At 49.4% G+C, this 143,880-nt stretch overlaps 2 protein-coding genes and 3 pseudogenes across 4 annotated transcripts; 4 read left to right on the top strand and 1 right to left on the bottom strand.

Moving 5' to 3' along the window:
• Nucleotides 1-87,559: 87,559 nt before the first annotated feature.
• Nucleotides 87,560-90,512, top strand: LOC144166187 (uncharacterized; annotated as a pseudogene).
• Nucleotides 90,513-91,037: 525 nt separating this feature from the next.
• LOC144166186 (uncharacterized) lies at nucleotides 91,038-95,361 on the top strand. The gene is made up of 4 exons (XM_077695785.1): nucleotides 91,038-91,184; nucleotides 93,521-93,992; nucleotides 94,151-95,001; nucleotides 95,254-95,361. Exons 1-4 carry the CDS (start codon nucleotides 91,038-91,040, stop codon nucleotides 95,359-95,361), a joined length of 1,578 nt encoding a protein of 525 aa, XP_077551911.1.
• Nucleotides 94,618-130,214, bottom strand: LOC144166150 (uncharacterized). Of its 3 annotated transcripts, XM_077695754.1 has the most exons (4): nucleotides 129,952-130,214; nucleotides 127,940-128,104; nucleotides 116,084-116,194; nucleotides 94,618-94,760 (listed from the first exon to the last, which is right to left on the bottom strand). In XM_077695754.1, exons 1-3 carry the CDS (start codon nucleotides 130,069-130,071, stop codon nucleotides 116,087-116,089), a joined length of 393 nt encoding a protein of 130 aa, XP_077551880.1. In that variant the 5' UTR covers nucleotides 130,072-130,214; the 3' UTR covers nucleotides 94,618-94,760; nucleotides 116,084-116,086. The 3 variants fall into 3 exon arrangements, with proteins under 3 accessions (XP_077551880.1, XP_077551879.1, XP_077551881.1); XM_077695753.1 differs by lacking the exon at nucleotides 94,618-94,760 and having other exon boundaries at nucleotides 113,810-116,194; XM_077695755.1 differs by lacking the exon at nucleotides 94,618-94,760 and having other exon boundaries at nucleotides 113,810-116,174.
• On the top strand, nucleotides 105,494-107,303 carry LOC144166185 (uncharacterized; annotated as a pseudogene).
• On the top strand, nucleotides 108,227-113,214 carry LOC144166184 (uncharacterized; annotated as a pseudogene).
• Nucleotides 130,215-143,880: the final 13,666 nt, after the last annotated feature.

Raw genomic sequence — 143,880 nt, 5'->3', positions numbered from 1 at the left:
GCTCCCCCAAGTCCATCTCCTCTGCGCCCTCGCCTGTGGCTTGGGACGCTGGAGTGGAGGTGGAGGATGCAACATCGCTTCCACCAGACGTGGTTGCCCCCACAGCCGCTGCTGGCTCAGCGAGCGGTGCGGAGGCGGGTTGGGCTGCCTGAGGCAACCCAGGGGGGGCGGACGCGGGACCAGGTCCGACTCGCGGTACTGGGTCCCCGCAGAAACCAGACGCCGCTCCGCCCCCCGGCGAGCTGCGTCGGCGTACCTCCCCAGAGGGAAAGAGGCGAACCTCTTCCGCGTCTCTGGGAAAGTGATGTTTTCTGTTACCTTGATGTTGATTATCTTTTTTTCTTTCTGGAACATTTCACACGTGCGGGAGTACGCAGCATGAGGTCCATGACAGTTGCTGCACGTTAATTGTTCAGCCTGGCAGTTATCTGTCTCATGATCTTGCGATGAACATTTCGCACACGTTGTTTTTCCACGACAGGAGGTCGTGCCATGCCCAAACCGTTGGCACTTGAAACAGCGCCGCGGGTTCGGGATGTACGTCCGGACAGAACAATGAATGAAACCTGCTTTGATGGATTCGGGGAGTGAGAAACGGTCAAATGTTAAGATTATATGCTTTGTCATTATTTGCTTATTATCTCGCCGCATGGTGATGCGCCTCACTGCCGTCACGCCCTCGCCTTTCAGACCTTCGAGCAGATCGGCTTCTGTCTCAGTTATCAGATCTGGCTCAGAAATCACACCCTGAGAGCTATTGAGGCTACGGTGGGGTGTGACTCTGATGTCCAGATCTGCCATGCGATTCTGGGTAAGGAGGCTTGTGGCTTGCTGGTGAGTGTTCACCTCGACCAGGACTTCGCCGGTTCTCAGTTTCTTGGCTTTGAAAGACTTGCCCAAGATGCCTTCAAGGAATTTGGTGATATGGAACACTGACTGGGAGGAGATAGTATTTGACTTGTCAAGAGATTCAACAATTAAGAAGCACGGATAGTTATCTGGCTTTTGGGATGCAATTGTTGGCAAGGGTGGGAATGAAGCTTCGGTGCGGCCCCTTTTCGGGGGCCGATCACGTTTGGGGGGGGGTTTGGAAAATGCCATATGATACATTGGAAAGCAGGGAGATGGGGGTACTTTCTTCTTTGAACATACCCTGGTAGCCAAAGAGGACCCGGAGCTCCCTGCCTGGTGAACAGACAGGGAGCCCATCCGCCGGAGCTTGACCTGGGCTCCGACGGCCACCGTTCGTGGTTTCTAACCCTCCACCTATAAACACATCGCCACGGTTGGATCCAGCTTATGTTTGGGGGCTCGGGGTCCGCGGTATCGCCAGTACCGTCACCAAGATTGCTCAAAGTGCCCCGTGCGGGGCCGAAGAACGATGGCGTACCACCAAACGAACGGACTTACGGAACGTCTGAACAAGACGATCGCGGATATGCTGTCTATGCACGTCGACGTTGAACATAAGACTTGGGACGAAGTGCTCCCGTATGTCACGCTTGCGTACAACACGGCTATCCAGGAGACGACGCAGCTGACGCCGTTCAAGCTTGTCTACGGAAGACTGCCAATAACGATGGTCGACGCTGTGCTTCCGCACGTAGAAGACGACGACCTCAATGCCGACGTCCAAGGATATCTTCAACGTGCGGAGGAGGCCCGTCAGCTCGCTCGAGTTCGTATAACGGACCAGCAGCTGGTGGATGCCGGACGCTACAATCTCTGTCGCCGAGTACCATCCTGGGGATCGTGTGTGGGTCTGGACTCCCATCCGACGACGGGGACTGAGTGAGAAATTTCTGCGACGGTATTTCAGACCCTACCAGATTCTACGACGTGTTGGCCAACTTACCTACCAAGTGATCCCCGATGGTGACTCCGGCACATCACGACGACGTACGCGGCCCGAAGTCGTCCACGTGGTTCGCTTAAAACCTTTCTACGGACGATGAACTTTTATTTTTATTTTCGGACTGTCGCTTATGTTAGCATCGGGTCGATGCACTCCTAGAGGGGGGAGGGTAATGCAGTGAACCATGCATTGGATTGTTTGTGTTTTACTTTTACCGCCCGGCTGCGCCGTTCTGTGTTATCTCTGTGCCAAGGGAAGCGCGTGTTCCATTCTTTCTTTCTGTGCCGCATGTGTTATCTGTTCTGATAGGGAGAGCATTCCGATCTAACGGGAACAGCCTGGAATAATCTTCTTGGATCTACAATGTTCTCGATGCGAATCGACGGTTCCAGAACCACGCGGGCCGAAAGATAAAAAATAAGCCGCGTATCCTCTGTCGTTACAGGAAATGTTGTCGAAACGCAATAGTATGCTGCCGCGTTCGCCATGTCACGGCCTCTCCTGCCTCATCCGCCTACCTCTTCGGCCGATACCCTGGTTCCCACATGGGAGGTTTGCGGAAGCGAATTTCACCGGCCACTCCATTCAGGCGAGGCCTGTTATGACTGTTGGGACATATCGCGCTCATACAATGAGCGCGGGGCTTGGGCGCCAGCTTTGTTTGTATTTGGCGGTTAAACATTGATTTCTACGCATATTTTCAATTTGCTTGAACAAAAATAGAACAGGCATCAACTTTTAAATAAAAGAGCACTGCAAACACCAGTTATGTATTCACGTTCTTCTCCAAAAAAGCCTATTATCTTTTTGCTAACCAAAGTTGACAGATAGATAGATAGATAATAGATAGATAGATAGATAGATAGATAGATAGATAGAAAAACATCCCCCTCGCGAGGGGCACGATCAAATGCAGAGCATTTCCGCGGGGGGCGCGCCTGCAAGTCGTATGGATTACGTATTGGTTGTTGTAATTGCTGTCTTCCAGCGTAGACATTGTCGATGAAGTCGATGGTTCTTCCAGCGTAGACATTGTCGATGAAGTCGATGGTGAAACATGAAACATATCGTGAACCCCCTGCCGCGGCTGACGCAACGTGGAGCGGCTATGACGCAACGTGGCGCGGCTATGACGCAACACAATCCACTTTAATCCAATCCAAGCCAATCCAATCGAATCCAATCCAATGCCCCTCGGGAGAGAGTGTTATAGCGCCGAAATCGCGCCACCACACGAGCGCGTGATGTTGACGTCACGATCACGCCACAGATGTTAGCGACCGGAGCGCGCGCGAACGACATATGTGGTTTAAGCGCGCACCGACCGCGGCGAGAGAGCGCGATGCGAGCGGAGAGAAGACCAGGAGGACGCGGGGGAGAGGGCGCATCTGTGGCCGACGGTTGAATGAGTCAACGATATAAGGCGTGTTCGTAACCTTCCATTCTGTGTCGGCTATGTGGCGCAGTGGGTAGAGTACCATGTACCTTGCGTTCCGCCCACAGAGTCGTGGGTTCGAAACCTGGCGCCGGTAAGTAGTATTTTTTTATATAGTGTAGGGGGAGCGATGCGGACTACGGACGTCAACGCGGGTGACATCGCGAGTTACTGAAATGCTCTGCATTTAAAAGCCTGCAGAGCAGACGCCGGGCTATTCGATTCTGCGACGCTCGCCGACGCAAGTCACTTTGTTGACCGCTGCTTCGCCGCCTCTGTATTCTTTTGAGTTGTTAGGGGAGCACAAGTTCGCTCCAATAAACTTGTTTCTCCTTCAAGACAACTAACTGCGTCGTCCTTGGCTTCGTGACAATATTTTTGATTGTGCATTTCTTCAAGAAATGTTCGATGGCATTCGCTCTCAGTACCAAAGAACTGAGTACGCTAAAGCCACTCTTCCTTACACAGAGCAAGAGCAGTGCAGCTACGCAGCTGATGACCCAGCGTCGTTTCAGTACATTTCCATTGCCGGTGTTTTGCATAACTCTGTCCAGTGCAAGGATGTTTTCGCACATCTTAAAGATGCTGAGGCTGCCGAAACTGAAATTCTGCGAAGCTTCCAAGATGGCACTGTGTAGTAAAAACAAATCGCTCGAAACCTTGCTGTTGAAAATGAAATGCTTGTGCATATCTTGCTCTACTCAGACGAGCTAGGGATTGCAAACCCACAGCTGCCAGGGGCAAGCACGCTTTTTGTTGTGTCTTACAGCATACTGAACATACATCCAAAGTATCGCTCCCAGCTAAGGGTGTTGCACATCGCTATTATTGCAAAATATCATGATGTGAAGAAGCATGGCCTACCAACAACACTTAGGCCATTGCTTCAGGAACTAAGTGAACTGCAACGCAATGGTATCACCATTAGTTTCAATGGAAAAGACGTGTGTCTGAAAGTCTCTGTCCTGGCGTGCGCTGGAGACAATCTCTCGATGAACCGGCTAGGGGCTTTACATGCTCATTTTCCCGTGGGTATGTGTGCCGCTTCTATATGGCGCAATCTTCACAGCTGTCTACCTTAACAAGAGAGGGCTTATGCCAGACGAGGACAAAGGAGCTGCATCAAAGCCATTTAACTGCCAACTCAATCCAGCTCTTTACAAGAGGCTGTATGGGGTTAATGCACCGTCAATCCTGTCGTGCCTTGGAAATTTCGATCCAACGTCGCAGCTTCCTCCAGATATCATGCATGACTTATTTGAGGGGGCATTTCCATTTGTTGTGCAGCATACTGTCATGGGGCTGCTCCAGGATGAAATTTTGTCTGAATCGGACCTTGACAAGATTGCGACGTTTCAGTATGGTTGCAATGACCGAAAAAACTGACCATCTGAGCTCAGTTTCATTGCTGAAAGACAAGGGTGTAGTAACAGACACCGCAACTCAGAAGTGGTGTCTTTTTCGTCTGCTTCCTCAAATATTTTCCTTCAGTGTACCTGAGGGAAATTTGAAATGGGAAGTATACTTGCTGCTCAGGGAAGTTGCAGATATTTTGGCCTATGAATTACCAGGAGATGCTTTGGCCTACCTGAAAACAAAAATTCAGGAGTTTATCCAGACTTTTGTCGAATGCTACTCCAGCCAGAGGCTCATTCCGAAGCTTCATTATCTGATCCATTACCCACGCATGATTTCCTTTTTTGGTCCACTTACGCAGGTATGGTGCATGAGGTTTGAAGCCAAACACCAGTACCTAAAAAATGTGGCGACAAAGGTCAAGAACTTCAGAAACATCTCAAAAACTCTTCCTGAGCGCCACCAGCTCCTCCAGAGCTACGAATTCAGCAAACTTGGGATGAAGCCCCAACCATGACTGGTTTGAAACCCGCTGAGAGGTCTCAAATGCCCGCTTGTGTTTAGGACGCACTCCCTCCGGGTAAAGTCTGGCAGGCGAAATCGGCAACTGTGCACCATAATACATATGACATTGGTGATGTCCTTGTTATCAGCAAGGGGGACGAGCCACAGGTTGCACAAATCTGCTACATTGTTGGTGCACTGAATGAAGTGGTGCTGTTGCTGGAAAAATTGGAGGTTGTGGAATTCCGGAGGCACCGGTTTGCGTTTAAGGTGGCAAACACTGCTGAAAAATGTGTTGCACGACCGGGAGATGAAGCTGTCCATGATAGCCTTGACTTGTACTTTGGACGTGAGGTAGTGCCCAAGTGTGACATTGTGTTGTTAGATTAGAATGTACCATGTACTTTGGAGGTGAGGTAGTGCCCAAGTGTGAAATTCTGTTGTTAGAATGTACTATGTTTTCAAGAAATCATGTTAACTTAGCCGATCCAATCACTCTTACCCTTTCTCATCAAGATTTATTTTTCCCGCTCATTCTTGTTCCTCCATGTAGTGACCATAATTCATGCTGCCCAATTGCTGACATCATTTTTGTTTTCTTTTTTCTACCGTATTTCACAATTGCGCAGTTTTTTTGAAGTATATACCAACCAATTCACACTTTTGATGCTCCAGTTTGATTATTTGTTTTGTCACTACGTCAGTATTTAATTTTCTTTCCCTTGTGTAGCAATATCTCGACAAAGGTATACCGCATGACGTTTGTAAACTTTTTCTGGGGCTGGAAATTGCAAGTGTTCATTTTCTTGCGATTTTAATTTTTGGTCAATATCTCTCGCCTGATGAACCGCAGTGAGTGGGTTAGGCTTTTGAAATTGGGTTCCTGTACCCATTGTTTTGAATTCTAATTTCTTTGTGCCTGCATTTGTTTGGAGTTTTTTTGCTTTTGTGTCCTGTAGATATGGCATTGCTGCGCTATTTCGTTTTTTCTTTTTGCTGCTCTACCCTGACGCTGCCCCAGCTTCTGGATTTTAGGGCCCATCCAGTTGTTGACGTGCAGTGTTTTTCTCAGCATAACCTCGAAATGTTTCGTAAATTTTATTGGACTCAGCCTATTTTAGTACTAATCCCATGTTAAATTACTCATTTCACTAATAATGATGATGATGATGATGGTTGGATGTTTATGGCGCAAGGCCAACTAGGGCAAAGAGCGCCAAAACAATAGTCATATATGAGGGGTGAAACCTTAAACACTACGAACAGTCAGCAAAAACAAAAGTAAAATCACAAAACGACAATGAGCATGGCTGGTGTATAGGGCCAGGGAGTGATCACGCGTGGTATGAAATGAGGTCTAAAAATTGAACTTCTTCTAAATATTTAAAAACGCACTTGATAGAAAACATGGGATCATCAGAGAGGAAAAACGCTGGGTGTGGTGGGACGTGTAGTCTGTATAGCTGTGGGAAGTGTTTGCGTCGTGTTGTGTGAAGTGCCTTGCATGTGATTAGTATGTGCACCACGGATAGGGCATCTCCGCACCTGCTGCACTGGGGTCTAGAAGATCCCGTCAGCAGATACGAGTGCGTCGCATGGGTGCGCCCTATCCGCAGCCTACCCAAGGCGACTTCCGTGTGTCTGTTGCGTGAGTCAGCTGTGTACCGTCCCAAGTGTGGCTTTATTACGTGTAGTTTGTTGTCTGTCTGTTCGTCCCAGTGTGTTTCCCATGTTCTCCGCAGGTGTTGTCTTATGTGTGGCTTGAGGTCTGTGTAGGGTACGGTTGTTATGTCTACAGTGTTCCTGAGTGCAGCAGCAGCAGCAGCCCTCTCGTCTGCCAACTCATTCCCAGCGATCCCAGCGTGTCCTGGAACCCAGCAGAGGAGCAGCTGATGCTTCTTTGCATACACAGACATGATAGTGTTAAATACAAGATTAACTATGTGGTTTTTGGGGGGTGTATGCGATGACAGTGCGCGAACAACACTCAAGGAATCTGTGTAGATGATAGACTTTGGAATTTGATTTTCAAGTATGTGCCGTACAATCAGCAAAATCCCATACGCCTCTGCTGAAAAAATTGTCGTGTGGACGCTCATGGTTCTTGCTGCACAGAAATTCGGACCATGAGCAGCGCAGGAGACCATAGTGGAGGTTTTAGACGCGTCACTGTAAAATTCTGCAAGTGGGTATTTAAACTGCAGAGACAGAAAGTGCTGCAGTATTGCAGCTCGCGGTACACGATTTTTGTCAAGTTTCATAAAAGAAAGGTCGGAGGACACAGGACGAACTTTCCAAGGCGGTAAAATGTCTGAAAATCATGATCTGTACACATCTAAAAACGAAGCGCTCAGATCCGAGGCTCGCTCTCTCACTCTAAGTGAAAAGGGCAGAGGAACGGATGGGCGATTTACAAAGAGCAGAGATGTTGATGTATCGTTAAAGACAAGATAAAAAGGATGATTATTCAGCGATGAAATTTTAAAAGCATAAAGCAAGTCCATGTATGTTCGTTGGTTCTCAAGGCTCCACTTAATACACTCAACATAAAGACTCTCAGCAGGGCTAGTGCGAAAAGGACCCGACGAAAGACGAAGGCCCAGGTGTAGCACTGGGTCAAGAATTCGCAAGGCTGTCTTATACCCTAGTTACACGGGCACGCCTAACCATGGTTACGCCTAACTATAGTTAGCCGGCTTAACTGCAGTTAGCGCTAACCATGGTCAGCCGCTGTTACACGCAATCCGAGCGTGTGGGTCAAGCGGTCACGTGGCCTATGCAATCGCGGAATGAAAAATTACGTTGAAGCTACTGTAATAAGAAAAAAAGAGATGTTGCAAGTTTATAACAAACTATTCAAAACAATAGTTGCAAAACTGATGATGATGATGGTTAGAGTTTTTTGGCGCAAGGCCAGCTGGGGCAAAGAGCGCCAAACAAAAGTATCTAAAATAAAATACTGGCTACTAAAGCCAAAACAACAATAAAATCAATTAACGGCAATGGTGATGGCTGGTGTATAGGGCCAGATTTGATTATGCATGATAGGAAATGAGGTTTAAAAAATTCACATCTGACAAGTACTCAAACACACGTTTAACGGAAAACATGGCATCGTCACCCAGAAACAGAGATGAATGTAGGGGGATATGTTGTCTGTAGAGTTCTCTGAAGTGTTTGTGTCGTGTTGTGTGAAGTGCCTTGCATGTGATTAGTATGTGCACTACGGATAGGGCCTCTCCGCACCTGCTGCACTGGGGTCTAGGAGATCCCGTCAGCAGATACGAGTGCGTCGCATGGGTGTGCCCTATCCGCAGCCTACCCAAGGCGACTTCAGTGTGTCTGTTGTGTGAGTCAGATGTGTACCGTCCCAAGTGTGGCTTTATTACATGTAGTTTGTTGTCTGTCTGTTCGTCCCAGTGTGTTTGCCATGTTCTGCGCAGGTGTTGTCTTATGTGTGGCTTGAGGTCTGTGTAGGGTACCGATGTAATGTCCACAGTGTTCCTGAGTGCAGCAGCACCGGCCCTCTCGTCTGCCAACTCGTTCCCAGCGATCCCTGCATGTCCTGGGACCCAGCAGAGGACCAGCTCATGCTTTTGTGCATACACGGACATGATAGTGCTGAATACAAGATTAACTATGTGGTTTTTGGGGGGCTTGTGCGATGACACGCCCGCACGACCATGAGCGAACAATGCCTCCAAGCGTCGGAACGCTTCTACGAGCAGTTGTTTCACCTGTCGTAAAGTGTTCAGTGTACTTTGTTTGCTGTGCGTAGTGTGTTTGTGTGTGTTTCAAGTAACGCCCGCCTGACTGCGTCACATTGAGGGCGGTGGCTTTAAGCGTCGGAACGTTTCTGCTACGTGGTGCTGTTTTACCTATCGTGATGTGTTCAGTGTGCTTCGTTTGCTGCGCGTAGTGTGTGTGGTGTGGAGGGGGGTTTAAGTGACGTCCACAGACTTGAGTCGCATAAGCGAACGATGGCTATCTTTCGGAATGCTCATGCGGCGTGGTACTGTTTTGCCTCTCTTTAAGTGTCCAGTGCCTCTTGTTTGCTGTGGGTTGTTTGTGTTGTTTCGAGTGACGTCCGCGCGACTTCGTCCCGTGTGAACGATGGCTCTTAGCCGACCGGTATTCAACGATACGTCCGACGACGGCGAACTTCAATTTCTGACTGCCCTTGCCGTTAAGCAGGCAGCTATATACCAGCTGCAGATGCAACAGCAACATCTGCAGGCCGAAATTGAAGAAATAGATGAAGAGCTGCGGCAGACGGCCAAGAGACGTAAACTGCGGATGGCGGCAATCATGCGCCTTTGCTCCCGTGAGCGGCGTGTGTGGTCGTACCACCACAGCGGTTCGTGGTACGATACCACACTTCCAAATCTGCCTGACTCTGCCTTCAGAGAAAACTTCCGCGTGAGCCGCACGACATTCACGTACATAGTAAACGCATGCGAGTGCATGAGGCGGCAAGACATCAACATGCGTCGAGCCATCCCCTTGGACAAGCGTGTGGCCATTGGCTTGTACCGTCTCGCCAGCTCAGCAGAGGAGAGAACTGTGGCCCATCTATTTGGGGTTAGCCGGCCATCGGTAAACCTTATATTTCGGGAGTTCTGTCGGGTGGTCGTGAGGCACCTCGAGCACCTATACATCAAGTTCCCTCGACCATGTGAAATGGCCGAGCATCTGCGCCAGTTTGAGGCAGTGCTGGGTTTTCCCCAGGGAGTTGGTGCCCTTGACGGTTGCCACTTGGAAGTATGCCCCCCCACAGTAACTGCGTCCGACTACTACAACTACAAGGGTTGGTACAGCATCATTCTGTTGGCGGTTGCGGACCACAACTACAAGTTCTTGTCGACAAATGTTGGATCACCTGGGAAGAACCATGATTCCAATGTCTTCGGCAGGTCGAAGCTGCCAGGTGTCCTGGCTAGCCAGTTATTCTCAATGGAGGCAAAGGTTGTGGAAGGCGTGAATGTTTGTCCGCTTCTCCTCGGAGATCAAGCGTTCCCCTTGCAGGCACACCTCATGAAACCATTTCCGCGCCCTGGTCCTCATGCGTCTCCCTCACAGACATTCAATTATAGACTATCAAGCGCTAGGCGCGTTGTTGAGAATGCCTTTGGACGGCTCAAGGCGCGCTTCCGAATGGTACACAAGGGCCTTGAATGTGACATTGATAATGTCAACAGTGTTGTTAGGGCCGCCTGTGTGCTTCACAACATTTGTGAGCAGCTCAGGGACCACTGTGACACAAGCTGGGTCGATGCAGTCCGCTGTGACGATGAAAGACGTCCTCAGCCAGCCCGCTCAAGTAACCGGAGAGCCGTTAGGGGTGGCAGTCAGGGAGGCCCTTGCTCAGCATCTCGCTAAAAGTCGGTAGGGTGTGGCAAACATGTTCGTGTTGTTCCCGTTTTCTCTGTGGCAGTGCCATCGCTATGTTTGCTGCTCTAGTTTTATTTAGAGCATTTGTTTTGTACAGGGCTGTTTGTTCAACTTTTTTTTTGTCACCACAATGTTGTTTCTTGCTCTAGATTTGCTAGTTTGTCTGGTTTTGTTTCGGGCATTCGTGTTGTTTTGTGCAGAGTTGTCTGTTCCTTGTTTCTTTTCTAGATTGATTTGATTGATTGTGGGGTTTAACGCGTTGACGGAGTGCAGGCGATGAGGTGCGCTGTATGGATTAATTTGGACCACCTGTGGATCTTCAACGTGCGCCAAAATCTCGTACACACAGGCGTTTTTGCTTTTCGCCTCCATCAGAAAAGCAGCCGGGGGGGGGGCGGGAATCAAACCTGCGACCTCGTGCTCAGCAGCACAACACCTTAGCCACCGCGGCAGGTTTTTTTTTTTTCTAACTTACCACCAAAGTATCATGTCTTGTTGGAGAATTGCTGGTCGGTGTTGGTATGCTGAGAGCATTCGTGTTCTGGGAATTCAATCTAGGGCAATGCCATCGTTCTTTACTGCTGCAATTTCATTTAGACCATTTGTGTTTTGTACAGAGTTGTTTGTTCACCCTTTGTTTTGCCACCAGAATGTTGGTTCTTGGTGTAGACGAATTGCTAGTCTGTCTGATTTCGTTTCGAGCATTCGTGTTGTTGCGCAGAGTTGTCTGTTCCTTTTTTTTAACTTACCGCCAAGACGTCATGTCTTGCTGGAGAATGCGTGCTCGGTCTTGGTTTGCTTAGAGCATTCGTATTATGGCAATGGCATCGTTATGTTTGCTGCTCTAATTTCATTTAGGGTATTTATGTTTTGTACAGAGTTGTTTGTTCACCATTTTTTTGTCACTAGAATGTTGGTTCTTGGTCTAGAAGAATTGCTAGTCTGTGTGATATTGTTGCAAACATTCGTATTGCCTTGTGCAAAGTTGTCTGCCCCCCCCCCCCCCTTTTTTTTAAATTACCACCAGGACATTGCGTCTTGTTGGAGAATTGCTGCTCGGTCTGGATTTGCTTAGAGCATTTGTGTTGTCTTGTGCAAAGTCTTGTTTCCCCTGTTTTTGAAGGGCACGGCACTTTAGGAGCCCAGCCTGTCGTCTTGGCTTGTGTGCGGTTAGGCTATCTAGACAGAGACAGGCTACCAAGAACAGAGTTCCCGCTCGTGCTGTTTCAGACAAGAAAAGAAATAAAAAAAGCACGTGACCTGTCTCAGGGGAAGGGGTGCAAGCACTGCGACAGGGGGAAAATTGAATTGCATTGAACAAGCTTCTGTTCAATTCATCAAGAGAAGAGGGAGAAAGACAATGAAATTGTGGAAAATGGCAGCAGAGCCCCTCTGGTGAATCGCAGCTTTGCACTTCTGACAGCTTTGACGTTGAGTACGTAAACTGCTATAATTTTTTAACTTGCCACCTGAACGTACCATTTTTTTGGAGAATGGCTGCTCTGTCTCTTTTCCCTTGAAGCATTCGTTTTGTCTTGAAGGTAGTTTGTAGCGATTTTTTCAGTTGACCAAAATGTGGCGTCTTGGGAAGAAATTGCTGCTGTGTCTGGTTTCTTTTCAAGCAATCATGTTGTCTTTCACAGGGTTATTTGTTCTTGCTGCTTTTTTAATAGACTATAGTCTTTCTCAGGTAAATAAAGGTGAAAAGTTTAGAGTCTTTCTGTTTGTCACTTGGTTCAGCCACTCGGCTAAAAATAAAAGCATGCGTTGATAAAAATATTACGTGGGGTTGGCCAGCAAATAAAAATATGCAGTTAAAAGTGATTTAATAAAAAGAGCAGTGATGGATGGGGCATTGCAGAGGACTTCTTTCGTCCCTACAAGTTTTTGTTTGGCCTTGATGCAAAAAACTCCTTCATCATCTCCATCATGCCTATTTGTGCTGTAGTGGCTTGCCTCTGCAGCCTCAGCATTTGCACCTGCAGCCGGTGGCGCCTCTTTTCCGCTTTGGCGGCCCGCAATGAGTCCTCCTTGTGAAGGGCAAGCAGCTGGTGTAATACCGAGGAGTTCGGCCGCATCCTATCCCTTCCGTAAGTGCTGGTGCCACGGGCTGGGCTGGCTTGCGGTTGGCTTGGCCCAGCAGTGCTTGCTGCAGGTTCGCTGGCACTTGGGCGGCTTGGCCCGGCAGTTGGCCCGACGAGCCCAACGAGCCCATTGCTGTTGTCGCCGTTACTGGGGCCGGCTTGCACAGGCTGAGTTGGCCAAGGCCCCCCCGCATTTGCAGCGTATGCGTCGTCCCACGATGCAAATACTTCAGCTTCTTCTGGAGCTTCGTCCACGACTGGCACCTGTGAACAACAACATGGCTCCATTACCTCGCACTTCCCATTCCACTACAGGACATCATCATTCCCTCATGTCAAACTCATTGCGTCACACAGTACAGCCAGAGAGAGAACTTTATTTTATACCCAGCTATTTGTAAGGAGAACTCATCCTTCTCTCTCTACGGCAGGCAAAAGTCACCTGGGAACTTGCTCATATCTCTTTTTGATGTGTTCGATTTGCGTATTCTTGGTGACTTGTACGTCGACATACGGAGTGGATGGCGGAAGCCTGACTACTCTTATGAGGTTTGCCTCTCAATCCTTAGTGCCTGTTGGCACCCCTTGAGATGAGCCACATCTTTTGATTGGTGCTCAGCTTTAGTGACCAATAGCTCCCCCAGTGTGTTTGTTCACATGCAGCGAAGGTTTAGGACTGACTTTTAGCGATGGGAGTTGAATTTCCGTCACAACTACTGCAATGTTTTCTGTTTCTTTTTTTTTTGTGCGTGCCAGGCCTGCATTTAGTGCATGTACATTGTTAGTTGTATGAAAGCTGCTCTGCAGCAAAAATCGTCAAATTTTGCATCCATAATATAAAAATGACTAAAGTCCAAAACCGGTGTTTTCAAAAAAAGGTGTATCCACATGCAGTACATTTAATTAAGGTGTAAGCTTTAAGGTTTTGCAGACGTAAATCAACATGTTCAGCTACTTTCAACATGTGCATTCACAAATAATTTCTAGTACGAATTACCTGCTACAATAATGTAAGAAAATGAAAAGTACCTCCACGTTCTCCTCCACCAGGTCGTCGTCATTGAGAGGCAAGCTCGCAAGGAATTTCCGGAGGAGATCGTAGAAGGGCCAGTCTGTTGGCTCCCCGCCAGTCCTCTTTCCGTCTAGGTGCTCCTTCCTTTAAAATATGTAATTATAAAAATCATGGCATACACTGTTTCAAAATGAGACACAAGCTGCGGTTAGCCTGCATACAATACAGAGATGACCTCACTGGACTCATGCTAGCAGATGTCATGCCGTTTATGAAGTGTGGCTGGCTGTTTGGATCGTATGGCGCGCGCGCGGCAGTGCCACCCCGCACGCGCGCGCGCGTACTATTTGCAGTTTGCGAAGCTTCCAAGTAAAGCATGCATCGCTAAAAAATAAATTCAGAGCTCAATCAAGGGGTACTTACTTAAAACGCTTCGAGAGGTTGTTCAATTTTTGCCGCAGTTGTTTTACTGTATATGGCCCCTCATTCGCCGGTAGCCCGTTGTTGAGTTCTTCAAGCATCTTCACGTAGATTTTTGCGTTGCGGGATGTGGAGCGGAGAGATTCAAGATTGTTCTGCCAGATGTTGATCAGCGCCTTCGTTGTCTCCGGCGTCCACAACACACGCTTCGCATCGGTCGCCGCGCTGCACTCGCTCATCTCCATGCTCATCTCCGTAACCGTGTACGACGCCATGTTTGCAGTTTGGAAGCCCAAACTTAGGTTGCCGACCGAAGTTAGCGCGGACCATGGTTAGCGGGCTAACTGCAGTTAGCTCTGCCGTGTAACTCCGGCCGACCATGGTTAAGTCTAACTGCGGTTAGGTTAACCATGGTTAAGGGTGCCCGTGTAACCAGGGTATTAGTCGCCGACCCATACACCACACTGCCATAGTCCAAACGAGACCAAACCAAAGCAGTATACAAGCGAAGCAAGAGTTCTTTGTCGGAACCATAGGATTGGTGGGAGAGAACCTTAAGTATATTCATTGTTTTGAGACATTTATTTTTAAGTTCCTTGATGTGGGGAATGAATGTAAGTTTGTGATCAAACACCACACCTAAGAACTTGTGCTCCTTGTTCACAGGAAGCAACATGCCATTAAGATGAATGTCTGGGTCCGGATGGACCCCATGCTTCCTGGAGAACACAACGCAGGAACTTTTTCCAGGATTCAATTTAAAACCATTCTTGTCTGCCCAGCCGGCAAGTTTCTTGACACCAAGCTGGACTTGACGTTCGCAGATTGACATATTACATGATTTATAGGATATCTGGACGTCATCTACATACAGGGAATAAGAGATTGTGGGTGGCAGTGCCTTACCAAGAGAGTTCATTTTTACTATGAAGAGTGCAGCTTAACACACCACCTTGTGGCACGCCATTTTCTTGCACATGAACCCTTGAGAGTGCACCACCGGCTCTCACTCGAAACGTTCTTTCTGACAGGTAACTTGCAAGAGTGTTTAACATGTTACCTGAGACACCGAATGACTTCAGGTCACTGAGGATCCCGTACCGCCAAGCGGTGTCGTAGGCCTTCTCGAGATCGAAAAACACAGTTACACAATACTGTTTATGAACGAAGGCATCCTTTATATACGATATATACGATTCAAGAGCTACCAGTTGATCGTTTGTCGATCGCCCCACCCTGAAGCCTGCCTGGCTGCTCTGGAGAAGACCGTTGTACTCGAGGAAGTACACGAGCCTGCGATTTACCATCTTCTCGAAGATCTTGCACAGGCAGCTCGTCAGGGCTATAGGACGGTAGCTTGAGGGGGACGACGGGTCCTTTCCCTTTTTCAGGAAAGCTACAACTATAGCCTCCTTCCAAGAGTTTGGAATGTGCCCCGAAAGCCATATCTTGTTATATAGGTGTAAGAGTGTTAGAAGAGTGTCTGCGTGCAGGTGTTGTATCATTGTGTATGTGATGTTGTCTGGGCCTGGAGCTGAGGGTTTACACGTGCTCAAAGCAGCCCTCAGCTCATGCAGTGAAAACTCTGAGTTATAAGATGTTGACCTATTGTTATCTAGTATAGGCTTCTTTTCGGCCGTTTGTTTGTGTTTCATGAAAGTGTTTGTGTAGTGTGCTGAACTGGAAACGTGTTGGAAGTGTTGTGCGAGTGTGTCAGCCTGGTCTTCAAGTGTGTCCCCTGTTGTACTGACCAGAGGCAGGCTGTGTGTTTGATGTCCCTTGAGTTTGCGTATTCGGGTCCATACTTTCCGTGTGTCTGTGTAGGAGTTAATTGATGTTATGAATGTACGGCAACTATCGCGTTTTACCTCACGGCGCACGCGTTTTCCTAACGCCTTGGCCCGTTTGAACAAATTGAGGTTACTCAACGTGGGGTACCGACGAAGGACACCCCACGCCTTGTTTTGGGCTTCTCGCGCCCGCCTACAGTCCTCATTCTACCACGGCCTCCGCTGGTTGCGCGGGGCACCAGAGGCGTGGGGAATGGACTTATCGGCGGCGTCGAGGATGTGCGCCGTGAGCAGTTGGGTAGCTTCTTCAACGTGTAGGTGTCCTATGGATGCGTGGTGTAGTTTGGATGTCTCTGTAAACGTATTCCACTTAGCTCGTGCTTCATTGAACCTATTATGGGAAGATGGACTGCTTGGGCCTTTACCTATGTATGTGAGTGAGGTGGGGAAGTGGTCACTGCCATATGGGTCAGTGCCCACACCCCACTCGAGAAGAGGAAAGAGAACTGCGGAGCCAACAACCAAGTCAAGATATGAGTATGTGTTGTGTCCTATGTTATGATATGTAGGCTGTTTATTGTTGAAAAGGCATGCTCCAGTGGATGTAAGAAACCTCTCTATCAGGCGACCCCGGGCATCTGTACGGGAAGAGCCCCAAAGGGAATTGTGAGCATTAAAATCGCCTGTTAAGATGTATGGTTCGGGCAGCTGGTCAACCAACGCCTCGAAGTCAGAGCTCGAAAGTGCAAGATCAGGAGAAATATATATAGAACATACCGTTATCAACCTATTAAATAATATTGTTCGAATTGCTACAGCCTCAAGGACAGTGTTCAGAGTGACAGGGTGGCAGGCTAAGGATTTCCGGGCAATTATGGCCACACCGCCAGAAGAGTGTGTGCAGCCATCCCTGTCCTTTCTGAAGACCATGTAACTATTCAAGAAATTTGTGTGCTTGGAATTCAAATGTGTTTCCTGAACACACATTACACTTGGCTGATTAGCATGCAGTATTTCGTATACATCGTCAAGATTTTTAAGAAGGCCTCTACAGTTCCATTGAATTGTGTTTTCTCTTCCCATTATTTAGTGTGAGAGCTACTGGAGTGTGTGTGTTTGTTTATGTGTCGTCTTTCGGGGCTGTGACTCTCGCCTTTTTTGGTTTGTCGGGAGGCTTTGGCGTCGGGACGCGTTCCTTGCGCTGCGTTGCAGGCAGGAACGGCCCGACATCCATATCGTCGTCGGATGTCCGAGGGGTACCCGACGGACCGGGCCCCCCGGACTTGGCCCCCCCTCGGGAGCCCTTCGTTTGAGCCGCCACCGCTGAGGGCGTCCGGGGCGCCAGAGGTGGCACGGGCGGTGCGGTGGCGGTGGGAACCGGTGCAGGGCCCGTGGTGTCCATCACTCGGTACCCTCCAACGCACTGGAGGATGGGGAGACAGATGCGGGAGCGGCACCGGTCCCGACGGAAGAGGTTGGCACCACAACCGCTGCTGCCTCAGCAAGCGGCGTGGTGGCGGGTTGGGCTGCCTGAGGCAACCCAGGGGGGGGGGGCGGGGGAGGGACCAGGTCAGACTCGCTGAACTGGGTCCCTGTGGAAACCAGACGCCGCTCCGCCCCCCGGCGAGCCGCGTCAGCGTACCTCCCCAGGGGGAAAGAGGCGAACCTCTTCCGCGCCTCTGGGAAGGTGATGTTCTCAGTTACCTTGATGTTGATTATCTTTCTTTCAGTTTGAAATTTTTCGCGCTTGCGGGAGTAGGCTGCATGCGCCCCCCCGCAGTTCACACAAGAGAGGGTGTCGGATGTACAGTTGTCGCTCGGATGGTCATGCGACGCGCATTTTGCACACGTCGTTTGGGGTAGGCAGGAGTTTGTAGCGTGCCCAAACCGCTGGCACTTAAAACAGCGCCGCGGGTTCGGGATGTAGGGACGGATGGAGCAATGGATAAAACCTGCATTTATGTGTTGTGGAAGAACTGCGCGGTCAAACGTCATGATAATGTGCTAAGTGGGATTCTCCTTGTCGTCTCTGCGGATAGTGATGCGTCTCATGGCAGTGACGCCCTGATCCTTCAAGCCGGCAAGGAGATCCGCATCTGTTTAGTTGAAGAGATCCGTCTCGGATATCACACCTTGCGAGCTGTTGAGGCTCCGATGTGGTGTGACCCTGATGTCTAGATCAGCCAGTCTAGTCTGAGCTAGAAGCTTCGTGGACTGCTGTTTGTCATTTACCTCGATTAGTAGTTCACCAGACCTTTGTTTTTTGCTCTTATATGATTTTCCTATTATGGCTTCAAGAGATTTTGCGATCAAGAAGACTGACTGCCATACAAGAGGTTGGGTTGGATTGAGCGATTCCATCACAAGAAATCGAGAAAAATTATCCGGTTCAGGAAATGTTAAAGAAGGCAATGAAGGAAAAGATACTTCGGTGCGGCCCCTTTTCAGGGACCAATCACGTTTGGGGGGGGGGGGGTTTGTAAGTACCATAGGGCATACTATAAAAGCAGGGAGACTGGGGTACTTTCTTCTTTGACCTTACCCTGGTAGTCAAAAAGGTCCCGGAGCTCCCTGCCTGGTAGGTAGACAGGCAAGGAGCCCATCGGCCGGAGCTTGACCAAGGCTCCGACGGCCACCGTTTACGGCTTCTACCCTTCACCTTTAAACACCTCGCCACGGTTGGACACGGCTTATGTTGGGAGCTCGGGGTCTGCGGTGTCGCTGCTCACCGTCACCATGACATAAGAAAGAGAACTGGGCTAGTTGGTATTGGATTTCGGACAAACCACAGTGCTGTGGTTTGTCGTCTCTTTTCTTAGTGTTTGTCTGTGAGTGCGCTACCTTCAAGATGTTCAAAATTCCCGTGAGGGTTGTGACATCCGGTGAAAGGCTTTTGTTCATGTGTGGCTGCAAAGCTATCACACAGAAGTGTTATGGGCACAATGGTTTATTAGAACTACTGGCAAGGAATTTCACGAGATGAGGATAGCACCATTGAGGTTAAAATGAAGCTAGATGCGCATGGCAACTGCCCCTGCTTAAGTTCCACTGTTTTCTGAACATTCACTTCAGCCACCACAACTGACTGTGGTGGCTGTTTGTGAATTTGGGTATCGTCAAGAGTGCTGCCAAGCCACATTGAAGGTAGGCTACAACAGCAAGTTCGAAGCTTTGACATGTATGAAAATATTTATCACAAAACATGACATTGTGAGAGGAGGAAGCGGAGGAGTGAACTTTATTAATGTGAGCCTTAGGTGCTGATGTCTCCGCACCCGCATGGTGGGGGGTTTTCTCTAGTCCAGGATACCCTGGCCTGGAACATGTAGTGCATTGTTCCTGTGCCATAAGAATTTTAGGAACTTAAAGTACTTTTTTTTTGGACAAACAGGGTGCTCTTTAGGCTGGCAGTTGGAAGTGGGGCTTGGTATTGTGTTTGATTCATGCAAAAATAAAGAGCCTGAACATATACTGCATCAAATTCTTTCACAGGTGGCACTGAAGACCAAAGGATTGCGAGCCTGCAGGTGCTGATGGAACAACAGCAGGAGATGATGCGACAACAAGCCGGTAAGGAAGCGTGTCAAACACTTTTCCTTTTTTAGGTTGCCCAACCATGGTGTCATGAGAATCTTTGAGCAGAAACAGTAGTTTTTTGGAGGGCATTGTCTTTCGAAATTTTTGCATTTTTAAACGTCACTGCACGCCTGCAGACAAACTTTTGTGCATAGCTGCTGAGTAAAGTAAAATAGGCTCGGCATTGAGGTAGTTGGAGTGACATAATTGTGTAAGAGCGTTTAACAAAGCATGAATGGTGACAAAAACACACAAAAGTGCAACTGTCAAATGAGATTACCGTCACGTGGAGTCATGTCACAATGACTTCACATTTAAAGGAGTACTGTCACCAAAATTCGTTTTCTATAAACTTGCATGCTCCACTTCATTAAGTTGCCAGGATGCCTACCTGTGAATATCAGCGCCAAACGTTGCTTCAAACCAATTTACAATAGACATTGTTGCCACAGTTTTATGAGGCATGGAAACAGCACGGCTCACTCCATTGTGGAAAACTTCCACTCTGTGTTGTATCAGCCTCTAGCCAGTCAAACTTGCAGCAGTTTGTCCCTTCCCTCTTGGTGAGCGACACACATATTAATCTCTAACGAAAACAGCAAGCCCGCACAAGGCAAAAATGATACACAAAGTAAAAATTTTGCACGTCTTGGTTACAGTGCTGAGTTTTGCAGCTCTGAGGGCCTGTGCTGTACTGTATTGCAGCTGTAGCATTTACTCTTTGTCTTTCAGAATTCTGGGACAGGGCCTTGCGGAACCAGGCGGACATCCTGGCCCAGCTGAAAGCCGTAAGGACCCAAGGGGCCACGGGTGTCCACGTTCCTGTGCTTCCCAAAGACTGCCCTAGGCTGCCCGCTGAGGATGCCCTAGAGCTGAGGGCGCTCAACACGTACCTTGGAGACGTGGAGAAGCTTGAACAGATGGTATTTGTGATTAATTTATTTCTGCCCTGCACTCATATTTGGCCCAGGTTTGTTTATTTTGTGAGAAAATGTGAGTCTCTTTATAATGCCAGGATTCTTGTGAAGGCCTTTTCAGGTGCTGCCTGGTAGAGCTACTCAGTGCCATGTCAGGAGAACATTACATATAGGCTGGTCTGTGCAAAGATGTTTTCCATAAATGAGATAATATAATACTGTTGTGGGTGGACAGTGAATTGGTGCAAATGCTGGAGTAAGTCAGATGAGGAGTGTTGTCATTTTGAAATAAAGAGATTATGAAGCACAAATTTCTAGCATGTTAAACTTGTATAAGCTTGTGTGTGAACAAATGCAAATGGTGCTTCATTATTAACTTAGAGATCAGTCCAAATTCTAAGGTGGAGATTAAATAAAACCACATTGCACACCAGCGGAGTGTTTTGATTTTGTGGAGCATTAAAAATGTGTAGGTGGGGTGCATTTCTTCCAAACAGTGCTTCAATGCTTGCATAGTTGAGCTACACTGCGTGGCCACAAATAAGACCCTAAACAATTTAATTCACTTCTAAGTTCAGCACCACTCTTCTCACCTATCGTCTTGCCTCCCTCCTCCCCACAAATAACAACTAAGTAAAGGAGCCAAAGCTTACAGCACTTACAGCAGCACACGCAACGCCAGGAAGGTTTTACATGCTGCCTAAAGTTCATAAAGAAGGGAACCCTGGTAGACCAATAATTTCAGGAAGAGGCACTCTCACCGAACCAATATGAAGCTACATAGACTCCCTGATTAAGAAAATACCCGCCACACATTCGGCGTATCTTCGTGATACTAACCACTTTCTACGGGAAATCGACAACATAAAAATCCCTGATGGCGCCTTCCTTGTAACTCTAGATGTAACTCCTCTGTACACAAATATACCTCACTCCGATGGGATTGAGGCCCTGGTTGAGTCCTATAGCATACATAGGGATCACGGTTCTCCAAGTCCACAAGTTATTGAAACTTTGACCAAGCTAGTGCTGGAGTTAAATACCTTTGAATACCACAATCAGTATTACCTACAAATAAACGGCACTGCGATGGGCACTCGAATGGCACCCAACTACGCTAATATATTCATGAACGATCTCGAAACAAAATTCCTATCAACCCGTGAAATTAGGGCATTTTTTTACAAACCCTTTCTGAACAATCTTTATTTGGACCGGTACGGAGGAGGACCTAATCGACTTTATTAAGTGTTTCAACAAGGCCCATCCAAGCATCGCATTCACTTATACCTATTCAACCACGGAAATCAATTTCCTTGACGTGCATATAAATACAGACAAAGGAGAATTGATCACTACTGTGCACAAAAAACCTACCGACAGGCAGCAGTATCTGCACTTTGACAGTTGTCATCCGCGCTACTGCAGAACGAGTATCCCATACTCGCAGGCCCAGTGATTTAGGAGAATTTGTTCCTGCACCGAGGACTTCGAGGCAAACACAGAAAACTTGCACAATGTACTCGCGAAGCAACAATACCGACTACCGATTGTCAACGACGCTCTTTGCAAAGCTTCTTCTTTCTTCTTTGGTGGGGTTTTTTGGCGCAAGGGCATCTAAGGCCAAGAGCGCCATTGCTACGATGAGGTAAAAATGTGCTAATGAAATGAGTGCAAATAGTGCATAAAATTACTTCGGTGTAAAGGGCCGGATCCAAAAGATGAGTGAGGAGTGTGATGAGGCATGGAATGAGCTAACGGTGTATAGGGCCATGGTAAATAAAACCCTACGGATGAACAAGGTAATGAGGTGGACGAGAATGCTACTTTCTAAAACAAACCTGCTTTAAAAAACCAATATCATCAAGGTATTCTAAAACTCTGCTGAACTCGAACACAGGACAGTCTGATAAAAACATTGCAATGTGCCGTGGCATATTCTTACGGTACATTTCCGGGAAATAGCGTCTCCTTTCTGGTTCCATGGCCGAGCACTCAACCAAAACATGGAGGACTGAAAGACCCTCGCCACATCTGGCACAGTTTGGCGGCTGGTCACCAGTCAGGAGGTAGGAATGCGTGCCATGTGTGTGTCCTATTCGTAGTCTGCATCGCCAGACCTCAAAGGCCCTGTTTTTTTCCCTGGCAGCTGATCGGCCAATTATAGGTTGTACCAAGTGAAGCTTGTTGTTTACTTCTCCGTCCCATTCTTTCTGCCAGAGCTGAAGGAGTATGTGTTTTACTGCTGGTTTCATATCCAGGTAAGGTACTTGCGTGATGTCAATACTGGTTCTTTCAGCTGCTCTGGCAGCAGCCTGGTCGGCTTCCTCGTTGCCAGCTATGCCACAATGGCCAGGAACCCAGCACACTATAATTTCTAAATTTAGCTGGTGTGCTTTGTACAGAGCTTTAAGAAGGGCAGTAAATGTGGGATTCTTGCTGCCCTTTCCTGTGGACAGGGCCGTGACAACGCTGAGTGAGTCTGTGAAGATAACAGACTTTTGTGTTTTGCTTGTGATAATGTGGTCCACAGCCAGATATACTCCGTGTGCTTCTGCTGTAAATATGGTTGTGTTTTTATGCATTGTTTTTGCTATTGAAAGATGCTGTCCAACAACTGCACAGGCCACAGCCGATTTGGTTTTCGATGCATCAGTGAAAATCTTTGCAAAGCGGCCAACCTTGATCGACAAGAGTTGCTGCACCATGAAAAAGAACTAAACCAGAAAGGGAGAGGCAACCTAGTTTTGACGTTCAAGGGCAATTCCCCAAATATAAACAAAATCTTGAAAAAGCATTTCAACAGGCTACAACAGAGTGAACGGCTTTCGAAAATCTTCCCCACCCCTCCTCGTGTCGTATACAGGTGCCCCAAAAATATTAAAGATTACCTTGTACACGCCAAAACAGAGGGCACCCAAAGGTGGGTGTCAACCATGCGGAAAGGCACGGTGCCACGTATGTAAACACATGCAGACAACCACGGTGGCAGAAAGCACCAACTCCCATTTCAAACATCTAATTTACGCGACACTCAACTGCAACTCTTCCAATGTGTACCTTCTGGAGCGCGGTGTTTGTGGCATTCAATACATTGGCCAGACGGACGCGGCATTCCGCATGCACTTCAACAACCATCGCGCACATGTTCGTTCACTCCCGGATCTACCCTTATCCCGACATATTAACTCCTAAAACCACCCGTTCGACTCCATCAAAGTTACACAAGAGAACGCGAATGTGAATCTTACATTATTCACAAATTCACTACCGTAAAGGCAGGAATGAATGTTAGCCCGGGCAGTATGTCTATACATGCTGTTGAAAATCTGGCTGCGGAATAATCCCCTATCTAAATTGTAAGTTTTTACAAGTTTAAACAAGGTTTAAACAAGGTTGTTTAAACAAGTAATCAAGCTATTCTTATTTTATTTATTCCCTTTCTAGGGTTTCCGCACAGGCGGCATATACCGCAAACAACATCGAGGTGCCCGCCGTCGTTTACTCCAACAAAGGGCCCGCGCGACTCCTGCGTGCGAGTAGAGGATTAGTTAAGCGCCTTTGCCCTGGTTCATGGTCAGAGACAACCCCGTCGGCTGCCCGGACAGGGCAGAAGAATAGACCTAAGAATAATGAATGCCGCCCGCCTGTCCTGCCGGTCGGCGGAATTGTGCATGTTTTGAGCCACAGTGCGAAGATCGTACCTGCACTCTTAACGAGCCTTCCTATTTGTTTGTAGGGTTGGCGTCACTGAAACATGTGTGCGGCTGCGACCACTTCCTGTCAACTCTTCCCGTAATGTCAGTAACCATTGGAATTCTGTGTGTCCCCCAGTGATGGTGTGAGAGCGTCCCTGTTACTGCTTTGCGCTTTCGTTTCTTAAGCAGAGCGGCCCCCCTCTGAAGCGGGCGCTACCTGTCACTCGTTCTACAAGCTGACGAACGATGGAGGACAGCGTTTTGAAAGAGTTGTGTACTCTTCTCTCCCCTCTGCATGTTTATGTTTGTTTTTTTTTCTTTTTTCTCTCTCTCCTTTTTCGTAAACCTTTACCTCACCTCGCCGAGAGTGTGTGTTAGTTGTTGCTTTTCTCCACAAATCCCCCTCTCTTTTTTCGGCGTTATTGTACGATGAGCTTATAAATACGTGCACAGAAATACGAAATGTCGTCTGGAGAAAGGCCGGCATCCGACCGAAACGTCGACCAATAAGCAGTTTTGTTAGAAGCTACAGTCAAACCCGGTTATAGCGAACTGTAATATGCACCGCGATTAGTTCAATATACACAATAGTTCGATATAGCCGAACCCGTCTATAACGAATTTTTTTGTGACGAGTTCACAATACGCAGGATTCCCCCTGCCATTCCCACGTAGAGAAACAAACGCATAAATTATGCCATTACCTTAGACAAAGCAATACATTTATTGTATGCAATAACGCTACTTTCAGCCTTCACTACCTATTTCACAAAACAGCGGTGTTTTTTGTTTTCACTTTCGTTTTGGCAGTTTGCGCCAGTTCAAGTCCGTGTCCTTCAATATCGAAGTAATATTGGCAGAGCACATCGACTGGCAAAAGCGCTTGATTAACCCTCATGAAAGCACCGAAGAGGCTCAGGATGTCCCTTGTGACATTTTCAGTCTCTTCGGTGCTCAAAATCATCGTTGACAGTCAGGAAATCCTCACTGGACACTCCTTTCGGCACAGCACCCGGAACGTGGGCGATCTCTTCGCGCAGATCGCCGATGGTGTCATCTTGGTCCGGACTCGCTGATTGGATGTGCTCTGTCGTGGATCCCGTGCGTCGTAAACAGTTACGGAGGGTGGCAGGCGTCACATCGCTCCATGTGAGGCTCAACATCTCAATCGTGGCCAATCGGCATCTCAATCGCCGCTCCAAGGACATGCATTTCGGTGCGATTTGTAGGCCCGCCGAGTTCGATATATCTGCTGCGAACTTCGTTATAAGGAATATGTTTCGCATGCATTGTCGTAATGAATTTTCTTTTGTTCGATAATAGGGGGAGGGGGGAAAGGGAGCCATCGCGTTCGCTTTGAAGCGTGAACTGGATGTCGGGGTGGAGGGAATTTGATGCTTTTCCGAAACTAAACTGCGGTGGTCTACACTACGCAAAGACTTTGTATGTCTATGTCTTTACATTGTTTACATGTCTGTACGTCTGTATTGTTGCCTGTATTCTTGTGTCTACACCACTGTTGTGTCTATACCGTTGTTTTGACCTTCCCCTTATGTAACACCCCGCAAGGGCTCCCTGAGGGAAACCTCAACGCTGATGATGCTGAACAACTCGACAGTTCTGCATGTGAAGTGAACGTGTGTGGTACCCTTTTATTGTACAGTTTATTGTGGTTTTTGCTTGTTGGCCAATGTTAGGCCCATCGCTGTTGTTCCTGCTGAAATTGCATGAATGCCCACCTGCTATGGTCTCGCCCGAGACTGGCAGTATTGAAAATAAATAAATAAAAATAAATACATATAGCATAATTCTCCCTAGCCGGGTTAGCTATAATCGAGTTTGACTGTATAGCCATTTTTTTACTATTTGTTACGGCAACCTAAGATGGCCCTTCTCGTACTCTATTGATATATATATATATATATATATATACTATACATATAGTGAATCAGAAAATGGGAAATGAGGGGCTCCGTGAAATACGACAGAAAATAAGGGTTGGCAGTCAAGAAAACTACACCAATATATATACAAATATATATATATATATACATATTGTGGGCCACCTCGGCACGGGGTGGTGCGCATGCGCGCAGGACGCCCGCAGGGCACAGAGCATTACACATGACGAAGCCCTGATAGTTCACAGCCGGCAGGAGATACCAATCTACGCAGAATGCGCGCGCAGCATAGGAGGGGGCCAGACAAGCCGAGGGGGCGGTCAGTCGCGCTTAGTCGAGCGGTGGTGTTTGACCCGTGGAAGTGAGTGACGAGAGGCCCGTACCTACTCGGACGGAAGGACAACAGCACGATGCAAGGTTGCCGAGGAAAACGAGTAAGTGTCCGCTTCACTTCACTACGGCTGGTTGAATTGTTGAAGCTCCCCGACAAGTGAGTTCAGGATAGTGCGTTTTTTGCTGGTGATCACTGTTCCACTGCTCCGCCCAGCCACCTGTTATCAAAAGATGGTGTCTGTCGGCTTGTTATCCTAGGGTTGCGTTCTGTTATGTTCACTGGCCTGGCGAAGGGCGGGATAATTTTGTGTTTTTATTCTCGGGGCGTACAATAAAACTTGTTCATTTATTACTGCCATGTCTTGATGTTTCCTCATCACGTGAAACACGGCTCGCGTACCCACTTTACAAGAAGGCTAGTTCCTTCAATATATTGTTACGCGGCGGCAGGACACAGATGAGACGAACAATGTAATGGGGTGGAACGATCTATTTACAGTATTTACAAGCGGCCATGACCGAGTCCGCTGAGCCTGCTCGAGCCCTCTTCCACGTCGTCTTCGATGCCGAGCTATGCCGCCATGGGGCATTGTCCAGTGGTCCCGTGACACTACCCCCCCGGGCAAAGACGACCGTCCCGGTCGAGACCATAGGGATACGACTCGAAGGCGGTGCCGTTGATTCCTTCCGCCTGTGAGGGTCCGAGTCGGCAGCTCGACCTTATCTTAGCAGTGCTCGAGTGCCAGCCGCAGTAGTGCACGCGGTTGCTGATAGGTTGAGCGCAATTGCAGAATACGGTGGCTGTGTGGTTGGATGTGCTTGTACGACGCTCAGCTTTGTTATTGGGGCCTCTCAACCGGGTAGCTCCAGGCAGCTCTTGGTCCACAAGCTGTCGCACCAGTATCTCCATTTTTTTCGGGGCAAGGCTTTTACCGTCGCGGAGAATCCGTCGGTAGCAACCAGTGCGAGTTTGATGATGTCGACGCACAGCCGGAAAGTTTTGACGTCCATAGCTGCGGTGAGGACGAGATGGGATGAGTATATACAGTGAAGTCCTGGCCGCCGCATATGATGGTGATGGTCGTGATAAGCACCGGCCCCGGAACAGCTGTAACCACCGCCGACACCACGAGGCAGCATCCAAAGCCCTCGGAGAAGCGCCGGAGATCTGGGCGGGGGAACGTCGTCGGCTCTACATCTGGTCGTGGCTGGTCAGTTCGTCTGGTCTCGGCAAGGCATGGGCAGGGAACACGGGGCTGGGGAAAGGTCGCGTCCATGGCTCACCGGGGCTGGGGCGGGCCGACGCTTTCCAAGAGCCAGGGTGAGATCGTTTCATGAGTCGAGGCGAGGTGAAGCTCGGGGCCGGGATGGGACTGTACCCCGCACGCTCCACCAAAATGTTACGCGGCGGCAGGACACAGATGAGACGAACAATGTAATGGGGTGGAACGATCTATTTACAGTATTTACAAGCGGCCATGACCGAGTCCGCTGAGCCTGCTCGAGCCCTCTTCCACGTCGTCTTCGATGCCGAGCTATGCCGCCATGGGGCATTGTCCAGTGGTCCCGTGACAATATATATATATATATATATATATATATATATATATATATATATTATACAGAAATAAGAGTTGGCAGTCAAGAAAACCTCAGAAAGCAAAGGGGAGAATGTTATAGGTCATTGAAACAGATAAATAAATTGGAATGACAAAAAGTGGAGAAAAAATGCCTGCCGGGTGGGATCCGAACCCACGACCTCCAGGAATACTCACTGGTGCGATGACCACTACGCTAGTGGCGGGGCTATTTTCCTCTCCACTTTCTAAGGTACTTAGGTTAAGGCATTTTTGTTTCCTGCGCTTGGGGGTGGTAGTCAGCACCGCTCGGACTACTCGGGGTGAAGGGGACCTTCTTTTTTAACCCTCGAGCCGTGACTCGAGTGTCTACGACATGTCAAGAGTGGTCGACCAGCGTTGAACCCTATTAAGTTCCCTATGGCACCAAGACTGCCAGAACAGAGGCCCTCACTATGCATGTAGCGAATCAAAATGGGAAATGAGGGGCTGGTTGAATTAAGACAGAAACGAGGGTTGGCAGTAAAGAAAACATCGGAAAGCAAAGGGGGAAATGTGGTAGGTCATTAAAACATAAAGAATTTGGAAAGACCCAAAATGCCCGCCGGGAATGTCCGCCGGGTGGGTTCGGATCCCACCCGGCAGGCATTTGTTTTCGCTTTGTTTGTCTTTCCAGTACAATGAGTACCAGCAAGGTGCAGCCGACATTGTACCCCAAGAAACAGGTTTGCACAACTAATGCTGGAGTCTACTACTCCCAAAGCTAAATCGCAGTCAACCCTTTCGGCCCCGGTGTTTTATAAAAAGGACACAAAGACAAACGCTTCGCGACAAAAACGAAAATGCATGAGAAACTGAAACAAGAACTTGGCCTGTTCCTGAGACAACACCATTGGCATTGACATCAGTCTCTACGTCGTCGCAGAAATCACCACCAAGCATCAATCTGGTAGCGAGAATAGACTGCCCATGACATCACGTTGTTTCCTTTGTGTTCTCTTCAGAATGTCCCAGCAGTTAAGTTCTCGTCTTCATTGCCAGAATGCTGGGAAGGAGAAGGAGAAATGGCGGACACCACAAAAGACGACGACGGAAAGCGCATTTTTTGCCATGAATAACTAAATTACTGCTGCTTTATTCGCGATAAGGTTTTTGTCAGTTGTTCTTTGTACACTTAAGTATAAAAATATACAAAAATATTTCCCTCCCATACCTGCTTTAGTCGCCACACGCAACCATGTGTGCGTCCTAAATACAGGACGCTAGGACTTAGGGGCTGTGAATGGGTGGTGTGCAGCAGATATGTGAAAACCCGTACACTGTCAGAATTAGGCCAAGTGTTGACCGTGGCGGTGCCCCGCCGGCCCCGCCGAACCTTCAACCAAACCCCGTGCCATCAGCCAAGTCTTCAACATTCGCTCCCAAGGATGACCATCTGAAAGTCTCCTAGAACCTCCAAAAGCGGCTATTCCTTCACCAGTGGCCACTGCCACCGTCCCTCAGGTGCGTGCCATGGCCCGCCGGCCCCTCCATTCTGCACCGTTCACGTAACTGCTAGGCCAATCGTCACTGAGTGATACCATCACCATGGTGCCCCCATGAGTGAAACCATTTGTTCTGCCCATTGTGAAACTAGGACAGCCTCCGCCATCACTGATGCTCACTTTGGGAAATGACAGAGAGAGAGAATAACTTTATTGTGTGCCCGGTGGGAAAAGGAAGAGGTTAGAGATCCTCCTCGGTCCTCTTCCCCTTTTTAGGCGGCAGCCAGGAGTCCTTGGACCCCGGCGGCGTCTTCAGCCATCCGGACGAGTTCGACTTGAACTTCGGGATCGGAGCTGAGCAGCGCGGTCTCCCACTGCTCCACGGTTCTAATTTCTAAGAAAGGGCGTCCTTTCTGCTGTACCTGTTGACTCTTGATGGGACACGACCAAACCATGTGCTGGAGGTCCGCTCTGCCTTTACAAATTTTGCATTCAGCTGTGTACAGCCCCGGGTAACAGCGGCTGTAGGCTACAGGGTTGGGGAACGTGTTGGTCTGGAGCAAACGCCAAGCCACCGATTGCCACTTAGTTAAAGTTCTGTGTGGCGCAGGGTATCTCGCTCTTTCAAGGCTGTAATGATCTAGTATTTCCCGATAAGATACCAGCCTGTCCCGCCCCGACCGGCGAAACGAGTGCGCGTCGACGGTGGAATCGTCGGCGTCGGCTCGGTTGGTTAGACCTCGAGCCGCGGCGTGCGCGTTCTCGTTCCCCGGGAGACCGCAGTGGGCCGGCGCCCAGACTATTTGGACCTCTCTGACCCGATCGCCACAGAAACCGGCCAACAGGATTTTAAGCGCTTCCGATGACACGCGCCCTCTCGAGAAATTGAGGATGGCCGACTTCGAGTCGCTCACTATAAATTTGTATTTGCTGGATGCAGTCACTGCCAGGGCAATGGCCGCCTCCTCCCCGACTTCAGGCGACGTCGTGACGATCGTGCCGGAAGCGACTGAATCGCCCTGTCGATTTACCATGGCTACGGCCATGGCGTCACGATCGTCATAGTCAGCGGCGTCCACGTAAACCACGTCCTCAGACCTCTCAAATCTTTTTTGCAGTGCCTGTGCTCTCGCGCGTCTGCGTTCTGCGTTGTGTACGGGATGCATGTTTTTGGGCAGTGGCGGGACGTATATGCTCGCCCTGATCTCAGTTGGGATGTCCAATTTAGCTCCAGCTCGAGATTCATAGTTGATGCTAAGGGAGCTTAAAATGTGTCGCCCAGTCGGGCTCTTGGAGAGCCTTTCCAGTTGTGCGATCCTCTGAGCTTCGATCAGCTCGTCCAGGGTATTGTGCAGGCCCAGTGCCTCGAACCGTTCATTCGAGGTAGTGACGGGTATGCCTAGTGCCTGTTTGAAGGCCTTCCTGATCATGGCATCTATTTTGTTCTTTTCGTCCATTCTGAGCTTCAGGTACGGGGCGACGTAGACCACGCGGCTTACAACGAATGCCTGAACTAATCGGATGAGGTTACTTTCCTTCATCCCGTGGTGCCGGCTGGCAATTCGCGAGACGAGTCGGCTTGTTTGAGAGAGGCTAGATTCGAGTGCCCTTATGGTTTCGATATTATGTCCGTTAGCCTGAATTCGGAGGCCAAGCACCCTGATGCTGTTTACCGTTGGGATGAGCTGCCCCCCGATGGCATAGAGTTGGATTGGTGACGTGGTTGTCGATTTGCGTCCCCTCAGGGCCGGTTGGTAGAGCAGGAGCTCTGACTTTTGTGGGGAACAATCCAAGCCTCTCGGCTTAACGTACGCTTCGACTGCATCTATGGCCCGCTGCAGGACGTCTTGTATCTGTCCGTCGCTGTTTCCCGCCGCCCAAAGGGTTACATCGTCTGCATAGATGTTGTGCTGTAGTCCCTCTATCTTTTCTAGCGTATCTGGGAGGCCGATCATTGCGACGTTGAAGAGGAATGGCGAGAGGACCGAACCTTGCGGTGTGCCCCTGCTTCCCAACTCCAGCTCGCCAGATTCGATGCCCCCGATCGTTAGGGTGGCTGTCCGGTCCGTTAGAAAGTCTTTCACGTAGTCGTAGGTTCGGGGGCCCACGCCTAGCTTTGCCAAGTTTTCTAGCACCGCGTCATGCCTAACGTTGTCAAAAGCCTTAGTCAAATCCAACCCCAGTATTGCCCTGGTGTCTAGAGGAGAGCAGCCATCCCCTTCGATAATCTCATGTTTAAGCCTCAACATAACGTCTTGAGTTGATAGCTTGGGTCGAAATCCTGTCATGGTGTGAGGGAAAAGCCCCTTCTCATCCATGTACCCGTTGAGTCTGTTCAGGACTACATGCTCCATTAACTTCCCCAGACAAGAGGTAAGCGAGATTGGTCTTAGGCTCTCTAGCTGTAGTTTTTTCCCTGGTTTCGGGATCATAACGATCTTAGCAGTCTTCCATTGTCTGGGGATCGCGCTTACGCTCCAGCATAGATTTATGTATTTGGTGAGAGCCTCGATAGAGTCCTCGTCTAAGTTTCTCAACATTTTATTAGTAACACCGTCCGGTCCCGGGGCAGACCTGGTACGGAGATCGTGTATGGCCCCCCGCACCTCCGCCGTCGTGAACGGGCGGTCTAGAGTTGGGTTTGCAGCTCCCGCGTACGGTCTAAGATTTTCTTTAGGATTTGTCCCGATATATCGGTCCCGGATTTCTTTGATTAGGGCATCGTCCGTTCCCTTGTAAGTGTGTAAAATTTTGCTTAGGTTTTGCCTTTGTTCAGTCTTACTGCTGGTTGGGTCAATGAGATATCGAAGGATATTCCACGTTTTCGCCAGGCCTATCTGTCGTTCCATGCCATCGCAGGTGTTGTGCCAGTTTTGGCGCGACAGCTGAGTGGTGTAATCTTCGATTTGCTTATTGAGAACCGCGAGCCGCCTACGGAGTGGACGGTTGAGTTTTTGTTTGCCGAGCCGTTTCTCCAAGCCGCGCTTCGCTTCCCACATGTGTAGGAGTTTCGAGTCTGCCTGTTGCATTCCGGCTTCCTCTGGGATAGTTTTTGTGGCTTTCTCCACACAGGTGTGAAGCTGTTCGACCCAAGATTTAATGTCCTCAATTTCGTGCGTCTCCGCTCTATCTTCGTGCGAATCCCTTTCAGCTGCTCTAAGCTTCCTGAACTGGTCCCAGTCTGTGATCTTGATCTTCGCACCTCCCTTGGGTTTTTGAGGGCTTGCTTCGAGGTTTGTGGCGACTATATAGTGGTCACTTCCCAGATTTTCTTGTGTGTTTACCCATTTGCTGTCATGTCGGGTGTTTTTTGTGAAAGTTAGGTCTGGTGAGGTATCCACGCTTACGCTGTTGCCCGTCCTAGTGGGGTACGTCGGGTCGTTGACCAGGGACAGGCCCTCCCGCTGGGCATCCAGCCAGAGACTCCGCCCCTTGGTCGTTTCCCGCCTGTACCCCCAGGCAGGGTGGTGGGCGTTGAAGTCGCCCGCTATCACTAGTGTTTGATGCTTGGCAATGTCTAATGCTTTGCGGAAAAGGTTCGCGAATCTGTGTTGTTTTCTCGGAGAGCTGTACAGGTTTAGAACGAATAGGCTCCCCCGAGTTCTTTTTTTACTCGCTATGAGTTCCACGAGGACGTGATCTACAGTCGTAACGCCGGTGTCGTGACGAATGACAGGTATGTTACGTTTAACGAGAGTTGCTACTGAAGCACTTCTGTCGCCCGAAGCCGGCTCGCAGGCCTCATAGTAAGGTTTGTATCCTGCAAGTTTCGCCAGACATCCGGTTTCCTGCAAACATATAACGTCGGGTGCCTCCTCCGTGATCTTATTACTTATGAACTGCTCAAGGTGGCCCCGTTTGCGGCGATACCCGCGGCAATTCCACTGCCAGATTACGTATTTTGCGTTATTCCGGTCCATGGCTTTTGACTGGGGCGTTGTCGAAGCTAGTTCTAGTTCTGTCCTGGGAGGCCGGTCTGGCATAGGGTTTAGTGGATTTTATGGGACCAGCGCACCCTCCACCGCCTGGGTAGCGTGGCAGTGCGGCCTCCAGCTCACTTGTTCTTGCAGTAAGGGCAGTGACCTGCTTGCCTACATTTTCTGTGAATTTCGTGAGCAGGGCTTCAAACTTCCCAGTGAGTGTATCGGCGAGAGTTTCGTTCAAATGGCTTAACTTCTCTTCTAGTTGTTCCATCGTTACGAGTGAGGGGCCCCCTGCCTTTTTGGGTGGTCGCATAGGGGTCACGGTCGCATCCTCTGCCTTACGTTTAACAGACTGGGATTCAACTTCCATATCGTCGTTAGTGGTGTTTTTGGGAGGGACGGTCTCCGCATAAACTGAGCCCTGTTCGGAGCTGCGCTGCTGTGAGGTCGCCGTGCCCACTTGTGGACTTTTGAGCTTAGTAATTTCTGCCTTCAGAGCCTTGTTTTCCGCAATTACTATTTCTAGCATCTGTTTTATTTTAGTAATTTCTGCCTGATGGACTTCCTGGTTCGAAAGGGGTGGGGAGTCTTTCCTGCCAGCCGCGAGTGGAGCAGTGTGCGAGACCGCGTCAGCCCAGCTCACCTTGTTTTGTTTGCTGCCTCCGGAGGTTCGATGCTCAGTGAGCCGGGGAGGCGAGCTCGAACGATGTTGGCTCCCGCGTGAAGCCGACCGCGATTGGTGCCGACCCTTGGAACCCGTAGAAGTCTCCGCTTTGGCCTCGTGCTGTTGCTGTTTCTTGCTCTTGTGGTCCCGGCTGCTGCTGGTGCCTCTCCTTTGCCCCTCATTTGTAACTGTGCTGCAATGGCGCGCCTGCCGTGATGCTGACCGCGAGCGCCGACGTTGTCCGCGGTGGTGGCTGGGAGAGCGGGAGGAAGCACGGCCCCCGGCGCTGTTCGCCTGACTCGAGGCTGAGCGGCTGGGCGTCCGGCTCCGAGATGCGTGGCCACTGGGATCGTCATCCGCGTGGAGCGCCAGTCGAGGGAAGGATTCGGATCTGTCCCTAATGTTCTTGAGGATTCCTTTCTCTTGTCCATCTTTGCTTTCGTTCGTGGCGTTGAGCTCCCTCCTGCGCTCTCTGTCCCAGTGCCGCTTCTTTAGCAGGTATGGAACGCGGTAACGTTGCTTGCAGCGTTTGTCGCCAGTTTTGTGGCCCTTGCCGCACACTGCGCACTGAGGTTCACATGGGTGATTGTCCTGCGGATCCCTGGTTCCGCACGTGGAGCATATCTTCGGGGGTGTAGTGGGCGATGTTGGGCACACGTCGGTTCTATGTCCGAAGCGTCCGCAGCGATCACACACCTCGTGTTTCTTCCGGTGGAGGAAACAACGGTATTCCGCGCCGCGGTAATAGACATAATGCGGGACTCGGACTCCTTCGAACACTATGATGGCAGTGTTGGATGAGCCCAGTCTTCTCGCTTGGAGGATCGTGGGGTTTCTTCGGTTAACGAGGCTTCTGGTGATATCGTCCGCGCTGTCTGTGTCCGGGATGTTGTGGATGACTCCCTTTGCGCTGTCTTCGGGTGGCGTGGCGTATGCGCTTATCCCGTGGGATTTGTTGCCGAGCGTTAGTGCTTCCACCTTGCTGTAGCAGGCAGCTCTCTGCAGGCTTGGCGTGCTGACCACCAACAGGTTACGTAAGGTATTGACTCGAAGCGTGTCGTCTTCGACTTCTTCCGACTTGAGCTGTGCGGCGCGGAGCACGCAGTCTTTTATGAGCGCCTGGCTGCAGCGCTTTAAGTCCAGGCCGTCTCGCGGCCGCAGAATTATTTTCACATCCTCTCTCAGAAGGGCAGGAACTCGAGGCTTCTTTTGCGATCCGTAACGTGACACGTGAGAGCGGCCGCGGTATCCCGTTGAGGCGGCGGCGCAACCTCCGTCGCTGTGCGGCGGTGTGCCCTCTTCAGTGGTGAGGCCTAGCTTGGCGAGGGTTCGGGCGCCCTTCCGGCGGTGGCTTTCCATCCACCCAGCATCTTGAGAAAACTCTTCCGGTGAGATTGACTCACCTTCCACTTCCACGGCGTGCATACTCGATCACGGAGAGATGCTGTAGAGACCGGTGGGGTGCCGCAGCGGGGGGGGGGGGGGGGGGGGGGGGGGGACGTGGCGGCTGGGCAGGCCGCCGCGCCGGGCTCCGTCGGCGGCGGTCGGTCTCTGAGGTAGGCCTAGTTGACGGCGCACCGCAGCTCTTACTTCGGGCGAAGTAAGCGCAACACAAGGTACAAAAATACCTCTAGAGGTATCGGGCGACGTTGGGAAAAATCCAGTGCGGTCTTTCGCCTGATGCAGTCCGATAATTACCGCTAGCGGTTGATTAAACACGGAGCCGACGTGAGGTGCGTCCGCACTCCATGGCCCCCTAGCGGCCATCCTGGGAAATGACAGTGTTGCCATGCAATCGCAACCTCAGCATATTCTTCGCCTGTCGCTTATGTTGCAATATTTGTAATTTCAATGTCGTTTTTTTTTCCCAAAGAAGCCATTGCATTTTGCAACCCACCTAGACTACAAAGTGTCCATATTTAATCACAACAGAGTGAACCACACCGGAGCTGTGTGCAGTTTTCACACATCACAGAAACGACAAAGCGTGGTCATGGTTAGACCCGGCTGGGTTATACTAACGTTTCTCATTTGAGATAAATTAAACCAATTGTTAGTTCACAACTATGCAGTAAAAAAACTAGAATACACATCAAAATATCTGTACACAGACTAGTTTTTTCAGCGCAAAAACCAAGATCGGGCACTAAAGCCAACGTATTAATGCTATGCCGTACCAGTATTTAGTGGCAAATAACTTTACCTTTGAAACAGTCATGATGACGCACACTTGCATGTTTACCCAGACTCGACAACGGCCGGCACCAAGCAAATCCACTAAGGACTCTGCAACTCATCGCCTTCGCAAGCAAGCCTGCATAGAACGGAGACTGGTGCAGCTGGAATGGAATGTCAGCACACAGTGCAGCAGTGACTGCTGGCTTTTTGACACCAACTCCTCTAAGGAACCAGCCCACTAACACAAGTAAGGCATTCTCCAGAAGAAGGCCCCTCTCACAGCTCAAAGAGAAAGAACAGAACAGGTGGAGTCTCAACTGAATGATGCCCGGCAATACAAAGCACCAGCAAAATTGTAACGACAAGATCAAGGCTACTAAGTTGTCAGGGCACAATGTGAATTGAGGAAAAAATATGCTGTATTACATGAGATCGCCAGCTCTCTGAACAAATCTAAGCCATTTTGGAACATATTTCGCACTTTGTACCTGGCCGAAGTAGCCACCTTGAGGAAAATGTGGACAAGCGAAGTCGCATAGTCTCAAAAGGCAGTTGTTCATGGTTTCGGTGCGGTTGTGGACAGGCATGGCTACAAATGGAAAATTATTTGCGTCAGGTTGACATGCAGCTTCACCTCTTCTATTGTCCTCAAAGGTTCTTCAGGCCACCAATCATCAAGAGGGGAAAAGGTGGCAGAGCCCGGACGGCTGCAGTGTCAAAGGTTGTCCCTCGATAAAGTACAAGACTGGTGGCCTCTGGTTTGAATTTGAAAGGACAGAATCCACCTCAATGCACAGAAGACAATGCGGACGACAACGAGCCTTCGGGAAGTAGCAAGCTTGGAAAGTGGACAACCAAGAAGCACAAGCAAACAGTACGATGTAGAAGGCTTCACAAGAGATGCCCCCATGTTTCCTTGGGGAAAGGAGCCCGCACCAGGACACCAAGCACAGCAAACAATCCAGAGTGCTTTGGGCCAGCTCGACATGCTGCTTCACCTCTTCTATTGTCCTAAAAGGTTCTTCAGGCCACCAATCATCAAGGGGGGAAAAGGTGGCAGAGCCAGGTCCCCGGCTGCAGTGTCAAAGGTTGTCCCTCGATAAAATACAAGACTGGTGGCCCCTTGTTTGAATTCGATAGAACGCAATCTCCACACTGAGGCAGACCCCCAACTGCATTTTTACGGAGATGAGTGCCTTGATGTGGTGCTCACATCCTGAACTTTTGACGATACTTTTATGGTGCACTGTACAAATTGCAGATCACCATTCACAATGTTGGCTGGTTGGTCTTCGCAATCTGCCTGGTCAATTAGTTCGAAAAGTTCTGCATTTGCGTAAATACGATTTAACCATTTTCTACAAAACTGGAAGGAGACACAGATGCTGACTGCTTATCACAATGACCTCTACTGATTACACCATGTGAAGAATGTTTCGATGGCTGCCTGGTTCTCATTTGCGCTGACCTCCCAGATACCCGTATTTTTATCCAAACTCAGCAAAGCAATTCATCCCTATCGAAACTGTTTCAAGTGCTTAAATTGCTCACAGCCCCTGCATTAATCACACAAATAAAACCATCTCCAGCGATGCATGGACCTATCGATTCAAAGATAAAAGATAGAAGAGTTCATGAGCTTGAAGCAGCACCATGGGTGACCCCAATCTATGTTGGATGTATCTGGCACTGCTTCCGACCTCATGAGTAATGGAGATGTGAATGATACAACTGAGGGGGCATTTTCATAACAATGACAAGTCATTACTTTGTAATGCAACACCATTGGATAGTAACGGCCACTTTCCCTGATAACCGTCCGTGCATGTGCGACGGCAGGCATTCAGTGCTTTATGAGGAGGGCGCCAGCCACTGTTAGTGCTGGTGGCCCCGACGTGCTGCCCCCTGCATCGGCTTTGCATAGGCTGGATCTAGCCGAAAGCATTTGCGATGTCGCAATAGTGCTCTGCAGTGGGCTACAGAAATGCAAGTGGCAGCTTATCAAATCTAAAGTTCTTTACTTTTAAAGTTTGGCTCATTCTCAGTTTCCGCACCTGTCTTTTGTCCGACCATGAGTGATACCATCTGTTCTTATCATTGTGAAGCTCTAATTGCTTGTGTCATCAGTAATGCTCGGTTTGGGAATCGAATGCATTGTGGTGCAATTGCAGACTTAGCATATTACTCACCTACCACTTACGTTGCGACATATAATCTGAATAAATTTTTTTTCGTTTCCAGGGAAGCCATTGCATTTTGATACCCGCCCAGACTATGTGCCATCAATTTTTAAACACATGAGAATAAACCATGCCAGAGCTGTTTCCAGTTTTAACACATCACAGAAATGATGAACTAGGGTTATGCTTAGACCGGAATAGGTTATACTAACATGTCATTTGTAATTTAAGAGAAATAACACCAGTTCATTTACAGCTCTGTAGCAAAAAAACATTAGAATACATATCAAAAGACTCAAACTATTTCGTTAGGGGGAAAGCGAGATCGGTCTTTAAAGCGAAACTACTTATCACTGCATCATGGTAGTTCACAAAAAGTGCTAGAGTATTAACACAGAACAAATATTTTTGCTTAATCTTTTTTTTCCAGGAATAATACGTGACTAGAATATGTTGTCAGAGGGATTGGTTAGCCTACAAAACAATGATCCCTTTTTCTCCCGTTTATGATCAATGTGGTGTTCGTTTTTTAACCAATATGAATTAGCGCTCATCAAAAAGTGCATGAATGTATAAATGCATTTGTCTCCTCTGTGTACATGTTGCATGTCCCCCCTACAAAAATGCCCTCGTGGCGATGTAGGTATCTTGTAAATAAATATTTAAATAAGGCAACCTATTATTGCGCTGCTGTATCACTCTAAATTTTCTTGGTGTTAACTGGTAATTAACTCGTACGAAACCAGCACCATTGATGCACACTTGCATGTTTGCCCAGACTTGACAACTGCCAGGTATCAAGAAAATCTACTGGGGACTCTGCAACTCATAGCCTTTGCGAGGAAGCCTGCATGGAGTCGAGACTGGTGCTGCTGGAATGTCAGCAGACAGTGTAGCAAACAACGCTAGCTTTTTGCCACCAACTCCTCTGAGGAACCAGTCCTAAGTGCAGTCAAGCCACCACTCCGTACTGAACCACTGCAGGACGTTCACGCATCGGTGACTGCCTTGTGACATTGGAGAAGAAACCAAACTGAGAAACAATTCAAGCAGACGATTTCACGTCTTAACAAATTATCCAGCTGCAGGCCCCTCTCTCTGTTCAAATAAAAAGAGCTGTGAAGCTAGAATACCACATGAATGATACCCAATAGAACGCAAAACGATGACGAAGTTGTTGCCGCGAGATCAAGGCCACCAAGTAGTATGTGCACAAAATGAATTCTGGAAAAAATGCTGTATCACATGAGACTCCCAGTATTCTGACCACAATTCAGCCTTTTTTTAACATATTTTGCACGCTGTGACCAGCCAAAATAGTGACCCCGAGGAAGATGCTGACAAGAGAAGTCGCAGTCTCAACAAGCCGTTCGTGGTTTTGGTGCGGTTGCGGATAGGCATGGCAACAACAGGTACATGTCAAAATTTAACTCTTCCCATGGACCTGTTTACTTTACTCCGGAACTCTGCTCTACGCACGTTTAATCTTGAATTTCACACCTTTAGCCGACCTTTTGTCATCGTATGCAACAGCTCCTTTTTTTCCAAAGCCATCCACAATTATCTGGCATCCCCGACCCGCACCTGCAGACGAAATACCTGCAGTTCTTGGTGTTGCACAAATGAAAGAGTGCCCCCATCCCCCAAGTCCGACCCGTGGAGTGTAGGAGGACAAGAAACAATCCACTGGTTGAAAAAAAAAAAACGGCAACCTTCAAAAAGTTTCGTTGACCTTGTCAGTGGATTGTTACATAGAAAAAAATGTTGAATTTCCTTTGCTTAGGCAATTGCTAGCTTGCATGACTGTTAAAGTGCCACAATTGTTCATGTTTTAATGCACAACATCTCCCACAAGACGAAAAACCCCCTGTGGCAGCCCATTGCCAAACAAATCCCGGCGGCGCTTGCAACTGCTTCAGGTCCAGAATAAATGGAAAAGCCTTGAATGCTCATACAAGGAGGCAAAGGAAAAAGCAGTGCAACCAGTAACTTACAATCTGTGTGTGAATATGAAATGTGGTCTTGCTGACATACCGCAAAAATTCCGAGCAAGCGCCCCCCCTCAGCAAGGCGGCATTACCGGCAAAGTGAAGGGGGGAAGCTATCCTGGAACGGCACCAAAATTCAAGATGGCGGCGAAAATTGTTTTTACGAAAAAAAAACGCAGTGCGCGTGGTTTTAAACTTTCATTAGGAAGATGAACTTTATTACGCAAAAGATGTTACTGTTAGTTACTTTGGAAACCATTGGAAAACTTAGCAGTAAAAAAAAGTTCGCAGCACTCTGCTGCCTCAGTCTTCAGGTGCCACGGCTTGATCTTACTGCTGTTCGTCACTTTCGAAACCATCGAAAGGCTCCTCAGAGTCTGTAGCCAAAAACAGTTCAGCGCACTCGTCTTCCAGTCCGCCCCGGTCTTCTGGTACCACGGCTCCGACATCTGCCAGCCCGCCGTGCAGGTCGCCGTCCTCGGAGCCATCGATTGCGTTTGCAATGCCGCACCCCTTGAAGCAGCGCGCCACAAGGACCTACTGCCGCGACGGCTTCTTAAAGTTGCCTTTTGACGTCATTTCGCCATCGCAGGAAGTTCGCAGAAGTCCGGAAGGCGCTTAATGCCTCTGCAGATTCCTCGGGCGTCCTCTGGCTCTCGTTCATGGCGTGGCACATTGCAACGCCGAACCGCTGCTTCCAAACCTGCTTATGTAGTGGCTGGAAGCTACAAAGTTACCTAACTGCATGCTGTTTGCTATTTTCACAGCTTCTTCAGACAGCAGCCGGTTGCTAACGGCGCGTCCCGCGCTTCTTTCGCGCTCTAAGAACTCGAACAGCGTATCATCCACGTACTCGCTGAACACTGGGGCGCCGTTGCTTAGCTTCCGTCGAAGTTTTGCTTTTCCGAAGTTTTGCTGCAGGAGATTGTCGAAATTCTTCACCTATTCACGTATGCGCTTTCGGTCGAGCTTGAACTGTCGAGAGGTCTGGTGCACGTTTTTCCCGTGCTCTCGGTGCCATCGGATCACCTCGATTTTCTTTGCAACTGTGTAGGAATGCATGACCTACCACCGCCAAAACAAAGAAACAAATGGCGTGTAGCGTTCGGTTGAAGCAGATTGGATTGGATTCTTAGACTGGCTCCAGCAAGCCAGTGTTGCCTCCACGTGGTGCGTGATAACTGTGTGGAGGGAAGGGGGGCGCTTTCCCGGAATGGCGTGGAAATTTGAAATTAGCACTGAAGTGGTGGGGGGGCGCTTGCACGGGTGGGGGCTTACGGTACAAATTTACTAACACAATAAATATGTTTATCCTCCTCCTCTTCCTGTCATATGCTACATCTTTCTCCTCGGGTTGCGAGTAGAAAAATCTAGCTGGTGCAGTTGCCTCCTTTTTCATTATTCCAGCTAATACTGCTTTGTTTTCAGAAGCCTTGTGACTTTGATAACAGACGCAGCTGCTCACGAGAACCACCCTCAAACCCCCCATCAGCCATAGTTTCTAGCCCCGATTGTGGTACGAATGTCTGAAGCAGGAAGTGGAAGGATGTGTCGTCACTAGAAGCCATTGAATTTCAAGAGGCAGAGAAGGAGAGGGCAGAATGTTTTCATTAAAAGATGTCATTGTTAGAACAGCACTTAACAAGCCATTGAGAAGGTGGCTGCGAGCTGTCCCAGATAAAAATGCTAAAAAGGAACTGAAACGTGTGTGTGAGGGCAGATCAAGTAGAATCAATGGTGGAAACATTGATTCTGGAGGGCATATGCAACCATGTTCACATATATGCTCATTGGATTGCCCGGTACAATGCACAGAGCTAGGGCACTCCATAAAGACAGCCTTTCTGAAGAGGCAGCAGATAAATTCTGCAATGGCTATACTGCAGGCGATGCAGCCTATCCGCTGCTATCGTGGCTTATGACAACCTACAAGAAATCAGCACAAAGTTCCCCCACTTGGAAAATAGGGTACAAGTGCCACTCCCAGCAGAGTTGCTACCAAAGTGTCGTTTGGACTCCTGGAGCAACGGTCTTATAAACTATTTGGTAGGTGCCGCCAGCATCAAGCAGTGCTGGTGATAATTATGGGACCACACGTCCCACACAACCTTTGCAATATGGAGAGATTTATTCAAACGGCTGCAGAAACTCCCAGATGTGGAGTAGGCAATGATGAAGAAAGCAGCCTCATTGTTGACCGATGCGAAAGAAAATTGGCCAAACTCAGTGCTGAAACAGCGAGTTTGCTTGTACGTATTACGATTTCATTAGTGCAATTAGGAATACTAAACAAGTCCTACTTAGTATCGCATTTGTAACGCTGCAACAAGGATTGAAATACTGTCATTTGTTTGTTAGACGAAAATTGAAATGTCAAATCCATACGAGGTGGCGCAAGTGACGTCACATGATGGGAACAGGTTAAGTACCAGGCACCTCCAGTTGTGCTTGGCACTTAACCTGTTCCCATGATGAAGTACCAACTAGCTCGCATCGACACTCTAATTGAGGTCACATGACTTTTGGTACTATTTGTGTTAATGTCACCGACGACATGAGCCGATTTTTGCGTTTGATGACGCATCTATAACTTTTGCCTCAAAAGACACTGCTGTTCCTTGCAGAAGCCCACCCCAAGCATGTTATAGTTGGCAAGGTTTCAAGTTGGACAAGTTGGTACATGTGGAAGTGGGAGAGCATTAACACACAAAGGGGGCGAGAAGCGCAGGCACTGAATGACAACTGTTTCTTGTATCTGAAAGAATTCATGAAGTTGAAGATTTTCAAACACGCTTATAATACAAGAATGCTAAAATGTTTTTTTTCTGACAGGTTACGAAAGAAATGCCCCCAGCTCATGCCAGCTTGCACCACCTAGTGTATTGCCGACCATGTAGACTGCTTCATGTTTCAATACATGATGTTGAAACGTTCACGTTTCTTATCTTAGTTTTATTTCTCATCCGGGCTCCCTCTCAATCGTATAAAGCACTCTGGAAGCTGTGTACCCCAAGGCATCTGTGTATCCCTGGATTCAATGTGGTCCCTGAAACAATATTCTTAGATGACTAATTTCCATGTGGCAATGTTTCCACCGATGCCAATTCTGGTAAGAGGGGCTACGTACTTTTCTAACAGAGCTGTCATAGATGTTAGCTGGCTTCACACTTTCGGCAACCTAGCTCTGTAATACTACCAAGCTCATTGAAGTAAGAAATTCTGGAACATACCGGCATGTATTTAACGACCTCCAAAGGTTTTTCCAGAGTAGTTGGTCAAAGCTGTTTTGCTTCAAATCAATCAATCACAAAGCGATGCACTTGGTTACTGGTTTAGCATAGTACAGTGCACAGTACAGGAATGCGACCGAGCAGCAATCGCAAGTCGAGCGTTTCTGTCTTTCCACAACCACGGTTGGCGGTCTTATCCTGTGGGCATTAGGCTGTGACGACAACCTAGAGCCGCTCTTGTCTCCGGCCCCACTATGGGAACATATGGACTTAGTAGATGGCATGCCATTACCAAAAAAACACAGAGTTCAGCCAATCTCCAAACGTGCAAAGCTGCCGCTAGACATCACAGAAAGCTGTCATAAAAGCTAGCCTGAGAAGGGATCATCCAAGTGTACACAGATGTCACTCAGTTTCAACAAGGCGCCACCATAGCTTGCCATGATCCCAAGTTCGACATCACTCTAGTTCAACACCTCTACAAGTAGCAGACAGCCACTAACCGTGAGCTCATTGCCATATGCCTTGCCATCAGTCCAATAGGAGAAAGACAAGATCCGCCTAGTATGTACCATGTTTACACGGACTCACAAGCAGCATACACCGCTTGCCTCGCAGGAGAAGAACACTACGCCGTTCTTAGCACAATTAAAAATAAGTCTGTCGTCTGCGAGAGATGGGCTAAAAAGTCGTCATTAAGAGGATTCCTAAGGAATTATGGGAAACAAGAAGGCACACCAGACAGCGCACGCTGCAGCTCTTTCCGCGCCTGTGCCTGGATGCGCTGTCGTTTCTACTTCTTGGGACCCTGCAGACGTTTCATTGTTGCCTCCTATGAATAGGGCCCAGACAAGCATCGTGCACAAAGATATCGCTGCAGCATTCTTCGGCACTTGGCTAACCCTGAGGAACTGTATCGCTGTCTGCCCAGTATGCTTGGGAGGGTAGAGGTGGTACTTTTCGTAAAGCCCAGACTGGTCAGCTTCTCGCACTAGCACGGTTGCACCTTACTAAACCACGCTCATACATGACCCTACGGTGCCCATCATGCCTTGCAAGAGGTAGGACCGAGTATCTCCTGTGGGACTGCCCTGCTTTCATAGCGCTCTGGAAAAAAGCACTTCAGTCTCTCGGCGGACACCGACCTCTCACCTTGCAAGACTGGATCAATTTGCCATTGCACATCGGGCCATCAGGTGCGCCTTGGCTCTGGCAAGCCTTTCTTCAATACTTTAAAAGGACAGGCAACCGATCTTGGTCAAGCATATTTTCTATATTCCAAATGAAACCGCATCACAAAAAACATCTTAATTTGAAACATTTTTGCTAACAGTGCCCTAAAACTTTTGAAATCGGTATTTCTTTATCTACCAGCAACACGCGTCATTTCATTAGGAATGCCACACAGCAACATACTTTTAACTGCATGCGAGATTAAAAAAGGATTTAAAAACCTGTGCTCGTCTGAAACAGTATTGCGCAACCTTTCTTATTCCATCACGTGGTTTTTGAATCATGCATTGAAATCGACAGCGTTCTTTGGACACGTAAGATAGTGTCACATTTAGACCATACATGGCACCTCTGAGACTTCAGAAATTCTGGTGCAAAAGTAAAATTATTCCTGGCTGTTTATTTAAAAGTTCCTTGCGGTTACCCCGTTTATGAAACGCTGGCTTCCATATGAGCTAGAGGACATGCACTACACGAAAACCACCTGTCTGTCCCTTTAACATGTCCACTACATTGTGGGTCCCTGGTGGGCCACAGCCTGTGGTCCTCCTGGACAACAGCAAAAAGCATGCATCTGCTTTCAGAAGCGGTGGCTTCACACAACCACAAGACTTTTGTTGAAAGAGGTAATAAATACCCAGTGAATACTTTTCCAGTGTTAAATGCCGTGACCCAATGGTGCCCCACAACGCACTCAATGAGAACGCGTTCATGCTGTGTGCGTGTGGTATGACTCACCAGTGACCCACGCCCGAAAACGCTTCATGATGTGCTGCAATCTGAGGTTTGGGTTTGTATGTACTTACACACACGCACGCGCGCGCACACACACACGCACATATATATATATATAGTATAAGAGTTGGATACAAAGCGAGAACAATCACAAAGAACGACAGCAAAATCATGTAACTGTACTCTGATGAAGGCAAGTGCCGTTGCCGCTACGTAAGTAAACTTATATTCAGCTGGCCAAGGAAGAAGAAATTGTGTCGTTGGTCGAGCCGGCTTGCGTGACGAAGGAAGAATTCAAGCAAGCCGTCCTCAACGATGGCTGTCTGCAAATGGTCAAGTCGTTAATGCTCGGTTCTTGGCCACCACAAAAGTCCATACCAGAGGTGGCAAAACCTTTCCACTCTGTGCGCGATGAACTTTCTGTTGTTGATGACCTTCTACTGCGTGCAGAGCGCCTCGTTCCGTCCTCGCTCACGGCTCAGTTCAATGCCGTCGCCCATGAGACACATCCGGGCATCACGCGCACAAAGGCGGGACTTCGTGAGCTGTTCTGGTGGCCACGAATGGACAAGCAAGCTGAATCTGCCGTGAGAAACTGTCACATCTGCCTGGAGGCAGATAAGTCCGCCAAAACATCACCAGCGCAATTGCAGCCTGTTGACTGGCCTGAAAGGCCATGGCAGCAACTGGGCCTAGACATTGTTGGCCCGTTGGAACATGCACCTCACAATAGCCGATTTGCTATAACATTGGTCGATTACCATTCCAAATGGCCAGAGATATATTTTTGCAGCGAAGTGGCCACAAGCACCGTGAAAGACTACTTAACCAGTGTTTTTGCCCGTGAAGGATACCCAGAGGAGATTGCGACAATGGGCCGCAGTTCACTTCGCGCGAATTTATCACCTTTCTTCAAAACCGAGCCATCAAGCTGTCGCATTCGTCTGTATACTACCCCCAGACGAATGGGCAAGTCGAGAGGTTCAATCAAACTTTGAAGAACTTTATCCAAGTTTCACTCCTCGAAAGGCGACCTATCCGACAGGCGGTCACGGACTACCTCGCTATTTACCGCTGTACTCCACAGGCTACCACTGGGGTCGCCACAGCAGTTCTGCTGCATGGGCAAATGCCCCGAACCAGATTGGATGTCGTGGGGTTTTCGACACCAGCGTTTGCAAAGGACCCAGCAAAGGAACTGGCGCGACTGCGCCAAAGGGTCCGGCTTCAACAACAAAGCAGGAAGGAGTACACGGACCGGAGGAGAGCTGCTAAGGAGCCAAAGATAGCTGTGGGTGATTTCGTTCGATTCAAGAAGCCATCCGTTCGCTTCAAGGGGGATCGCTCCTTTTCCTCGCCAACTGAAGTGTTGGAGAAGAGGGGACCTGCCTCTTTCCGACTTGCAGATGGCCGCACATGGAACGCCTCCAAGCTGTCCCGGGTTCCCGAGAGGGGCACGAGTCCATCATACCAACGTTCGGAGCTACCTGCGCCGCAGCTTCCGGTTCGAGTGCCGCAGCCTGCCCTGCCGCCGCCGCCCTCTCCCGGGTCGCAGCCGCCACCCACTGGCGTACTGCAGCCTGCCGTACCGCAGTCGCCTGCTCCTGATCCGCAGCTGCCTGTTCCGGAGCCTGCCGTGCAGCAGCCACCTTCTCCTGGGCAGCAACCGTGGTCTCCTGGCGTACTACAGAGCTCTACGAGCTCACTAGCATCTCCGGCCGTGCAGCGTCCCCATCGGCCATCCCGAGAGCGCCGGCCACCGGCCTGGCTCAAGGACTATCAGTAAAAATGCATAGAGTTTGTTAGTAATAAAAATGGGACGGGGTAAGGTAGTGAGAATCTCTATTGGTTTAAGTGACAACACACAGCTGTGTGTGTGTGCACTGTTTTCTCGTGTTCAAATGCTGCACCAACCAGTCGATTCGCTCCCCACCCTGAGTCTTATTTTTCTTTTTATACGTTTTACGAACAATTTTCCCGTCGCGTGCGTCGGTGTTTTGTCTCAGCACAAAGATTGTGCTCATGGTGTTTTCGTTATGCACTGCACACAAACCAATTCTCATCGCAAATAATTAACTTTGTGTTATTAGAGGTTTTTGTCTCAACAAAACTGTGGCTGTACACGTAACTTAGATATCAACGCACCCGCCGGCTGTTTTTGTGGTACTTCTGGGATAATGGGCCATTCCCGTAACATCATAATTTTTCCGGTAATAATTTGGGCAGAACGTTTCGGAATAAAATAAAAGAGCCCAGCCAACGCCGAAGATATTTGTCGACTAACATCAAGTAATTGGATGTGTACGTCAGTGCCTACACAGAGCACTAAACGCTTTAAAGAAACAAAACCAACAAAACTACGCATCTCCCGTTAGATTATTATTGTTCTTTACTGCCAGGTAATCAACCCAGCGGTGTGGCCCCGGCGTAAAGCCACGATTTTTTTTTTCCGTGGGGGGCTAAGGTGTCATACGCTCTCACTCATAGATTAATTGCCGTACAGGCGGTTTTATGCGCTCCAACCTTTCTCCTTTTTCTTTTCGCAAACGTGCTTCTAGAAACCACAGTGCGTTTTCTTTCGGGGTCCGAGTTTTTTTTTTCTTTTTCCACAAAGGTCGGCCCTGGCTTTTCCAACATTTTTTTAAGTAACAACTTTCTAGCATTCTACATAATGTAGTAATTAAGGCTATTATTAGTTTGGTTTGGCAAGAAAATCGTGCGCTCTGCGTAGCACTCGAGATGCAAGCGCCTTCAGGCGTGATACAATCAACATCGTGCGACTCCCCCTCACCGGAACAGCGAAACTTTTTTTTTTTATGAAAATAATGTGTCAGTCACAAGTTATAAAAAGAAAAGAAACAAGGTAAATGGGGAATTGCATAACGATTACCATCGGCAGACGGTACGTGTACTGGCATATGGTTCACTGAGCTTGGCAATTTGGACCACTCAAGCCAATTTTTTCAGCACGCACATCTTTAATGGTCTCTCTTTTTTTTGTATGTGTAACACAACATGATTGCAACATGTTTCACGATGTTTGCGCATTTTATATTCACCCACTCTGGTTTAGCTACTCGCTTATTGGTAGTGTTTGTGTCCCATTGTGCATGCGAGTTTGGTTTTAAAGCACTCCCTAATTTCCAGCGCCAATTTTTCTATGGTCTTTCACGTGTACCCTCATCTACCCTTTCATTTCCAGGTGGAGAAACACGCACGAAGCAGCAGCAAACACTACCAGGGGTGAGACAGCCCAAAGAGATTTGGGAGCAGTTTTCGAAGCAACAAAATTTCGATTTTGGAGCAGAAGCTTGATTTGGAGCAGGTAGGGACATTTAATACATCGTCTTGTGGGCTTAAAAAATCACAATTTCAGCAATTTGAAGGGTCAAGTACACATTCCAATCAGTTTTGAATACACGTACACTGAAACAGCCTTACGCGAAAGAATTTTTAAAGAGTATCACAAAGTTCTAACTGCACTACCGTTTTCCTAACTGTTGAGATTGTGTTGTGGCTGTACGCAACACTAACAACAAAACTGCCGTTAACATTATCAAATTTAAGGGCTCTGCAATTGTGGCGTGTTTTTTTTACCGTTTCAATGCTAAAATTATTATTTTTGTAATCCCAGGCTGCGTTGTACGAACGAGTGTAGTCACGGCAACAGTTGAGCAACTTCGAGCTAACGGTCGCATGCCTACCCGTTGCAGTCCGTGGGGCGCACGTCCACCCGGTGATCATTTGAGTAGCGTTACTATTTAGCCACCTAGTTTTGGGCATTAAATTTCACTTCGCATACATCAAGTGTTATTAGTCGCGTGCTATGGCAACCATGCAGTCCTGCAGCCATTGGGCGCTGCCTGGACAGGTCGCGGCGCCGCAGCGCCGCCCGCAACTTTCGTGCCGACCGTTCCCTCCCGGGCCGAGGCTCGCGATCGCGCTTCGAAGCATAGCAACACCTCAGCATTTTATAACACCACAACGAGCCAAAAAGTTCAATTCACGAACCCGATTATAAACGCACGTACCGCGTTTCGCACTCAAGGACAAACCACGCCGAAGTTGTAGGCCCCACATTTCAAAACTTTTTTTACGAGCCGCGCAACTTCTCGTAATCTCCCACCAATCTCAAACCATATCCCCGCGTTAACGTCACTGTTCAGAGCCACAATTGATAGAATGAATAGACTGGAACCCAGCTGATAGCGTAAAATAAACCAGGGAAAATATCGGCGATGCGCAGTGAGCGCGTGAAGTAGGCAGTAGCAGGCAGATCAGGCGGCGGCCATGTTTGTAGCCACAGCGATGCCTAATCGGGAAGGCCGTTTTCAGCGAACCCGGACTGAAAGCCAATCGTGTTTTAGAAGCTATCGTTTGCTTCATTTCTTCAGTCTTTCTATTTTTGCCATTTCTGTGTTTGCAATTGACCGCCAATAAAAGCGGTCACTGGGATGCGGGAGGCTTTCGTCCCCAACGGAACTGACATGAGCATCAAAATCCGTGCCTTTCAGGCTCTTTTGGAGCAGTTTGGTGCAATTTTTGCAATTTTCATGCTTTTGGAGCAGCTTGGCGCAGGAAAATGGAATTGTGTCAAAAAGGCGCAATATGCGCAGCTGTCTCACCCCTGCACTACTTGTAAGAAATACACTTCAGGTTGCTCGACGCAACCTGTGAAGTGTGTACAATCCACGCCCAATACGTATTTACTAAGTAAGCAGGGAATAAGCAGCAGCAGCAGTAGCAGCAAGTTATGCCGATGGCAAGTCTCAGTAACTGAGCGTGTTGGCTTCCTCCCATTCAGACATAATACATATAACGTAATACAAAGGCTCATACAGCGCAGGGCTTTCGCTACGGGCACCCCGTCTCTTCTGCATGAAAAGATATGAGACCGTTAGTGAATTTGTTGAGTGTTTTGCCAGTTATTTTCCCACGAAATCAATTTAATGCATTCTCTAGAACCTGTTTCTCTAATGCAGCAGCGTCAGCAGGGTTGTTCCAAAAAGGAACAAGGCAGACATTTTTAACACTAGATTCCTTTGTGCTCCCAGATTGAAGATTGAGCAGAAAAACAGACACTTTGCATCTTTTTTTGCCAACTCTGTTGCAGCACTAAATGTAATTTCACACAAAGAATAAAAAAACAAAATTAAAAAAAACCTGCAAATTTTTAATTTTACAAATGGACAGGGCGAATCGAGCGGAGGTATCCTTTTCAAGCTGTCGGGCCACACGGTTCATAATCCCTCTTTATTAGAGGCAATTGTAGAGTTCTCTCTCCAAAATGGTCTCTATAAAGCAGTTTGATTCGTGATTGACTCAGCCCTGTATGGGTCAGTGATTCTGTGACAAGTGCGAACTGACTTTCTAATGGGACAAAAAGTGTAAATGTGTTATCGATTACTTTTATTTTCATATTTTTTTCCCTTTCCCACTCTCCCCCATCCCCTTCAGGGTCTTATGACCTCCTCCAATAAACAGCCAATCAATCAATCAATCAATTACAAATGGACAGCATGCAGTCCATTTCTTGGTCTAGCAACGTTGTAAGCCAGCTACTTGTCAACATTAGCCACTCAGCCGCAGTCAATCCAATCGTGCAAGAATGGCGCCATATTCATTACGCCATGAGGTTGCCGCTGAGGTTGCTGCTGTGGTTGCCGCGCGCTGCTCTCTGAGATCAGGGCTATGGCGCCTACCAAGAATGCCACGCACGTGTTAAGTGGACCCTGGAGGAGAAATGGGATGTATATCCCATTAGGTATATCCTCTTCAGACCTCGCGCGCGTGCATTAAAATGCACATTTGCTTCAACCTCGGTTTTAAATTTCGCGCCCCTGCTGCAGCAAAGACCGCGCGCGCGACCACATCCTCTATCATGTGCTGCCATCTGCCCACGAATTCAGGAAGCGCACCGCAGCGGGAGCGCCGTTCTGAGCTTTGAAACATGGCGTTTTTCTCGACATCAACGTTCTACTCGAGGCGTCCAAGTAAGTTGCAACTTACGCTATTCGCCGCGAGCTCGACATGTAGGTGGCGACAGCGTCGCGCTGCTAGTGTGGATGCTCCGCTGAGCGGCCCGTAAGAATGCACACTGTGGGCGCGCTTCGTGTCTTTTTCTCGCCGTATATCCGCACGAATGGCGCAAACAAGAGTGGTATGCTGTAGTTCGGTTACTCAACGTTCAATGTATAGCATGGAAGCGGCAGTCAGTTTTCATTAATACGCCAAAAAACGCGACGGCTCATCGGGAATCTCAAAATGGCCGGAATTGTGACAATGAACTTGTACGCTGTGGCTCTTAGCAAGCTCGATCTTTCCAGACTATGGCTTTGAGCCTTCAATAAAAGCATAAATATAAACAAATCAGGAAGCCTCGATCTCTGAAATTCAGTTTACAACGGCAATCTCAATCGCTTTCACTGGTAGCATACGCATTCTTGCATTTGTGGGATGCTCTGAAATCGTAACACTACTTAACTGTCCCGAAATTCTTCCTAAGAGCTTACGATATTTTTTGTGTGTTCAAAAGGCAACATAAAATTGCTGAATTTTGACCAGCGCAGAGATATATAAATGTAACCGCTTTAACGGGTCTTTTAAATGAAATTTTAGCGACTCTGAGGAAGGTTTCATGAATAACGGTTTCGGATCACTTATTTAAAGCTTTCGTCGCAAGTGAACTTGCGAATTGAATTGTCAACGCACGTAGTACAATCAACATTTCATGTTTAGCTAGGTTTTCGCAAAGTGACAAGTAGGTTTACAGTGTGCAAACCAAGCTTCTGGGACCTCACAGTGAGCACAAATTTTCTGTGACGGCTGCTCTGTTGACCATTTGCGTCCCTTTTAAAATCTAACAGGTGCCTGCAACAGCGAGATGTGTTTGCATTCTTGCGTATAAGGTCGCTTACGAACCCTAAAGATGGCCATAAATGAAGTTGCGCTGTTGCAGATGTAGTAAAACATTTCCTTTTTTTTCTCGTTGCAAATCAGCGTGACGGGTTCCCGGTAACTACTTTGTTTTGTAAACTGAATATCGCCTTTGTCTTGGCATTTAATTATTCAGGATTGGTTAAAAAATGAAATTCTGCGCATTTCATTATTTTTTCGGGAAGGAGGAGGGGGGGTCCTGCCAACGTTGCAAGAGCAGCGAGAAGAGAACGCATGCAATAACGCGCGCGAAAAGCCAAACTGTGGTTATCAGTATTACTTACAATCGAAACTACACTAGGCGTCGTGTTCTGTAGCGGTGAAAAAGCAGTACTTTCCAAAATGATTAACCCCCCTTTGGTCCGAGATTGTCCAGGAATTGTGGGACGCCTTTTTCAAAATTGTATTGAAAGCAAGCATTGTGGGAAAAAATTAAAAAAAAAAAAAAACAGCGAGTCATGGCACACACCCCGCACACACATGTGGGCAACAACGTGCATTATATATTACGCGTTTTCTCCTCTTTCTTTAAACTTAGGTCCACCTTAAGAGGTTAAGACGTGACAAAATTAGGCATTTGGTTATGCTGAGTGAGACACGTTTCTGGACAAGGTGATTCATGTCGGATTTGAAAATGATATATTGGAAAATGCCACGAAATGCCACACGAAATGCCACATGACTGACGCAAGCTCACAACGGCTTAATTTTACCGAAAAATACCCCCTAAATACTCTTGCGCATCCATAGAAACGTATTTTAAATAATACGTAAAATTAGTAACTCGATACAGTTGAATAAATGCTTATTCCTCCTCCTGAGTATAACCAACGACTGTCCAAAAATGGTATTTATTTTAGAAAAGGTACGGGAAGGACACGATCACACAGGCGCTTGCGGTTGTAAAATACGTGTCCGGTAATGTATGGGCGATAGCGCACGGGTCGTGTGCAGTGTAAATGTTTTTGTTTGTTTCTTCTTTCTATAAGGACACAGCGCAATTTTACAAGGGTGTGGAATTTGCACGCGTATGCACAGGTCTTGTCGCTTCTTACCCGTTTCGCGTACTAAACTTTTATCCTTTAAATAATCGCCACGCCACCTTCAAAAAGCACCCTTCGACGTTCCCGAAAAGGCAGATGACTGCACTCAACAATAAGAAAAGTGCAATGTGTGGAAGCACTGTTTATAACACGTTTCACACTCAAGCGGTGACCACAGCGAAGATGTTTAGTGGAATTAAACCAGCGCATTAACCGCAACGGCCGCTGATTATTGCGTTTCTAGAGGAAACGAGCCCGCAGAGGTTACTATGCCATTGCTTACTGCCAAACGAGCACACATATTGGTTGTTTTGTCGCGTGCAGCACGCGTCTTGCGCCGCACGCAACGTGAAAAAGCAGACGACGCGAGAGCGCCATCCACACTAGGAGCGGTTCGTCCCGCCGCCGCCAGGGGCCGACTGTGTTCGCGCTCGGGGCGAATACTTGTCGGGTAATACTTTTTTATTGTTTTAATCTACTCGCAAAGTGTTTAGGAGTAATTGCCGCACGAACTGTAACTTCAAATGCCTACATTTTTGTTCGCGCAAGCTGTTTTCTTGCAGTGTGCATTATAATGCACTCTCGGTCTCAATTTATGTTTTTGCATGCCTATCCGCTTTACACTCTCATGTGTTCCTTGCTCTTGGGTGTGAAATTTAGCGTTTATTTCTCCTAGGACTCACTGATAAAGAAGCTGATCGTGTCCTGGAAGCGATAGCCAGCAATGAAACCTCTGACTTGGAATTGTCGGACGATGAGGTCGACGACCCCTCTTTCGTTGTCGCCGATACCGCACCTCTTCCACATTGCTCTGACGGTAGGCTATGCTACACTTTTTTTTCAACGTAATAGGAATTGTTTTTAGTAACTGATGTACAGCTATCTGTGCAGATTCCTCCAGCGAGGACGAAGATGAGCACGACCGAAGCACGGCGCGCGGTCGAACAGCGCAATGGAGAACAGGCGTCTCATTTGACTCGGCAGTCACCGATGTGCGGTGTCCACCGGACACTTTCCCTGACTTGAGGCAGCACTGGCGTCCAAGTGACTATTTTGAGCAATACCTGTCAGACGCCGCTTTTGATACAATGCAGGAAAAGACAGCGATCGCGTACCACCAGAAGACCGGCAAAATCCTAAATTCATCGTGTTCTGAAATGCAGAATTTTCTTGGGGCAACGTTTATGATGAGCTGTCTTCGGTACCCACAGATGCGTCTTTACTGGGCACGGGGCACAAGGGTACCAGCCATTGCCGACGTACTCACTCGGGACCGGTTTTTCACGTTGCGCGGCAACTTCAAAGTGGTCAATGACCTTGATTTCTCAGAAGACGAAAAGAGCGATCGTCTGTGGAAGGTTAGACCAATCTTAAACGATGTGCAGGCAGCATGCCGTAAGCTACCAAGGCCTCCTTCTGTGTGCATTGACGAGCAAATAATCGCATTCACCGGAGTCACTACGCTCAAGCAGTATGTTCCCAGAAAGCCACACCCCACAGGGCTGAAGAATTTTGTGCTTGCAAGCCCAAATGGACTCGTCCTGGATTTTGACATCTACCAGGGAAAATCCTTCCTGAAGGTTGACAATGGCCCAGACCTCGGATTGGGGCCAAATATCGTGCAGCTGCTTGCAAAAACGCTGCCCATGGGGACATCGCTCTTTTTTGGCCGCTATTTCACAACACTTCCTCTTATTGAAGAACTTGGAAAACTAAGTCTCCGAGGAACAGGCACTATTATGAAAAACCGTGTGCCAAAGACAGTGACGCTAGAGGACGACAAAGCGCTAGCCAAGCAAGGTAGAGGGGCGAGCTTCCAAACGGTTAATGTTTCCTCGGGCACATGCTTGGTTAAGTGGATGGACAATAAGGCGATCACTGTCGCTTCAAACCACATCGGTGAGGAACCAATTGGGCAGTGCCGAAGATGGTCGAAAAAGGAGAAGGTGTACAAGGACGTTCCTCGCCCCGCAGTTGTTGAGGAGTACAACCGCAACATGGGTGGGGTGGACATGTCTGACCGGATGCTAAGCCTCTACACCACAACGCAGCGTACGAAAAAGTGGACAGTCAGGACCATGATCTTTATTGCTGACTGACCTTGCTGCAGTAAACTCTTGGCTGCAATACAAAGAAGACTCGGCCCTGCTTGGAGTGCCAAAAAAGGACATCCTTGGACTGCTCGAGTTCAAGATGTCGCTTGCTCATTACCTGTTGTCGAAAGACAGGTCTGGTGCAGAGTCTGATGATGAGCCGCCACGCAAGCTGCTAAAAGCTAAGGTTGTACCCTTGCCTCCTGAGCCGAAAAGGACAGCTAAGGCCAACCACATGCCAGAGCGTGTTAACCAGGGATTCTCCTCGAGGTGCCGCAACCCAGGTTGTTCAGAGCGAACGAAGTTCCGCTGCACAACGTGCAACATTTTCCTGTGCGTAACAGCAATGCGAAACTGCTACAAGCAGTTCCACTCGAAATAAGAGGCCTGTTTGTAAGGAGCAGCAGTTGAATTCTTTTGTACATGAGTGTTGTACAAATAGTATGTTTTAAGACCCAGTGTGCATTATAATGCACACCCTGATGCGCAACATCCGCTTTATCTAGAAGTGCAACTTTTTTATTGTGCAATAAACTATCTGCAGACATTCCAAAAATGTGCTTTTCTCGCCCCTGTGTGGCCACACATTCCACCAGGTCTGAGGAGGATATGGTCGATACCAAGGTGGGGTACAGATTACTCGCCAAGCCGTCCGCAATTCACGACCTGCGTGGTTCGGTGTTTTTTTTTTTAAGTGGAGTGACATTCACCAACCAGCACCGGCCGAGCTGCTCGATGCAGGTAAGAATCTATACAAGTACAGTGACATTTGAGACTTTTGTCACTTTTTTTTTTGCTTAATCTCGCGTTTTTTTTTTTTTTCTTTTTAACAGGACAGCCTCGCAAGCTCGAAGAGCAGCGCACTAAGTTGGTGGCCGCAGCCGCCGCAGCTAAGGCCACGTGCGCTACACCACTGTCCGACGACTCCGAGTCGATGGAGGAACCACCGAGCCCAATCGCCTCGTCCCCAAGTCCCTGCAAGGTTTGTATAGCGAATTGAGACCCGTGCTTGGCATGACCACCTGGTGATACCGGCTGGCGCCTCGTAGGCGTTGTGAAATCTCTCTCCCTACCTGAGACTTAATTCCGCAGCTGTTGTGCTGCAGAATTAAGTCAGCACAGCCCAGATTGGGCTGTGCTGACTTGTTCTGTTCGCACTGCGCGAAGCAGACTGTACTACATACGTGGAGCTCGGCCTCGTCGACGGTGACATCTTCGGTTCTATGCCTTAGAGAATGAGTTTTGTCACTATAAAATAGCTGATTAGTTGGAAGTGACTGAAAGGCTACAGTTTTCACAACAGCAGGTGGTGGGTTCGCGAACTGGCCACGCCATTTGTTATCACCGTCCCAAATGTAAGGCTACAGTCAGTAGTTTAAGTGAAAGCAATGAGCTGTAGAAGTGGGGTTGTATAACCTTCACTTTATGTAATTGCATTGGTTTACATTGTGTGAAGTGCATCACAGCACTATTTTTGTATGTTGTTTACATGTTACTTTCATACGTAAATATTGAGATTTTGCTGTTTCTAATTCATGTCTTCGGTGTTAAACCATTGCAAATGCAGTTGTGCTCGAACTGTGCTTCCCTACAAGAAGAGGTTGAAAAGCTCAAGCAGCGCAATGAGGAACTCGAAAACCTCCATGGTATGTCCTTTTTGCATTGTAGTTGCGTTGCATGTTGGTGTACTTGTGCAAGGGCCTTGTTGGCCATGTCATATAAAATTTGGCTTAAAATATCGTGCCCCTGATTACCCCTTCTGGGCATGGGCAGTTGAGTTACCTTGGGATGCAGTATATTTGGCAATCCACATCTACTTCAAGCAGTCCCGCTTATTCTATTGCCGTCCCAATGCCCTGTAAGAAGTCTTGTGTAGGTCCACAACCTGAACAGTTGTAATGCCATACCAGCAAAATGAGGTTCATCAGTGTTGCAAGGTGCCTGAAATATACACAGGTTCTTTACATATGCCTCCACGCAAATTTATCGAAGTCTTATTTGTGGCTGCATTGTGCAGTTTACCCTATTTGTTGTTTGACTATTTAGTGGTTGTGCAGAGCCTTATTTATCTAACATATGGCACAAGGGGAAACTCCACGTGCTATTCACGGCTACTGCACTGACTACTGCAATTGCGTCATGTTGTTTTGCAGTTCGTTTTTATGCCATCTTAGCCGTCTGTGTGCCTAATTTTGTGGTTAATACCAAGATATTTTTTTCCACACAAGTTTTACAGGTAAGACGTTCTAGCAATCTGTTAAGTTCAGCTCTGCTTGCTTGTCAATGTGATGTCATAGCTGACGTCAGCAAGTTGCCAGGGAAGATGATGTGGGGAAAGTGGCACTGTGCACTTGTCTCGTTAACTGCAGGATAGACAGAACTGAACATTCCTTCTCTTTAAAGAACTCGTGACAGGGTAGACCGAGGACATTATTGCCCATGGACAGTGTTTTTTAATCTGGTAATTAGGAAATGTTCACAACTTGCTGGAAAGTTTAACCCCCATATTCAGAAAGCAAACTTAACTTACGCCATAAGGCAGCCTTTTCGAAAGGTTGGAAAGGACCAGAATAAAAAAGACCAAATTGGTCTCAGAAACCTTCCTTTAAGACACCCTTCTCGGAGCAAGTTAGGCACCTGGAAACAAGGCTAATGTGTGACATGCCAGTCCACATGCGGCATGTGGGTGGGCAAGCTGTCCCTTCCCCCCCTCCACCGTGTGGAATGCTTATTAGTTTTATCCTCTGAGGTAGTTTTTCCCCCATTCTCCTGGAAAGCTGATGACCAGCATAATGTTCATTTTTGCTGCGGGTAGAAAGACTGTGGGCCATCAGAGTTCCTCAGCATAATTAGGAGCTGATTTTGCCATTAGAAGTTGCTTCGCACTTTTGCAATACAGCAAAAGCTTGACAAAAAAAACTGCAATCATTCCAATTTATAGATAATTGGAACTGTACGATTGGACTGGGAGAGGCTCCATGGAAGTCCATGTATAAAAAGCACATTATTTGAATATGAGTGAATTCGAGCATGGATAATTCGGAATATCCGTTGCTCCGCCAGTGGCATGTTGCCCGATATATAGCCACAGAAATGTGCATGCTGTTTACACACGAGGCAGCAATGCATCCAAAATGAGGACATCAGTTTAAATCAAAGAAGACTAACCCAAAGCCTCACGGCTGTTGGATTAGAACAGGCCTTGTTCGTGGGCTATGTCGATGTGGATGTGAGTGCAGTGGTTTGTGGTGCACTGGCCGATGAATACATCAAAGTGTTTCAGGTCACAAGCGCAGAACCTGTCACTGCCAGTGACTACGAGAGGGAGAAGGACAAAGCAAAAGTGCAGCCGTCTACTTGGGAGTCATCCATCACCAGATTGAATGCCACTCATCTCCCCCAGTTTTGGATAAGCCGAAAAGAAGACCTTTCGCTACATTTGCTCCTTAGAGCAAAGAGTTCTGGCTGTCGCCTACAAAGAGAAAAGGCAGAAGCAATCATGAAGTTTTTCAAACCACCAAACTCTTTACATGCCCTAGCTTCCCAGTCAAATCGTAATGTTGTTCACTAGTTCGAAATTTCATTCATTCAAACTGAGATGGCTTCCCTTAAAGTTTGAATGAGTTTTTACTGTAGCAATAACTTTGAATTTGGTGCTTAATTTAGTGTCATCAGGACACCAAAGCAATCTTTATGCTTGTCTTACAGCTTACTGGGACCGGGCGCTCAAAAACCAAGCCGACATCCTCATGGAGGTTAGAGCTTTAAGGCGGCAAGAATGGGGAGGAGCAGTAACCGTCCCGACACAGCCGGAGGTTTGCCCCCCACTGCCTGTCACTAGTACGGCGGCCATGAAGAGATTTAACGACTACTTGGGCAACCGAGAGGTGCTGCAAGAACTGGTATTTTTCTTCATAACATCATTATTTTGCATGCATTCGGTGCAATGATGAAAACATGTCAAATTTGGGCTTTTTAGTTTCAAGTTTGTATGCTTATCTTTGGCCCTTAAAGCCATCTGCAAGATACAGAAATCGACAAATTTCCGTCCCCTGTGTAAACTAAGAGCGGTTCAATTGATCAGGGACAAATTCAAAACAAAATGGCCATTGCAAGCATGGGTGATGCTCAGAGGTGCGACTAATTTTAAATCATTTAATCATGAGGGAAAGAATGTGTCTATGTGGCACCACTTTTACAACCCCTCAGTATGTGTCACATTCATTTGTTCTGTAGGAAGTCTCCCTTGCTAAACGAAATATGTGTGCTGATTCACTCGTCTTCGATGCTTGATGTCATAAATACTGGCTTCCAGTTTCTAGTCATTTCATCAGTCGATTTTTACAGAACTGCAGTGTTATGATTTGCTGGGGTTCATTCACACTTGGCGTTGCTTAGAGCAATGTTGCTTGAAACAGCTGTCGTCCGACACCTCCGGTGTTCCTTAAACGTGAAGCCATTAACAAAGCAATGCCCCAACTGCACATGTACGACTTTTGCATGAGAGAGAGAGAGACACAGTACACATATTTGTTTTATAGAAAAGAGTCTTTGGGGTGGCCTCCTCATTCCAGGAGTCAAAGCAGAACTCTTTTGCACGTATGCATTCTATAATGCATACGATTAAATTCAGTTGCTAGTTTGTGCTTATCTCGCCTCGTTTGTTTGTGTGTGTGGGCATGTGCACGTGCGTGCGTGTACGTGTGAGGGTTTATCCTTCACAAATTCAAATGCTTTGCATTTAAAGGAATGTACTTATACCAACTAGCCGAACGGAGCCGGGTTCGTGGCCGCCAGGGGGCCAAGACGACCGCATGCACGTCAAATCAGCTCCGTACCAAAACAGCCATTCAATCAAAAATTCGTCCCCAAATCCTGCCGCCAACCTCTCCATCGAAAGAACTGGACGCCCGGTACTCGCCGTCAACTCCACCAGCTCGGTGAGCCCATTCTTTGAAATTTCAGGAACGTTTAACTTTCCCTGCTGCTGAGCTCCCGCAAGATGGCGGCCGACAAAAATACCTGCGTCGCCTGCTCACGAAAACTCACAAGCAAGCAGAAGTCTCTCCGGTGTACGTCGTGCGGCAAACGCGCCCATTCGAAATGCATTGCTTGGCCCGACGAGGAGCTACAACTCCTGCGATCCAGTCAGATCGAATTCTCATGTTGTGCGTGTAATGAGCAACGCAAGCCCTCCGATAACATCGTCCCGACCGAAGGGGCTCCCTAGGTTGCCTCGCCCCGCGACGAGGAACCATTCGCTCCCCAGCCAGGCGACCTTGACGGCCACTTCGGGGGGCTACGCGAGCTTCTTAACGCGCTTCAGGGGATTTCTCTCCTCACAGACGAAGTCACCGCTCTGCGTCAGGAGAGCGCCCGTCTGCAGAGGGAGGCCGCCAAGAACTCAGTCTGCAGGTCGCGGCGATCTCTTCTCTCCAAGACGAGGTGCGTGCGCTGCGCTCCGAGCTGGGGAGGAGAAAGCCACAATACCCCCCTCTCGCACCGGCTATGGGAGGCAAAGCGACGGAAGCTGCTTTGACCAGGGCCCCCCTCTCCGTGGATACTCGCAAAAACCTCTGCGCGTCCGAGAATGCCTCGTCGCCTGTTTCCCTGCTGCCGGCCACAACAAACTGGGCCTCCCCCGCTAAAGAGCGCCCGGGTGACACGCGCCGACCTGTGTGTGAAGTGGCCGTCGGAGCGAATACCAGCTCAGCAATCACCAGTGTTCCCCGTCGACCCGTCAGGAAAGCCTTGTTTGTGTCGCGCCTGCACCCTGACACCTCTGTGCCCGACGTTCTCGGGCTTGTCAACTCTGTTGTGACCGACGAAAGCGCTGTGTGCAGGCGTCTAAAGAGCAAGTATCCCAGCTACGCATCCTTCCACATCAGCACCAGTGCCGATTCTTTTGCTGCACTCAACGATGCTGCAGTTTGGCCTAACGGATGCTTGTTCCGCCCTTTTGGAGAGTTTCTGAAAGAGGACCGTGTGCTTAGCTTTAACAACATCAATTCAGTATGAGCTTCACACTCTACTACCAGAATGTTCGAGGGCTCCGCACAAAATCTAAGCCCTTCTTTGATAACGTCGTCTTGAATAATTATGATGCCTACATTATCACAGAGACTTGGCTACCTCACCACATTGTGTCTACCGACTATTTTACAGACGAATACACCGTTTTTCGCAATGACCGAAATTATGCTGCGACAGGGCAAAAGTATGGCGGTGGAGTCCTCATCGCCTTGAAGAAACCTTTCCGTGCGGTAAGACGATCCGATCTTGAGCTCTACAGCGAATGCCTATGGATCGAGGTGAAAGTTAAAGGTGCGAAAAATGTTCTTATTGGCGTGTACTATTTACATCCCGCTCTTGAAAATTCTTTGTTTGCTTCAGCCCTACAGGGTTTAACAGAGGTACTTAAACCTGAAAGCTATAACATTCTTCTGTTTGGCGACTTTAATTGCCCGGGCTCTTGGTGGGACCCCGCACAAAATACCAGCGGGGAGTCCAAAGCAGCTCATTTGTTTAACTTCTTTTCTTTCAATAACATCCAGCCTGCCGTCTTGCACCCAAACCCTGCTGGAAACGTACTAGACACTGTTTTCACAAACCTTAACTCTGTTGTTGTCGATCAGTTCCCCGAACCTATTGTGACCGTTGACGCGTGGCACCCTCCTTTCGGAGCCTCAGCCCTAATGTGCATGGCGCACGACAACAGCGTTTCAACTCCCAGACACGACTTTGCTCGCGGAGATTACACATCTCTCTACCATTCGCTCGACAACGCAGACTGGACCTCTGTATACAACGCGCCCTGTGTGGATGTGGCCGTCCAGGAGCTAACCCAAACTGTTCATTACCTCATGGACCAATACATCCCAAAGCGGCGAATTCGCTCCTCTAAATTTCCATTCTGGTTTAGCCATGAGCTGCGAGGCGCGCTTCGAAGAAAACATCAATTTCACCGCTTGTTTAAGGCCCACAATGACCCGTCTGCTCTCGCTAGCTTCAGAGAATGGCGCTCCTCAGTGAAAAAGCTCCTTGCCCGGGATAAAAAGATGTTTATGGACTACTCTGAAACATCTCTTACCCACTCCCCTCGGGAGTTTTGGCGGTACGTGTAATTCCGCACACGTCATGCACGCGAAAGCATAACCCTTCAGGATGGTGACAAGATTGTGTCTGACCCTGAAGGCGTGTGTGAACTTTTCACACGTCATTTTTCTTCGACATACTCGACCTCTCACGACAGCGGCAGCGAACTGGATTTTGATTCTCACGGTCCTGTATTGCCAATCCCCAACGTAACAGAAAACGATGTTGTGTCCGCCATCCGCAAACTCCCATCGAAAAAGTCGGCAGGTTGTGACAGCATCCCTTGCTTCATCGTGAAGGGTTGTTGCGCTGTTTTTGCCCCTTTGCTCTGTCACATCATACGTATGTCACTGGTTGAGCAACATTTTCCAACTGACTGGAAAATTGGTTCCATCTTCCCTTTGCACAAATCCGGAAGCGCCACAATCCCAGCAAACTATAGGCCAATCTCTCTTCTGTCTTCATTTTCCAAAGTCTTCGAAAAGGTCTTGCATCGATACCTTTTATCAGCTATGCATCCACTAATTCATTTCAACCAACACGGCTTCCTGCTCGGAAGGTCGGTAGATTCAAATCTTGGCTGCTTTCTAAACGACATCGGCCCTCCAGTACCGTCTCGCCAACAGGTAGATACAGTATATTTTGACTGTAGCAAGGCCTTCGACATTGTTAATCACGATCTACTACTTCGCAAATTGTCCGCATACGGTCTTTCCCTTGAGTTCTGCCAGTGGTTCGGCAGCTACTTAAGAGGCAGGTCCAATTGTGTTAGTTACGAAGGCGCTACTTCCCGGCCCTTCCCGATGACCTCAGGGGTACCCCAAGGCTCGACACTGGGCCCTCTCCTTTTTAAGATTTTTGTTAATGACATACACCCCGCTATTAAGCACTGTTCGCTCTCCCAGTATGCCGACGATATGAAGCTCTATCGCACTATTTCTTCACCTTACGATCGTGTACTGCTGCAAAATGACATCAACGCAGTTTCTGCATGGTGTGACTGCAACTATTTCAAACTTAACCTCTCGAAAACCATCGTAATATCATACACTCGCAAGTCTTCCCCGCTCACTTTTACGTACTTGCTGCTCGGTGAACCTGTAAAACGCGCTACCGTAGTGCGCGATTTGGGCGTAATGATGGATGCGAAAGTGCTCTTTAACGCGCATGTGAACTGTCTGACCAACTCCTGTCTCCGTACGCTTGGTGTAAATTTCCGCGCGACCAGGGATTTCACCGACCGATCATGCTTTGTTTCACGGCATCGCGCTCTCATTTTGCCAAAGCTCGACTTTGCTAGTGCAATTTGGAATTGTTTAAGCCCTTTGTCCTCCCTTCGACTAGAAAGGATTCAGAAGCGCTTTACTAGAACCGTATTTTCTCGCCACTCACCTATGAGCCGATATGAGCACGGTGGGGTTCTGAAGATCTTGAATTTAGATGAGCTATCAGCGAGGCGCTCCAGGCGCGACCTGGCTTTTCTGTTTAATTGTATTCACTCGAAGTTCGACTGTCCTTGCCTCGTAAGCTCTGTCCATCTGCGAGTGCCAAGCAGACCACTACGGCCGCATGGATGCTTTGATGTAGATAGATCAATAAGTTTGGCACCAGCCAGCCGGTGCCAGCTCACCTAAAACAGTCTGTTCCTATCTCCTATAGACGTTTTTTGCAGCGATTTGGTACTGTTTAAGCGCTCTCTGAAATGTATGATATTTTGAATACGCATGCTGTGGAGAGGTCGCTCCTGCACTTCTCTCCCTGCTCTCGTGTTTCCTCACATACAGCGCTACCTTGCCCATGTTCGTACGTGTTCTCCTGTGCATACTCCAGACACGTCCTCCGAGCCTTTACCGTTCAATAATGTTTGTGTCTCCTTTCGATAACACTATACTTTTGTATACATCTATCTGCACTTCCACATTTACCAATTTTTGATTTATACGCTGCCCATATTTGTACTGTTTGTATTCCTTGTACCCATGCATCTATGTATGTTGCCTGTTCGTATTCTTTGTACCTATGTGTGCGGTGCATCACCCGAGAAGGCCCTGTGCTGTTGGTGAGCACTTCAAATAAATAAATAAGCTTTTCTGATTTTTAGGGCAGGACTTACTCTTAATGTTGCTTCTAATAATTAATTAAAATAGACAGGTTTGGGGCATGGTGAGTCCATGAAAACTTGTAGCTTCTTGTTAAAAACTTGCTATCAAAAAGTGAGAGTGCCTAATGTCATCAGAAGCAAATAGGCTAGTGTGCTTTTGAAGTTAGATGTTTGTATTTTAAATCATTCAATGGCTGTTTATTCCTGTGGAACAAATTTTGAAGTAATGGCAGATGTGTTTGTGATTTCTGCTAATTGCAGTTGTGCACTTTTTCTTCCCATATAAAGTAACTTCAAAAATGTGCTTTAAAAAAGGCAGTGTCGAGAGTACCGTCTGAAACTGCTGCAGCTCGGCGCTGCAGGCTTGGATAGAATTCTGCCCTAAGACTTCGAATATTTTTTACTAGTTTGGGACAGGGCAGAGCTCTCTGTCTACTGTTGCGGTGTAGAGGTTGCATGAATTTGCTTCCATATGCCAAAGGTGGCGGTTTGGGTCCGGAGCTTGCTTCTTTCATTTTTTAGCTTTATTTTCAATTGCAATTTTCACGGTTTAAAATAACCTTTGGTGTTATAAATTATTGCGTTCTTCTATTTGTTAGGTTATGTTGCATTACGTTAGGCAAAGCGAAGTAGTCCCAGAAACGTCATTCTTTTAGGAAACGATGATAATGTCACTTCAGTGTACTGTCAGTCAGCGCTGTCTGAAAGCTGGAGCCATGTGCTCTGAATTACTCCAAAGGCAACGGAACGGAATGTGTTATGTGCAACAAATTGCTTGCTCAGGTGCCCATATTGAAAAGGTGGTTTCGCTTCATACGCTAATTCTCTTTGCATTGAGCTTGTAAGCAATATATTTCAATTTTCTTTTTCTCTTTTTTCGTCAGGCCCAGTACTTCAGCCACATGGGTGGCCATGACCTAATAAAAGCAGCGGCCCGCACCATCCTGGCCATGGTTATGGGCCATCAGGTTGCATTAGGCTGCAGCTGGGCAGGTTCGAAAGGGGCCAAGGAGGCCTTTTGTGAGCTAGACAACATTGTGTCCCTGGTGCTCGGTAGGTTGCACTGATTGTATTCTATGCACAAGGAATTCGGTACTTTTACTATAAAACCTCAAACATTCAAATTTCTTTTAGAAATGAATGCAGGTGCTGTTTGAGGTTGCTCTCTGGAATTTTTTTATAGAGGCAGTGCATATAAGCAACGTTGTGATATTTCAATGTTTTCTTTTACAGGACAGTTGTGACAAAGTGCATTGTTTAACATCAAGTATTATTACAGTAGTAAACACACTGTTTGTCTGCTCTCTTTTTTTTTCAGTTTCAATACAGCCCAGGTACCCCGAAGCCAACAAGGCCATTGTGGCTGGCGTAATCAAAAAATGGCTGTACTCCGCGGGGGACCGTGATGGTGGCCGCACCAACTGAAGGAAGGTGGAGGGCGCCATTTTGGAAAAAAAAGACATCCCCCTCGCGAGGGGCACGATCAAATGCACAGCATTTCCGAGGGGGTGCGCCGGCAAGTCGTATCTCTCGATCGCGGGACCCGTGTCGCCATCTTTTGGAGGCGCGGGACAACTTGTGGCGCTTTCGAAACAAACGAGAAATGAGTGAAGGATATAAGGCGCGTTCGGTGCATCGAAATCTGTGTCGGCTTCGTGGCTCGGTCGGTAGTGCGCCGGGCACCTTGCGTTCCGCCCGCGGCGTCATGGGTTCGAAACCGGGCGCCGGAAACTGTTATTTTGTAGTCCGCCTGGCTGCGGACTACGACAAGGCGCGCCTGCGGACTACGACAAGACGCGCATGCGGACTACGACAAGGCGCGCATGCGGACCACGACAAGGCACGCCAACGCCGCGTGACATTGTGAGTTACTAAAATGCTATGCATTTAAAATAAATATCAGAACACCTGTCACCACAGGCTTTGTCTATCACTCTACCTGTTCCTGAAAAGGGTGAATAGCATTCTTGTCTGTGGACCTGAATGCCTGTGGACCTGCGCATCTTCCACATGGTGGGAGATTCCGTCCGGCAGCATCTCAGTCGAGAATGGAGTCAGCGGGCATAGGGGTAGGCCGGTCCCACAGCCAGCGCCGGGCGCAGTAAGAGGTCAAGGTGGGATTCCTCAACCTCAACGGTGGTCGCCATGAGCTCAAATGGACCGAGTTGTACCGGACGCTGCAGGAACACAAGGTCTCCCTGTTTGCGGTGGCTGAGACGCACCTTCGCCAGCTGGAGGAGCCACCTGCCCACTCCGACTGGTTATGGGCAGGCCGCAAGCGAGACAGGCAGGGGCGCAAGGGTGAAGGAGTGGGCTTCATGTGGAGGCGGAACCTGCAGTGGCAACGCCAAGATGGGGAGTGCAGTGACCATCTGTGGGTGTGTGGTGATCTGATGGGCAGACCAGTGGCAGTATGTGTGGTGTACCTGGCGGTGAACAATAAATACAGGGAAGAGAATGTGCAGCTACTGGACTGTGTTCGCAAGGACGCACGCCAGTGGGTAACCCACAGGAAACTGATCATCCTGGGCGACCTCAATGGGCACCTGAGTGAGTTGGATGGCCACACGGACTTCAATGGTAGGCTGGTGCTGCGGTTGGCTGAGGACCTGCCGCTAAGGATTCTGAACCTCTACCAGCGGTGTGTGTGCCAGTTCACGTGGTGTGCTCGGGAAAGCGCCACCACCATAGACAATGCACTAATCTCCCATGGTCTTGCCGATGCCTGTATGTCGTGCACGGTGGATGAAGAGGGCCTGCGGAGTGTGGGGAGTGACCACAACCGTCTGTGCCTGCAGTTTGAGATGGCAGGGTTTAAAAGGAAGTCGCAGCGGAAAAGGGCTACCGGCAAGTACCTGCCTAGCAGTGCAGTTGGGAAGGTCTGCGAGGACTTCGAGGTTAGCCCAAGTAGGCACGCCGCAGCATCATATGAGGACTTCGTAAGAGCGCTACGGGAGGCCACCGAGTGTCACAAGGTGCAGGGTAGGCGGTCGGACGAGGCCAGGAAGAATGCCTGGTGGGATGAGGAGTTCGAAATAGCGTGGAAAGAGCGCCGCAGAGCAAACCGTGAGCACAGGCAGGCACTCAAGACAGGGACTGCCGAGGTGACCTCACCTCGGTGGGCTCAATAAATTGAGCTGAAGCACAAGGTGCAGGCACTGGTCCAGGCTAAGTTGGCCGAACACAACATGCGCCTCTTTCAGTCCATGCACTCGGACGGCAAGTCCACGGCTCAGAGGTTCTGGCGATATGTCTCATTGCTGGATCGGCCAGCACCCCCTCTGGTCCAGCTCATGGATGCGATCTCTGGACACCCTATTCTGGACCTACAGGCGCACCTCACCCACCACTTTACACAGGCTTTTGGGGACCCGAGTCCCCCTGCAGACCTTTGTGGTGAGCAGGAAGAGGACATTTCCCCTTCCACAACCCCTGGAGAGCCCACGGTATGCGTTCTCGAGGCTGGGAGTGGACCGAGCCTTAGCACGCTTGAGGGCCTGCACAGCCATGGGCCTAGACAGGCTGTCAGCCCGGCTGCTAAATAATCTCGGGCCCAGTGCAAGAGAACAGTTGTCAGACCTGTTCACAGACATCATAGAGGGAGCTCCAATCCCAGAGGACTGGGGATTGGGCAGGATCACCCTCGTCCCGAAACAGGGTGGCAACACTGCCCACCTGGGTGACCACCGGCCACTCACCGTCACCAGTGTTGTATACCGCCTGTTCGCAAGCATCCTTAAGGACTGGCTGAGCGGGTGGGCCAAGGCACACAACCTCTTAACAGAGCTGCAGAACGGGTTTCGTCGGGGTCGCAGACTGGACGACAACTTGTTTGTGCTTACTCAGTGTACAGAGATAGCCAGGAAGGAAGGACGCCCCCTGTTGTGTTGCTTCTTGGACGTAGAGAAAGCATATGACTCTGTACCCCATGCCCTTCTCTTCAAGCGTCTGGCACGTATGGGTATCCCTGGGGCCCTACTGGACACCATACGACGTCTGTATGAGGGAAATTCGGTGGTGGTGAAGTTTAGTGGTGTGCAGTCTGCACGAATCCAAGTGGCCAAGGGACTCCGGCAGGGGTGTCCACTTTCACCACTACTGTACATACTGTATGCAGCAGACATTGAGCAGGAGCTGCTAAAATCAGGCCTTGGCTTTGGCTTACGATTTAGCACCAGGAGCATAGATGACAGCTGCAGACTTCCAGGTCTTGCCTTCGCCGATGACTTGGTCGTTATGACAGAAAGCTCATCAGAGCTCCAAGTTCTGCTGAACATATGCCATGCCGAGGTTACGAAGCTGGGCCTACGGTTCGACACCAAGAAGACGGCAGTTGTTTGCCTTGCTGGCGGGCAAAACACAGACAGTACGCTCTCACTGGCCGGAGAACTCCTCATTACTCGAGCATCATAAAAGTACCTGAGTGTGTGGCTGGGGATGGACCTGTTCAGTGAGCAGGAGAAGCTCTGGCAATCTGCACTGCGAGCTCAGGGGATCCTCAGACGCCGGGTGCTGTCGGTCTGCAACCGCTTCACTATGGCACGCGAGTCGCGGAAGCTCATCCATGCACCAGCCCTGACGTTTGCCAATGCCGTGATCTGCCTGTTATCGGAGACTAGGGAATAGCTTGAGCGACGTCAGCGCGAGGTAGGTCGCACGGCAGTCGGCTGTCATGGCACCGTAGGCAACGAAGCTGAGCAGGGCGATGTGGGGTAGTCCTCATTTGAAGCGAGGGAAGCTTCCAGCAAGCTTGTCTTTAACCTCTTGAGTCCCGGCTATGGGAGATTGTCCAATTTATTGGACAACGCTTCGTCGTCTGCTACCACCACAGCGCCCACTATTTTTAGTTGAAAACTGCTTTTTAGTTTTTTTGACCAACTACTAGCGCCCTCTGTCAAGTATAGATAATGCCAGTGCAGCGACGCGCCTGGCAAGCCAGTTCAAAATGGCCGCATTCAGCAGTGGCGCGTTCTACGGCACCGCCCGTCAAAGTGTTATTTCAAATGTTTTGTTGTACCTGTGCCGTTTTTTAGCTATTGTTGTATTTTTAATTAGTCGGCGCACCTTCTGGCATGTTTTTTGCATTACACGTTGAGTTATTTTTGGTTTGCCAAGCGCGTCTTCGTTGCGTCCAATTTATTGGACAACAGGACTCGGCTCACGTCGTCCTGACAGGGCTGACACTTGAATGTACGCGTGCGCTGCATTGCATTAACCTTTAATATGCTTGTTTCTCTCGTTTTATTTTTGTTTATGTTCTATTCAGGAGACCGATCAAGGATTACCGATGGTGCTGCCGAGCGTATTTTGGAAAAAATTGCTATGGAGGATCAGGCCATTAGCTGAAAGGTTGCTTGAAGGATGTCGCAATTTTCCACGAGAGGAATGTCTCAGCGTTGATGAGCAGATGATCCCGTTTACAGGGAAGACACAGTTGAAACAATTTGTCCCAAGGAAGCCTAATCCAGTAGGACTTAAGAATTTTGTCTTGGCAGCTCCAGATGGGCTTGTTCTGGACTTTGAGATTTATCAGGGGAAAAAAACCCTGTTGTTCCCAGGCTGTTCTGGAATAGCCGAATCAGCAGTCATGAGGCTTTCTCAGAGCCTCAGTCCGGGAACAAAGCTGTTCTACGACCGCTATTTCACGTCATCATCTCTGCTAGATAGGCTTGTTGACAAGGGAATTGGAGCCACAGGCCCTATCATGAATAATCGCCTACCGAAAGGTGTCAAGTTGTCCTCTGAGTCACAGCTCAAGGATGTTGGGCGTGGTGCAGTCGAGATGTGCGTTCGTAGTGACGATAAACAGATGGCAGTGCGGTGGTACAACAAAGCAGTTACGTTCCTGTCGTCACAACATGGAAAACAGCCACTGGACTCATGCCGCAGGTGGTCGGCAAAAGAAAAAAAGTACATAGACGTACAAAGGCCTCACACTGTACAAGCGTACAATGCCTACATGGGTGGCGTGGACATGGCTGATCGAATGATTAGCTATTATCGTCTTAAAGCACGCGTGAAAAAACGGACAGTCAGGTGCATTTTCCATTTCTTTGACATGGCACTTAGCAACTCGTGGATTCAGTACAGAAGGGACATGAAGGCTATGCAGAGAAAACCTAAAGATACTCTGAAGTTTCTTGAGTTCCGCAGTGCGGTAGGTCACGCACTAATTGCACAGGCTGAGCAGGAGTCAGCCGAAGAAGACGAAGAGTGGAGCCCTCCAATCAAGCGAGCATCTCTGCAACCAAAAAATGCCAAGGAAAATCCTGCAAAACACTTGCCAAGGTTGGCTGACATTCCTAATGGTGCTCGCTGCAGACTGAGGGAGCGCCCGCTCCATGGTCCGCTCTTTCGCCCCGCGCTCCCGAACCAAGGGAAACACCCGCCAGCCCACGCAGTCCGTCTGACAACCGCACGGGCAGCTCTGTGTGCACGCTGTGTGGAATGCGAACGAGCAGCCACCGACTGCACAAGCCACTCAACCCACCCAGCCCATTTAAAGGGTGGAGGGAGCTACTGCTTTGAAACAAAAAGGACGTTGCTTCGCGATAGAATCAGCGCTGCCCTCCCCGGGCAAACTTTAGCTTCGCCTTTATTATAGCTTGCCACAGAGCATGGGAAAGGGTACTTTGACGTGACGGCTCGGGACATCTGTGCAGGGGCCCCGCAGTGGTTATTTGCAAAAATGCGCTCCGACTGGGAGCAGTAGACGCTTGCTCTCCACATATTGTATATTACTTTCGGTAGCAACACGAAACGACACGGTGCAGCATCCAAGCAAACGAAACTTGCATTTTACTCCAAGAAGGCCCGCGGGGATTATGTTGGTGACGGGAAAGAACTACCAGCAACAACAGGCAACACTGCCCCTTCGTCTTCACGGCCGGAAAGCCAAGTGCATCGGAGCATCACTAGCTACTCACCAGAGCATGGAGGCCTATGTGAATCACCTAAAAAGAAATCACAAGAGTTCGAAAAAACGACGATCGCGACTTTCATGGGCGGCAGACAAATGGTGGCTGTGAAACTCCAAGTGACTTTTACTCTACAATCAACTCCGTGCAAAGCGAATATTTTCCCATGGATCACTGCCCAAAAGAGGTGAGTCGGTGCATCGACCGTAAATACTTTTGACTTAGGTCTTTTTGTCTCTAATACCAAGGATGTACTCGATCCAGAGACGAAGGAGAGGCTGCTGAGAGGCTGAAAAAGAAACATTAGTTCCAGCCTCACTGGGTAGGTCGTTACCCACGGCTTGTGTACTTGGAGAACCTGCCAGGAGCGTTATTCAAATACTGTGTGGTCTTTGCAGACGAGTGTGCAGGGAAAGGGAGCACCAGCGCTTGGGCTGCTTTGTAAAGAAGGCATTTACCAATTACAAGAAGGCCATAGATGCATTCAAAAGCCACGCAGCTAGCAGTTACCACACAAAGTCAACAACACTTTCTGAGAGTTTTCTTGCTGTTCGGTCTGGCTCACAGCACGACATCATGACCAAGCTTTACCAAAGGCCTCAAAAAGCAGGCAGCAGAAAACTGAAAGAGCTCGCTGCCGATCATTGAAACTTCTTTTCTGGTGCACACAGTAAGTGCCCATCTTGATGAGCGTACCCCATGTGAGCTCGTACAGCTGGACCTGTCTCGAGCTTTTGACTGCCTACCACACGCAGCCCTGCTAAGTTGCATTGAAATGAAGGGGATCTCAGGTGGCTTACTCTCATGGATCTCGTCATTCATAAGTAACCGCACCCAGCGTGTCATCTACCGGGGCGCGACCTCTTCCAGCACGGCAGTCCTCGTGGGTGTACCACAGGGAAGTGTACTTGGGCCAACACTGTTCACAATTTACATTGACAGTGTCACTCGCAACCTTAACTGCATACCATTTCTTTACGCTGATGACATTACGCTGCTCCAGCCCATCCACCGACCTGCTGACCACACCTCCCTTCAGGCTGACCTTGACGTGTGTAACCGCTGGCTGAACAACACCAACTCCCTGTAAACACCGCCAAATCATGCACAATGACATTCACCGGACTGCGTCGCCCTCGTGAAGTCCCAGTGCTCACTCTTGCAGGCCGCGAACTTAGGCGAGTGATATCAACAACTGTTCTCGGTGTTGAACTTGACTCGCGCCTATCCTTTGCTCCTCACGTCCACCGCACTGCGGCCAGATCCCGCTGTATGCTTGACTTTGTCACGCGCAACACTGTTGGCATGCCCCCCCCCCCCCCCCCCCGGGCATTTCAGCAGCTGTACACTGCCCTAGTCCTGCCTGTCATGGAGTACTGCTCTGCCATCTGGTTGCCCCACTCTGCTACCCTTCAAGCTCGCCTTGCCAGTGTGCAACGACATGCGGCTTATAGCTTCTACTCTCGGAGCACGCCGAAAAGCCAGCGCCTGTCCTACACACAAATGCAGACTGCCGCCCTGCTGCAATTTTCATCCTGGCAGCCCCTTACGTCTCGAGTCCAGGCTGCCACCATCCGCCTCCTATGCCGTCTTTTTGGTCCCGGACACCATACCCTAATGGGTGCACCACACCTCAACCTCCGCACAAAGCGCCTCGAGCCCCTTCTGACCCAACGGAGAGACATGGTTCCTCATGGCTCCCCGTGCTGTTGCGCTGTGGCGACAGCTTCCAGCAGACCTCGCCGAAACATTCCCACCCGAAAATGACGATATCCGACTTGTGTCCCAGGCTGCACAGCGCCTGAAGTAGCCACTGGACTACCTGGTCATCACCCCACGTTTTCCCTTACTCTGATCTGCATTCTGTATTTATTCTCTGCCATGCCATTCCGCCCTCTTTTCTTCCTTCTACTTTCTCTCCCCACTTTTTCCCCCTCCGTTCTCCCCCCGCCCTTTTTTTCAACTCCCCTTTCTCTCGTCCACTTTGAACTGTAACTTGGGTCCCAGTTGGGTACGCAAGCCTGAATGGTATGGGCAAATCTGCCTTTTGCGGCCCTGTACGCCTGGTTCCACCCACCATGAGTACAAATAAAGTATTATTATTATTATTATTTTCAGTGGTAGACAAGAAGTTGCACTTCGCAGTACAGGCGACTGTGGTTTGATAAATCTGCCCGAAGTGCTGCCAGTAATGAACGATGGAAACTTTCATGCACTGTTGAGGATGAGGGCCTTGTGCGGCAATGACGCCGCGAGAACTCCCATTGACACGTCTCCGGCCAATGCCCTTTATGCAAGCCCGAAAATTCAGAATGAGTTAATTACCCTCTCTGGTAAAATATTACAAAGAAAAATCACTGACCATGTCAACAAAGCTTCACGCTTTTCAGTGCTCCCACCAAAGTGGGGATCCAGCACCCCAATTTCCTAAACGACCCCAGGATCTTGGATCTTGGAAGAAAGTCATCTGCCAGGTGTGAGGCCAAGTGAAGCGATGCCTGGCCAAGCTTCCTCTATGACGCGGGTCTTAGAAGACCGCCGTGTACCAAGTGTGGGGCCACACGATGCGACACGTGGCCCTGCTTTTCCTGTGGCTGAAATAGAGGTTGAAGAGCCAATAACCGAGCCCAATCTCTGCGGCCTTTATTTTAGACCCTGCTTTTTTAGGAAAAATGGCACCTTGTAGATGGTTTAATTCATTCTCGCACACCGGCAACACAAGCAGTCGGGGCTTAGTGATAAACCATGAAACAATTTGTGATGCCTTCCATTTCGGAATTTTTCAGCAGCCAACAGCGGGTAGTAGGATCTACTGCAACACACAGTGTATATAAACGCTAAGATATTTAAATAAACGGAATTCTTTAGCTTCAGCCACGCTGTTCTGTATGGGTGTGAAAGCCACGTTATACATGGGGCATTCTGCAAGTTCTGCAACAAAGTACTGCGCAGTAAAGTGGCAGTATCACAACGGTGCGTGCATCACTCACCGTCCTACTTTGACGGCACAGCCATCCTGAGTGCTTGAAATGGGGTAGGCCTTTACTTCGAACACGTACATCAGTGCATTTATGGGTGCGTTTTAGTATGTATATTCTATCCTCTGCTATCTCGCATCGGTTCAGGTTTCCAAAAAGGGGTGAGAGAAATTGAGTTCTGCGCCATTGATGATGACGTCAATTTGAGCTAAGCACTGAACACTCCTACAGTGTTCTGAAAACTCCCACCCATCCGGTGACTAGGCACCAACCCTCATCTTGACAGCTTCCTGAGAAGCGTGTCGGCAGTTTGTCCACAACCACCTTCAGAAAGACATGGGTCATCTAGTCAACACTGAATCACCCTTATAATAACCAGCATCAGTATCCTGTTTGTGTCCACTGTAGGGCAAGGGCCTCTCTAAAAGATTCCAACCCGTTTCCATGCCACGATTTCGACAAGTCCACCCTTTGCCCCGAATTTTCTTAGCCCATCTTTCCGTCCAGACTTTCATGCGCCACCCCTTGTTAGCCGTTCAGTTAAATGACGGTGAGTCCACCTGTTGTCCTTAACCCCTCGTAAGGCAACGGGAAATATCTGTCCCATTTTTTGTGACCCACAAAATTGCTCGTGAGAGGCAATGGGACGCATCAAGCCCATTTTTTCTGTGCTGCCATCTACATTGAGGTTTTTACACTTCCGTTGAATCTGGTTCAGAAGCTGTACAATAGGTGGCGTTAGGTGTACATTATTTTGAAAATTGTGTTTCCCGCTTCACCGGCGGCACAAATTTCCGCATTGTGAGTCTCCGGAAAGGAATAATTCAAGATGACAAGTGAGTGTACCCTTTTCTGTACTTTGAAAGAAATAGTTCCAGCTTGTAATAACCGGGTGTTTTCAACAATAGAAGCAATACTTCCTTCTAAAAGCGTTTTCGAATGGTGCCAGGGCAAAAACTGCATGACGAGGGGCTAAGCCTTGTGCCACCACTGCCTGCATTCGATGTGTAGTGAAACATTTCACCGACTCTTTTGTTTTCTGTTTGCTCGTAAAAACGCAGGTAAACGATTGCTGACGCGAGAGGAAGCGCTGGAATTATATTTTAGCCTTCCTGACGACCCTACGTCGAGTGATTCCGACAGAGATACGGGTGAAGACTTCGTACCCGAGCTCGCTCCGCCCGATTCAGATGAGGAAACCAGTGAAGCCGAAGCGGCGGCATCAACGAGCAAACCTAGAGGCTACCTATGCAAGAAAGAGAAGGAAGCAGAAGAAAGTGCCTAGAATTTGCGACGAAGCAGAAGTCGAAGAGGAGGAGGTTGGGGCATGGAATAGCAGTGAACCGGATGCTGTCATTCGTGTTCCGAAAATTTGGGACCCACAATACAGTGCAAACCTCCCGACGACGCCGTGTGAAGCTTTTGCTCTTTATTTTGATGAAGGTATCATGCAGACACTGGTGACTGAGACAAACCGCTTTGCAAAACAGAAAGGCCGACAATTTTGGAAAGAGCTCACAATTGATGAACTCCATGCATACTTAGGCATACTTCTGCTGATGAGCACAAACCCCAGGCATCAAATGTACCTGTACTGGAGCAGTGACACTTTTTACAATTGTCCTGAAATATCAAAGGTCATGTCGTTCCGTCGTTTTCAAGCCATCATGAACTGTTTGCACCTCACCGACCTAACCAAGGAAAAAAAGAAAGGTGAAGACGGGTACGACAGATTGGCAAGAGTGCGTCCTCTCATCCTTGCACTGAATGAAAGTTTCAAGAGACAATACACTCCATCAGCGCACCAAGCCACTGATGAGAGTATGATACGATTCAAAGGCCGGTCCTCACTGAAGCAGTACCTTCCCATGAAACCTATCAAGCGGGGATACAAGGTGTGGTGCAGAGCCGACTCCCAGACAGGTTACCTGATTGAATTTCAGGTGTACGAAGGCAAAGGTGCAGACCGACCTGCGAACGTAGGTCTCGGCGAGCATGTTGTGCTCTCCCTCATTGACGGAGTAGAGGCTGGCACGCAGCTATATTTCGATAACTTTTTCACGTCCACACGCCTAATGGAGGCCTTGAAAGAAAAGAACATTTTGGCCGCAGGAACGGTTCGCCCAAACCGCAAGGACTTACCTGACGAAATCAAACGGGATAACAAGCTACAGAAGGGAGAGTAAATCTGGCGGGCGAAAGGGAGCATCACAGCTTATCAGTGGCGGGACACGAAAAACATACACGTGCTGTCCAACTTTCATCACCCCAGCGACACTGAGGACGTTGTTCGAAAGCTTTCCAATGGCTCATCCATATCCGTCCAGTGCCAAAAAGCAGTCTCCGACTACAATACCTGGATGGGTGGAGTCGACAAGTTTGACCAAAGAAGGAACACATACCCGGTGGATCGACGATCTAAGAAGTCGTGGTACCGAATTTTTTACTTTCTGCTAGACGCAGCAATAGTAAATGCTTTTCTTCAAATGAAAGCAGTCAGTGAAATGAGCTACCTTTGGTTCCGGCTCGTCCTCGGTCGCCAGCTGATAAACGGCCAAACATTCAAAGGGTCCAGCAATCGCCCTTATCGAGTCAACAAAAAAGGTGCCAAACACGGTCAGAAAATGGTAGGGGTTGCTGATGAAGTCCGATTTCTGGGAGCTGGACATCACCCTCAGAAGATTGCAAAAAGGAGGCGGTGTCGTTGGTGCTCGACTGCCAAGAAAGAAGCCCGCACCAACCTTCTGTGTTCTGTGTGCAATGTGCCCCTTTGTTCACCGTGTTTTGGACCTTTTCATGCCGGCCGATTGTAACCCAGGAGCCCTCGAGGAAGTTTGGGACAAATGCGTCCCACTTTTTGAATTTCAATTTAGCTTCAGTGGGACAAATGCGTCCCAGTTTTTTTTAATAAAGTACTCATTGTTCAGCCTTGAAATTTCTTGCAAACTACTTCTGTTGGCTTGGTTAGTAAAATAAGACAACCTTTTTCTAGTTTTTTTTAAAAAAACATATCCTGCCCTACAAAGGGTTAATGCGCATGGCCTTCCCAACCCCACTACATTCGCTTGTCTTGCACCAGAATACCTTCTGCGTGAGTTTGTTCCCTGATGAACGGTGCTGCTTTCTTATTTCGAAGAATCATTTTATTTTTTTTGTGTGGTTCGTCGGGGCGATTAAAGTTTGTGTTCAAGGTGCTTGGTGACATGCCAAGTTTCCGCCGCATAAGCCATCCCCAGAAGCACACATTTGTTATTTCACCCCTGATAATTTGCCAAAAGGTAGTTGCAAACTGCAATAATCTACTTGTTCTAGTATTTCATTCCCTATCTTAAGAGGCCGCCTCTCTGGTGAACATTACCTTTTATTTATTTTTTTGAACACTCAGTTAAGCTTTAAAAATAACAAGCCAGGCCCAAGCCTGTAATTTTTTTAAAGCTTAGCGGAGCAGCAAGCGCACGTGCACCCTACGAAGGGTTGCCTCAATACGCCCTCACGCAGAGCGCGCGGTTATATCTGTTTAGGAACAGCTCTGATGTAATCGCGGCCGCTGCTCGGGCCGCAAAGAAAAAAAAAACGGAGCGAGTGAGCGAGCGCGGAGCAAGCGAGAGCGTTCAGATGGGCCGTGGTAAGGATTTCGCCTTAATAAACAGCACTTCTGGATGCCCTATGAGGCTGTCCAAGAATCCCGCGTTCACTGGCAGATCCCCCACCCCCGGCCGCGTGCACGTGCCACGTCACGGGGCCCACAATAATCCTCAAAGCAAGCAGCCCAGCCAAGACAAATCAGCACGTGGCACGTTTTTTCCACCTTGATGGCAAGCATGAACGACACTGGGATGCTGAGCAGATGCCCAATTGATCCGGCCCATCTCATCCCGAGAGGGTGGTACCAGGTGCACGTCCACCAGTGCAGACTGCTACACCCTGAGTTGGACACGAAGCGGCTTATGTTTCCACGACGTGAAGAGGACAGGTTGCTAGTGTGTCCTCTAATTCCGTCTCACCTAATACTCAAAGGATGGTTGGATGTTCACGTACAACAGTGCCGGAAGTTGCACCCAGAGGAGGACCAAAAGCATCAACTCCTGACGCAACTTAGCGCTAGGTCGACCAAAGCCTTTGACTACACCGACTGCCCCCAAGCCACAGACGTACCAGCTCCATCCCGGAGTGACGCGGACGAGGTGGCCGGGGAAAAGAAATCGGCGGGCAAGACCGTGGACCCCATGACAAGCAGGGTAAGGAAACCGGCCGTGCACAATTTCGATCAGCTAGCTTGGACGCACTGGACCTCGGATGCACGGCCTTGCACATGTGTAGGTGAAATTTGCAAGAAAGCCGCCATATTTACTCCTGCGGTCTTGCGTGTGTGTGGTTGCAGCCGCGACGTCATCTCATTGTCGGGGCAGGAAGGTACGAGAGAAACGGCACTTTATGGCACTGGCACACTTTTCTCGCTAAACCAAAATACCCGAGCACACCTAAGCACCTTTTATGGGCTGTGAATGAGAAATCGTGAATTCCCAGCTGAAAGGCCGAGACACCGTTGTTTCACCTCTCGTTGTCGAAGGGCTTTGCAGTCTTGTCGCCTGCTTCCAGTTCTTACGCCTCGCGCCGATGCTCGCTGCTCGTTCTTCCCCTCCCTTCTTCTGTGGTGTACTGGTGGGGACGGCCACCTCTCGCTACTGCCGAGCGCAAATCGCGCGCTGTGCAACGCCGCTTGAGTGGTCCTTTTCTTTTTATCCGGGACGCCGGTGCCCTATGCACGCCGGCTGTTTGACTCGCTGCGCCTCGCAATATACAATGCCTCGTGCTACGGAGAGCCGCAGCAGGAGGCGTTTGTTAAGGCCGATCCACACGGCGAACCGAGTCCGCGGTCCGATCGGTCACATGATGCCACGCCACGGCCCGCCACGGTCCGATGCAGTGCAGAGAGCATCCACACGGCGGACCACCGTAGCAGACGACCGAGCGGTCCAACTAGCTACACTCTCCACCACAGTGCTCCCAACCAGACAAACTCGCGAACCCATGCGAACGGCTCGCGCCCGCGCCGCGCATGTTTTATGTATATTTTGTGCTTGGTTTCGCATTTCCGCACGCATTTTGGAGCAGTCGAAATGGAAACGGAGCGCAAGCGTCGTTTTGCCGCTATGGCGTTAGCTTTGTACGTTGATGAAGAAGACTACCCTGCGCCGAAAAGGTCGTGCTGGGTTAAGGAGTGGATGTGTCGAAAAGAGCTAGGACTGCAGAACCAAGTTGTGGCGTGTGGAACTCTCGCGACCGTCTGCTACTGTCCCTGGCTTGCCTCCAGAACCCCTCGAAAAAAGAGAAAGCATTGTTTATTCATTTTCGGAGAACACAGAGCTAGGGTGCCTGAGACATTAGGTTTGGCGCCAAGTCCGACAAAGGGGAGGGGGGTTATTTCGACCGCCCGCTGTGCGTATATCAGTTGTAACTTTTTGTTTATTTTGCCTTCTATTACAGCAAGTGGATGAAACCAGCGCTGACGACAGCCACAGCATTGACAGCCACATCAGGGCAATGAGACAGGAAATGCAGAAGACGGCCCCTAACCATGTCAGAGTGCTACACTCAATGGCACATACCTCTGAGTCTCACCGGCAATACATCGCCAAAGAACGACCTTTGCTTCGCAACCTCTTCAGGAAGTACCCTGCTCTTTGTGCTGTGTGTTTATGCCGAGACGGAAAGGAAACCTGAGTCACTGGCTGCCTGAAGTTGAGGTTCCACACTCGTCGCAAGAATCAACGCCTGGGAGAAGCCCGCCAGCTTCGCAAGATGCAAGGAGTCGTGAGGTGGGAGATGCGCTGGTTCAAGACAACCAAAAGTCGCCAGAAAAAAATGAACCCCAGAAGAGCGTATCCGCCCCACAAGGCTACAAGACACGGAGTAGATGCTTAGTCAAGTCTGTCCAGCGCTTGTAAAAGGGAAGGCTGTGAGCGGAAGATGTGCTGTGTGTTTATGCCGAGGCGGAAGGGAAACCTGAGTCGACGGTGCGCAGTCGGCGGCTTGGCCCGCCCAACGAAGGAATTACGAGGGCGCGACCCAGGGAGGGAAACCGAAAAATAAAGGCACTTTTAGACTGAACGCCAAACGTGTCGGTTGTACTTTTCTCGCGCCCCGCGAACACTACACTGTTGTGAGCAAAGAAGAGGTAAAAAGGTTGACTTCAGTGTGCATTTTATTACTGCATATTGTGGTTGGATCATGGTTGGGGAGTTCGAGCGGCTAAGAGGTCAATCCCCTGTGGAAGCCACCACTCAGCCTGCTTACCTAGCTGCCAACTGGGTCGAAACCACGAAATGCTAGAAAAAGCTCAGGCATCGAGCCCGTAGGAGCAAAGGGGTGAGAATCCCCTTTTCCCATTATGCTACAGAATGCTACTGCCTGTCGCTGTTCCACACCAGGGGCTGAGGTAGTATCTCTTGCTTGTAGCAGGCAAGGCAGTAAAAGATCATGCTGAATGCAGGCAGTCAACTAAGGCACTCAACAAAAATGCAGGATGAAAAACTGCCACGCTTAACTCGCTTTGGTCAGAGCTTCTAACCACACTCAAGACTGTTTATTTCAGTGTCTTACAGTCTGCTGAACATTTCATTGACCTGAAATTAGCAGTCAAAGCTCACAGAAAACAGTCATTATAAAAATGTACTACTATACATTTTAATGTCATTGCTAACAATTCAAACGCGATTTTCGTAATATAGTACTATTTTTTTAAATGGGTGGTTCTGTGCTTTGGAGTACACACCCATACTTCAGGGTGCATGCACAGAGTTCTAGTGGTCAACCATTGTATTGCTAGTGAACTCCGAATTTTAAATCTGAATAGTGCACAATATTACGAAACAAAACTCGCGTGCACCTTTATAACTTTGAAATAATATGTGCATAACAATGGTTGTTAAGGCAGGGAATTTTTCAAATCGGCACCACAATTTGAGGTGACAGTTGCAACATGGCAGTCAGCAAAAGCGAGGTTAGCGGCCAAGTCAGTGGCATTGCAATGCAAAATCAGTGGCATTGCAAAATCAGTGCAATGATTTTGCTGAACTGAGTACAGGACCCAAGTCCCCGGACGCAATTATTTGCAATCTAGTGCAGAAGCACTTGCGAGCATTTTAGTCGTTTCTGAAGCTGCAGTAAGGTTCTTTGTACTTGCACTCTGTCACAATGTTGTTTTAAGTTACGAAAAAACGCTTTGGGGGATTTTTTCACACACAAGGAGAGGGGAAAGGGGAGGCACTAGTACGACTTAACAACGTGAGGGTTCGAGCTAGTCGGTACTCCATAGTGAAAATTTAAAGCGCAACAAATTTAGACACAAGACGAATGACACAGGGACAAGCGCTACTTCCAACTGGAAATTTTATTTACGAAACGACATATATATACGAAAAGGGGAAAATACAAAAAAAAAAAAGAACTGCAAGTGTTCGCCTCGATTTGATGAATGTACAGTCGTCTTTCGCGATCCCGATCAGCGCACACGGGAGATTGTGGAGGCGGCTGAGATACATCGTGGTGGCAAAGATTGTGTGAGCACGACCTCAGTATCGTTATCAGCAAAAGAGCTGGCCTTCCTGGGTACGCCCATGGCATAAGGAGCGTGTGCGCGCCTGTACAGTGCGCACATACTCTAGTTTAGGACGATGCGCACATGCACTGTTGTTTTTTTTTTTGTATTTCCCCTTTTCGTATATATATGTTGTTTCGTAAATAAAATTTCCAGTTGGAAGTAGCGCTTGTCCCTGTGTCATTCGTCTTGTGTCTAAATTTGTTGCGCTTTAAATTTTCACTGATATGACTGCATGTGCAAGGTAAATATAAATGGTAGCGAAGGTTCGGGCAAAAAGCGGTTCAGAACCTATTGCCAGCGACATCAGCATGGGGGCTTATGGGAGTGGCGATTGAAGCGCGACTAGGTGAGGAGGGAACAAACACTAGCAACAAAAAACCAAGTTTTGTTCAACAATAAAACAACAATTATATTTTACTAACTATATTTATTTCTGAATCACATTTATTTTGGCACAGTGTATAAATAACTTATGAAACTGCCGTTCATTCTCTAAAACCTTTTTGTAGCGCCCTCTGAAGAATGGCACATGTCATTGCTTTGTGATGCAGTCCTTGTAGGGATCGGAAAGGCGCTCCTAAAGTTCGTCTGCTAGGAAACGCCCCTCGCGTGTTTTGGTGGTGCGCATTTGCATTCGTTTTTCCTTGTTAATTTGGTGTGCACTTAATTTTTGCTGTGCGTGGAGTTGCGAGGTGCGTTGTATCGTCGGTGAACACGTGTAGTACCGTGCCCGGCAGGCACGGTGAACTACGGGACGATGCTGCCAACGGTTGGAGCGGAGCGCTTTCGTCGGTACCTACAGAAACGATGTGCTGTACAAGTTGCAACAGCAACTCCCGTACACCTGGCGTTTTACTGCACCATTTTCCTCTCATTTCCACAGGTAACGCGAAACTATTGTGCTGTTAATATGTGCACGGGGGTTGTGTAAAGGTAAGTGGTGGTGCTTCGAAAAAAATGGGTCTAAAGCTTTGTTATGTAACAGTTATCTCTTGATTTCAATTCAGGCTGGCTCGGAGCAAGTGGTGTCAATTACTCTAGGACTTCTCAGCGTAGTACCAATAGAATTTAAACGAGTCGCTTTAATTGTCTATCTCAGTGTCTTCTCTATTGCATTACAACGCTTGTAGTGCTCGTTGCTTCCCGCACTTGTATGCGCAAGCATTATTTCCATCGCAGTACTGTGTTGTGCTGCTCCGTGCTGCGCTGCTGCCAGATCTTTCCTGCTATGTGCTTTTACATACTGCCGTCGCTTTCGTTTGCATTGATCCATTTTTCCTCTTTTTACTTATCTGTTGCGACACTTGCCTAATAATGCAACCAGGAAATTGCAGGCGGGAATGCTGAGTGAACGTCTGTAGAAACCCTTGTCTACTTGATAAGACGCCGGGACAGCTGCGGTGTGCTCGCTGCACTTTCGTGAATCGGCATTCCTGCGGCCCGGTTTTCTGCGTCAAGATGCAGTGCCTAGTTCTTTTCTCTTGTTTCGAAGTAGTTCTGCTGTTGACGCTTTCATTGCTCATAATGCTATGTGTTACGGGTAAAGTCAATTTTTCGGCGCGTAAGGAAAATCATAATGCATGTAGTGCCCACGAACGTTTTGTACTTATTGTATACGTGCTGATTTTGTGCAGTGTGGTAAACTTGTTTTATGTTTATCCTGGAATAAAATTCAAATGTCTTGATTATAGAATGACTATGCGTTATTTCTTCTCTTAGAACAGAAGTCCACAAACTAAGCAAGCAATATATAACCTTGATCTATACTTAAGGCACGCACGCAACCTGCGTATGTGCGACGCAATTAAACCCAGCAGTGGCGTTGGTAGAAACTGGTATCGGGGTAAGGAGTGGGCACGTTTTTTTATATGAACGGGGGGCGGGGAGAGTGGTCAAGTGTCATTTTGTGCTCTGTATCCCAAGGCAGAAAAAAAAATTGTCGGGGTGGGGGTACGTTTGCCACCCACTGCAATCAAAATAAACAACTGATTGCTTTTATACAGCAGTGGAAGGCATGAATACAGAATAAAGGTTCAGAGAAGATGCAAGATGCTTTTATAAACACCGAGGCGAATCATACGACAGTATGCTAAAGTGCGTTTCTCTAGTCACGAGTATAAGCTGGCGTTGACTTGAAGCACACACGCCAAGGGCTCGCCAACTTGCGTCAGATGGCACTGACATGAGCCCTCAGCGATCAGAGTCCTGCTAAGGCTATTTTGAAGTCAAATTTTCCCGCTAATGCCACCAAAATGACGTCACTTTCTGACCGGATCTTGCGTCACATCCTGTTTATTTTTTGTTCCGCCGGAAGTGCTCCCTCCTCAGACAGATGGCGCTAAGCCCCATGAGCAGCTTAAGAGCCGCCATTTTCTGAACGTATGGGCTTCTATGGAAGCTTCGCTACCAGTTATATTTACCTTGGCATGTGCATGCCAAGTACTTGATGGTAGTGACATGCAACAAGAAAAATCCTAATTAAAACAACCAAAAAGAGGGCCCTGAAATCGCCCCACTTTCTTTGTTTATTAGGTGTAATTATCGCAGACCATTTTTCACAAGTGTGCCGCACTAAGTTGCTTCTTGAAGTATGGCATTGTTACGTTCATTCAGTTGTAATACATGCTGTTCTAAAATAACGGCTAAAAAGTTGGGTGCATGCTTTCATTAGAATTTATTGGAACTGCCCTAGAAGCAATTAATTTTAACTAAAGGAAAAAAGTAAGCACTTCAAATATCAAGAGACATTCAGTAAGCACTTCAAATATCAAGAGACATTGATTATTACCCCATAGCAATCAGCTCTACATAATGTTGTGTTGTGTTATTTTTGCACTGTTGACCACCTTGGCATTTTTGACAACGTTGCCCCGAGCAGCCAAAGTTAAGTCAACACTTGTGAAAGGAAAGGTAGAGCAATCTTGTGCACTTGAGTTCTCTACCCGATAAGTTTACGTCTGCTGCGCATTAAGATTGTAGTATTTTGTGGCATATGTCCATCTCTTGCACTAACATCCCCTCACAAGTGCCATTTGTGTTACTGTCGTAGCATTTCTTTAAACCCTAACAGTTATTAAAATAATCTGAATGTATACATCCATGTGTTATCAAATTCTAGCAAACAGTTATTGTTAAGAACAAGTGCTGTGTTATAAAATAGCAAGTGCTATGCATGTGTGCATGCCTTGTATGGTTTGGTGATTGCAATATGATAGTCTTATTTGACTTCATGCAGCTATTAGCTTGCTTTTTGTCATTCATCATGGAAAGCCTGTTTACAGCTTATCAACACAGCTAGACATGAATGTGCAGATTTCAAGTGCTGTACTTTTAACTTTTTCGGTCCAGGCACGATGGTTCAGCAAGCGCCCGCTGGTGGTCTGGGATGGGGATGTCGAAGGCCCCTTCAAAACATGCATCGTTCACATCAAGGACCAAATGCTGAAAACCAGTCACCCAAAGGAAGCAATTTTGTTGGCCTTTTGCCTTCACTGGGCGTTTGTCCTCATCTACCAGTGAACACTGAAAAAAATTCCCCCGCATTTCCCCGAAGGGGAGTATGAGGAAGTGCGAAGCACGGGGTGATGCTATGAGGGGGAGTTTGTTGAAGTTTGGTGGCATTTTGCCCGTTAGTTACATTAACACCCCCTCGTGATCACGTTCGGCTTAAAACGCCTCGTTTGTCCCTCTGCGGAAATCTTGGTGAATTAACGTGTATGTTCGAGAGGAGGAGCGCACCGCACCGCAGCTGCGAAGCGCCGACCGGAGTGAAGGGAGAGGAGGCGCAGTCACGTGAGAGAATGCAGAACTAGCGGGTTTGTAGTATCACGTGTACACCACGCAGTTATCAAGCCGCTATAACGCCGCTGAGTCGCCAACGCACGCCGCTGACGACGTAGTTTGAATGCGTTAAAGATATAAGGCGCGTTACTGACACTGATATCAACGTCGCGTCCGTGGCTTAGTCGGTAGAGCGTCGCGCTGCGGCCGCAAAGTCCGCAGATCGAAACCTGGCGCCGGATGCTGTTTTTTTTTTTTTATTAGTGTAGTGGCCTGGCTGGCGCGCCGAGAGAGGGTGTTGCGAGCTGGAGAGTAGTAAAGGGGCTTTAGGAGAGTAGGCGAGGGGGGAGAGGAGGCGCTATGCGAGCGCGACGATTCAGGCTCGCTTAAGAAGTGCATTCGCACTTATTCCTGGCCAATCTCCCACGTGGGTATGTGCCATGTCAGCGGCCAGGCAGCGCGCGCCCATCTCCCCCGTTGCTAAGGAAGACGAAAAGCGCGCGCACCCGCAGCTGTTGCTATGCGGACGGCGGAAGGTTCGGGGTCGCTTATAAAGTGCATTCGCACTTAAAATTTCTACAGCCTGATGAAGAACCTGCTGGGTTTGGCAACAACCAAAGCAATGCCAATGATCAACATGACCGTAGTCAACACATCTTACACACGGAGGAGATTTGCGGCTGGACTTACTGTCATTCACCCACCTAATACCAAGGCAATACATGCGCCTTGGTGTACACGACAGAAGCATCAAGAGGTTTCCGGCTTCCACTGTGCCCACTATTGCGCTTGATCCGCACGGACATTTTTGCTAGAAGCTTGAAAAACAGTTGAGTTGCATGCCTGTCACAAAAAGGTGGAAATAGTGTTGCGAAAACTATAACGCTACCCTTTGCGTAAAACATGGATGCTTCAACTAGTTCCATGCGCCAAGATAACTCTGGTTCAGCAAGAGCCTCTATTTGTGCACCGAACTTTCGGATTGCATGGCAAGAGCCCAGCATACTTCCTAAAGTACGGTATTGTACCTTCAGAAAAACAAGCGTATTTCTATAAAACTTTGTAGATGTTGTTTCCGACCAATACTATTTTCATCGGCCTTAATGAGTTACATGGCCTTCCCATTAGGCCCCTCGGATGCCTGCCACCTGACGTTCCTCTGAACTTTGAAAGGACAAAAGCGCACAAGAAATCGTCGAAGCGTGTCAAAGGGCTAGAGGACAAAACTATATCTCAAAAATTCTTTTTGGATAGGGGAAATATTTAGAAGGTGAGCAGTCAATGATGCATATTCATCAGCTGGTTAGTAAGGAGTTTAGGTATATCTGCACCGGTCCCTACACCGCCGCAGAAGACTCCGCGAAGAGAAAGAAATTTGATAAATCTTGACAGAAAAAAGTAGTGCGGAAGCTTTTCCCCAAACAGAAGTCGGTCCAGACGGCATAACATTGTAACTGACCAACACGAAGCAGTTCCAGCGGTGTTGCTCTCTCCGGGTCCTAGCTGTAGCACCTTCTCGGAAAATCCCATCATCGGATCGCCATCTGGCATGTCTAGCAACATTCAAGACCACGTCAACACGGTACTCTTTACCGTGGAGCCGTCATAGAGGCGATGAACTTGAAGAAGCCCTTGTAATTGCAGTGCGCGAAGGAATGCAAGTTGAAGCTACTGAACATTGAACTCATAGTGAGCGAAGGCAAAGGAAACAGCACAGAATTATCTATTATCGATATAACTGTGATAACGACATTTCTTGGGCTTGTCGTCTGCCTGGAGTGCGGCGCAAGAAGCATGACTCTTTCAAAGGTGAAGCTTCCAATGAAGTCAATTCCAACAACGACCCCATAATTCCAACAATGACCCCATAATACCAGTTTTGCACCATAATTCTGTGGCGCAAAACTGGTACCAGGAGTACAGAGGCCGTTTGCATACTGTGCCACTGCACAATTTCTTGCACGCAGCCAGGAGCAACAGAAGTGACATGCCGGAACGAAAAAACACATTGAAATGGCGGCAAGACACAGAGACAAGGACCCTTCCACCCAGTTTAGTGCAGGGCATGTTATATTTCTCCCGGGGTCCATTGGTTCGTTGCTTGAAGATAAAAAATGCCAGGCAGAAGCAATGTTTGCCTTGTCCGCTGTTTCGAAGTTGATCTCTTTTTAATGGAGAGACACAGCAACTAAAATGTACTGGTGCATGTTTGCAGACAGTGATTGCTAAATGGTTCGGCTGTGGAAGGGTGAAGCTGTCTCGTGTTGTATCTGACGGTCTCGGCACGTATTTTGAAGCAGAGGTGGCAGGTGAGCCGTGTGAGCACTACTCTCATGATCGATGAAACACCAAAGCCCGAGCAGAGGGTCCAACAAATGGACGTTCCTGTACGGTACTTTTCCAACAACCAACAACAAGTCGTCGTACAACACGTGCGGTCGTTCAACCTAGGACATGCCACTTCTGAAGTAATTGTCAGCTGCGTAAAAGAGGCTATGATGGACCTCCCGAAGCAAGGGTTCGTCTGTTTCTTTAGCGACGGGCCTAATGTTATGAAAAGTGTCAAGAACAAGCTTCAAAACCAAGTGGCCCCCTCTTAGTTGATGTTGGCAAGCGCAATTTGCACAAAGTGCACAACGTTTTCGCGGCTTGGATGCATTTGGCGTGGATGTTGAAGAAGTAGCAAGAAACATTTATTACTACTTTACGGAGGCTATTAAGATCAAGGGGTTCCATCAACTGGTGGCGAAGGCTTGCCCGCGAGGTTTCTTTTTGTTTGTCGGTTTTGACTAGGAGTGCCGGGGGTTGGAGCATCCTTTTGAGTGCCGTTTTCTTTTTTGTTCTTCTCTCGTGGTTGGGGGCCGCGGACCCCATTCAGCTGTGCGGCCTATAAACGGCCAGAACTGTTAATTATGTGTCCTACGCTCTTTCTTGGGTTCTGCCCTCTTTGTGGGCGGGTTTTTCTCAATAAAATCCAGGTTGTTAGGGGCTTCTGAGCGGACGAGAAGTCCGCTAGCTAACTTGTCATGCCTTGTACACTGCAACTGTAAATAAATTGTAAATAGTCATGTGGTAAACCGTCGTCAGCTACGTGCCTCTGATCATCGAGCCGTCTTCAACATCTTTCATCCATCGACCGATCCTCCTCTAGCGTCCAGACTAGCGGGAATCTTACTTAAATGAGCCTTGAAGACAAAATACAAGTTTTTGTTATTCGAAAGATTTCTTGTTTTATAGTGCCCCATGCACTTCTCCGAATGCAAACGATGCTTTATTCACAAAGAAATTTTTTAGGTAAGAATTTTGATTTTCCCGCTAAATCGTGCGTTTTCGTAATCTGCAATGACATCACAGGAACCGAATGCTCTGCTATGGTCCCTAGAAAGATATTTCTAGGAATCATAGCTCTGCAGCCGATTGGGAGGCCTTGTTTGCCGTTAGTGAACCTAGATGGTGCCACCATACCGTAGCAAGCCGTTTTCTGCCTTTGGCATGGAGCAAGAATTTCTTTCTCCGTGGCCTTTGGTTTGTTTTTGACCGTATTTAAACCTGGCTTGTTTTTGTTCACGGAGAAAATCATCGTTTCGTAAAACATAGTGCTCACTTGACAAATATGATCACGTCAGACACCGTTCCTTGCGTCAGTCGGCAAGTGTAGTCTGAGACAACCCCAAAGCCCCGCAGTCCTGTGAAGCTAAACCAAGCATTGTGCATGCAGTACCAACAGCAGTACGCATGCGCACTTCTGTTCACGTGCGCTTTCGTAACTTCCACTGTTTGTCTCACCATTCTTACGGCTTTGAAAAGAATGTGCCTTAAATTTAAGCGCAAATGGCTCGTTCGGCAAGCTTTCAAGCTACGCCTAATTTGGGTTTGCTTCTGCCGCCCTCCGCCAATTCCAAGCTGTCACATGTGACATCACAGGTAGGTTCTGTTGCGGGAAATGAGCTAGTGGGTCGCATGGCCATTCCCTGTTTTCCTAATTATGTAACTTATTTGGGCTAAGTTTACGTTAAAAGTGGTGTTAGTATGATTCTTACAAGGCAAATTTTTGAATGATCCAAACTTGTGTTTTCTCTTCATGGCTCCTTTAACTGATGCCATGGCCAGGATCGTTCGAGAGGCTTCCGGTGGATGACGGAGAGGCTACCCCACAACTGGGGCGACATCCAGTGAGAGGCCCCAAAGAGCGGGTGCTCCGAGCTGTAGAGGCGACACGAAAGAGTACGGGGTGGCGTCCTCGCGAGAGGGGCAGAAACTCCAAGCTGCGGCGGTGAGGACGCCCTTGGGACGGGCGAGAGCTGCATCACCGAGAAGCGAAGGCTTCAGAGTGGCTGCAGCGCCTGGCATCGACGATGACCAGCAGTTCCGAGGGTTCGAGCCGAGGCTCGGAGGCGTCGCAACCACTCCGGGAGGGGCGTCGGGAGCTCAGTCCTGACCTAATCTTCGGGAGCAGCGCAGCGTATCTTCGAGGCGTCGAGATCCAGGGCTTCGACGAGTGACAGGGGCTGGCCGAGAGCCAGCAGCGGAATCGGCGGCGCTACGAGAGGCCCGCAGTGGGTCTTCAAGACTTCGAAATCCAGGGCCTCGGCAACAACAACAGGTGCTGACCGAGAGCCAGCAGCAGAATCGGCAGCACTAGGAGAGGCCACGTCGACGACGACGCAACAACCGGACAGGGAGTGAACACAGGTGGGCCCTGATTTGTTTCCTCCGGTTCTATGATGGCACCCACGACACAGTTGCAAGACCAACAGAGAGAAGTGGTAGAGGGGGATGGGTCGAATTCATCCAACCAGACAGAGGCGAGCAATCCGCCAGTGGTGACAGGGCAATAGATAGTAGCGAGCGAAAGCAATGCTGACGCGCTTAAGCTTCAGCCGGAAGCCCTGAAAGTCCAGTTGGAGATTAAGAAGCTGAAATTTCAAGAACTGAAGCTGCAGAGTTCGCGGAGCAGTGGCAGGGCGAGTGCAAATAAGTCAAAATTTAAAATTTACGCGGATACATTGCGGGCTGTCCTTGCCCCGATGCTGGAATTGGAGGAGCTGGCGCCTGCATGGTTCCGTAGTGCTGAAAGCATGATCAAGACGTGCGAGATTCCTGACGAGGCAGCCGGATCCATCATCTTTCCATTTCTGAACGAAAAGAGCCACATGCTCATTGTGAACAAGTCGGTTGGTCAACAGCTTTTGTATGCGGAGGTCAGGGACGCCATCCTAGAAGAGCTAAAGTTGACGCCAGAAGAGTACAGACAGAGGTTCTACAGGTGCAAAAAGGGGAATGAGACATGGGGCCAATTTGTCACTAAAATTGAGGTGTTGCTGGATTATTATCTCCGAAGCCGCAACAACTGTTCCCTGGATGAGTTGAGGTCACTGCTAGTTGCCAATCCCAAGCTGCTCCGCCAATCCCAAGCTGTCACATGTGACATCATAGGTAGGTTCTGTTGCGGGAAACGAGCTAGTGGGTCGCATGGCCATTCCCTGTTTTCGCAGCGGTGGCTCAGAGGTACAGCACTCGCCTCGTATGCGGAAGGTACTGGGTTTGAATCCTGGTGCCGCCGGGCACCCACCGGTTTCTTTAAGGGGGCAGTTGGGTCTTTGGGGCCGAAAAACTGTCAAAAAAAGCGTTTTCTCAAAAATGGCATTTTTGGCCTTCACGGCCATTTTTCTATCAGTCTGTAAATTTTCTCATCAAAAGGCATCATATTTTGTTATTATAATATAATAGCATTTTAAAGTGCACTTTACAGCTCAGTTAGCACAGAATTCGATGGTGAAACGGCACTTTTCTTGAAAGGCAAAGCTAGCATTTCATCCTCAGATATATTGGCACCCAGAGCAGGTACAACTTTAATTCTTTTTGCTTTTGATACCGAAATGTGTGGAGAATACAATGTTGGAAACAAATTTTTCAAATTGAGGCACTGGAAAATTATTATTGTGTTCAATTGGCACACCTGCGAGCCATTTCTGGCAGAGCGCGGAAGAAGCGAAGTTCCCTGTGTTGTAAAACGACCAAAAATAACTGAATCAAAAAAGTTCTTCCTATGTTGTATTCTTTAGTCATTTGTCTGCCTAGCCACGTGGTAATTGCCATTTTGTATGGAGTGGTTATTTTGTAACTGTGACCCAAAATAATGGCAATTAATCACTAATTAACTCAAAATATAATCAACTTACAAAAAATCTTTTGAAATCAGCACAAAAAACTCTATAACACAGTGCAGTTTCATTAAAATTGGTTGGTAACTAAAAAAAATAGCTCTAAGACCAGTCTGCCCCCTTAATGGGTACAGGCGTCCCTGGTCGAGTGCGGACCCTTGAAAGGGGAATCCATGCCAAGCAACTCATGGATGATGAGTTGCGCTCGTATGCCTCAGCATAAAACGCAAGACTAATTAAAGCTGAAGGAAGTCGCGTCGCTTGCGCAGAAGTTTGAAGATAGCAGGCCCAGACATCGCACCGCTAACCAGCGAAACAGTGAAGTGAATGGGGTGCCACACGCATACAGGAATCGCGAGCCTGCGGATAAGAACACAAAAGGGGAGCACAGGCCCCCGCCGAAATGCCACAGCTGCGGCCGCAGCGGTCACCTGCAGTATTACTGCCCCCAAGATAAGAAAGAGCAGCCGGCTGCTGAGGGGCAAAATAAATCGCAGTTCCCAGTGTTAACTGCGAGAGCACTCTGCGAGTCGAGCGAGGTACTGGGGTGTGGCACGGATAAGGGGACGCCGGTGTCCAAGCTGACATGGATTGAGCTCAGCTCGGGGAAGACCCCGCTGAAAGCTCTCTTAGATTCAGGAACGGAGATATCGGCGTTAAGAAAGGAGCTAGTGCCCGATGCCATTAAGGGGTTCAGGCAAGCTCAGGATGCGCGGTGCATTTGGGCACACTATCGAGGCAGACCTCATGCACGTTCCCTTCGAGCTTAGGTGCAGGAAACGGTAGCATGAGCCTGCATTTGCAAGCACTCTGTGCGGTAACTGATGAGTTGGCTGAGGGTGTGGATGCATTGCTTATGCCAGATCTGTACGATGAGCTGAGGCGGGCCCAGAAGGAAGCCGATGACCTCGCCAGTAGGATTGTACAGGCGGAGAAAGACATGGCACGACAAGAAGGCGTAGAGCACGTAGAATTTGAAGTAGAGTCAGACGAGTGGGGGGATAACCTGGAAAGTGAAGAAATCGCGCAGGCAGCGGCAGTCGAAGCGCGGCCACAGGAGGATAATACCACGGCTAAGACGGCGTTTGCAGGAGAACGAAGAAGGGATGATGTGTTGCTCGAGGGTGCTAAGGGAGCAGGCGCGAGCACTCACATGGGATAGTGATAGAGGATGGCCTTCTCTTTCACGCGGAAGTGATAAACGGTAGACCGTGTAAGCAGCTGGTTCTCCCTGAATCACGCCGCAAGGAGGTACTTGTGCTCGCACATGACAGACAGTGTGGTGGTCATTTCTCTCAAAAGACAAACCAGCGCATGCGGAGTGCGTTTTTTTGGGCAACCAGCAGCCCACGGGACGTCTGCTCTGGGGTGCCCCAAGGGGGCGGGCTAAGCCCCTCCTTTTCAACGTGGTGCTGGCCCCGCTTCCAGACTGCATCCCCCCTGGCCTCCAGTACCCAGTGGGGATGGCGGTCTATGCCGATGACATCGCCATCTGGACGCACGGGCCCACCGGGGAGAACAGGCGCGTGAAGGCGTGCCTGCAGACGGCACTGGACTCGGTCGCGGCTTTCCTGGCAAGCCGCGGCCTGGTGCTGTCCGAGGCAAAGACACAAGCCTTCATGCGGCACCCCTCCGGGAAGACCGCCCGCCGCCAAACGCCGGAGTTTGTCCTGAATGGCAAGCCCCTCCCATGGCGCCTCCAAGTCACATACCTGGGGTTCCTGGTGGACTGCCGGCTGACCTGGAACCCAGCCGTGCGGGCCCAACAGCGACGTGCTGCCGGGGTGCTGCATGGAGTACGGCAGCTGCTGGCCCGTGGCAACGGGTGCTCCCACCGTGGCGTTGCGTATCTACAACAGCATGGCCACGTCGGCCGTGCTGTACGCGCTGCCTCTGGTGACGCTAAAGCGCCGCCGGTGGGGGGAGCTGGAGCTGGACCAGCGCCGGGCCATCCGGCTCTGTCTTGACCTCCCCAGGTACTCTCCCGTGGCGGGCACCTTACACCGAGGCGGCCACTTGGACCGTCGAGATGCGGGCACTCCAGGCGGGTCTGCGCCACATCGACCGGCTGCAGAGGTCCCTGGATGGGGCCGCCCTGCTGCAGCGGTTCCGAGGCCGGCCCAACTCGCAGATGGGCACGCTGCTGCGGCTCTACGAGGAGAACATCGTGGTGCCGCAGCGGCCCCGTCTGGAGCCGCCTCTGCCTGGCACGGGGGAGGCCCTGCAGATCGCCACCAAGCTCCCCGGGGTACGCAGCAAGCGCACCACCCCACACGCGGCCATCTACCAGGAGGTGGCTGCCCTGCTGCACGAGGGTGCCAGCGGACGCCTACATATCTACACAGACGGCTCGGTGCTGCCCCACACGGGCACCGCGGCAGCTCCCTGCACGGCTCCTGCGCTGGGCGCCAGCCGAACGTGCCACCTGCCCTTCCCCGCGTCGTCGACCACTGCGGAGCTGGCTGGCCTGCACCTGGCTGCGGACCTGCTGCTGGAACGGGCGGGCCAGGACAGCCAGGCTTTGGTCCTGACGGACTCCCGGCCAGCTCTGCTACGACTGCGGGAGGCAGACCAGCCGTCCAGCTCCTGCGGGCATGTAGAGACATCGTTGGCTGCCAAGCTCCATGCGGTTGCCTCTGGCGGCTGCGACGTCCGCCTGCAGTGGCTGCCGTCCCACATGGGGATCCCGGGGAACGACGCGGCCGACGCCCTGGCCAAGGGTGCCCACCAGCCAGTCACCCCCGTCTCCCGGGACGTCACAGCATTCGACGCTGCACGCCAGCAGCTTGCCAAAGTGGCCCTTGCCATGCACCCAGACTACCGTGTGGTGAGTGGCCAGACCCCTCGGGTTCTCCCGAGGCGTCTGAGCAGGGACGTCCGCAGCCTGCTGCTCCGGCTGCGGCTGAATTGTGTTGACGTGGCAGCCCGACTGCACCGCCAAGGCCGCCGCTCCTCCCCCACCTGTGCCCACTGTCCTGAGCCTGAGACGCTGGAGCACCTGCTTTGCTCCTGCCCAGAGTTTGCGGCACACCGGGGAGTGCTGCAGACTTCGCTCCAACGTCTTGGGCTGCCCCACCAGCGCCTGGAGAACCTGCTACACCCAGCAGGCCCCGACGGCACCCGCCGTGACGTCTTCCGCCTCCTGCTGCCCCACTTGGAGGCTACAGGACTTGCCCAGCGCCTATAGACAATAGTCTGCTGGACGCACCATTGCTGCTGCTTCACGGAGATTCACGTCGAGGCTCCTCGCTCTTGTTGCTCGCCTACCTATCCCTTTATCACTCCCTTTCTCCTCTCTAATATTTATATACCCCTCCTCCCCCCCCCCGCACTGGGTTGTATGCAGGTGAGCCCCCAGCTGGGCTCAATAATATCCCCTGTGCATCTCCTTTCCTTTTCACTCGAACCACTTAGTAGTAGTAGTAGTTTTTCTGGCTGAAAGTGACGCGCGACGTGAAAAAGTATTGCCTGTCTTGCCAGTCGTGCAAGGCATTTGCTAATCAGAGACTAACAGACCATGTCCCAATAACCCCCTTGACAGGGCCGCAAGAACCACTCGAGGTTGTGCCCTTAGACTGTGTTGGCCCAATCGAACCGGCGTCGGCACGCGGTCACAGGTATGCCCTTTGCCTCATAGGCCTGTGTACTAGGTGGCTCGAGGTAATTCCGCTCCGCTCTTTGACGGCTCAAGCAACGTGCCAGGTTCTCCTCGAGATGTTTGCGCAGTTTGGGACCCCTCGGCTGATCTGCTGCGATCAGGGCACTAACTTTAGCGCGGCGCTGACAAAGGATCTAGCCGAGTGCCTGGGAATCCGAATGAGATTTTCAACGCCTGAACATCCACACTGTAATGGCATAGTGGATTAAAGCTATGCTGAAGCATGTAATAATTGACAGGGGTCGCAAATGAGACCCCGTGTAGTTCCTTGCCTGCTATGGGCATACAGGGAAGTACCTCATGAGATCACTGGTTCCTCGCCGTTTGAGATGATGTATAGCCGCGTTCAACAGGGCCCCCTGATGATACTAAGAAAAACTTGGTCTGGGGAATGGTCGCCGCCCACCGAGCTCAATAAAGCAGCTGCAAAATATATACAGTTAAACCTGGATGTAACGAACCTCCATGTAACGAATTCCTGGATTTAACAAATTTTTTCCAATCCCCAACTCCATCTCCATAGAAGTCCATGTATTTGTGACCTCCACGTAACGAAGGTGTTGCGGTAATCGACCTGAATGTAACGAATTCGCGGCACTGATCATTTATGATTTTGAGCCGTAACACTACTAAAAATTTGTAAATACAACGCGCAAGTTCTATATAATAGGGGAAAAAATATGGGGCAAGATGGCGGGTAGAACGCATACGATTGCAGCAAGCAAGTGCGTGCCATCCATGCGAGCATCGATGTTTTGTGACGTCTGGTGGCGCTGCCGTGCCGAACGGGCGAGCGCACTCTGGTTAGGCTGGTCCGGTAGGTGTTCTGTTGTTAGGCGTAGCGCATTCTCAGCGCGGCGTCGTCGTGGGTATCGTTGTGAGCGCTCGCTGTGAAAATGAGCTCCGTGCCGAGGAAGCGCAAGGTTTTGTCTCTTGAAGACAAACTTGCGATTGTAAATGCGGTTTCCGCGGGTGAGAAGAGGAAGGACGTTGCTGCTTGATTTAATATCCCAGCCAGTTCCCTGTCGACGATATTGCATTCGAAAGACAGCATCCGCGACGCTGTGGAGTCGGGAACGAGTTCGAAGAAGAAAAGGCTCAAGACGTCAACTTACGCTGATGTGGACAAGGCTGTCTTTACCTGGTTTCTGGACACACGGGCGCGAAACGTGCCCATAAGTGGTGCAATCCTGCAACAGAAAGCCAAGGATTTTGCGTGTATTCTTGGCCATGACGATTTCAAGGCAAGTAACGGCTGGTTGCAAGGATTCAAGAGCCGGCACGGTGTCGTCGGTAGAGTGATTAGCGGTGAGTCCGCATCCGCTGACAGCGATGCCTCTGCCTCGTGGGTGGTCGAGAAGCTGCCTGACATCTTGAAGCGCTATGAGGCAGCGGACTTGTACAACGCCGATGAAACTGCGTTGTTCTACCAGATGTTGCCGAATCGCACGCTGGCGCTCAAAGGGGACGATTGTCGAGGCGGCAAGCAGAGCAAACTCCGTGTAACGGTTTTGCTTTGTGCTAACAGTGATGGCAGCGACAAAAGGATGCCATTAGTTATTGGAAGAAATGCCCGGCCAAGGTGTTTTAAAGGCACGAAGCGGATGCCTGTCAAGTACGTGGCCAATTCGAAGGCCTGGATGACCCGACAAATCTTTAGCGAATGGCTGAAGGCATTCAACGAAGATGTCAAGCGTCAGGGTCGCCAAATATGCCTATTGCTTGACAACTGCTCCGCGCACCACATCGAAGACCTTCAGCTATCCAACATCGAGCTGCAGTACTTCCCTGCGAATTGCACTTCCCTAATACAGCCGTTAGATAAAGGGGTCATAAACAGCTTCAAGTGTTGCTATCGTCGTCGCATCATACAGAAGATCCTCTTGGATATACGCTTGGAACGACCGACAAAAATCGACATTTACCAAGCGATTGAGATGCTTGCTGCTTCCTGGCAGGAAGTAAAAGCGCACACAGTCGCAAATTGCTTCAGGAACGCCCGGGTGTCCGCGGTAACAGAAACTGAAGTCGATGAAGAAGAACCCCAGGAACCTTCAAACCCACCCGACGTCACCGAAGCGTGGGATGCACTTCGCGCGAATGGTGGAGCACCCGACGACGTTGCACTCGATGACTTTTTGTACGCTGACAGTGATGCTGTGTCTACAGAAGAAATGTCGGATGTGGCACTTGTAGAAACTGTTAGAGATCGCGGCGATGATGAAGGTTCGTCAGAGGCGGATACATTCCCGTTGCCTACAGCAAAGGAGGTCTTGGATGCGCTGGACGTGCTGCGCCGTCACGTCGGCTCGCAGGATGATGAGGAAGCATTGGAGGAGTTCGTTTCTCTGGACCGCCGCGTTGCGTCGTCTTTGACGCGAAAGACACAGGCGAAAATAACGCAGTTTTTTTGTGTTAAATAAACATTTGAGGTAAGTTGCGCTAAATCGGCATCTGCCGCATGTTTTTTTTGGTGTTCGTGATGATTTCCCTGGTGTTTACTTGAAAACTGCATGTAACGAAAACCTGGATGTAACGAAAATTTGCGAACTTTTTTCAATTTCGTTACATCCAGGTTTAACTGTAGTGGGACTCCGTCAGCAGATGTCAGAGGCAGCGCGTACGGCGGACGAGCGAATGGAACGCATCCAGCTAGCGTATGCTGAGAGGTACAATCTGAGAGCACGGTCAAAGGAGTTTAGCGAAGAGGAACAGGTGTTGGTATTGGAGACAAACCTGCAAAGCAAAATGCACCCCAAATTGGTCGAGGCCGGGCAGAATTAAAGAGCGAAAGCACACTGACAGTTATGTCGTAGTTTGAGGATGGGTGGGAGCGCTGGGTGCACGCAAATCGCTTAAGAAAGTACTGCACGCACGTGAAATATGTAGGCGTGATATTCGAACAGGACATGGAGTTTGGGTACGTACAAAGTACCCCGTGCTCACAGAAAGATGGAGGGAGTATTGGCGGTGAGCGCGACCACGGGCGGCGCTGCGGAGCGCGCCTCCATGACGTCGGCTTAGGGATTCTCGCATTTGTCGTCTGCTTCACTCGGGCTCGCTCACTATGATGTTTCTTTGCACGCGGTTGAGATTTTGTGCTTGTCCGCAGCAGATCTCGGGAATGCGCAACTTTTTTTTCGTAACAAAAGACTTAAAATAGCGTAAATTAGCTCAAGGCGTGATTTTAAGTATAGTCTTTGATACACTCCGGAAAAAAACATTGCCGGCGTCGCCCATGCATTGCTGCGAAGCTGGTCCTGTGCGGAGCGCGAAGAGTCGGAGCTAGGCGTCAGCCTCTGTGTTCAGCAGTCTTTTGAACAAAGGTAACAGCCGCAGGCTGACAACCGACAACAGCGAAAATGGAAGACCAAAACAAATTCCAGGCCTTCGGGGCTGTCGGCTTTGGTAGAAGGCATTACGATTCCAGCTAATCGCATTGGCAACCTTGCCTAACACTCGAAACTATTGTATCAAGTCACTTTACGTTGTCACGGCATGAAAGTGTGCCGACATGCACTATGGGGCACAAATAATGTAGGTTGATTTCCAAATAACCTGCTGTGTGTATAGGCACGTGCTGGTTTTCTACCTGGCTTCTAACCAGTATGCAGGCTTATTGAGCAAAACGAGTAACCTGTAAGGCAAACATACAGTAAGACTATGTTTTTTCATATTTCGAGGGATATTTCGGTACATTTGCCACAACCATATCATCCCAATATTCAGACAGGCATTATAGTAAAACTTCACTGAAGAGGGGGAGGACCAGGAGGAGGAGAAAACTTTAACAGTAAAATCGAGCTGGTTAGTGGGAAGGCTCCTCAGTTTAAGACGAGAGAGTAAGATTCATTCTTCAATTCACCGAACGTCATCCCGAGTAGGCCAGGACTTGTTCTTTGCGACTGAAGGGGTTGGAAAACAATAAAGAGCTGTCTGGACATATTCATTGGTTTCGAATTGTGTTATACTAAAAATTGGCATGTATACTATTTATTGCGTTATGTTAGCAAGTATATCAAGTTTTCAACACCGTAATCATGTCATAACTTTTCGGGTTGAGATTGAGTTCGTTACGATATCGATGGTTCGATAGAAATTAGGTGCACAAAAGCCGCCTTCGATTACTGTGGAGAACGTTATCTGCGCCGTAGCACAGATCTTATTGCATTGAATATTCACACGAACTTTGTGAGCCTCGCAAACATCCCCAAACCTCCTAGGACGTTTAGGACGGTGCAGAAAATGAATGCGTTGGGCACAGAAAAAAAAAAAACGTTCGTCTAACAACAACGAAAGAAAGAGAAAACACCCGTTTTATTTCCTGCTGTGCGACCCGCTGCTTGATGCGTAGCATTAGACTGTTAGTCTTCATAAGAGCATCTGAGAAATAGTTAAGGGAAGCCTACGCATTTTGATTACTTATCGAGGAGCTCTGAGCGCTGAAACTCGCAAATACGCTAGATAGGACGAGGGCGAGTTACGTCTGAGCGATGCTCTCTGAAAGTCGTTCTCTCTCTCCTCGTGTGTTGTAAAATTGTGCGGGACAAAGCTTGAAATTATTCAGAGCCGTCAGAATCTGATTGAAAACACGCTTTTTAAAGCACCAAAGCATCAAAGTGGGCGATTTCTAGCAAAGGCACTGCTGCCAGTCAGAACCGGACGACCGCGGCGCGGGTGCAGCAGCGCGGCGAATGTAGCAGACGACAGCGGAGCGGGTCCCTAAGCTGACGTCAGATCCAGGGGGCGCCACTCAAACATCTCACCGCCAATACTCATACCTGCCAACTCTTCCGAATTTTCCGTAAAATGTACGAATTTCAACCCATTTTACGATTTTCCGAATCTTGGCTGAAATTTTTGTTTTTCGAGAAAAAAAGAAACATCTATTAAAACGACACTGTGGTACCTTGTGCGGCCACGAGAGGGCAATACGTGCTCTTGTTATCATCATCAGCATAAGCTGCGACTTCTGTTGTATGTTTAGTGTCAGCTACGAATCCATATCCAGACAAAGCCTCGGGCCGTCGGGCCGGTTAGGACTACCGTGTTCGCGTCGCTCTTTGTATATGACTGCCGCATCCGATGCAGTATGACCTGTGGTACGACCGGGGTAGTTGCTTTGAACGTTTTTAGATTAGTTGCTTCGCAGTGCAATAGCGGCCTCGAAGCCGCGACAGTACTACCAAGTGTTTTTGAAGTCGTACACGTCACAATTTCCGTGCTTTGTGCCATCGAAGAAAGGAGAGAAGTTCGTATTTTGCACCATGTGTGCCTTTGATGTGAACCTTTCGCATGGTGGCAAGTCTGACATCAAGGTGCAAATCGCTTCGAATAAGCACCAGAGATACGTGCGAGCCGCGGACAACCAGCCAAGTCTGACAGGTTTTGTGCGTAACGATAGTGACTTCAGCGTGATCCGGGCAGAATGCCCTTTCACAGCGTTTTTAGTTGAACACAACATCCCCCTGAGTGTCAGCGACCTCGCTGGACCACTTATCCGGAAAAAGTTTCCGAAGTGCGAAGAAGCCAAGCGCTACGCCTGTGCCCGAACAATACAACGGCAATTGTTCGGGAAATGGCTGCCAACGCGGAGACTCCTCTACTAGATGCCTTGAAACAGCACGTATTTTCTATCGCTGTGGATGGCAACAACAATAGGGATACGCAGCTTTACCCCATTGTTGCGACATATTTCGTTAGAGAAACCGGTAAAGTTGAGAGCCGCCTTCTTTGCCTCGGGACTATACAATGGGAAGCGACTGGTCAGAAGATCGGAAATCTGATTCTGGACGAGAGAAGTCCCGGAATTTGCCCCTTGAAAACCTGTTGGCAATGTCATCAGACAATGCCAATGTTATGGTCGGCAAAAAAAACAGCGTTGCTACAGTGTTGAGAGAGGCTCAACCAGCTTTGATTGGGGTTGGTTGCCCGTGCCATCTCATCAACTTGGCCGCCCAAAAAGGAGCTTCATGTCTTCCTGTGAAGGTTGATGATGAGGCTTTGGTTGACATTTTTTTTTACCTGGAGAAAAGCTCGAAACGAAAAGATCGACTTAAGGAGTTTCAACAGCTGCATGATGTTGAGGTGAGAAAGATGCTGAAGCATTCACCGACACGTTGGCTGTCTGTGGGGAAGTGTTCGAAGAGGCTGCTTGACCAGTGAAAGCCACTCCTTAGCTTTCTTTTTGGCAGAGACAAAGAAGTCAAATAATCAGAGCTTGTTTTTGGAGTCGTACCACATTCCAAAAACTTCTGAACATACTCCCCAAAACCCTGTACCTACCCCAAAAAAGTCTGCTGCAAGCGTTCCCAGCACTGCTGCAGGCCTCAGAAAAACCACCAACGCTGATGGACTCCTGCTGAAAAGAAAAGGTGGGAATTCTGCTCCCCAAGCGAAAAAGCTGAGACTTGAGACTGCAGGATCCAGCGAAAGTAGCCACGTGTCCCGGGAAGAGCGCATTTTTTTCTTCTTATCGTCAGAGATAAGCAGGGCATGCTGCCTTTTCTTGCAGACTGTGGTGCCGCTTTTTGAGAAGACGAACTGCCTTCTGCAGGAACAGGCTCCTCAGACTCATGTACTGAGGGGCCTCTTAAGTCGCCTTCTCGAGGATCTTCTCACTAGATTTGTGCGGCCTGCAGTTCTGAAGGAATGCCATTCATTGGTGGACGTTGCATATAGTGCGGCAGAAAACCAGAAGGCTGATGAAGACATAGTCATCGGCAGCGTAACTTACTCTGTAGTTGAGAACCTGAGCTCAAGTGAAAAAGAGAAGTTCTTTTCTTGTGTTCGTCTATACTTCAGTGCAGCATGTGACTACATTCGGCACAAGTTTCCACAGGAAGACGTCAACCTCAAGATGGCTGAGGTTGCCCTAGGAACTGCTTCATTCAGCAGTGTACGGCATTCCCTGCTATGCTGCCCCAACAGAGCGGCGAATCCAGAGAAGAGGCCATGGATGCACTGGAAGTGGAGTTCGCCAGCCTACAAGCACACAGAGTTCCGCCAGAAATTCTGGATGAGCCCGGGTAGAAAGTGCAGTGGGCAAAACTGGGGAACATTCGAGGTGTAGATGGATCGCTCAGGTTCCACAGGATTTCGCTAGCTATGCTGGGCATCCTATCCATTCCCCACAGCAATGCCGAATGCGAGAGAATATTCAGCACTGTGAACAAAACTCGAACGGAGTTTCGCTCATCTGTGTGTGAAAAGACTCTTGAGGGCCCGCTGATGGTGAAAGGTCACCAGAGTGGAACTTGCTTTGAGCAAACTTATACGGAAAACTTTCTCAAGCGAGCAAAGTCAGCAACGGCAAAGTCACTGCAAAAGTAAATCGTTGCCCAGCGCACACTGCTTGAATGTTCCCTCATCCTGCCCAGTGGAGTTGCCACTCATTACTTTTCAAGAGTGACAGTTTTCACGCATGCTTGTGAAAATGTGAGAACGCTTGTCGAGAAATGTTAATCCTTTCAAACTGAACTAAAAAAAATTTTGCCTTCAGCCAGCAAAATCTGCAATGGCAAAGTTACAGCAAAAGTAAATTGTTGCCCAGTGTACAGTGCTTAATAAATGTTTCCTCTCCTGCCCGATGTTGTTGCTGCTCATTACTCTTCAAGACTGGAAGACTGACAGCCCTTTTTTTTTTTAAACTTGTGGTTGTGAAAACACGTGTCGCAGAATGTTAATCTATGAAAAAAAAAAAATATTAAAGAAATGAGCTACCCCCCCCCCCCCGGTGCGTGGGTTTTACGAATTTCCGACGAGTCGCCAGGTTGGCAGGTATGGTATACTTGACGTGTTGCGAGGGAGCATTCACTTGATGCCAGAACAAATTGCGGAGCTCAGGCGAGTCATCGTGCATTACAAGCAGACTTTCCCGGAAAAGCCAGGTAGGTGCAGGCTTGGCAAACACAAGGTCAGAGTTGCTTCGGGGGAAGTTGTCGGCGGGGGGTATCCATATAGAGTTCCGGTTGCACTCCGACCAGAGGTTGACAGACAGATTGATGAACTCGGTGAATGGGACCTGGTGTATCCCATAACCAGCAGTTGCGCACACTCGATCGTATGTGTAGCCAAGAAAGACAGGTCAGTCAGGCTCTGTATTGATTATCGCCAACTGAACGCCGTCTCGGAAGTTGACAGTTTTCCAATGGGAAACGTGACCGAGTTGCTGTATGAAGTAGCCAGGGCTAAGTATGTCGCGATTCTAGACATGACAAGGCGTTACTGGCAGATACCGGTCGAAGGGAGTTCGCAAAGGTACACCGCTTTTGCAACACCCAAGGGGCTATTCGCCCGGAAGGTGATGCTGTATGGACTTCGAAATTCAGCCGCTACCTTTCAGCGCATCATAAATGAAACCCTTCAGGTTCATACAGGTTATGCCTGTGCTTACATTGATGATGTCGCAGTGTATTCTGAAACATGGAAGGAACACCTTGAGCACTTAAGCAAGGTCCCAGATACTATAACGAAGGCCAGCTTCACAATCAACCCTGCCAAATGCAGATTTGCTAAATCAAAGGTCAGGTGCCTGGGGCATGTAGTAGAATCCGGGGTTCACTCTCCCGACCCAGACCGGGTAGAGGCTATCGTGCAACTAAAAGCACCCGTGACCAAGAAAGACCTGCGCAGTGCACTGGGCCTATTCAACTACTACAGCGAGTACATCCCCTCTTACTCAGAAATGGTGCTTCCGTTGACCGAGTTGACTAACCGGCGAGTGCCAAATGTGATCCTGTGAAGTGATGAGGCAGAGAGGGCATTCAGAGCGGTCAAACTGGCTCTGAGTACTTTCCCAGCTGTAACGGTACCCGACGTGGGTAAAGAGTTCATTTTGACCGCTGATGCGTCTGAGAAAGCTGTAGGGGCATGCTTAGCGCAGAAGGGCGAGGGGCAGGAAAAGCCCATTGCTTTTCTGAGTAAGAAGTTGACTCCTCAGCAGGCAAAATGGTCAGCCATTGAGCGAGAGGCGTTTGCAGTCGTGTGGGCGCTTGGACGTCTTGATACATGGCTTTTCGGTGCGAGGGCGAAGGTGGTTACAGACCACAATCCACTAACGTACTTGACTCGAGCTGTGTCATCTAGCACTCGCCTAACCCGCTGGAGCCTGGCCCTGCAGAAATGACTTACAGTTTTCACACATCAAAGGTGCATTAAATAAATGTGCTGATGGCCTGTCACAGTTGGAAAGGTGCAACTAACTGCCACCAGAAGGTAAGGTGAGTTTGGTACAGTCCACCGGAAGGGGGGAATCTCAAACGGTAGCCTGGGACCGACAAACAGGTCAGCAGTACGTGAAGGTGTTGGTTGCTATCATGGAGCATGGAATGTACAAACTGGGCCCACACTGTGGACATAGTGCCAAGGACACAGCACAGTTTGGACTTAGTGTTTCTGTTCTTCGTGGTGTGTGTGGCTGTGTTGTAGTGTTGAAGTGAAGCAAGCAGTGTATGTACTCGGCAGTGTGGTTTGTGCTTCGTTACGAATTCTTTAGTACTTTGAGTGGGCAAGGCTTAGCGTAACCCAGGTGGCCATTTGTGTTGTAGGTACAATTAGTGAACATACATTTTTAGTGGGGAGGTGTTAAGGGACCCATGAAGACAAAATACAAGTTTGGTTCATAAGAAAGGCTGCTTTGTCCTGATAAAAACGGTACCGATTTCATCGCAAACTTCCAAAAAATAACGGAGATATAATAGAAAACGTGTGGAGCTGTGGAGACTCGATAGCCAGTTTCCAGCAACTTCACTGTGGGGAAGAACTTTCTGTTGTTAATGGCTTATTCCTTCGTGGAGAACGACTTTTTGTTCCAAGGTCTCTCTCGCATCAGGTAGTTGCCTCGGCAGCAATTGCCGAGTGTCGGAGAAAGGACAATGCCAAAATCATTCCTGTCACTAATGAGAGCCAGGAATTGCAAATTCTGTTTATCCAGACGCCACATATGCGAAAAGCTTTTGATGCATTTCCGGAAGTTTTGTTGCTTGACGCAACCTATCGCACTAACAAACTGCGAATGCCATTGTTTGTGTTTGTTGTGGAGAATGGCACTGGCCGCAGTCATGTGGTTGCCTATGCCTTGGTTGCCAGTGAGCAGCAACATGTTGTCACGCAACTCCTCGACATCTTCGTACAAGAAAACACCGCTGCCTCAAAAACAAGTGTAGTTGTGGTCGACAAAGACTTTACGGGGATATCTGCAGTGCGGGAACCTTGCCCCTCAAAACCTGCAGTGCAGTTGTGCCAGTTTCACGCGACAAAGGCGTTCAAGATAGCTGCAGGACAGCATGCGAAGTCCGCGTCTGCACAGGAGAGAGACAGACTGGTGAGAAGCTTTAACGACATGGTCTGTGCACCAACATCACAACTGTTTGAAGAAGCTCGTGCTGAGTTTCTGAGGAGGTATGCCAGCGAGGATGCGCACACTTACTTCGACAAAAACTGGGCAAAGGTTCCTGAAATGTGGGCCCGTCACCTTTGCGACACATTATTCACAGCAGGAAACAACACCATAAACTGCGTAGAGTCGCACAATGGCAAACTGAAAAACATTTTGTCGTTACACGAGAAGCTGCACGATGCCCTGCGCTCTTTACTCAACATTTCAGATTCCATGCTGCAGGAGGCACGACACCAGGCAGCCCTCTTGCAGACACGCGGATTTTATTCTTACAACGCATCTGGAGATGTTAAAAAAATGTGCTTCAAGGAGATCACCACATATGCTTGTGCACTGGTAAGCAATGCGCTGACAAAGGTGAGGGGAAACCCCCCAGAGGCACGAAAGCTGGCGGCCAACCTCCACAGCGTGTCCTCTGCTTCTGGCAACACGTGGCATGAAGTTTCAACTGAGAAGCAGACGTGCAGCTGCACTACCTTTTCACGAATGGGACTTCTGTGCCGCCATTTCCTTGCAACTTGTGAAAAGTACGGCATAATGCCTGATTTGAGAACAGCCATGAAAGCGCGCTGGTTCAGGTCCTACCAGCTGGATTATATGGCAAGAAACACTCAGCCAGGTTCAAGCCAGGAGCCCTCAGAAATATGCCCAAATGAGGAAATAGCAACAATGCCCGGGCCGTCATACGAAAAAAAGGAACAGGAGTCAGCGTTTTAATTTGGCAATGCGCACATTTAAGACAATGGCTGACCACCTGGCGGACTGTCCCACGGACATCTTTACTGCCCGGCTTGGTCTTCTAGAAGAGATTCACACAGGTTGGCTGAAAGGGCAAGACATCATAACGGCTACTGACAACAGTGATGTCAGTCCTGATCTTGGCAGTACTGGTGTCACCAAGCCCCGTGTCACCAAGTGGCCACAGCAGAAGCACTGGGACAAGAGGCACAGCACCGTACCAAGAATTCCTCGCCTGAATATGGAAACGCCAACTCCATGCAACCATGCCAGGAAGCTTCTTCCTCCTCTGCAGCAGCCCATGAAACTCACAGCAGTCTGTGTCACCAGGTAGGCTAAGATTTCAGGTTGCCTACCTTACTGAACTTTTCAAGATTGACATGCTTGGTTACAATTACGCAGATAAAGCTTCCTGTGGTCAAGAGCCACGGCCGCCCGAGGAACAGACCTCTTCAGAGGAAGTGCAAAAGGCCCAGGGATGCGTCCAGCACTCGTCCAGTGGCTTTTGAACATCTTTCTGAAGTTGCTCAACATAAACGTAAGCAGCATTACTGAGTTATTTGTGTATCCTCATTCGACGCTTTCTTTTTCAGTGCTGCTCACTGGAATTGTTTGAGAGGCAGTCAACAACCGTGTTTTAAGCCAAAAATACACGGTGGAAGAAACTGATGTTGAGGTGCGGCCAGAATTACTCCCTAGTGCACTGTTGGACTGCAGGGTCAAGTTTCTGAAGTTAAAGTTCTCAAAAGATGCTTGGGATCTCCTAACATATTCAGGTCAGTGGTATTTCTTCTAATTGAAGGTTTCCCTGGCCTTACAAAGCATTACAAAATACAAGTTTGTTAGATTTTAAAAAACTGCCACTGTGCAATGGTATTGATACCTCTGGTTCTGTCTTCTGCTGCAATCCATATCGCTCCAGCATTGGCAAGGAGTTAGCGCACCGATTACTCATTTTTTGTACCTTTGCTTTGTTGCAGTGCTACATACTGGAAAGTTTGTCAATATTATTGCTTTTTTGTGTGTGTATGAAACCTGTCATACAAGTTACCTCTTTTGAACAAAGCAGTGATGCTTGTAGTTATGGCTGCTTTAAAAGTGTTTAGTTTGCAGAAAATATTTTCACCATGAAATTAAGCATCACGGGTGTTTTTATGGTAATGCTGGCATTAATTTCATTTTGCAGTGGTTATGAAAAAAGCTAATGAAGCATGGCTATGCCGCATTTGCAACGAAAAGGATGATGGTCAAACCAAGATGGCCTGCTGCGACCACTGCCTTGAGTGGTTCCACTGGTAAGAATTAAAGAAGTCTTTAAAAATTGAATTCAAAATGTTAATTTTGCTTTATCTTTTACACAGGCCTTGTGGTAAAGTCACTAAAGCAGACGTCAAGCAGTCATTGCGGTTCTGCTGTCACTGCAAAGAGATCTGAGGACACACGGGACCTTTCACCGACGTCAAGTGCACGGCTCTTCTCATTCACCTTACATTTCAGTTTCACATTCACAATAAATATGCATTCCTGTTCAAGTTTCTTGTTTGGATGTTTATACTTGCGCAAACATGGAGCACGCTATGTCAAATAATGCTATGGAGCCCTTATGTGCATGCAATAAACAAAGAAGGCTTTGTTTTGTCACGTACGTAGTACGTTGCATGATAACAGGGCACCTGAGCGCAGAGAGTGTTTTGCAGTTGAGCCATTTAACAAGAAAGCCCCGCCTCCTCCTCCTCAAAGAAAATCACTACATCCACTACAGTTGAAGAGCGATATCATGTGGAGACCAGCATCAAGATCAGGTAATAGTTTCGTTTGAAAGGTTATCAGCAGTCAGCTGAATGATCGGTACCAGTCGAGTAGAATCTTACAGGGGTATCGAGTGGCTTAAAGACAGAAGCCGGGTCAAAAAGTGGACACGTGGAACAACTGAACTCCACCTTTTTTTTTTCAATTGGCACCGACTGTACTAACTGAAAATTATAGTAGACAGGTGTAGGCAAGCTGCTGCAGCTCAGACCACACAGTAGTGAAGGGCCCCGGATTAATTTTGACCATCCGGAGATTTTCAACGTGCACCGAAATGCCGACACACGGGCGTTTGTTCTTCGCCTCCGTCACAGTGTGCAAGCTGGTCTCGCATTATTGCTTGCTTACGTCCACGTGCCTAATATTTTGACGGACGTTCAGGCAAACGGTTTTGATATTGTCTGGCAAATGATGCGTTGGTAGCAAATAATCCACTACTGCCACTCGTCGCTTACTCGGTTTCGCTTGGCCAAAAACAAGTTCGCTTGTCACCGCAAATGACGCATCAGCAGCACAGCACTCTCGACACGTTACATGCCGCTGTTGCTCTATGCGCGAGGCGCACGTAGGCAGACGACCAACAGCAGCCGCACGTGCCATTATTTTTGCCCCGACGCAACAACAACAAAAAAAATGCATCCCGCGTAACGCAACCATCAATGTATTGTCAGCAATCGAGAGATATGCGATGTTGGCAAGCGAACTAGCCGTACCGAAATTCTTTCGTTGCCACGGAATCACGCTGAGTGTGGCAACCGCATCTTCCCACGCCCCGTTCCCAGTGCCCCTCATGACAGACGCTTGTTTATGTTTTTAAGACGCCACTTAAATCTTTCACCGACTCTAACCTCCATGTCTGGTCGAAGGCGCGCGTACTGTCGGAGACCGCATGCACGCCAAAAACGGATGCGTAAAAAACAAAAAAAAAAAGCCCCTCCCACAAGACAAGACGGATACCAAGATCGTAATGGGGAACTGCTGCTTAGGTGTGCACAGGAACTATCACTCGAAATCGTCAACCTCCACTCAGACTGTGAGGGTGAATCAACTTGGTGCGCCCGCAACTCTCAGTCTACTATAGACTACGCGCTTGTATCCCCAAGACTGGCCGCCCGACTCACCCAGATGCACATTGACGATGACGGGCACTTCAGCCTAGGAAGTGACCACAATCGCCTGCGACTATCGTTCCCGGCCTGCACCCACAAGCCTAACCGGATGCAGCCCCAAGCGGCGACCCCACTTGCGCCTGTCAATCCGTTCAATAAAACGAGCTGCCCAGGAGTTCGAGGAGTGCCCCCAGAGGAGGAAGGCGCAGACGTATTGTCAATTTGTGCACACTCTGCATTCAGTCATGCACACCCACATGGTGCTGGATAGACAAGCAGCACACAAATCATGGAACCCATGGTGGGACAGAGAGGTTAAAGCGGCATGGAGAGCGCGTCGCCAGGCCAACCACGAACACCGCAGAGCTGTGAGAAGTCTAGACGTTGAGGCCAGTGTGGCTGCATGGGCACTATATGGGGAAGAGAAGCACAAGGTGCAGGCACTCGTGCAGAGCAAGATTGCGGATCACAATCTTCGGATTATGCAATCAATAAGGAGTGGAGGCAAATCCGGGCCCAAAAGTTCTGGACATACGTCCGATCCTTGGACAGAGCTGCTCCCCAGCCCCCTCCTCTCATGGATGCGACAACGGGGCGGGAGGTCACTGAGCTCCGCGAATACCTAACACAACATTTTTGTCTGGTCTTCGGGTCCCCAACCCCTACTGGCCACACCCCTCTGGTCGTCAAGACGGACAACCCCAATGATCCGCCCTCATCCGAAGGATCACAATGCCATGGGCCCACGTGCACGCCAAAAACCGATGCGTAAAAAACAACAACAAAAAAAAAAAGCCCCTTCCACGTGACAAAATGGTGTTTAAGGCGCCTCCTAGATGGCGCCGCACAGCGGAGTCTACATAGCCATTTCCGGTTTAGGTTCACTCCAGAGGGCATATAGCATTGCTCTTTTTCGAATGTATTGCAATACACAAATACTGATACTTTTATAAAAGTATCTCTAAGATACTATTGCAATATCTTTGTATCGCAATACTGCGCAGCCCTTAGGAAAACCAGTATCCCCATGCCCTCCAGTTACCAATAAACCAGACAGGCACTATCTTCTGTTCAAGTACCTATTTTTTTTTGAAACCAGGTCACTGGTGGTGTTGGCAGATGGGACACCAAATATTTTTCACAGGCATTTTTGTGTAGGGAGGAAGCATTGAAGTTAAGGGGGTATAGTGGGGTAAACCGGCCAAAAAAGCGAATTTGCAATTTTGGCGCAGAAAAATCGAGTGCAGTATGAGGAACAACACCGTGGAAGCGCATCGTCAAGTGCCCGCTCAAAACGGTTTAAATGCCGCGCCGAAGTGTGCCGCACGCCCTGGCATTTAAAAATGGCGGACACAGCTGAGACATCGGTTCAGAGGACGGTATGTTTAGCGTTGTTTTTCGCGGTTCGCTGCATTATTTCACGTTTTTTTTCTGCTTGCGTCTGTGTTTCCAGTATATGTAGCGTATTAAATCATCGTATATTTTTGAAATTACTAACTTTAAGAGACTCGCCGCTAGTGGTGCTCTTGTAGTATGTACTATTTTTGTGATTGTTCCCACGTTTACGGTCGTGGTCGCGTTGCCTCCGCTTTGAGTTTAAAATGCACTGCGATACCGGAAGATGGCACGATCATCCAACAAATGGACCAAAAAGAGAACTTTCAAAGGTAATCGGTTTACGACCAAGCAAGACAGCAAGAAACCGGCTCGACGAAGCGCAAGCTTCGCGAAACTAGGTGAGAAACATGGTGGTCCATCTTTTGACGTAGACGGCGCAAGTACAACTGGTTACCGCCTGATCGACCTCGCTCTTCTCCGTAGCTGTTTGCAAAACGTTGCTGTGTGTAAAAAGTGCAACAAGGGAGAAATTATTTTGGAAGAGGCTTTTGACAGGCGTAGCGGTTTGGCGTCCTCTATAAATGTCACCTGCAGCGAGTGCGATGCTTGCAATGAGCTCGAGACATCCAGGCGCACTTCTGGCAACATCTTTGAAGTGAATGAAAGGTTCGTGTACGCCCTTCGTACCTGCGGAAAAGGATTGGCATCGGGTCGCACCATGCGTGCTGTGCTGAATCTACCGCGACCACCAACAAAGTTTGCGTCGTACAATGCAAGGCTTCTTGACGCATCCACGACCACAGTGAGAAATAGTATGGCAAAAGCTGCCGAAGAACTGAAGAAAGAGGCCTTCTACTCTGATGGAGACCTGGAAACTGCGGTCACAGTGGATGGAACATGGATGAAGCGTGGTTATTCTTCACTACATGGTGTCGTAGCAGCAATATCGGCTGACACAGGAAAGGTGTTGGACTTTGAAGTAGAATCCAAGTTTTGCCACATCTGTGCTCGCAACCTTCACACAGATGACAACATGAGTGAATGTAAAGTTACCTACGATAAGCCATCTGGTGGAATGGAATGTGCTGGAGCTGTAAAAATTTTTGGACGCTCTGTTGAAACGCACCAGCTAATGTACAAATGTTACATTGCTGATGGAGACACTAAGGCATACATTTCTGTCAGAGACTCACAGCCCTACAAGAAGGCCATAGAAAAGCATGAATGTGTGGGACACGTGCAGAAGCGAATGGGCACGAGGCTCAGGAACATAAAAAAAAATTGGAAGGAGAAAAAGCTCGCCGATGGTCTGCCACTTTCAGGGAAAGGACGCCTCTCAGAAAAGGACATCGACTCCCTTCAGGTTTACTATGGCAAAGCAATCCGGGAAAATGTAGATAGTTTAGATAACATGAGACGAGCTGTGTGGGCAATATACTTTCACAAGTTATCAACAGATGCCAAGCCCCAGCACGGACTCTGCCCAAAGGAGCATCCTCATGGTGTGGGTATAATCGCAGCCTTGTTGAGGGAAGCGAAACCTACTCCCACAAACACAACATTCCTGAGGCAGTGATGGATGTCCTCAAGCCAGTGTTCAAGGCGTTGTCAGATCCAGCTCTTCTGAGGAAATGTCTCCATGGAAGAACCCAGAACAATAATGAGTCACTGAACTAACTCATCTGGTGCCGCTGCCCCAAGACAACATTTGTCAGCGCTGACACGGTGAAAACAGCTACTAATGATGCTGTAGCATACTACAATGATGGCAATTCCGCACGGAAAGCAGTTCTGGAAGCTCTTGGAATTGTTCCACGTGTGTTTTGTGATATTGCCTTCAACAGGATGGATAAAGAGCGTGTTGACCGGGCAGAATTCCATGGCTCCGTCGAAAGCAAAGAAAGACGGGTGAAAAGGAACACCAAGAAGGGTTTCAGAAACACCTCTGAAAAAGCCAGCAGCGAAATGTATTCTCCTGGTTCATTTTAAGCATACTTGAGCAATACGCAAACATAAAACTTTTGTTTTTCTCAAATTGAGTTTTTTGTAACTTCTTCAACTTCAATGTACCTTTTCTCGGAAAGTATTGATTTGATTACAGTGAAACTTTGCACACATGTTCTACAGCTAATCATAAATATTCTGAACTAAAACAATTACATTAACATAAACATTACTACTGCAAAAAAAAGTTATACCTCAAGGCACCCTCTTACAGCTGTGTGCATGACGTGACATTATTTTTTTGCGCCCATACTCCAAGTAAAGTATCAAATGTCTTTAGTTCAGATAAAACCAATGGTTATTTAGAATAACACAGCGCAATATCATCACATTCCTCTTTTTTGTTCCAGAGAAAGGGTACACTCAATGAACAAACACACCTGAAATTTTGGGAGTGGGCCACAAGAAAGATACACAATCTAGACCCAGATAAAGTGCTTCATGTTTTACCCAGTGGCATTTTGTCTGCGCACAACAAATTTGATGCAGATATCTGCAAGCGTTTCTGAAATATAACATTAAATTTAACATGTATCATTTACCCCACCATACCTCCTTAAGAACATGTTTAGAAGGTGGGTAATGTTTGGGGCACTTCATTGTGTAATTTTGGCTCAAAATGGTGGCACCGTTTTTTGTGAGTGGGTGATTGTGAGGATTGGCCATCATTGTTGGAAAAAGTGGACCACGCGCTGGCGCATGAAGACGTGAAGGAGGAAGAAAAGGGCTGGAGGTGGAACACGGCAAGGACCGGAGGCGGACCCGATGTTCCTGTGATCCCGTTCGAGTAGTTCAAGGCGTGTGAGTCGGGGCCCGCCAACCCGTGTGGGACCCGCAGACAACCGGGGCGCGATCGTGCGACTGGCCGAGGCTGGACATCACGGCCCAGGGCGGAACCAGCGCTGCACCCGCCACAAAGGACGTGGTGCATCTTCTTCCGTCTCGCTCGGGCAGAGCTGGGTGACAGACGGCCAGCGCTCGACAGTGACTCGGACTGGCGACGACCCGCCATCGACGTCGCCGAACATCCACCGTCGAGGTGGCTGTGAGAACGTTTTTTTTCCCTCTATTGAACGCTGGTTAGGGGTATCGGACTCTCGTGTGTTTTTGCTGCTGTGCTTCGCAATTGTACCGCTTTTCCGCTGTCTCGTTTTCTGGTGGCGCTGTTTATATACTTTCTTTTCTCTTACCCGCTCGAGTACCGTTCTTACGCGTCATACACCCACAAGGCCAAACGAGTCCATCACAATCTGGCATCCACGACAGGACTTTGCTCTTAATTCCACCTTAAAGAGCCTCGCCTTGTTACCGTGTGTGTGAGGACGGACAAAAATGGAGCTCGAGAAGTTGGTGAGCCTAGGGGAGAAATTTGGCCTCTCCGGTACTGAGTTGAAAGAATTTGTTGACAGAGAGCGTGCCAGACTCAGGGAAGAACGCGCAGCGGAACGGGAAGCGAATCGCGAAGCGGCAGCTCGCTTAGAAACGGAGCGGTCGGTCCTTCAACTCCAGTTACAAGTACGACAGCAGCAGTCCAACGCTAGCGCAGAGTCAGGCACGTCTGCAGCTACAAGCGTCGCCCATGGCTACAACAGCCCCCACAAGCTGATCCCGACGTTCATTGAAGAGCGCGATGAACTTGACGCTCCAGCGTTTCGAACGCATGGCAACGAGCCAGAATTGGCCGCAGGACAAGTGGGCGTTTTCATTGAACCTGTGCCTCACTGGTGAAGCTTTGAGTGTCGTCGGACGCATGGCTGCAGATGATGCGTTGAATTATGCTAAGCTGAAGCAGACCCTGCTTCAGCGATTTCGCTACGCTGAAGAGGGGTACCGCACCAAGTTTCGTGGAGCCAAACCACAGAACTCTGAGACAGGCCGCCAATTCGCTGGTCGCTTGTTAGGCTATTTTGATAACTGGCAGGAACTGGCTAAGACCACCAGAACCTACGAAGCTCTCCGTGACAACATAGTCTCGGAGCAGTTTTTAAGCAAGTGTCATGATAAGCTGGCCATTTTCTTGAAGGAAAGGGGCTGTCAAACGTTACGCCAGTTAGCCGAGAATGCTGACAACTACCTCGAGGCCCAAGGTCTTACAAACCTAGGGAAACGCCGAGAGGAGAAAGAGTCTGGCAAGCCGCCATTGCCTCCAAGAATGCTTGACCTCCAGGATGTCGAAGGAAAGCCGCACTGCTTCCTTTGTAACAAGCCGTTTGGAGGTTGTCCATGGGCCTTGATGCGGAGCGTTCAATGTCTTTCCCAACGCGCGCACACACGCGAGCTCGATGTTCAAAGTAACGGGTACAAAAAAAAACACACACCCGTGGTTGAAGCAAAGGCAAAGATAAATTCCAAGCAAAAATCACACATCACTCTGACCACAGCAAAAAATGCACTACGGTAGTGTTGGGGAAAAACAAAGTCAAGGGCAGTACACGCCACTAGAATATAAACCAACGTTGAGAAGACAGTCTCATGCGGTGACCGGCGCCCGCTGGCATGTGCAACGAGATGGGCAATTCTTTTCTGCCACTGCAGGAGTACCCTGCCAATCGGTGCGGTAAAAGGGCCAGTTCGAAGGATAGAAGCTTTGCCGGTTCACAACATACGTTCGATGAAAAGAAGGTTCATACGGCTGTTGCCATCCCGCATCCTCTGTTTGGAGTGCTATAGAAGCTTGTCGACGTGTTTGTTCAGCCGGAATTCGGGGTTCATACTTTTTCAACATGTTTATGTGGAACAAGCTGGTTCGCGTGCCCAGGTCGATGACGTAGTTGACAGTGATCTTGGAGCCTTATGATAAAGCCTGAGCCTTGTGTCACTACTGAGTGAAAAAACGAGGAAGTATCACCCAAACCTTTTAACACCTGGCCTGGTCTCCGAGAGGCTTGTACTGGCAGCTAGGCCGTAGGCCAAGCCAATCCCTCTTCTCAGCAGACAGCACCAGGCTGGAGAGAGAGTTGACAGGCTGTGGTCAAGAAGCAGAAAAGTTGCACTTATTAAACAAAGCTTGTTTCTGAGCTAATTGGTCTGCGAATTAATTTAAGAAAAAAAAAAGGGGGTGGGGTGGTACGAGGCTGAAAAGAGGGAAACAAGTGATACGTCACGTATGTCGATTGTGTCTCATTTTGTCTCCGTCTGTTTATCGCCTGGGCCATTTTTTCTTAAGCCTTGCTGAGTAGAATTTACTTTTACTTTGCTGTTAATTACCAACCACAACTGTATTGAGCAGCACACAAGTCAAATGACATGCTGAGGATGTGAGGGAAACAAAACAATGCACGTACAAGCCAAATCCCTCATCAGTTAACCAATCGGAGACTAATCTGTAACCTCCGCAAGAGCCCCATGAGCGCTCGTAACATCTGCCAGCTTTTCCGGCACACGGAAGCTCATCGAGTGCCAATTTATTTCTTTTAGTCCTTACTTAGCCACGTGGCAATGCCAGCGCACAGTGCATGCAGACAATTCATACAAGGTACCCTCCTGCGACACGTGACAAGCTCGCAAAAAAATACCAAGAAAATACAGCAGCGCATGTGAGTGCGTGCCCCGTGAGGAGCACCTGGTGTCGGCCAGCTGGACCTTCGAGAGAACACTGCCCAGCGTTAGTGGCATCTCCCGCGTGCCCACCAGTGTTCACGCCTGAAGTGAACAGCACAGATGCCGAGTTCGCGAAGCTGATTACTGGGTGTTCTAGCGCGTGCAGTCTGCTTCGCGAAAGATGTAAAAGGCTGCAGACGAAACGATCCGGGCCTGCCAGACATGGAGAAATTTAGCCACAAGTTCAGAAATCTATATGAGGTGCAACGGCCAGGTCTTTGACGAAGGGAGAGGGCTGTGCCGTTTCTCCAGCATAGCAGACCTAGTGCAAGCTGCAGCAATTGTTTTTATCAGCAAAATCACTTTGCTGTAAGGTGCTGTACGCGATGCTCTTTTACCCGAACAAATTTCAGCTGCTCATCCCTTTCAGCCAAAATTCAAAATGGGGTCTTACGCGGGGAAATTGCCTCTGGGCCTCTGCGCTATAAGGCATATAGTAGTAGAGAGATACAGGCTAACACCACCTAGAAATCGCTGCTGTATGCTGAAACCTTTTTAAAGGGGCCATGGAGAAAAAATGCAAGTTTGTTTTATTCGAAAGATTTAGTGTTTCACAGTGCCCTCAGCGCTTGTCCGGCAGCAAATGATGCTTTGTTCACTGAGTCAAAACTAAACTTTCTAAGCCAAAATTTCAAATCTCCCACTAAATCTTGCGTTTTCGTGACTTCAACAATGACGTATCCAGAGAAGAACCTTAAAACTAAAGGTACCGCCTGACCAGGGCTGCTACAATCTCACAGACGGCCATTTGGTTATCTTGTTTATCACCCACTTTCATAGGTAGCGCTGCAATACCGCTCGGGATTGGGCATCTCGGGATTGCACTGTGTCGCACCGTCGACTCTCATGGTGCGCGACGGTGCAACGAAAAATTGCCCCGCGATGGTGCGCCCCAGTTTATCAAGGACAACTTAGGCGGCGCCGTTAGCCTAAGGTTGAATTGGGTGTTAGCCGATGGTTCAGCGTTGAGTTTGCGTTGAGTTCAGCGTTCAGCATTCAACGTGTCCACCGCACGCGTGGACGCGCGGTGAGTCAGTGCGGCGTACACGTGAACCGGCGTCAACGTGAACCGGCGTCAACGTCAACGGCGTCAACGTCAACGGCGTCAACGTCAACGGCGTCAACGCAAGTCAACGCGGCGCAGCGGTCAACACGATCAGCGCCCGGGAAGTGCAGCATGCGTCGGAGGCTCCGTGTATGACTCCGTGTATGACACAAGCTCCGTGTATGACTCCCACACATCATGGAATCCAGAAAGTAAGCTAGCGGTTATTCGGTGCACGCTTTCGTGGGGTTGTAGCTCCCCACTGTACAGATAGCGGACTGGTGACAGCCCCACTTCAGCTTAATCCAGCTAAAATACGAGCTGTAAGCCAGGCTTAGATGGGCATCGGAGATCATGGATCCATGGAGAGTTTTACCCCTGAGACGGTGACAGCGCCATCTCACGACAAACTAATGCGCCTCCAAGCGCGGACCGGCGCCCACCCCAGGTGCTAGCACTGAAAGTCAGAGGGCGCGACAGGGCAACCTACAGTAAAGTTCCTAGCAAGCGGGCCTCATCGGTGCAACGCATAACAAGGGAAGCTGCTCTCCCACACCGTGCCCCGCCCGGTCGGATTAGGACCGGTCACCCGGCCCTCCCGCTCGCCCTCTCCATCCCCCTACAGCACTCGTTACCACCCACCGTTCTCCCTCCACCTAAAGTGATATGGGGGCAGACGCAGCAGACAGCGACGGCCACTCCGTGAACGAAGCCCCCAACATCCAATGCAACACCTGTGGCTGGTGGGTGTATTTGGATGAAACGCCGTATAAAGACATGAAGGCTGCGGCAGATGGCGGTGATTTCAGGTGTAGAATATGCAGGAAGATAGCCGAGATTACTGAACAGATGCAAGTGGGTGAATGCCAACAGTGCTCCGCTCTTGGCCACAGAGTGGCGACTTTAGAGAGCATTGTTAACGAGATGGCTGCTAAACTGCAGCAGCAGGTGTCCCAAAAAATTTATGCAGTGCCTAGGCAGGATGAACAAGCTACGACTGCAGTAGCAAGCCAGGTTGAGCAGGCTACGACTCAGGCACTAGAAGAACCCGAGGCCGCAGCGCTCGAGGAAAGGGTACAGCAGCCAGCGGATCAGCAGAATAACGCTGTTTTAGACAGAGCGGCAGATACATCCAATACACAGCCGCTACAGCAGGAAACAAACGCTGCACGTGAGAGGTGTCCACATGGTGCTGCAGTGCAGGCTGTCCCGGCAGCGGAACCAAAACTTTGCGATGGGCAGACCCCTCCCTATGGCCTCAGTGAAATAGGTCACCAAACGGGGATATGCCGTCAGGAAAAACCGAAAACCGGAGACGGGCCTGCAAATGAGTGGAAGGTCCATACTGGCGGCGACTCCACACAGCCAAAGCGCACCCACGTCAGTCGTGGCAAGCGGCGTGGGACGAACACTGTACAGGTGCTACGGTATACAGATGAGTGCCCCCCCAGGGGCACACTAAGAGAAGTAGTTGTAATCGGTGACAACAACGTCGGCCTTATGGCTGCAACCGTTGGGGAGGTGGTGGCCGAACCCAACACCGTAGAAATCATCTACAGCAGGAATGCGACCATGGCAGAGGCGGTTAAGTATGCCACGGAGTACCATGAGCGCGCACGTTGCGTTCCACGCCAGTACATCCTACATGCAGGCCTCCAAGACGTGCTTTGGGGCAACCCAGATGAGATGACAAACGACCTCGATTCTATGCCGACAGGACGCCCAGGGACCCTAACCATCTGCTCAATCCCTGAAATTACGAGCCGCGGAGACGAGACAAGGGCTGCGGTGGTGCTGGCCAATGCTAGAATCAAAAAATGGAGCAGGAAAACGAATAGCCGGTTTCTGAATCTTAACAACAGAGCTGGCTATAAGTTTCGCCAAGGATGGGCTTTCCTACGATGGAGACGGCGCCCAGACAGTTGGTTGCACTGTTGGCAGAGTGGCGAAACGTTTTTTAGACCCATGCCGTCCCCCAAGGTGCGAATCAGCCACACAAACTTGGACGAAACCCCGGGAGGAGCGCCAGACCAGCAGGCGGCGCAGTATTCCCAAATGGAATCCGGAAAACGAAAACAGAAATCACCCCTCTATCCGGAACCAGCAGCAGATGCCACAAGTACCATCTGCACAAACCAACCGAAATAGACGCAAAAAGAACTCGTTGACGCAGCTCATCGAGACCGCACTGGAGAGCGTGCTCTCCAGGCAGGGTCCGGGGCGAACTCAGCCATAGTAGAAGTTTGGGAGGAGAGGCACTTTAGGCAGCAATTGGAAAGTGCCTCACAGCGAGAGGGACGTGTCTCCCGGCCAATCACAAGAGAAAGTACAACATCGAGGGAAGTCGCGGAGAAACAGCTGCAAGTAAACCGCTCAACGACCCATGTTTTGCTGCCTAGCACACCAACAGCAGAAACCAGTGGCTACTGTCGCAACAACACTGCACCACGAACTCATAACAACCAGCACGCCAGCCCCAAGACACGCAAAACTGCGAAGCGCCCACGCAAACGCAAAAAAGCGAGAAGTACGGTCGTGGGGTTCCTGAACATACATGGTGGCAGAAGGCGTGCTAGGTGGGAGGAACTATATCAGGTGCTACAGGAGGAAAGAGTGTCTCTATATGCCATAGCCGAGACCCATTTACAGAACCTGGAGGAACCGCCGCTCCATCCGGACTGGAGCTGGGCTGGCTATAACCGATCAAACACTTCCCGGAAAGGGGGTGGTGTCGGCTTCTTGTGGCACAGGGAGCGGTCATGGGAACCACTAAATGGAGCATGCGAGAGCCACAAATGGGTGACGGGGCGTATACACAACGCCGAAGTGATTGCGTGTGTGGTGTACCTCGGGGTGTCACATGAGCACTATTCCGAAAACGTGGGCATTAAGCGATGCATAAGGGAAGATATCCAGCGCTGGGGCAGAGACAAAGAAGTCCTACTGTTGGGGGACTTTAACGGCCACATACAAGAACTGGATGGTTACCTTGACCACAATGGCGGCCTTATGCAGGCACTAGCTGAAGACCTCGAGCTTGAGGTTGTCAACCTGCGTGCGGACTGCGAGGGGACAATCACCTGGTGTGCCCGCGGCAGCAGCACAAGCATCGACTATGCGCTGATTTCGCCAGGCCTCAGCAAGATGCTGCATACGACGCATATCCACGAGGAAGGCCGGTACAGCTTGGGCAGCGACCACAATAGAATCAAACTCGAGTTTGATGCATCGCCATGGCGCCGGAAAAAGACGGAACGCAGAAAACCAGCCTCACGGTACCTGCCTGTCGCAGCGTATGAGGAAGTGGCCAAGGAGTTCGAAGACAGAGCCAGGCGCCGGGCTGCGACGACATACGAAGAGTATGTTGAGGAGCTCCGGCGAATCATGCGCAAACATGAAAAGAGAGTCAACACCCGAGGAGGACCCCGTAGAAAAAGCTGGTGGGACAATGACGTACAAGCTACACTGCGGGCTCGACGGCTGGCTAACCGGAAACACCGGCAGGCGGTCAAGACGCTGAGCAAGGAGGAGGCGCAGGAAGCCTGGAAGGATTGTCTGCTCAGAAAGCACAAGATGCAAGTCGTGATGCAGCGAAAGATAGCGGAAGCGGACAACCGCAAGCTACAGGACATAAAATCAGCAGGAAAAGGGGCGAGGGCGAAATTCTGGTCGTACATATCATCACTGGACAAGAGAGCTTCAGCAGCTGAAATCCGTGAGGAAGACACCGGTGCGGCGACAGATAACCTACAGCGATACCTCACTGAACACATCCGCCGTCTCTACGCGGCGCCAAAAGAGACGGACTGTAATGCCAGCCCACCAGATGCCTCGGGAAGTGCCAGCGCAGCAACAGGATACCTGAGCCACTTGGAATGGACAGTGTCGCGGCTAGCGCTGGACAAGGCAATCAGCCACATCAGCCCACGCACAGCCCAAGGCCTCGACGGAATCCCAGCCGGCATCGTGAAGATCCTCGGAGACCAGGCAAGAGAGCAGCTGGCCGATATTTATAGTGGCATTCTCGCTGGCCAGCCAATACCAGCAGACTGGACCCGAGGCAGGGTAATTTTGACCCCTAAGAAAGGCGGGGACAAAGGGCTACTGAGTGACCACCGTCCACTGACCATCACCAGTGTACTGTACAGGGTGTTTGCTCAAGTCCTAAAGGCATGGATGGTTGCTTGGGCGGAGACCGGCAAACACCTGAGCGAACTGCAAAACGGCTTCCAGCACGACCGCAGGCTTGAAGACAACCTGTTCATCTTCACACAGTGCATCGAAATCGCGCGAAGCGAGGGACGTGAGCTCATGAGCTGCTTCCTCGACGTGTCAAAGGCATACGACAATGTGCCACCCGACACACTGCTGCGCTCCCTCCAGACCCTTGAAATGCCACCCACGTGGGTAGATGTCCTGCACCGCCTGTATACAAACAACACTGTAGTAGCAACAGTGAATGGTGCTGTGTCAGACGAACTACCGGTCCAGAAGGGGCTGAAACAAGGATGCCCACTCTGACCACTCCTATACATGCTCTACACAGTACCTCTGGAACGCAATCTCCTGCAGGCTGACCTCGGTTTCAGACTGGAGTATTCTACCAAGGGACTGAAGAGCCAGTGTTTCCTCCCCGGTCTCGTCTTTGCGGACGATATTGTGCTGCTGGCGAGCACCTCGGAGGAGCTCCAGAGACTGGTGGACATCTGCGCGGACACGCTCGCAAGACTGGGGCTCTGCTTCAACGCGAATAAATCAGCAGTGTTGTGCTTCGCGGGCGACAAGGACGCAGACCCGGCGATATGGTTGCCTTGTGGGGATCCAATCGTACAGAGAGAGAGAGAGAGAGAAAGCTCTTTATTAGAGGAGAAAGCCGTACAGCATACCAAATACCGGTACTTAGGGGTACAACTTAGTATGGAAGCGAAGTACCTCACAGCCCATGAGGACCACCTGAGGCAAGCGTCCAAGAGAGCCAGCATCGTCCTACGCAGACGGTACCTGTGGGGATTTAATCGTTTCCAAATGGTGCGGGAGCTATGGAAGTCAGTGCACGTCCCGGCGTTTAGTTTCACCAACGCTGTGATTTGCCTGACGTCTCCAACACGCGAGTGGCTGGAGCGCGGCCAGCGCGCTGTCGGGCGCCTGGCCCCCGGCTGCCACGGGCACATAGCCAACGAAGCCATCCAGGGGGAGCTGGGTTGGTCTACATTTGAGGCGCGAGAGGCTCACAGCAAGCTGGCCTACAATGGCAGGCTCCACCTAATGGCGCCACACCGATGGGCACGCCGGGTCTTTGCGTACGTGCACCAGAAATGCATACGCACGGCCTGGACCAAACGAGTGCAACACCTGCGAAAAGTTTTGCTTCTTCGCGAACGAAGTCCGCACAGACACTGCACGCAGGTGGGTCAGGCTGGTTGGGGCCCAGGTACAACAGCAGGAACACGAAAGCTGGAGAAAGGCGATGGAGAAAAAAGACACTCTCCAGCTGTACCGACGATGCAAACCAGACATAAAGGTTGAACGGCTGTACGACAACAGTACGAGCAGCGCCCTCCTCTTCGAGGCGCGGGCCGGCGTGCTGCATACACTGGAACATCGGAGCCAGTTCGACGCATCACTGACAAGCCCGCTCTGCTGGGCCTGCGGGGAGGAGGCTGAGACCACGGAACACGTGCGTTGCTGCTGAAACCTGTTTACCCCGCCGGCAGCTCCTAGGATTTGAGCCACTGGAGAACAGCCCCTCCCACGGCGGCTCGGAACAGCAAACCACGGGGGCCTTGGTGACGGTGGCCAAGAAACGCCTGAGCGAGTGGTGGACCATAGTGCGCCAGTAACTGAACTGAACCTGCAGCAACCGCTCCGCAAAGGCAGCCTGAACTTAATTAACGACAGTGTGTGTGCACATGAGTCATAGTGCGTGATGGACCGTCACCGTACGCACAGGCTCCCCGGAGAACGAAACTGAGCTCTCCGAAATTGTCCTTTCGTGTGTTTTTTTGTGCTGTTTTTTTTTAGGTTTGTGTGTGAACAGTTTATACAGTCTGGGCACCAATGTTGGAGCCTGCCCGATACAAAGGGTACGACCACAGATCATCATCATCATCATCAGTGACAGTGTTAGCACATTGCCTCTGGCCGGACTTCTATACCTGCCATATTTTTAGATGGGAAGCATCTCTTGCTCTCAGCTCCGTCATCCGTCGTCCGTCCTTCCGCACCTCCCCCCCTACACTATAAAAAAAGAAATAGTTAGTGGCGCCTGGTTTCGATCCCACGACTCTCTGGCCGCAACAGGAGGTACGTGGCGCTCTTCCCACTGCGCTACAAAACTGAGACAGGAGCAAGTGCTACGAACGCGCCTTATGTCCTTGACTCATTAAAACTACGTCAAGAAGCTACTGATACAACGAAGGCATGCGAAGCTGAATGTCAACGGAAACGACGAACTGAAAACTTGGGAGGAGGATGTTGAATTTCCCATGGGAAAGCTGTGGCAGGAAGCGCCACGCGCCTTGCAGCTCAACCAGAGAAGGGGACAAAGAGGGCGGGCAGCAGGGTAGGAGCGTGAGCACGCAATAAAGAAAGACGAGAACCAGGAGGTGTTCGATCAGGTAACACCGGTGTCGGTCTCTTCGCTGTCTCTACATTTCTCTACATTTCTCTGTGTCTACATTGGGGTTCACACTACGTTCCATTCGTGCTCCGATAAATGAAACAACATAACGGCAATACCGCTGAATGGAACCTACATGGAGCCCCTATGATGCTTCCCATCCTCCTCATGGTTCCCCACAAGAAGATGGTGTAATTTTTTACTACGGCTCATACTAATCATTTCCTAAAACGTCAGCTATGACTCGACAAACGCTTATGTCAGTTAGTCAGTGTTGTGTCAGGCAATTACAACACACGCTTATGTCAGTTGGTCAGTGTTGTGTCAGGCAATTCCAATGCGTCTGACGGCTGTGTTAGGCAGTGTCAGCCGGCAAAGTGCCGCACTAACTGCTTCAGTGTTTACGTGCTTGCTCGTTGGTAACTTTAACTATTAACCCCACCATCCTTACTGCTGCAAAAAGAATATGCCCTAAATTTAAGCGCAAATAACTAGTTCCGCGAGCTTATAAGCCCTGCCTAATTTCCGTTTGGTTTTGCCGGCCTCAGCCAATATTACAGCTGGGCATATGACATCACAGGTTCTGTTGCGGGAAATGAGCTAGTGGGCCGCATGGCCGTACCCTTTTTCCTAATTATATAGCTTATTTGAGTGAAGTTTACGAACAGTGGTGTCAGCACAATTTTAACGAGGCTATCTTTCGCAAGAGCCAGACTTGTATTTTGTCCGCATGGCCCACGCATCGTGAACCCCTGTAGCGCTTTCCAGTCACTCCTTACTCACCACATGTTTTATATCCCTGCTACACTAGGGTCCAAATGTCATTTGAACCAAATGTCATTTGACTCAAATGGGTTGCTTCGAATGCCATTCAGAATCCGCCGTGCTACACTACAATTTCGATGGCATTTAAAAGCTTTCACAACTGTTCACTGTGCTGTAGTGGCGCTGTTGTTGCTCCATTCCGTTTTCGTACACCAATACAACAATCAAACTTAGGAGCAGTCTGAGGCAGTAAAATGATATCAAATTAGAAGAGACACCAGTTTTGACTCTAACGCGGTAGCTGTTTGCGTTGTTGTTTTTTTTTTTTTTTGCAACTCACCCACTGGTTTTGAGAGTATGAAAATTAAATTTGTTGATTTCGTATTTTAAGTAAATAAATAGTGACCAAAGTTGCACAAACAACAATATTTTGTTTGTTTTACGTACGGAAGTATTATATTTTTTATTGCCGATCGAAGACGCTGCTGCGTCTGAGAGTGCTGGAAATGGCATTTGAAATCCCAAATGTCTCTCTCGGTGCTCATTTGGGTTGAATGTCATTTGAGCCAAATGGCATTTGAAAACCTAGTGTAGCAGCACAACTTGGCATTTGAGTCAAATGACATTTGGTTCAAATGACATTTGGACCCTAGTGTAGCAGGGGTATTAGGAACGCAGTGCCTATTCTGTGGAGCAGACCACAGGATAATGTTCAGCTTTATTCTGTGGACCAGACCACTGGATAACCTTTGGCTTTATTCCGTGGACCAGACCACATGATAATGTTCAGCTTTGTTCTGTGGACCAAGATTGCCAAAATCGTGGCAGAGTAGGCCACGTACACTTAATATTTGTTTCGTAGGTGGTCGGTCTACAAACATTTGCGGGGGCAGGCCAACTTAGCGCTTTCTGCGTGGTTTGTCCACAGGTTTGTGATCTGGTTTACAAAAAACCTAGGCTATGAACCTAGTAACACATATTTTTGATGCCGATTTTTAACGTACCGCAACATTTTTTTTAGCAAGCCTGCCCTGAACTCAACTGAAGCCACGCCAAGCTTGTTGTTCCATAATAAACATTGCGACTATTACAAAGTTTGCGCGGGACAAATACGGCGCAAACTGAGCGTCCGCAGCGTTAAAACGGTCGGCATCATGTCATCGGGAGTTGAAGACGTTTCTTTGCCCGCCTAATTTTTGTGAATGTGAACTCGGCCGCATTTCACCGCATCGTGGTGTGGAACGTAGGGCTCGCCACTTCGGACGTCTTTGTTGATTTCGTGCGTTCTGTTATGCTGTGTACTAAATGCCTGACGACGACATTACGCTACCTGCATCGCTTGCTGTGCGTAAAGGGAATGCTGTTCTGATTAACAGAGATGAAACCGTCGGGGGAGGGGGTAGAGGTATACAGCTTTGCTGTAAAAGTCTCTTGTCTTCGAAGCACGAAGCCTTCTAGCTTGAGGCGTAAACGAGAGTCGCGGGGTTTTTCTTTTTTTCTTTTTCTTACTATGCTTTTTTTTTTCTTTATTGCATATAGAACAAACAGTCACGTCAATGACTACGACGCTGGTTTAAAACATATCAGTGTCGGTTTAAAACCCGCGCACCGAACTTTGGTGGGCGAAAACTATCATAAACATCGAAAGAAGGCAATTCTTCCAAAATTGGTAACCACGTAAGCTCCGGGCACTGCATATTAATTACGCATTACGAAGTGCTCTAGCGCGAGGCGTAAACGAGTGTCCGGGTGTTGTAGTACCGTGACATGAGACGACGATTACGACGACGGGAAATGCCAACAGCCCCAGCCCCTAAGCGGCTTAGCCCCTAAAAAGAAGTAGGTGCCGACAGAAGTAATTGAAGCACGGGAGCTGTGGCCGAACCGCATAGGAGCGCCGTGTAGCTGCACCGGCGGTAAACGAAAGGAGCAGAACACGCATGCGCGCCTGCCGACGGTGATAGCATTAAGAATTTTTCGGTTTTTCTTCATTAGGCTGCTTGGTTTTATTAATAGCTTTTTAGCAAGAGATTTCCTCCTCCTCCTTACAGATGTTCATTTTGTAAAGGACATAAGCATGTGCCCCATGCACGATGCATGTGCTCAGCCATCTCACAAGCATCAGCTGCATAAGTGGGCTGGGAAATTATATGTACTGTTCCTGTAAATAAAGATTCCTATTATTATTATCCGCTCGTACAGCCGGCTGTGAGGTAGGTCGGTGCATCAAGACAGCACATGAAAGAAAATAGCGTGTTTACGGAGTCACGAAACGTTTTCGTCCGCGGCCGTACAACCGAATGCACTGAAGAGGCAAAGTTCTCGCACAAGGGTAAAGACAAACGCAAGCGAAAAAAATAAACTTGTAGAGCAGACACGCAACTACACACCGCAACTTAGAGCTCAGCGGACCGGCGCGCTGAGCTCTAAGTTGCGGTGTGTAGTTTGCAGTCGGCGCAGTTCTGAAACTGAAATAAATGTTGCACGACACGACCGCGCCGAACAGCATCACCAGGCGCCGCCTCAAATGGCCCACAAAATAATGCTGAGCATTATCCTGTGGTCTGGTCCACAGAATAAAGCTGAACACTATCCTGTAGTCTGGTCCACAGAATAGGCACTGCGTATTACGCAGATAGATGGCCTCCTCGGCTGTGCTGTACGCACTGCCCCTTGCCCACCTGAAGCAACTGCGGTGGAAGGCGCTTGAGCTCGACCAACGCCGGGCCATCCGGCTCTGCCTGGGCCTCCCACGCCGATCTCCTGTGGCGGCCACGTACACCGAGGCAGCCACTTGGCCAATCGAGCTGCGGGCCTTCCAGGCAGGCCTGCGCCACATTGACCGCCTGCAAAAAAGCCCGGGCCGGGCCGCTCTGCTGCACTGCTTCCGTGCCCGTCCAAACTCACAGATGGGCATGCTGCTGCACATCTATGAGGAGGACATCGTGGTGCCGCAGCGACCCCCTCTGGAGCCTCCACCGCCCGGCACAGGAGAGACCCTAGACATCAACACCAAGCTGCCTGGGGTGCGCAGCAAGAGGGCCACTCCGCACCAGGCCATCTACCAGGAGGTGGCTGCCCTGCTGGAGAACAACGCCAGCCTCCACGTCTTCACGGTGGGTCGGTGCTCCCCCGCACGGGCAACGCGGCAGCCGCCTGCACTGCCCCGGCACTTGGCGCCAGCCGGGTGTGCCGCCTGCCCTTCCCCGCCTCGTCCACCCCCGCGGAGCTGGCCGGCCTGCACCTGGCTGCGGACCTGCTGCTCGAGCGGGCAGGCCCAGACTGCAAAGCCCTCGTCCTCACGGACTCCCGGCCAGCCCTCCTGCGGCTGCAGTCGGCTGACCAACCGGGCAGCTCCAGTGGACACGTGGAGCAGTCGCTGGTGGCCAAGCTGCACGCAGTGGCCTCTCGCGGCTGCACTGTGCAGCTACACTGGCTGCCGGCCCACATGGGCAATGAGGCGGCCGACAATGAGGCGGCCGACAATGAGGCGGCCCGGGCAATGAGGCGGCCGACGCTCTGGCCAAGGGTGCCCACCAGCCAGGTACCCCCGCCTCCCAGGACGTGACGGCGTTTGACGCCCCACGCCAAATCCTGGCCCGAATGGCCCTGACCAGACACCGGACCCCCGAGCAGTTTCTGGCCAGGCCCCGCCTGTTCTTCCAGGGCGCCTCACCAGGGACGTCCGGAGCCTGCTGCTCCGGATGCACCTCAACTGTTGCGAGGTGGCCGCCCTGCTGCACCACCAAGGACGACGCGCCTCCCCCGCCTGCCCCGAACCCGAGACGCTGGAGCACCTGCTCCTGTCCTGCCCCGAGCACGCAGCACACAGAGCAGTGCTGCAGGCTGCACTCCAGCGTCTCGGACGACCCAGACACAACCTGCAGGACCTGCTGTTCCCGACGGGTCCTGCCAGCTCCCGACGTCAAGTGTTCAGCCACCTCCTGGCATTCCTCGAGGCCACTGGACTAACCCAGCGCCTGTAGCTGAGGCTACTGAACAAACACTCGCGCCGAACACTCGTGCCGCTGTCGTCTACGTAATGCCCCTCCCCCCCTCTTTTTTTTTCTCTTCTTTCTCTCTTTTTTTTTCCTGTCGTCTTTCACACCTTTTCTATTCCACCCCTAACCTCCTCCCAAGTCTTTTATCCCCTCTTCTCCCCACCGCACTGGGTTGTATGCAGGTGAGCTCCCTACTGAGCTCAATAATATATCCCCAGTGCACTTTCCTTTCTTCCACCAAATCACTTCTTTCTTTCTCTCTCGCTCCCTCATCGCAAGTCACAAGTCACGAAATAACCCAACAACGAACGTCACAATCACGTCACAAGAAAATCGAGGATTTCAGACATCGACGCGCTGTCATCTCTGTGTACAAAAAAGAACATGCGCCTTCCGGCTGCGACCATGGGAGGACCCATCTAGCCCAATCCCCAGCATCATTTTACGGTCGACCAAATAACGTTTAAACGAAGACAAGGAAACGACAGGCACAATAAACGGGAACTGCGTTTAACGCGCTGAGCCTTGGCGTACACTTTGCGTTAGTTGGTGCCTAGATACTGAAGTGTGGTCACATTTTGAGCGTTTTGAGTTGAGTAAACCTCTGCTTCGTCTTTCGTCAAAGTGTGCGCTGTCCACAGTTCAGTATCTTTGCATTCACGTTGTGAAAATCGGAGCCAAGATCAACTTACTTTCCAACCTACGACCATCCTGTTCTCTGCGTTCCTTCGTCCCCCGACGGCTGGCAAACGGAAGCACCGGCGGTAGTGCGTGATGCCGTCCACCTCAAGTGCGCGGGGACAAACGATCATGACAAAGGCGCTGTTCCTTGCCAGCCCACACCACTGCGAACGCAGTACGCGGATGTCCGGACACACGTACAGCTCCTCTACACAGAGTTATATACAATCAAATACTCAAATCAAACACGTGGAATGACCGCCGAGCACGCCGAGGATGTCAGAGCCTCCAGCATATACCTAGACCTGCTCAATGTCGTACAAAACAAACCCGGTGCGTGCAGAAGACTTCCCGTGGTGTGACGCCACCAACGTAACCTTCGAAGACGTCAATTGCGAGCTTAATTTACCCCAGTTCAGGTGCAGTGAGCTGGGCATTGTGGTAATGTTTATAAGTTGATTGAGAAAAATAGAACGATTGCATAAAACCTTGCTTGGCTCGCATGGGCTTGGGCATAGGCTGTTCATACAAAGGCGGGTAATTTGAACTTTGTTTCACACGTTGATACGTGCCTTCGTCGCGCGCACTGCGTGCACCCTTTCACTCCCCTGTTTTCTCTCGTTCCGCGCTGTAAACAATTCAATACCGACTTACAACTTCGTCAAATACCTATCCCCAAGTTCATTTAGTCAGGAATGCTCACTGGGTTGGTTTTTTTACGATACCAAAAGAAAAATAGTGGCCGCCGAAGAAAAAAAAATTCCCGCGCCTTGCCGCGAGGGGAACACGAGTAAATGCAGAGCATTGGGGGTCGTTAACGCCGCGTAAAGTCGCGTTAGGAGTAAATGTGGAAGCGAGCGTCAACCAAGGAAGGAAGGAGCAACGCAGTGACTGAAGCACGAGCAACCGCTAGCAGCTTTATATTTGCAGCGCGCGCAGCGCACACAGCGTCGTCCTGTCGTCTTTCTCTCATAGTGTCCCCGTTTTTTACGCTGTTTCGTCAAGATGATACATAAGCAGTACCAACTCGCCCAAATGTTGATCCTTCTGCAGTAGAGGGAGAGCAGTACGGGGGGGGGGGGGGAGAGAGCGCGCATGCGCAAGCAGCGCCCGCCCCACGCCCCACCGCGCTGCTATCACGCACCTGTTACGTCGAGACCGCGACGGAGCGAACGGGCTGACTACGACGCATGCGCGCGCCAGCTGCTGTTGAGAGAGAGGAGGGAAGGAGGAGAGGCGCACCTGCTGCGGACGCGGAGCTGTGGACGCCGTCCGACGCAGGAAGAGGCGAGGCTAAGAAATGCTCTGCATTTAAAACAGGACACGTTCAGAATGGCGCAGAAAGGCTGCAGCCCGTTCGAGATGAAAGCCAGCACAAAAAGAACAGAACTCCCGTTCGTGCTTTTTCAGATAAAAAAAAGCGGATGCGAGCTGGCCCAGCCTCCAGGAGAAAGCACGCGAGCACTGCGAAGGCGGGAAGATTGAACTGCACTGAGCAAAAGAAAAGACTGATACAGATTTGTTGATTGATTAATTGTAGGGTTTAACGCGCCGACGCTACAGATGAGACGCACCGTAGTGGAGAGCTTGGGATTAATTCTGACCACCTGGGGATCTTTAACGTGCGCCGAAATCTTGAACACACAGGCGTTTTTGCTTTTCGCCTCCATCAGGTTCCAGCGGCCGCCAATCGAACCCACGTCCTTGTGCTCAGCAGACCAACACCATAGCAATTGACCCATCGCGGCGTGTGGAGTGAGACAGAGATGGGAAGGCGTGAGGGGTGGTAGCAGAGAGCGGATAATTCACTGCTCTGCGCTTGCGACAGCTTTCATGCTGAGCGGAAGTGCTTTAATTTTTAGTGCGAAGCAGAATATATGCCTCACTCTCCAGTTTTCATTCTGCTGAATCCGATTAAAAAATCAGCCAGTGCCTATGTTAAAAATTAAAAAAGGCATTAAATATGTTTGGCATGATGGCGATCATGACCGAAAAGAAAAATTCACTCATATTTTAGAAGCCTTTAACGCAGATAAAAAAGTCTTACAGGGGTTAAAAATGGTTTTTGTGAAAGAAAACGAAATGAAAAATAGTGTTTTCTTAAAAAATGGTAAGAGCCTTTACTAAAAGTTGCTTCCGACGCCTTCCAAGTTGAAGTTGAAGTTTATTGGGACCTTGCAAATAATTTGAAAAAATTAACCAAGCCAAATTTAAGCCAAATTCGAAAATTTTAATACGGCGAACAATTTCGAGAAATGTCGAAAGGCCAAATTCGATGTTGGCCTTTTGTCACAGTTTTAGTGAGCTTCGTCTTCTTCAAAACTTTGCCCCAAAGAGTGCACAAAAAATCGTCTTACGTTAGAGATCCCCAGGTGGTCGCAATTAATCCAGAGCCCTCCACTACGCCGCGCCTCATCGCCTGCGTTGCGTCGGCGCGTTAAACCCCCACAATCAAATAAAAAATCGTCTTATTTCGAAGTTCAGCTACGTTTCTGTGTAAGCACTCTGGTGCTGAGAGTTTCGTTGGTTTCATTAGGTGCTCATCGCGTTCGAGAGTAGGCAGATTTAAGGTGTTCGTGAAGGTAGTTGTGCGCAACTCTTTAAACCAAAATGACATTAGAGCGAATGGCATTAAATTTTTGCGTGTAGCAGCGAATGGCATTAAAACTTGAGGCATTAAAGGGGCACTGACACAAAATTTTGAAGGCGACATAACTTCGGAGACAGATCGTTGGGAACACATTTCCATCATCTGCAAAATATCAGCGGCGAATACAGCCTATAATATATTTAAAATCAATTTTAAAGTGTGCGAAACGCAACCGAGCAGTCAGCAGAGGACCACGCGCAATCGACATCCCGAGAATATCATGTAAATAAACAACATCCAACATGTCACGAGTTTCTGTTTGCCTCTTCCGCACTGCCGGCGTTTTTCGCCGGCTCGCCCGGCTCGCCGCTCCAATCGGAGGGCCGGAGGGCGGAGCTTCTGCTCTCGAGAACGAACGACCCGATCGTTGGCGGCGGAGGCGCCGTGATTTCGTCAGCTCATCGGGCAGCTGGCCGCGACCAAAGTTCTACAGCGATTCCAGGCACTCTGTTTCTATTACTGTTCATTACCATTGGATGCGAAAACGCGCCGGAGGCACGAAAAGCCCACTGAGCTAGCCGCACGGTCGCTGTGCAGACGGCGGCCACGGCCGCGAAGTGGCCCAGGCCGGCGCAGGTAGCTCGAGTGACAGCTTGTTACCGCTGCACGAAATTGTCCCCAAGTCCCGACCATGGTGGCTTACATGAGAAAGGAGTTAATGATGCGATGGCGGGTTGCATTAAAAATTGTCATCTGCACCGCTTACGAGAGCGGCACTCGAATATCCGCAGCAGTGCTAAGCCGAACACACCTGTAGGCGGACCTGTGAGCAGACCGGACGGCCGCTCCCAGCGCGCGTCTTGCCACCCACCGTCTCGAGCGTCGCCCGTCGTTCTTTAGCCGCGGTAGCATTTGCACTCGCAGCGCCTGCGTCACATCCACGGTCGCTTTTAAATGCAGAGCATTTCAGTAACTCACGATGTCACCCGCGTTGGCGTCCGTAGTCCGCACGCTCACTGTGCATGCGCGTCGAGTCGAGGCGAAAGCGAACACATCTCTCGCGAGGGACATTGGATTGGATTCGAACACTCTCTCGCTACAGTCGCGAGGGGCATTGGATTGGATTGGCTTGGATTGGATTGGATTAAAGTGGATTGTGTTGGATTGTGTTGCGTCATAGCCGCGGCACGTTGCGTCATAGCCGCGGCAGACGCGCTTGGGCCGGCGCATGTGCAGTACTCTCTCTTCCGCGGTTTCCTCTCCTTCGAGCGCGCTGCGCATATAACCGGTGTGCCGTTCTCCGGCCAAGCAACATCCGCGGTTTGCTCAAACACCTAGAGTCCACGCCGCTTAACAAGTACGCCAACGTCGTCGACTGGGACCGGCTTACGCAGTCCCCTCAACGTATATAAGCGGCGGAGCGCGCGTTCGGAATTCAGTCAAGGGCGTCTTTGCATGGCTTACGCTTGACGTGACGCTTTGCTTGACTCGAGTAGATGCGACGCATTTACTCGAGTTCCCCCCGTGGGAAGATGCGGGCGGCTTTTTTAATTAAGCGCCAGATCAGTACGTGGGGGCATTCGCAGAAACTGCCGTCGATGCGGATTCGGCAGTTCTACGGCGGCTCTGCTCTGTGATATCCCTCCGACGGTCATGTGGTTGGCTTTAATTGTTCACAAAAAATCCACAAAATCCATCGTTTCGCGGCCCTCGCTGAAACCGAAACTGCGACTGGCCGCATTGAAAATGCCTCTAATTAAACAACCGTCGCACGCTGAAGCAAATGAGGTTTCTACAGGTTATAAGTAGGTCACTAGCTACTTATCGCAACAAAAAAAAAACAAGATGCAAAATTTGTGTGTCAGTGCCACTTTAAGCACTTAATATGTCATTTGTCGTGTACGTGAGGCACGGGTATAACTCGGCGCTGCTCTGGGGCTTTCCTCGCGACTGCCGACCCCTATTTCACACCGGTTATCACAACAGTTATTCCCCTCGCCACAACCGATGCCTCTTTCATAAGTTGCGCCGTCGGCTTACAGCGGCTGTAACACCGTTATCAGATAATTGCAGAAAATCAACAACAGAGTGAATGGGTGTAAAAACGCCCGAAAGCCACCGCCAAGAGTGTAGCCGCCGCCGTTGCCGCCTCAAATTCCCTGCGGTTGAAAGCAAGTTGCCCCGTTGGAACGCCGGCGTGAGCACGTACATAACTGTTCTTTAGCTTGAAAGCCATTGCGAGTGATATTGTCGCGTCAGCGGCCCTCGTTGACCAGCTGATCTTTGTGGCGGAAGAATAACAATAGATATTAGTGTGGCCGCGTGTAAAGTTTTTCTCTCGGACTTCGCCGGTGCATTTCCCGCCTAATTATGCGCCCGTCCCCAGTTGCCGGTTTAGGCGTGCACGGGTTGGGGGTGGAGGGAGGGGGCATGCACGCACCCAATAAAAAACCAGTTCAAATTACCCTTGATGGTCAGCTCATACGTTCTAGACCTTCACTCAAGATACTTGGTGTTACTATCCAGGCCAATACACAGAACGATCTGACAGTATTCAAGCCCACCACAGTATTCACTCAAGTCACCCACATGCTTCGCCGCATCTCTAATCGACATCGCGACATGAAGGAGGAAGACCTTCTCCGCCTTATCCGCTCCTTCCTCATATCACCCGTCATCTACATCGCCCCCTACCTAACTCTCAGCAAAAGTGACATGAAAGCCACAGATCGCCTCATCCGCAAAGCTATAAGCGGTATTCGTTGAAAAGTTTAGCGGTCAATTTCTTTGCTTGGCAACGCTGGAAACGGCCACAGACATAGCGGATGCGCAACAGACACGGTGCGGCTTGGGCCACTGCGGCCGCACGCCGAAGAAAAAAAAACATCGGCGTGCGTCATCTGCTCCGTTGCAATCCGATTCTAAACGGTGGCGTCAACAGAGATGTTATTAATCGCACTCACATTGAACTCGAGGCGATACTTCGCGTTTGGTGAGGTAGAGTCATTTCACAGTCGTGCTTCATGGACAAGTACCGCCATCCCGCGGAGCCCGACGTAACGAGTGACGGCGCACTCGCACGGTTGCATGGAGAAGAAGAGGGGTACCTGATCTGCGGGCCGTGCGCACAACGTCGCCTAGCAACAGACGCTTGGCCACAGATATGGCGGCGCACAATTGGTTGCCTGCATGCATTCCACGCCATTGAATACCGGCTATAAAAAAGCTCACAATCTACCTATGTACACCAGGGCAACTAAACTGCTCCAATTAGGCATTCACTACTCGGTCTCGGAACTCGTCGAAGGGTGTGTCAACGTCACACGGGTCGCTGAGGTGAGGGAGTTTGGCAACATAGGCACTGGCTGATTCCCACCGCTGAGACTCCAACGCCTTGGCTGCTAGGCCTCCCGCAAGGGGCTCAACAGAATAAAAGTTTCTCTATTTGTTTCCGCCTAACTAAACACCAACAAGATTGGCACTTTTACAGGACCTCAAAATGTCCTGTAAAAGTGCCAGTACACGTACAAAAAACCCCTTCCCCATAATTGGCGTCAATTCACTTTGCACTCCGGTCGTCGCTACGCCCGTAGCCAAGCCCAAGAACAAATCTATGGAAACAATTCTAATGTCTCATACACAGATGCCAGCTCTTACTGCAATCCGTACCATCACTAAGTCATGGTAACCACCAAATACAAGATAGTCACCTGCGCTTCAGTCAAGACCACATCTATCAGGGCCGCGGAAGAATTTGCTGTGGCCATCGCCATCACTCAAACACGCGCAACGCCCGTAATTACGGACTGTCAAACTGTCTGTTGCAGCTTTTTAGCAGGTTATGCGGTCTCTACTACGGGTAGCTCCTGGCTCAACACGCCCCCAATAAGAAGGTCGACATTGTGTGGACCCCGGGACACTCCTCACTAAACAGCAATAATTTTGCCCATAGACAAGCCTGCGAACTCTCCTCCCAGGCTCGTTCCCCTGCTCACATTTGAAGAAATGACTAAACATTACCGCACTTCAAGAAAACATCTTCCATAGGCTTCACACAAACACTTTTCATCACCCAACTTGGCTACATCGGATGTACCCCTCTCAATACCGTGCCAATTCTAAATTCGGCCCTTAACCATGTACCCTCATACACATGGTCTTGGGGTGCGCACATAACTCGCTCCTCCCAGATTACCCACTTCCCTTTCCCTCCCTGAGCTGTGGGATAACCTGACGACCAGCGCTGGCTTGGATGCGCAGAAACTCCTGGTGTCCAGGGCTGAGACAGCACGGTCGTCCAATGGTCTCCTGAACTGAGGGACCACTCGCATATCAACAGGCTCGCAATAAAGATGTCCCTCCTTATCCTCCTCCTCAAAAAGAGTTTTAAATGCAGCACAAGGAGTTTTAAAACAAAGCTTTCTACCTCTGCCAGCCAACGGTTTCGTCGTGGCGTGCGCGACAAGAAACTCCCAACACTGCTGGGAAGGGAGAAGGCGCTTTTTATTCACGGAGCATAGTGTAGATGGCGCGCCGGAGCTGTTAACCCTAAGGCCCCTAAAATTACTAAGATAGCGCCAACTGCTCCCTCCTTCTCCGCTGCCCTCCTCTTTTTTCTCTACCCTCACCCGCGGTGCCGCCATTTTTGTTGGCTTCCTCGGAGCAGACGCCCTAGCAACGCTTAGGGCCGTTCGCTGCAGTTTTTCGTGCAGTTTGGTCTTGTTTTCGCGCCGCAACCGCTCTTTGGTAGCATTATTAGTATTTCTAGAGCCCCGTTTTACCAACACGCATTAAGTGAGGCTGTTTTGTTGTATATTTTTGCCTAGAAGGGGATATTTGCGGTGTGGATGCCGCTGGCGCATTCGGACAGCGCGGTGTTTGTTTACGTGTGCGGCATGCTCAGAATAGTTCGTGCACGAGAAAGGATCGAACGTGGAATAGTATTTCTAGAGCCCCGTATTACCAACACGCCCTAAGTGAGGCTGTTTTGTTGTATATTTTTGTGTAGAAGGGGATATTTGCGGGATGCATGCCGCTGGCGCATACGGACAGCGCGGTGTTTGTTTACGTGTGCGGCATGCTCAGGATAGTTCGTGAATGCGAAAGGATCGAACGTGGACGTGTCAAACTGCTCTGTTACATAGTATTTCTAGAGCCCCGTATTACCAACACGCCCTAAGTGAGGCTGTTTTGTTGTATATTTTTGTGTAGATGGGGATATTTGCGGGATGCATGCCGCTGGCGCATACGGACAGCGCGGTGTTTGTTTACGTGTGCGGCATGCTCAGGATAGTTCGTGAATGCGAAAGGATCGAACGTGGACGTTTCAAACTGCTCTGTTACATAGTATTTCTAGAGCCACGTATTACCAACACGCCCTAAGTGAGGCTGTTTTGTTGTATATTTTTGTGTAGATGGGGATATTTGCGGGATGCATGCCGCTGGCGCATACGGACAGCGCGGTGTTTGTTTACGTGTGCGGCATGCTCAGGATAGTTCGTGAATGCGAAAGGATCGAACGTGGACGTTTCAAACTGCTCTGTTACATAGTATTTCTAGAGCCCCGTATTACCAACACGCCCTAAGTGAGGCTGTTTTGTTGTATATTTTTGTGTAGATGGGGATATTTGCGGGATGCATGCCGCTGGCGCATACGGACAGCGCGGTGTTTGTTTACGTGTGCGGCATGCTCAGGATAGTTCGTGAATGCGAAAGGATCGAACGTGGACGTTTCAAACTGCTCTGTTACATAGTATTTCTAGAGCCCCGTATTACCAACACGCCCTAAGTGAGGCTGTTTTGTTGTATATTTTTGTGTAGATGGGGATATTTGCGGGATGCATGCCGCTGGCGCATACGGACAGCGCGGTGTTTGTTTACGTGTGCGGCATGCTCAGGATAGTTCGTGAATGCGAAAGGATCGAACGTGGACGTTTCAAACTGCTCTGTTACATAGTATTTCTAGAGCCCCGTATTACCAACACGCCCTAAGTGAGGCTGTTTTGTTGTATATTTTTGTGTAGAAGGGGATATTTGCGGGATGCATGCCGCTGGCGCATACGGACAGCGCGGTGTTTGTTTACGTGTGCGGCATGCTCAGGATAGTTCGTGAATGCGAAAGGATCGAACGTGGACGTTTCAAACTGCTCTGTTACATAGTATTTCTAGAGCCCCGTATTACCAACACGCCCTAAGTGAGGCTGTTTTGTTGTATATTTTTGTGTAGATGGGGATATTTGCGGGATGCATGCCGCTGGCGCATACGGACAGCGCGGTGTTTGTTTACGTGTGCGGCATGCTCAGGATAGTTCGTGAATGCGAAAGGATCGAACGTGGACGTTTCAAACTGCTCTGTTACATAGTATTTCTAGAGCCCCGTATTACCAACACGCCCTAAGTGAGGCTGTTTTGTTGTATATTTTTGTGTAGATGGGGATATTTGCGGGATGCATGCCGCTGGCGCATACGGACAGCGCGGTGTTTGTTTACGTGTGCGGCATGCTCAGGATAGTTCGTGAATGCGAAAGGATCGAACGTGGACGTTTCAAACTGCTCTGTTACATAGTATTTCTAGAGCCCCGTATTACCAACACGCCCTAAGTGAGGCTGTTTTGTTGTATATTTTTGTGTAGATGGGGATATTTGCGGGATGCATGCCGCTGGCGCATACGGACAGCGCGGTGTTTGTTTACGTGTGCGGCATGCTCAGGATAGTTCGTGAATGCGAAAGGATCGAACGTGGACGTTTCAAACTGCTCTGTTACATAGTATTTCTAGAGCCCCGTATTACCAACACGCCCTAAGTGAGGCTGTTTTGTTGTATATTTTTGTGTAGATGGGGATATTTGCGGGATGCATGCCGCTGGCGCATACGGACAGCGCGGTGTTTGTTTACGTGTGCGGCATGCTCAGGATAGTTCGTGAATGCGAAAGGATCGAACGTGGACGTTTCAAACTGCTCTGTTACATAGTATTTCTAGAGCCCCGTATTACCAACACGCCCTAAGTGAGGCTGTTTTGTTGTATATTTTTGTGTAGAAGGGGATATTTGCGGGATGCATGCCGCTGGCGCATACGGACAGCGCGGTGTTTGTTTACGTGTGCGGCATGCTCAGGATAGTTCGTGAATGCGAAAGGATCGAACGTGGACGTTTCAAACTGCTCTGTTACATAGTATTTCTAGAGCCCCGTATTACCAACACGCCCTAAGTGAGGCTGTTTTGTTGTATATTTTTGTGTAGATGGGGATATTTGCGGGATGCATGCCGCTGGCGCATACGGACAGCGCGGTGTTTGTTTACGTGTGCGGCATGCTCAGGATAGTTCGTGAATGCGAAAGGATCGAACGTGGACGTTTCAAACTGCTCTGTTACATAGTATTTCTAGAGCCCCGTATTACCAACACGCCCTAAGTGAGGCTGTTTTGTTGTATATTTTTGTGTAGAAGGGGATATTTGCGGGATGCATGCCGCTGGCGCATACGGACAGCGCGGTGTTTGTTTACGTGTGCGGCATGCTCAGGATAGTTCGTGAATGCGAAAGGATCGAACGTGGACGTTTCAAACTGCTCTGTTACATAGTATTTCTAGAGCCCCGTATTACCAACACGCCCTAAGTGAGGCTGTTTTGTTGTATATTTTTGTGTAGAAGGGGATATTTGCGGGATGCATGCCGCTGGCGCATACGGACAGCGCGGTGTTTGTTTACGTGTGCGGCATGCTCAGGATAGTTCGTGAATGCGAAAGGATCGAACGTGGACGTTTCAAACTGCTCTGTTACATAGTATTTCTAGAGCCCCGTATTACCAACACGCCCTAAGTGAGGCTGTTTTGTTGTATATTTTTGTGTAGAAGGGGATATTTGCGGGATGCATGCCGCTGGCGCATACGGACAGCGCGGTGTTTGTTTACGTGTGCGGCATGCTCAGGATAGTTCGTGAATGCGAAAGGATCGAACGTGGACGTTTCAAACTGCTCTGTTACATAGTATTTCTAGAGCCCCGTATTACCAACACGCCCTAAGTGAGGCTGTTTTGTTGTATATTTTTGTGTAGATGGGGATATTTGCGGGATGCATGCCGCTGGCGCATACGGACAGCGCGGTGTTTGTTTACGTGTGCGGCATGCTCAGGATAGTTCGTGAATGCGAAAGGATCGAACGTGGACGTTTCAAACTGCTCTGTTACATAGTATTTCTAGAGCCCCGTATTACCAACACGCCCTAAGTGAGGCTGTTTTGTTGTATATTTTTGTGTAGATGGGGATATTTGCGGGATGCATGCCGCTGGCGCATACGGACAGCGCGGTGTTTGTTTACGTGTGCGGCATGCTCAGGATAGTTCGTGAATGCGAAAGGATCGAACGTGGACGTTTCAAACTGCTCTGTTACATAGTATTTCTAGAGCCCCGTATTACCAACACGCCCTAAGTGAGGCTGTTTTGTTGTATATTTTTGTGTAGAAGGGGATATTTGCGGGATGCATGCCGCTGGCGCATACGGACAGCGCGGTGTTTGTTTACGTGTGCGGCATGCTCAGGATAGTTCGTGAATGCGAAAGGATCGAACGTGGACGTTTCAAACTGCTCTGTTACATAGTATTTCTAGAGCCCCGTATTACCAACACGCCCTAAGTGAGGCTGTTTTGTTGTATATTTTTGTGTAGATGGGGATATTTGCGGGATGCATGCCGCTGGCGCATACGGACAGCGCGGTGTTTGTTTACGTGTGCGGCATGCTCAGGATAGTTCGTGAATGCGAAAGGATCGAACGTGGACGTTTCAAACTGCTCTGTTACATAGTATTTCTAGAGCCCCGTATTACCAACACGCCCTAAGTGAGGCTGTTTTGTTGTATATTTTTGTGTAGATGGGGATATTTGCGGGATGCATGCCGCTGGCGCATACGGACAGCGCGGTGTTTGTTTACGTGTGCGGCATGCTCAGGATAGTTCGTGAATGCGAAAGGATCGAACGTGGACGTTTCAAACTGCTCTGTTACATAGTATTTCTAGAGCCCCGTATTACCAACACGCCCTAAGTGAGGCTGTTTTGTTGTATATTTTTGTGTAGATGGGGATATTTGCGGGATGCATGCCGCTGGCGCATACGGACAGCGCGGTGTTTGTTTACGTGTGCGGCATGCTCAGGATAGTTCGTGAATGCGAAAGGATCGAACGTGGACGTTTCAAACTGCTCTGTTACATAGTATTTCTAGAGCCCCGTATTACCAACACGCCCTAAGTGAGGCTGTTTTGTTGTATATTTTTGTGTAGAAGGGGATATTTGCGGGATGCATGCCGCTGGCGCATACGGACAGCGCGGTGTTTGTTTACGTGTGCGGCATGCTCAGGATAGTTCGTGAATGCGAAAGGATCGAACGTGGACGTTTCAAACTGCTCTGTTACATAGTATTTCTAGAGCCCCGTATTACCAACACGCCCTAAGTGAGGCTGTTTTGTTGTATATTTTTGTGTAGATGGGGATATTTGCGGGATGCATGCCGCTGGCGCATACGGACAGCGCGGTGTTTGTTTACGTGTGCGGCATGCTCAGGATAGTTCGTGAATGCGAAAGGATCGAACGTGGACGTTTCAAACTGCTCTGTTACATAGTATTTCTAGAGCCCCGTATTACCAACACGCCCTAAGTGAGGCTGTTTTGTTGTATATTTTTGTGTAGATGGGGATATTTGCGGGATGCATGCCGCTGGCGCATACGGACAGCGCGGTGTTTGTTTACGTGTGCGGCATGCTCAGGATAGTTCGTGAATGCGAAAGGATCGAACGTGGACGTTTCAAACTGCTCTGTTACATAGTATTTCTAGAGCCCCGTATTACCAACACGCCCTAAGTGAGGCTGTTTTGTTGTATATTTTTGTGTAGATGGGGATATTTGCGGGATGCATGCCGCTGGCGCATACGGACAGCGCGGTGTTTGTTTACGTGTGCGGCATGCTCAGGATAGTTCGTGAATGCGAAAGGATCGAACGTGGACGTTTCAAACTGCTCTGTTACATAGTATTTCTAGAGCCCCGTATTACCAACACGCCCTAAGTGAGGCTGTTTTGTTGTATATTTTTGTGTAGATGGGGATATTTGCGGGATGCATGCCGCTGGCGCATACGGACAGCGCGGTGTTTGTTTACGTGTGCGGCATGCTCAGGATAGTTCGTGAATGCGAAAGGATCGAACGTGGACGTTTCAAACTGCTCTGTTACATAGTATTTCTAGAGCCCCGTATTACCAACACGCCCTAAGTGAGGCTGTTTTGTTGTATATTTTTGTGTAGAAGGGGATATTTGCGGGATGCATGCCGCTGGCGCATACGGACAGCGCGGTGTTTGTTTACGTGTGCGGCATGCTCAGGATAGTTCGTGAATGCGAAAGGATCGAACGTGGACGTTTCAAACTGCTCTGTTACATAGTATTTCTAGAGCCCCGTATTACCAACACGCCCTAAGTGAGGCTGTTTTGTTGTATATTTTTGTGTAGATGGGGATATTTGCGGGATGCATGCCGCTGGCGCATATGGACAGCGCGGTTTTGTTTACGTGTGCGGCATGCTCAGGATAGTTCGTGAATGCGAAAGGATCGAACGTGGACGTTTCAAACTGCTCTGTTACATAGTATTTCTAGAGCCCCGTATTACCAACACGCCCTAAGTGAGGCTGTTTTGTTGTATATTTTTGTGTAGAAGGGGATATTTGCGGGATGCATGCCGCTGGCGCATACGGACAGCGCGGTGTTTGTTTACGTGTGCGGCATGCTCAGGATAGTTCGTGAATGCGAAAGGATCGAACGTGGACGTTTCAAACTGCTCTGTTACATAGTATTTCTAGAGCCCCGTATTACCAACACACCCTAAGTGAGGCTGTTTTGTTGTATATTTTTGTGTAGATGGGGATATTTGCGGGATGCATGCCGCTGGCGCATATGGACAGCGCGGTGTTTGTTTACGTGTGCGGCATGCTCAGGATAGTTCGTGAATGCGAATGGATCGAACGTGGACGTTTCAAACTGCTCTGTTACATAGTATTTCTAGAGCCCCGTATTACCAACACGCCCTAAGTGAGGCTGTTTAATTGTATATTTTTGTGTAGAAGGGGATATTTGCGGGATGCATGCCGCTGGCGCATATGGACAGCGCGGTGTTTGTTTACGTGTGCGGCATGCTCAGGATAGTTCGTGAATGCGAAAGGATCGAACGTGGACGTTTCAAACTGCTCTGTTACATAGTATTTCTAGAGCCCCGTATTACCAACACGCCCTAAGTGAGGCTGTTTTGTTGTATATTTTTGTGTAGATGGGGATATTTGCGGGATGCATGCCGCTGGCGCATATGGACAGCGCGGT

The sequence above is a fragment of the Haemaphysalis longicornis genome, unplaced genomic scaffold (genome assembly GCF_048455015.1).
Source record: "Haemaphysalis longicornis isolate Haplotype H1 unplaced genomic scaffold, Haemaphysalis longicornis Haplotype H1 scaffold_16, whole genome shotgun sequence".
In the NCBI taxonomy this organism is placed as follows: Eukaryota; Metazoa; Arthropoda; class Arachnida; order Ixodida; family Ixodidae; genus Haemaphysalis; species Haemaphysalis longicornis.
Note: the sequence above shows the minus strand (reverse complement) of the source record. Positions and strands in the feature narration are given on the sequence as shown.

What these genes read in the sequence shown, in the direction of transcription:
- LOC144166186 (XM_077695785.1), top strand. Translation starts at nt 91,038, where the DNA reads ATGCTGGAATTGGAGGAGCTGGCGCCTGCATGGTTCCGTAGTGCTGAA. An exon ending in ACGGCAGCTGCTGGCCCGTG is followed by an intron (nt 93,993 to 94,150) that starts GCAACGGGTGCT and finishes TGACCTCCCCAG; the next exon opens with GTACTCTCCCGTGGCGGGCA. An exon ending in TGCACCCAGACTACCGTGTG is followed by an intron (nt 95,002 to 95,253) that starts GTGAGTGGCCAG and finishes CTGCCCCACCAG; the next exon opens with CGCCTGGAGAACCTGCTACA.
- LOC144166150 (XM_077695754.1), bottom strand. Translation starts at nt 130,071, where the DNA reads ATGATCGTTTGTCCCCGCGCACTTGAGGTGGACGGCATCACGCACTAC. An exon ending in GGATGGTCGTAGGTTGGAAA is followed by an intron (nt 128,105 to 129,951) that starts GTAAGTTGATCT and finishes GCTTTTTTGCAG; the next exon opens with GCGGTCAATGTGGCGCAGGC. An exon ending in TTCCACCGCAGTTGCTTCAG is followed by an intron (nt 116,195 to 127,939) that starts GTGGGCAAGGGG and finishes TCTTGACCACAG; the next exon opens with CCTGTCAACTCTCTCTCCAG.